Source organism: Ambystoma mexicanum, chromosome 12 (genome assembly GCF_040938575.1).
Source record: "Ambystoma mexicanum isolate Mex_15411 chromosome 12, UKY_AmexF1_1, whole genome shotgun sequence".
Classification (NCBI taxonomy): Eukaryota; Metazoa; Chordata; class Amphibia; order Caudata; family Ambystomatidae; genus Ambystoma; species Ambystoma mexicanum.
Genome location: NC_090936.1, coordinates 1,180,352,556 through 1,180,496,734, shown reverse-complemented (window position 1 = coordinate 1,180,496,734; position 144,179 = coordinate 1,180,352,556).

Here is a 144,179-nt window from a genome sequence, read left to right as displayed (position 1 = left end):
AATATAAGATTAGCTTCTTGCCTTGTTGTACCCTCTACCACCTTCTTGAAGGCCCCACAATAGCTTTAGCCACCCCGGATAACTACACCATCATCCGGGCTGACAGAAAAAATGGAATAGGAGGGGGAATAGCAATTATTGCAAAATCCACCCTAAACATCCGAGAAGTAACTAGCACAACCCTACCTTCAGCCGAACTCCTATCCGTCAAACTCCCATTATCTGACACCCAAACTATCCTTCTCCACATTATTTACAGACCTCCAGGACCCCCTCCACCTTTGAAGAAGATATCTCTCTCTTACTCACTACCAACCTGAAACCTAAATCTCAAATCATCATTATGGGCGACTTCAACTTGGGACTTAATGACCCCAATGACAATCAGGTCACCTCCATTAATGACACCATTACTCATCTAGGCCTCACCCAACACATTAATAAACCTACATATACAAAAGGAAGATCCATGGACTGGCTTGCAGACGCCAACTGCAACCTCTCACTGACCGACATCACCCCTTGTGCTTGGACTGACCACCAACTTATTACCTACTCTCTACCCAGATCCATACCATCTACCACACTACCCACTAGGTTACCTCAAATAATCTCCAGAAATAACCGCAACATCACTATAGAGAACGTTAGACCTCTTCTCGTGCCTATCAGTAAAACTAATCTACCTATGCAAAATGACAACCCATCAGCCATTGTAGACCTATACAACAATACCCTAGAACTAGCTCTCAACCAGACAGCGCCTCTTAAACAACGAAAAGCCAAACCCATTGCCCACTCCAACAAATGGTTCTCAGCAGAATGAAACGCTCTCCGCAATATCAAAAGAACTGCAGAAACTAGCTGGAGAAAAGACCCTTCTCCTTCCACTAAAGATAAGTTCGCCTCAGCAGCCTCCACCTACAAATCCGCCATCTTAAATGCTAAAAAAGAGACCTATAACATGAGAATAAAAAACGCCAAATCTGGCACTAAAGAACTATTCTCTATACTAAGGGAACTCGAATCACCACTGCCTCCTTCAGAGGACTGCATTAAAGACAAGGCCTGGTGCAATAATATCCAGCTGGCCCTCGCTAATAAAATTGCCCTCCTACAAACTAAGATAGAAGCAAAAAAAGCCAACCTTGCCTCCAAACAGAATCCCATCAGCATAATAAACCACACCACCCCCAATTGCCCTTCCTTCTACTTCTCACCAGTCACAGAAGAGGAAGTAATCAAGATAATCGCCAGTCTCAAACCATCCAACTGCAAAGGTGACATTTGTCCCGCCTCCATCATTAAAGACGGGGCTAATGAATTAGCACCTCTCATCACCTCTTTGATCAATTCTTCCTTCAAAAACTCAGTGGTCCCCAATAACCTTAAAGAAGCGTGGGTCCTACCCCTGCTCAAAAAACCCAACCTAGACCCCAACGTCCCCACAAATTACAGGCCCATCACCACAGTCCCATTTCTCCTCAAAATCTTAGACAGGGTAGCCTACCTCCAAATACAACAACATTTGGAAGACAACAACCTCCTAGGCCTGCGACAATCCGGCTTTAGACCAAGGCACGGGACTGAAACTGCCCTCTTGGATCTAAAAATCCAAATGGATGATGCCAAAGATAAGGGCAAACTGGCCATTTTGCTCTTGTTGGATCTATCTGCTGCCTTCCATCGGGTTGACCACCAGATCCTCACTCAACACCTCTCCTCGGCTGCTGCATTCTCTCAGAATGCCACTAAGTGGATCCAGTCATTTTTGTCTGACAGGTCGACTCGGGTCTTCGCACCCACCGCGGCTGCAGACCCGAACCCAATCACATGTGGAGTGCCCCAAGGCTCCTGCATTTCCCCCACACTTTACAATATCTTCACGAAGCTCCTCTTTGACCGTCTTGACGATCTGGGTGTCAGCTACATTAATTATGCAGACGACACCCAGGTCCTCATCACTCTCACTGGCAGCTATGAAGAGGATGTTGCAAAGCTTAATGAAATCTACCTAGAAATCCAAGCCTGGATGGCCACACAGAGTCTTTGCCTCAATATAAATAAGACAGAACTGCTTATCGTAGGCTCCTAGGCTCGCCTTAACAAACTAGACCAAAGGTACCAATCCTTTACCATTGACAACAACATCATAAAAGTCTCCAAAGAGGTCAAAACACTAGGTGTGTACCTCGACTCCACCTTGTCACTAAAAAAACAAATAAACTCCACCATCTCAGCCACCACCTACACCAATAAATTGATCAATGCCTGTAGGCCTTTTCTCTCCACCTCTAGTTGCCTCACCTTATCAAGAGCGTTGATATTGTCTAAATTAGACTATTGCAACACACTCTACCTAGGCACTACCACAAAAACTTGAACAGGCTCCAGATCCTGCAAAATAATGCACTAAGATGTGCCCTTAATCTCCCGCGCAAGGCTCACATATCCAAGGCCAGCAAAGAAGTCCACTCGCTCCCGAACCGCGACAGAATCAAGCTAAGAACCCTGGTCATCACCCATAAGTGCCTGTCATGCACCGCCCCTCTCTACCTCTCAGACAAATTCGCCAGACATTGCTCCACTAGACCCACCAGAACCCCTTACCTGCACCAACTAAAGATCCCCAACTATAACCTAAAAACAGCAGGAGGTTCAAGCTTCCCAGTGCTCGCAGCACAATGCTGGAATACCCTCCCTCTTGCAATTAGATCGGAAGCCGCATTCTGGCCATTCAGAGCCATGGTGAAATCATGGTTAGGACCCCAAACATCCAATCTCTTAATGATACGTTCGGCCAGCCGCCGTTCGTCACCATGTAGTAATGTTCACCCTGGCTTTATCCGATTCAGGACCACCCTGTAACCCGGTCCTCACTCTCCACTGTAACTATCTTGTACACTGTTCTCTGTATACTTTATTCTTGTATGTAACTACTCAGAGTCTGGACTAAAGTATGCTCTGACTGGTGTATTAAGGTGTTTGTGTAACGATATGTAACTCTGCTGTGCACATGATTATGCGCCCAGCTACCTGAGGGTTCGGACGCGCTTTATAAATAAACAAACTAAACTAAACCCTCACCAGTGACGGCAACCTGCATGCAGGCCCCGCCTCATGTCCCCCCCACCAGTGATGGCAACCTGCATGCAGGCCCATGCCTCATGTCCCCCACCCCCTTCAGTGACGGAAACCTGATTGCAGGCCCCGCCTCATGTTCCCCCACCCTCACCAGTGACAGCAACCTGCAGGCAGGACCCGCCTCATGTCCCTCCACCCCCACCAGTGACGGCAACCTGCATGCAGGACCCACCTCATGTCCCCCCACCCCCACCAGTGACGGCAACCTGCATGCAGGCCCCGCCTCATGTCCCCCACCCCCTTCAGTGACGGAAACCGGCATGCAGGCCCCGCCTCATGTTCCCCCACCCTCACCAGTGACAGCAACCTGCAGGCAGGACCCGCCTCATGTCCCCCCACCCCCACCAGTGACGGCAAACTGCATGCAGGCCCCGCCTCATGTCCCCCACCCCCTTCAGTGACGGAAACCAGCATGCAGGCCCCGCCTCATGTTCCCCCACCCTCACCAGTGACAGCAACCTGCAGGCAGGACCCGCCTCATGTCCCCCCACCCCCACCAGTGACGGCAACCTGCATGCAGGCCCCGCCTCATGTCCCCCACCCCCTTCAATGACGGAAACCGGCATGCAGGCCCCGCCTCATGTTCCCCCACCCTCACCAGTGACAGCAACCTGCAGGCAGGACCCGCCTCATGTCCCCCCACCCTCACCAGTGACAGCAACCTGCAGGCAGGACCCACCTCATGTCCCCCCACCCCCACCAGTGACGGCAACCTGCATGCAGGCCCCGCCTCATGTCCCCCACCCCCTTCAGTGACGGAAACCGGCATGCAGGCCCTGCCTCATGTTCCCCCACCCTCACCAGTGACAGCAACCTGCAGGCAGGACCCGCCTCATGTTCCCCCACCCCCACCAGTGACGGCAACCTGCATGCAGGCCCCGCCTCATGTCCCCCACCCCCTTCAGTGACGGAAACCGGCATGCAGGCCCCGCCTCATGTTCCCCCACCCTCACCAGTGACAGCAACCTGCAGGCAGGACCCGCCTCATGTCCCCCCACCCTCACCAGTGACAGCAACCTGCAGGCAGGACCCACCTCATGTCCCCCCACCCCCACCAGTGACAGCAACCTGCATGCAGGCCCCGCCTCATGTCCCCCACCCCCTTCAGTGACGGAAACCGGCATGCAGGCCCCGCCTCATGTTCCCCCACCCTCACCAGTGACAGCAACCTGCAGGCAGGACCCGCCTCATGTCCCCCCACCCCCACCAGTGACGGCAACCTGCATGCAGGCCCCGCCTAATGTCCCCCACCCCCTTCAGTGACGGCAACCTGCAGGCAGGACCCGCCTCATGTTCCCCCACCCCCACCAGTGACGGCAACCTGCAGGCAGACCCCGTCTCATGGGACACCCCCCACCCCAAAACACATTGGACCAACATACAATCATGCAGCACATGTCAACCAAAATGTCACCACATGCTGCACATCCCCTGTGCACCTCAACTCCCATCCATTGGTCATGCTCCCCAGTAGATGCCCCATGTCATGGGAATCCTAGAATCACACATGCATGTGTGTGTGCGCACACATGCACAACATTGGTCAACAGCAGGGACACACAACAGAGTCAAGGAGGAGTGAAACATGCACTAAACCATTGAGACCAGGCACCACTTTGATTTCAACGGATACAAATATATAAAATAAAAACGGCATGAAAGTCACACTCATAAAAAAAAGCAATAAAACCTGCATGAATCAAATAAAAAAACAAAAGAAAGTGGTAACGGAAAGAAACGGGATGGAAAACATGAAAAACTCAAAAAAGTGGTCCATGTCCATTATTGTATGTCCAAATAAAAACACAAATTAGAACAAAATCATTCCTTCATGGTGCAAAATAAATTTGTCAAAGAAAAATTCAACTATATACAAACATCCAGAGTCCATAGTCCCAAAACATGTATGAACTCTGCAACAAAACCCTCCAAAAAGAACTATATACAAGATGTGGAGCAAAGTCCAGGAACTCCAAAAAAAAGGGAAGAAACAAATGAAACCTACTCCTAAAGAACTATGTACAATGGCATCAGGCTAATGCTCTGACTCACCATTTCCCCCCAAGGTCTCGGCCAGGGCATCATCGAACTCTGTGTCGATTTCCAATAGGCGGGCCTATGCTCTCCCCTCGAGGGCTTGCAGGGACTCCAATGTGCTCCTCTCAAACTCCCTGCAAGACTCCTCGAGTAACTTGGCCCGCCTCTCTGCCAGACAAAAGGTATTCTCCACCCTGGCCATGGTGAGTCGTCCCCTCTGTGCCCGCTGCTGCTCTGCTCCAATCTGCTGGCCAAATTGCTCCAACACGGAAGACATCCTTGTTGAAAGGTTCATGTGTGCCTCCTGCCCGATGGCCGATACCTGCTTCACCTCCATTGGAAGCCCTGAGTCCTGTTGCCTCCTACCCCGAGCCTGCTGCTGCCGAATAACCCAGTGCCTGTGCCTCCGGGACAGCCTCTGGGATGATGACAACCCACGGGGCTGTCGTGCATGTGCCCTACTGCTTGTTGCCTGCTCTTCCACCATTGCCACATGTCCTGTCGCAGGATGGATCTCTGTGGGGACCACCTCTGCTGATCCTCTTTGAACTCCCGATCCTGGCTGGGATGTGGTCTCCACCAGACTGGCCGCCGGGGTTGGGACAGGTAGACAGGGGGCCCTGGTGGTATGTGGGTCGGAAGACGGCAGGGAAGATGACTGGTGTACAGAGGAGGCAGACGAGGAGGGGGTCACATAAGTGGCTAGCCCATGCACCCATTGCGATACCAGGAAATGTGCTAGCCAGTTCACGAGAGGGCAGATCTCCTCGTGATGACGTGCAAGCCCCCGATTGGAAGCCTGCACATCATCACAGATGGAGTCTGCCTGCCTCGTGATACCAGCTAGCACAGGTTCCACCCTGTACCGAATGGCGATCTCTGCAGGCAATGGTGTTTCCGTCTGGGTGGAAACATCTGCCACCTGCGGATGGGTCCGGCCTGGTGCATGCCCACACATGCATATTGGCACAGTGACCTGCACTGCCTCCGGCCCCTGACTCTGGACTGCACCAGTCACACCTACATCATCACCCCACCGGGCTGCATGGGCTAGGCTGATGTGGCCTCCTCCTCCTCTCCCTCCCCCGCCAACCTGGATGCCTCCTCACTGTCTTCTGCAGTGTCTTGCCCCTGTGCGGGCTCACCTGTCCCTCCCACTGCTGAAGAGTCCTCCACCACCTTCACACCCTCTTGGACGTACCCTCAGCAGCTGCGGCCGTTGACTTGTACGCGGCACCAGTCTCCTCACTCCCGGAAAATGACAGTACCTGGGAGGCAGACTCGGCCTTGCGTCTACGTCTGGTGGAGGCATCCCTGCTGCCGTGCTGCACAGCGCCTTCTCCGCCCTCTTCTCCCATCGTCGCTGTGGATAGGGAAACATAGAACACAAACATCAGGGTACTGAACACATGTGTGTTTGTCATAATGCTAATGTACATCAGTGGCACTGTCAGAGGTCACAAGCATCATCACCGTCCAATACACAAAGGGAAGTTCTATTCAAACACATGCACAATCATGTCTCTCATTCACAACAGACATTCACATCCTTGGACAAGGCACTGGCAGCACCTCCGAATTGTGCCACCAGCTCATATGCATCATGGGTCATACAGGTTCCATTCACACACATCACCTGACAGTCATGAAGCAGGCCATGAGATATCACATCACGGTGCACTCGAGGACAAATTGGCTGCCTGAGGCAATCACAAATCAAGAACTCAAGTAACATACATCCCGGAGTGTTGGCCATGCACACACTCACTGCTCAAACACACGCACATGTACACCATGCATGTCCATGATGCTGACATAAGCACCCATGTGCCACACCTCTCGCATGCCCAAGTCCAGACACAGGTATGCAAACATGTGCGCGTCGTTACATGCCGGTGCACATCACGCATTGCAACACAGACACCATTGATGTGGCACATGCTTGAATGGACCCACATGCAACACTGTCAGGGACATGCACACAGACATCTGTACAGGAGGCATGCCAGACATAAGGCCAAGGTGCACACTCCAGCCACACGTCAACATGCACATGCACTATGGTGGACAAGAACACATGAACACTTACCAGTCGACTCCAGATGGAGCACCAACTCCAAGACCTGGGCGTACAGCGCTGGGTAGAAGCGCTCCAGGACCCTCATCTCATTGGTGGTCAACCGGCCCCAGCGCCGCACTCGATCATCACCAGCCTTGAGGAGGCACTGTGCCTTGTTGAGGGTCCTGGACTTGAAGTCTACCAGTGCTTGTGGACATGATGGTAGTCGCGGGATGCCACCCCCTCCATGTTGATGGCACCCACGATGTCTGCCCATATCTTCTTCCGTCCTATATTGCCAACTTGCAATGGTCCAGGGAAGAGGACATCATGATGCCCAGGACTTGCTCCACCAGGATGCCAACTTCCCTGGGTGAGAAGCTGACAGCCCTCTGCCTCCCTGCCGGGGGGTTGCCACTTGCCTCAGATGGGGCAGGTGTGGGTGGGCAATGTGGTCATGGGGCTGGGCTGTGGAGCGGTGGCATGGCAGTCGGGAGTCTTCAGGATCAGCGAGGTGGTCACAACAACAGAATCACTGGCAATGGCTTCAGAGCAGGCACCAAAATGTAGGGCACGTGGGCAGCAGGCACACAGAGTGGGCTGGCAGCAGCAGATGGCTCGTAGGAAGCAGCTCGGGGCACTCAGAGGCAGGTAAATTGGCTGGTGGGCAGGAGCGTAGGTCTCCTGTGTTACTCGCGTGGCCAGCTGGAAACAGAGTGACTCTGCACATGCGGAAACAGCGCGTTAGTGTGGAATCAGAGGAAAGGCCCTAAGTGTGTAATTTATGTGATATGCGCTGAACGTTGGGCGTGGCATTCAGGATCGGAATAAAGTAGTGCATAGGAGAGCATCATAGGCTTGTCAAGTTACAGCGGACGGACGTGTGGACTTCGTTTCCATGCGATCTCTTCACTGCGCGCGAGCCTCTTTTTTGGGGTGAGATTGCCTCCGCGCACATGCATGTACTTTTGAGGCTGACGGTGAGTTGCGTACGCATTTTGCAATCTGTGGGTTCCCCTGTGCGTCGCGTAACCCCTTATTTAACATCACTTACGTGTCCTTTGCGTATGTATTTTTATGTTACTGGGTGCCACAGTGTACTGCATTAGGTTTTTTCTTTACACGTGGGCCGCAGTGGGGTCGTGTACACATTTTATTCATTTTTGGGGTGCCTGTGCATTATGCAGCCTGTTTATTTTTTCCCCAGGGGTTACATTGAGCCTTGCTGGGGCATACTGGTACGTTTGACATCATGTACACTGCCCCCTCACTCAAATTGCCCAGGACAATCGATAGCTGCACCTCCCATTGCACCATTCCATCTGTGCCATGACTGGGAGGGCAACTAGGAAGGGAGGCAAAGGTGGCTGGGGTGGCGAAGGCACCCGAGGTGGCAGAGGCGCCCGAGGTAGATAAGGTGTGCGAGGTGGCAGAGGCGTCAGAGGTGGCAGAGGCGCCCAAGGTGACGGAGGTGTGCGAGGTGGTGGAGGCGCCCAAAGTGGTGGAGGTGTCCAGCCCCATGAAGGGAGAGCCATGCCCCCCAACCAACATGGTCAGGAAGCTGCAGGGGCAGCTGTAGCAACCACCACCCAGCCTCCCGGTCACTCAGCCAGGCCTGTGGTACTCCCCACCCCAGTCCATGGAGACGCAGGTGCAGATGCTATCCGTGCATTGAGGGGGGAAGGGAAATTCTGTGCAGTGTCATGGCACCGGCACCCACGTACAGCCACATGCAAGGGTACCTACAGTCACACCACCAGTGTGTGATGCCACAGCCCAGGCCACCAGTGCTCCAGCCCCTACTGACCCAAGTGGCCCAGCCACTCGGGGTGTGCACAGCCTCGTAAGAAGGCAAAGGGTGCAGTAGGCAAACAGGCTCAGCCCCAAGGCATGGCACAGGAGACCTGCACGTCGAGGAAGAGGAGCTTTATTGATGAGGAGCTCCAGGTCCTTGTGGGCTACGTGCAGCTACACCAATGTGACATGCTTGTGCAGGCAGGGAGCACACATACGCCTGCCCAGCGTATGGCCCACTGGCAGTGTGTCGCTGACCTTATTAACGCCTTGGGCCATGAGAGGCGCTCAGCTGCTGACGCAATGAAGCGTTGGTATGACCTGCGGCGCCGAGCCAAAGGTAAGATGGGTGCCAACTACGCCTCTACTCTGGTGACTGGAGGTGGGTCACCAGAAGAGGACGATGAACTCACTCCAGAGGAGAAAATCATAGGTGATATGATTGATCTGGAGCAGATCTGAGGCGTGGGAGACCTGCCAATCTATGAGGAAATGTCTGGTATGTGGTGATGCTTGTGTGTCCGGGTCATGTGCATGTTGCTTGGATGAAGTGTGTTGGTTGTCTGGTAGTTCCGGCTGCATTAGCATGACTGCAATTGGTGAACCATGTCATGGTGGACTGATAGGTGCTTGTTGACCTGCAGACTGCATACGCACAATGTGCTGCACACCGTGACGAACGCCATCACCACACCTGCTCACTCCTTCCATGTCACTCTATCCAGGCTCTCTTGGCCCTCTTCCTGCTCCAACCTGTGATGGCGGATAGCCTGTCACATTCTTGCACTCCACACTGGCCTTCTCTCCGCACATCTCTGACGGGTCACCCTGTCATCTGCACCTCCTCAGAGGGAGGGGGATACCTCCTTTCCTCGGATTCCCCCCAGTAGCTCAGTGTCTCCAGAGGACTGGTCATACATATGATGGGGCACTGCAATGGCCTATGCCCAGTTTCTGTGGTGCCTCTTCTCTCTTCCCTCTGCAACTCATCCTGTCCTGGGCAGTGGGGATTGTCCTTTTGTCTTGGTGCCAGGTATTGTGTCTCCTTAGGACTGTGATGATGGCACTGGCTCCCAGTGGCTACGACAGATCATTGTCAATCGCTCTGCATTGTCCACAGGGCCTTATGGCTCCTGGTGCCGCTGTTCCATCAACTCCATCTTCCCACTTTGCTTCCTTCTGATGGTATTTGATCATTCCTTTCCTACTCCCTCAGGGTCAGTTACTTCTCAGAGCAATTGGTTGATGGTTAATGTCTATCTTTGGCTGGGGCCTCCCTCTGCTACAGGCTCCCTGCCTCAATAACACTGGAGGTGATCCTTCTCTGGGTCTGGGGGCTCTTATGATCCTTCCTCATGTGTTCTGCTTTCTCTCCTCCTCTCCCCCGCTGGAGTCCTGGATGACTGAGAGAATGCACTAGTCACCTGCCCACACTATGATCTCCGACACGAGCCTCTGAGCCACCAGTTGTACCCATGCACTGCCTCCCTGCCATATTCCACACTCGGTGGCTGTTGACTGTATCCCTACAACCCTCTAGCAGCTATTGACAGCTGATGTCTGCATATACACTTCCATCAGCACACTGCATTTTCATAGATGATAATGTAGTTGTATTTATTTGGTATGCCATTCCCATGTACTGTACTGCCCACTCTCACTTCCAACCCAAGGTCTCACCTTCACCATGACTATTCACTCGCGATATGTCAATATGAGCTGGCCTCATGGGATGGGTGTGTGTGGCTTCACTTCATTCCACCACCCTTGCATTGTTGCACTGTGTGACACCTATGTGTATTGAGTTTGTGATTTACATGTCATGTCATGTCATGTCACATCCATTGTACATGGCTCTGGGACAGTAGTCAGCAAGTCACATCTAATGCAGTATTACAGAACAGGCATGGCTATGGTACGTGGCATATGTGTTTTTGCAACTGTGATTTTGGGGTTCCATGTAATAATGTTGCCACAAAAATCTCGCCATGAAAAAATATCGCCGAAAAATTGCCGTTTTTTGTGGCGACATTATTGCATGGAACATGCAGGTTTTTTTGCCCTGTCCCCATATGTATGTTCACCCATATAATATCGCCGCAACCTTTTCCCAGCAATATTATTTACGGCGACCATATATATGGGGATAATATTACCTGATACGGATTTTGGTGGATGAACTATGCCAGTCGGGTGCTCATGTGTGTTGCAGGTGCTATGCACCATGCACTACTGGTTGTATTTAGCCCTTCCACACAGGTCCATAGCTGCTTTCATGCTAGCCTTCACTTGCATTGACACTGCATAGGTGCAGGAGTTTGTGACATGGCAGGTTGATGTGTTACATGACGACATTGTGATGCCTATGTGTGTGGTCTAGGGTATATATATGGCTCTTCATTTTCTTCCTGTCCATGTGCAGTTGATGAGGCACTGGATGCAGAGGAGGAGGTGGAGGAGGAACAGGATAGTGTGCCACGACCAACCACCAGTGGAGGACGTGGTGTGGTAGCCCATGAGGTTCCACTGGTGCTACAGGCCATCCTGGCCCAGACTCAGTTTGAGTCCGCCTCCGAGGAAGCCTTAGGCTCTGGTGGTGAATCAGATATGGATATCTCTGTGGTGTCGGAAGGTGAGTGCATCGTCTGTGGGTACTGTTGCATCCCAAACGTCTGGAGGGGGGCCCCTCATAGGGCCAGTCAGTGTCGGGACATCTGTCTGTGGTGGTTACGGTTGCAGGGTCATGCTCCACAGTATTGACTTCTGGTCCTGGGGCAGCAGATCAAGGGAGGGATGAAGTCCTGCAGCCACAGACGGCATCATCACATCAAGGACCAGGTACCCTTGGCCTAGGCAGGCGTGGGATCCGCCAATGCGATGGCCATGTGTTAGCTGGCGATACTGTGTGTATGCTGTTGCACAACAACAGGCTGCTTCACATGAAATGTTGGCTCAGGGCATGGATAGGGTGGGCAGTTCCATGATAACCCCAGCAAGACAGGTGGAGCACCAGCAGCAGGCATTGCGGTCCACATGCCGCTCACACAGGCTGAACATAGTGGCCAGCAACAGGAGCCGACGGGCGGAACTGAGGCCTCTGCATGCATCCTTGGCTGCAGTGGGTCGGGCCAACAGGGAAGCCCTGAGGTCAGAGTACAGGTCCCTCAGGACTACACTTGCTGCACTCGAGGCATCAAGCAGTAGATGGTCTGACCAGCAGATGCAACTGATGACTCGTGCCATCAGGAAGGAACTGCGTACATCCCGTGAGGTGTTGGATGGAGGGCTATGTGTGGTTATCCTCCCTTTCCACTACCACATTCTGATGCAGCACTAGAGGGTGGCGACAGCAGCAATGGGTCTCCCACTCCAACATAGCCGTGCTGCCCATTAACCCATGGAGGGTTCTTTTTTTACATCCACACATGTGGTTGTTGATGTGCACCCTGCACCTCCTCCCTCCTGGGTGGGCCCCCACTCCCCCGGTCCCCTATGGGCATTGTTGTATTTTTTTTTTGTCTATTTTGCATTTATGTGACAGTGTGTTGCTTTGTGTGGCAGCCGAGGGCATCCACTGTAGATTCCAGCTGGTCCCATAGAGGCTTGTCTCGTGTTGGTGTTTGTGCCTTGGGTCCAGACACATATGCCACTCCTGCTTCCCCTTTCCATAGGCTTGCTAGGAGTGCAGCGTGTGAAAGTAACTTACACATTGGAATTGGGCTTCCATTCTATCTGTGGGCAGTTTTAAGTCCAACCTGTGTATACACCCCTAGTGGGATTCATGATTGTTTATCCAGTGCATGGTTGCCATCATTTTATGTTCGTACATTGAGATGCATCCTTTGTTCATGTTCCATCTTCATGTATTGCCTTGACTTGTCTCCATTGTTGTTAGCCTCCATGTTGTATGTCCTTCCCTGGCCCCCTTTCGTTAGCAGTGCCACACAAATTTAGAAGGGTGGAATTTAGAAAGGTGGCATGTGCAAGTCAACACACATTGAGGCACATGTACATTTGGGTATGGTCACGGTCAGACAGATTAACTCTTGGGTCCTGTGTTTCTGGTTTGTTGTACTGGCCAATTGATGTTCCTGTGTACATGATTATATTGATGTGAGAGTTATTTGTGGACTTTTTTAGGTTGATCGTTGCACGCTTTGTAACAGTAGTGTTATGTGTTGGTCATTTATTTCTCTGTTTAGACATTGCATGCCATGGCATGGTGTGTCAAGCAGGTGATATGAAGTGTGGGTGGGTTTAGGTGACATACCAGCACCCATTTAGATGTGTACTTTGTCATGCCATTTCTAGCATACTCTATCTTCTATGTGTTCCTTTTCTGCACACCAGATTGAGAAACTAACGGATGCACACAATGTGGCACTTCCGAGGACACATTCTCAGGGCGTTAAGGTTGGGACAGATGATTGTCCCTTTGTCATCATCGATTGTCACCTGGAATCTGCCAGGCCTGTGTGCACTCCGCAGGGGTTTGATTTTAGGTGAAAAAGTGTGCCACAAGCTGGGTACGGGCAGTCTCGCCATGTGCCCTTCCCCTCCCATGCACAGCCACCGTGCATGTGGTTGGGGATGTGGGAGGCACCACCATGGCCACCGGTATGCCACGCAGTGTTGCAATGTTGTGCAGGACACATGCTGCCACAATGATCCTGCACACTACTGGTGGCGCATATAGTAGCTCACCACCTGAGTGGTCAAGGGAGCGGAAGTGTGATTTTAGCACTCTGAATGTGCGCTCCACTATGCCCCTAGTTGCAATATGGGCTGCGTTGTATCTTACCTGGGGTGGTGTGGTGGGGTTCCGTATTGGCATCATCATGTAGGTGCTCAGAGGGTAGGCACTGTCCCCTGTAGAGGTGAGATGAATTGTCAGTGGTGTGGTTTTGTCTGTGTGAGACATGCATGCATTTGCAGGGCCATTTGTACTCACCAATGAGCCATGTGTTGCCATGCCACCCAGCTTCTGGTGCCCGCTGTAGGGGTGACATTCTGAATATGAAACTATCATGGGTGGCCCCCGGATAGTTGGCATATACAGAGGTGATGATTCCATTGGCATCACATACAACCTGCACGTTGATGGAATGCCAGTGCCTGCGGTTTCGATAGATGTGCTCAGTGGCCCTGGGAGGACAGAGAGCCACATGGGTGCAATCAATGGCACCAAGCACTTTGGGGAAGTGCGCCACCCTGTAAAAGTCCTGGACCATGGCCTGCCTTTCTGCAGGTGTTGTGGGCATGTATATGTTCCTGCGGACTGAGGGGTGTGCAGTCATGATTGCCAACACCTGGTGTAGGCAGCCTGACTGCGTGGCCTGTGAAATGCCCCCGACAATGGCAGTTGTCCGCTGAAATGACCCAGTGGCCAAACAATGCAGTACATTGAGCACCTTTTCCAAGGGGCTCAGTGCTTTGGAGCACAGGGTGGGTGATGTTCGGTCATCCTTCCACTCAATGACCAGGTATGATATGAGGTGGAAACATATACCTGGCATAGACCTGGTCATCAGGCATCCCAAAAAGGCTGGTCCTGGGTAGAAAAATGCATGCCCTGGCTATCCTCCTCCTCCTGTGGTGTCCAGCGTTCACTGCTGCGAAAAATGAGACATTCATCGTAGCTGTATACATGCGTTTGTGTTTGCGCGCTCTTTTTATGCATTGTTTTTGATGCGCGGTGACGCTTATGCCTGCTTTCCCGTGGCAGACGTGTTTCCGGATTAGCGGGTCTTTTTCTGCGCACAGGAGAGCCCTGTTCAATTCCATTCACGTGCTATTAGCACGCATGTGGGCGTTGCAAGTATTTTACTGTGGTACTTCCCACGTAACACCCACATTTATACTTGCTGTTCCCCATGCCACGCGTTCCGCCCCCTTTTTAGGTGACTGCGCTAGACGGTATGCACCTTCGCTGGGCGTCTTGCGCAAGGCGCTCGTGGTGTCGCAGTGATGTGTTGGACCCGTGCGGATTCAGCGCAAGTCTCCGGTAAGCCACGAGCTATGTGTTCCATGAATCAACAAACGGGCGCTTGTGCGTGTTTTTGCACGCTTTCGCCGGTTTTTCAGCGCTATTTAATTCTATGAATCGGGCCCATAGTGCACATGCAGGTTGCTGCAGAGCCCTGGGGCTGTAGAACCGCTGCCCCCAGGAGGCCAATGCAAGTCAGTTTCACTTCTCACCACTCCTGACTTAGGCCCCTCCCTCCTTATATCCCAATCAAGGGACAAAGGGAGTGGGCGGAGGAGGAAGTTAAACTGGAGGAAACTCCTTATTTGACCAGCCTGACGTATTTAGGGTAAGAGGCAGAGGGCACACACTTTCCTTTAGTTGCAAGCAGTCTGAAGATATCAATTTGTCTGCATGCTGAAGAAACGGCATGAAAGGAATGTCGAGGAGCTTTGTAAAGCAATCTGACTAGCAGGGCCAAGCCAAGGCTCGCACCCCAAAGTTTTTTTTTTTTTAAGTAACTGTATGTGTGGAGACTAACAATGCCCATTTCACAGGTGCTGCAGAATATTCTTTTTTAAAAAAAAAAATCAAAAAATGCAGAATTCGGCATTGAAAATAAAAACATAAATCCTATTTTCCACCAAGAAGAGCGGGGGCTGCGGGGGTGTCCTCCGGCACCCCTTCATCAGCAATACGGTACTTCGAGCGTTGCGGGGGTGTCCCCTGCTTCCATTAAAAGGAAAGCAGAGGAGAAAGAAAGATTTTTTTGGGAAAACTAAAAAGAGGACACTGCAGCAGAACGTCCTCCCCTCAATGGGGAGGCGGAACTCACGTCGCAGGGAAGTAGCCGTGCAGAGGAACAGCAGGTAAGTGAGGAGCAGGAGGTATGTTTTAAGGGTAGGGGGGTGCAGGGTGGGAGAAAGAAGGCCAGGGTCATGTACGTGATTATTTCGTTACGGACATTTCGAATTCGAAAATCACGAATTCGAAATTTTCGTTAACGAAATAAGGAACAAGTTACTTACCTGTAACTGTTGTTCTCCAGCATGGGTCTGGCATGGATTCACATGCTCATGAATATTCCCCGTTGTCAGGCTGGGAATCCTCGGTAAAGAAAAAACCAGTATCAGTTTCGTTTCTGATCTGTCTTTCGTAGTAATAACCAATCACTGGTCTCTGCGTCATACTGACCACAGCCAATGACTGCCCTCTACCTAAGCACCGCCTCTGGCAGCCATCTTCAGATTTGGAAGCACGTGAAGTGGCAGTATGACCAAGTGAAGAGCCGCAGAGGGGTAGGCGGGAGGGTTCGCATGTGAATCCATGCCAGACCCATGCTGGAGAACAACAGTTACAGGTAAGTAACTTGTTCCTTCTCCAGCATGGGGTCTGGCATGGATTCACATGCTCATGAATAAAGAATACATAGCAGTACACACATGCACAACCACGGGAGGTGGCAAAGGCTCAACATTAAGCATCACATCAAACTCAACATTAAGCATCTTACCTCCTCACCAGGCTCACCTCAGGCGAACAGGTTGCGCAGCACTGCTTGGCCGACCCTGGACTCCTCCCTGGAATCCCGGTCGACGCAGTAGAATTTCGTGAAGGTGTGCGTCGACCTCCACGTAGCAGCCCTGCATATGTCCAGCAGGGGCACACCAGATAGGAACGCCGTGGTAGCTGCGATCGCTCTGGTGGAATGGGCTCTCGGACGGCCAGGCAGCGGTCGGTTTGCCAACCGGTGACAGTACATGATACAGCCGGAGAGCCATCTGGAAATGGAAGCCTTCGAGAGAGCCTTCCCCTGATTGACAGGTCCAAAGTTCACAAAGAGTTGTGACGTCTTCCGAAAACACTTCGTGCGGTCCACGTAGAACTTCAGCGCTCTAGCCACATCCAGCGAGTGCAAAGTCCTCTCAGCCGGCGACGAAGGCGACGGGAAGAACACAGGTAACACCAAGGGTTCGTTGAGATGGAAGTCCGACGGTACCTTGGGCATGAAGGAGGGGTGCGTCCTGAGCACTACCCTCGTGTCGTGGAAAGTCAAGTACGGGGCCTTGCAGGAAAGGGCCTGGATCTCTCCCACTCGTCGTGCGGAGGTGATGGCCACAAGAAAAGCTGTTTTCCACGATAGAAACTTCAACGGGGCCGAGTGCAGAGGCTCGAACGGAGGTCCCATGAGCTTGGTCAGCACCACGTTGAGCTCCCACGCCGGGGCCGGAGCCTTCACCGGCGGGAACGATCTGAACAGTCCCTTCATGAACTCTTTCACCAGACGATGAGACCACAAGGACGTCCGCCCCGTGGTTCTGGTGTATCGGGAGATCGCAGCAAGATGAATCTTGATGGACGCGTGTGCCAGACCAGCTTTGGCCAGCGTCAGCAGGTACGGCAGTACTTGGGGGGCCGTAATCCGTAGAGGGTTAATCTTCTGTGCGTGGCACCAGACAGAGAACCTCTTCCATTTGTGTCCGTAGCATTTAAGAGTCGAGGACGCCCTGGCCTTTGCAAGAACCTCTCTGCAATCGGCCGGTATGTCGTATCCTCCAAACTCTAGCGCTGCAGGAGCCAGGCCTGCAAGTTCAGCGACTTCGGGTCGTGGTGGAGGATGGCGCCTCCTTCCCTGGAGAGTAGATCCGCGTCCGCCGGCAGCTTGATCGGCGGGGACGCTGACAAGTCCAGAAGGTCCGGGAACCATATCTGCCTCGGCCACGCAGGTGCGACGAGGATCATCCTGCACCGTGACCTCTTGAGCTGGTTGACGAGCCGGATTAGCAGAGGCAAGGGAGGGAACGCGTAGAGGAACAGGCCCTCCCAGGGGAACGAGAAAGCATCGCCCATGCTCCTCGTCTGGGGAAACCTGCTGGCGAACCTCCGGCACTTGGTGTTCGTCGCCGTCGCGAACAGGTCGATCTGGGGTGTGCCCCACCGTCGGAAGAGGCGATCCACCAGATCCTGCCGTAGTTCCCACTCGTGGCACGAGCGCAGCTCCCTGCTGAGTGAGTCGGCGATGGTGTTTTTTATCCCTGCCAGATGAAACGGCACCAGAAAAATCCCTTGGGCAACGGCCCAATGCCACAGGTCCTGCGCCTCCTTGGACAGCGCTGGGGACCTGGTTCCGCCCTGTTTCCTGATGTAAAACATGGTGGTGGTGTTGTCGGTGAAGATCCTCACCACCTTGCCCTTGAGGGACGGAAGGAAGGACCTGAGGGCCCAAAACACTGCACGGAGCTCCAGGACGTTGATATGCAGGGACTTCTCCGTCGGGAGCCAGAGTCCCCTTGCGTGCAGATTTTCGGTGTGCGCTCCCCACCCTTCCAGGGAGGCATCCGTGGTCACGGTCTCCTGGTGGGCTGGGGTCTGGAAGTCCATGCCCGCCGTCAAATGCGCGCGGGTGCCCCACCACCGTATCGCTCGTCGGAAACTCTCGTCGAGCTTGATCCTTTCCTCGAAGCTGCCCGTCGTCTGGATCCAGCGCGCATCCAGGAATTCTTGCAACGGGCGCATCCGGAGCCTGCACATGGGAATGAGGTAGATGCAGGAAGACATCATCCCGAGGAGGGACTTGATGGACCTCACTTTGGCCGCGTCGGCCACCAACATCCGTTGCACCTTGCCCAAGATGGTCCTGGTCCTCTCCTCCGACGGGGAGGCCAGAAGGGACACTGTGTCGAGCCTGGCTCCCAGAAACAGTGCGACTTGCGCGGGCACCAGGTGGGATTTGGCGTAGTTCACGGAGAATCCCAGGTCCGTGAGGAGTTGGACGGTCCTTGCCGTGTGGACCACGGCGAGCTCCCTCGTCTTGGCGCGGATGAGCCAGTCGTCCAGGTAGGGGTAGACGTGAATCCCCTCGCGGCGCAGCTGCGCCGCCACCGGTGCGAGGCACTTGGTGAATACCCTGGGTGCCGACCGTAGTCCGAAGGGAAGGGCTTTGAACTGGTAATGACGCCCTTGGACCACGAATCTGAGGAATTTGCGGTGCCCCTTTAGGATGGGAATGTGGAAGTAGGCATCCTCCAAATCCAACGACGATAGGAAGTCTCCTTCCTCCAGCTGACCCAGGACGTGCTGGAGGGTGACCATCCGGAACTTCTGCGCCTTGATGAACTTGTTCAGACGTCGCAGGTCCAGGATGGGGCGCCATCCTCCCGTCTTCTTCTTCACGAGGAAGTATCTCGAGTAGACTCCGGAGCCCCGAAGCCTCTTTGGGACGAGTTCGATGGCGCCCTTTCTGAGCATCGCCTTTACCTCCAGGAGAAGTTGAGGGACGTGAAGTTCTTTCCTGGCCACGGGGGGGACGCGCGGGCACCTTCTTTGAAACTCGAGCGCGTGGCCCCGGGCCAGGGCGTCCAGCACCCAACGGTCGGTGGAGATGGACTCCCACACGCTGACGAAGCCCGCCAGCCGGCCTCCCACCGGGGTGCTTCGGTGGGGGCCCGACCCCACGGCCGGTTCAATCCTGCTTGGGCGCGGCCTTGCCGCCTTGACCTCCTTGGCGACGACGGCGGGGTCCGCTAGACTTGCCTCGTCCTCTGTAGGCCTCTTGCGACGACGAGCGGGCCGCTTGACGGTAGGAAGCGAAACCGCCGCCGGAACCTTTGGAGGCGCCCTTGCCTCCGCCGCTCCGAAAGGGCGTCCGTCGTTGCAGGACTCCAAGGGCCCGGGCCGTCTCAGTATCCGCCTTGATGGCCTGAAGGGAATCGTCCACTGTCTTCCCAAACAGGTTGTTCCCGTCGAAGGGCATGTCCAGGACTCTGGTCTGTACGTCCTGCCGGAAATCCGTAGCTTTGAGCCATCCACGACGTCGAAGGCAAACGCCGTTGCCCAGCTGGCGGAACCCGGTGTCGGCGATGTCCGTCGCCACGGTGATGGCGTGGTCCGAGGCCACCTCACCTTCCTGCAGGATCTCAAGGGCCTCCGCCCTCTTGTCGTCCGGCAGAAAATCCAGCAGGGGAGCTATCTTGTACCAGAGCTCCCTGTCATAGCGGGCCACGATAGCCAAGGCGTTGGCCGCTTTAATCGTCGTCGCTGCCGACGAGATGACTCTACGTCCCATAGCATCCAATTTCTTTCCCTCGCCGTCCGGCGGGGAAGTCGATGTGGAGGCCGCACCCCCCCCCGCTTTCTTCCTGGCTGCCACGGAGACGACGGAGTCCGGGGTAGGCTGCGCCCAGAGGCACAGGGGGGCCGTGTCCGGGACCCGGTACTTTTTCTCGTACCGGTCTCTTCTAGCTGGCGTCGTGGAAGGGTTCTTGAGGAGGGAAAGGCCCTCATCCCAAATGTCGTCCAACAGAGGCACTGAGAGGACCGTCTTCCTCTTGGCCTCGCGCCGCTGATAAAGGAAGCCTTCCTTTTTCTTCTCCTCAGGGCAGAGTTGGAAAAGCTCGGAAGCCCTGGAGATCATGGAGTGGAAAGATCCGATCTCGTCGGGCGGAGAAGCACTGGTGGGAGGCGACGACGGAAAATCCTCGTCGTATGCCTCGTCGTCCGTACCCGTCGCTGCCGTGTCAGTCCCCGTATCATCCCCTCGGGTGGACGGGGAGGAGGGCTGGAAGGGGCGCGACGGTTGAAAAGGAGGTGGTGGATGGATCCTTCTTTTCTTGGTAGGGGGAACACCAGAAGGTCCCGGTTCTGGATCCCCCGACGGGAGAGGTTCCTCCGTCGGTAACGGTAGCCTCGTCCTTATCTCGGAGCATAAGGACTGTATGGCCAACAAAATGGCCGCCGAGTTGTCTTGCGGCGCTGGCAGAGGGGAATCCGACGGGCGAGCAGGGGCCCCGTCGGTATCCTCGACGATGTCGTCGTCGTCACCTGCGTCGGGGTCCATTCCGACGGGCTGGCCTTCTTCCACTCCTAGGCCGTGGCTTAAGACCTCGATCAGCTCCTCTTCTGAGGTTGAGGCCGAATCTCCGACGACGCCCTGCCCCCCCTTCTTCTTCCCCACGGAGGGTTTCACGGGGGTCCTATCGATGGGCACAAAGGAAGACTCCCTCCGAGGAGGCAGGGAGATTCTGGGCCCTGAGGTCGCCACCACTGGTGCAGCCACCACAGGCTGAGCCAGGGCCGCCGCGACCGTTTCGATAGAGGGCTTGGTCGGATGGATCAAGGCCTTCACCACCTTAGGTGCGCTCACCGCCTTATCCTTGAGGGAGGGGGCACTGCCACGCTCCTCCTCTGCCTTAGAGCTCGACCGGGGCCTCTCCAGGAGCTTCGCCGGGTGCTCGGCCTTCCTCTTACCCGACCCAGAGCGTTGGCTCGCGGTTGATGGTGCCGGGGAGGGTGCGCCCTGCCTGGCGCCCGTAGAGCCCGACCGTTCGGCGCTCCCGGTGCCAGCGGACTCGCGGTGCTTGGCCTTATGTTGGGCCCCCGTCGCCGGGGCGCCCTCAAAGGTCTTAGAAGACCGCTCGGATTTCTTCTTCTTCTCGCCAGACGGGCTCTTACCCTCCAGCCAGTTGGCGAGACGTTGATGGCGGTCCTTCATGGTCCGTTCCGACATGTTGCCGCAAAACGCACAGTCCTTCTCCACGTGCGTCTTGTCCTCATGAAGGCAGTAAAGGCAGAAAGAGTGTTCGTCCTCCTTGAAGACGTTCTGCAGCTGGCATCCAGGGCAGACCCTGAACAGCTTTCCGGGCGTCGAGCTTCCCTTCTCCTGGGCCATCTCCGAGACCGGGCCTGAGAAGCTTCTAGATTCCTCCGAAGTGTAGCTCGACGAAATCTTCACCCTTGAGGGGCACAGATGAATCCGACACGGGTCCCCGTTGATCGGATGTAGGATCGGTGGAGCTTGAGGCTCTTTGACCGAAAGAATCGAAGTTTTTTTGTGAAAAAAGCGCGAAAAAAGCACTAACGCTCGAGAGCAATAGCACGAGGATCCCAACACATGAACGTGCGGTAAAAATCTGAAGATGGCTGCCAGAGGCGGTGCTTAGGTAGAGGGCAGTCATTGGCTGTGGTCAGTATGACGCAGAGACCAGTGATTGGTTATTACTACGAAAGACAGATCAGAAACGAAACTGATACTGGTTTTTTCTTTACCGAGGATTCCCAGCCTGACGACGGGGAATATTCATGAGCATGTGAATCCATGCCAGACCCCATGCTGGAGAATCACGTACATCCCCATTTCACTCCCATCACCTGTTGCCCCTTGATACTGCATCCCAAGAGTGTGAAAAGAAAGCGGTCCCTGTGCGCTGAGCGTGTGTGAGTGTTAACTAGCAGAGAGATCTGAAAGCGGGCAGAGGCGACCCTATGCAGAGGCTCGGGGTGCCGCTCAAGGCCCTATGTTACCCTTCAGAATAAAGTTCTGTCCGTTTCCATTGATTCCAGTCTTCATGGCATCCGGAGTCTCTTACTTGGGACTTTTTTAACATCGCTACCAGTTTCTCCTACTTATTAATTTAGTTTTTGCAGCTTGGTAAGGCGGCAACTGTGAACACAGTCGCTTCATAGCGCCCCAAGTGGATGGAGCGGAGGGGAGTAAAGGCAGAGGATGGGTCTGGTCCTTCAGATCCTGGGAAAATTCAGGAGCAGGTAATTGCCTGAGAAGGAAAAGTTGGGAGTGCAGTACAAGCCAAGAGCCACATTGAAGTGTAGGCCTAAGTGTGCCAGTGCAGGTGTTGCAGGGCCCCAACGGAAGCGCGAGGCCTTGGTGGCTTCACAGTGTGAGCGCGCCTAATGCTATCCTTTTCAGGGAGCTTCTGCAGTCATCTCCTGAGCAAGGGAGCACTGTCCAGGGACCTCAGGGCGATAGGGAGGTAGGTTGTGTCAGAAGGAGGCGCCTGCAGCATTCAACAGCCGCCCGCTAATTTTCTTTTTAGTACGGGCCGGAGTAAGGGAGAAGGTGTTGGCTGATCTTCATGCCCGCTCGGGTAGCATTGGGTGGCCTTGCGGCTGATGCCCCCCCGACCACCACCCCAGGAGGCACAGTGATTGAAGCATACACTCTGAAATGTCACAGGATTGATTAGTCACTGCACCGGGCATGTACAGGGAAAAACAGGCAAATCGCACTCAAAGTAGTTGTGATAGAATCTCCACCATCGCACTCGGACAGATTGGGATACATTGCAGGGAATTGTCATGGGAGGAACTGTCCCATGTCTCGCGCCAGTGGACCAGGTGGAGGCCTCTAGTGCATTACTCCGCGAAAGCAATAAAGAACTAGCCTCGGAATCTCACTGGAAGGACTTGAGGGACGGGCGGGTATCGCGCATGGGTGAACTATAGGATGGGCCGCCCATGGTAAAGGTAACAATTGAGAAGGTTCAGTAAGCTCACAATATCTGAGTAGATTTGCCAGCCTATCCGCCTAGAAGAGCCTGTAAGTATAGCCTGTGCTCGACTGGTTGCAATTAGTTGACGCATAGACTGTTGCTGTCGCTATACGTTTTATCACAAATGCAAGAATCGACAGATGAAGCCACTACCTGATTGGGTGCACATACAACAAATCACCACCGAATCTGCTAAGTACGTATGATGCACCACTCTGGTGGACACTGGCGGCCCGCATTGCTATCCACACACATCAGAATATAGCAAGGACTAAGACAAATCTGGTTGTGCTGGTCACATAATTCTCCGCTTGTCCACCTACTTACGCCAGACTACGCCTCAACACCTCTGACGTTAGTATGCAGCAAAGACCGATGACAAATTTGGGCACGCTATCACATAGAAAGTCTCTAGCACTCACGCCATGTCCTGCCTGCTCTCAGCACCCATCCACATGCCTGACCCCATGGGTCGCTCTCTACCGGAGCACGGCCAGCCCTGCTAAGCCTTATTTTGCCAAATGCACACATGCATTCTAATGTTACGCCGTCCCCTGCGACACGCTGGACTTCGGACCCCAAGGGCATTCCCACTACCAGCGCATTGAGACTATAATAATGGTAAAAGGCGCTATATAGCTGGCAAATACAATGCAATACATCACGGTTTCAATGGATGTACGGATAATGGATATACGCAGCTTCACAGGTAATATGTACAGGGATTTGATTTGTGTAGCTTAATATTTGTTAACTCCTCTTATTAGAACAAGAGCATTGATGAAATGCTTGGGCTTTGTAGCAAAAATGCACAATTCTTTCTAAAAAAAAATATTTGGGGGTTGAAAACAAACCCTATTCACTCTGCGGGCTCCCGTTGGGGTGGGCCCAACGACATTAGCTTCAGGCCCCACTTGTTAAACAACCTGTGCCTCTGGAGGTGGAATGTAAGTCGGACCACACAACTTGTAGGTGTTGCTTAGTTATTCCCAACCGTTCACTGCCCATGATTATGTAAATCCTTGTAGCCCTTCCCACCGACTACCTGTCCCATCCTGTCCCAAACCAAATCCTCTTGGGATCTCTGAACAGCTTCATCAAGCAGTACTTTAATATTTATGCTGTATAAGGCTTGCCAGTGTTATTTCAAAGCAGTCTTCTCACTGTTATTGGCTTAATTGCAGTTGTAAATGCGCTACAAGGGGTGGACTGGCCGATAGGGAACTCTCAAGATGTACTGGTAGGCCTCTACACCCTGGACCTCTTTTGTGTAGTAACCCATTTTATTTACAAATGCTCTCATAGGAAAAGGGTTGGGCTTGCTGAAAATGTTTAATATGGGGCCACTTTGATCATTATTTCCAGGGACTCTTCTGGTTCCCAGACAACCCTTATGCGCTACTGGTGTAATAAAAAATATCTTACCCAGTATATCTTAAGTCACTTGTTTTATAAGCAATATGTGTGTCCTTGCATCTGCTCCTTGCACCAAAGTCCTGTTCAAAACACGCATTGGCAAAGCCAAATGTTGTGGCATGCGCAGGTATTATGCATTTGCCAGGCACTGGTATCGTATGCCCAGGTACTCGCACCATTTCATAGCTTTTACTGGCAGTAGCATTATTGCACTGCCTGACAAATGCTTATCCCCATGCCTACACAAAAGCCAAAACCATTGGCTTTGCCGGTACTTGTGTAGGTGTTCATTAGAGTCTCATTGCAGAGTGTGGGAGATGTGTGTGTGTGTGTGTGTGTGTGTGTGTGTGGGTGGGTGTAGACTGTTGCAGCTGCCTTTGTAACCAGCACATGATTTGTGTTCACAGGCACAGCACCAGAGTCAGTTTCACCAGCCTGCCCTCCCGCCGGAAGAGTTCATTTCAGAACAGTGCTGTGTGTGGGGGCTCGGGAGTGTTGGGGAGGGTGCTACCAAGTGGGTGGGGGATGCGGTGAAGGGAACAGATACCTGATTGGAGCCTCAGATGTGCTGCATTCCAATCGAGCAAGGTCTGCGGCCCAGCAACATGGAAGCGGCGCATTCCACAGTTAATTGCCTCGTGCAGACTCCCTCATGGAGCAGGACAACACAGCCTTGGAATTCTTCCCGGAAGGGGGCGGGGGGTGGGGCGGCCCCTCAAACGCGACATACCTTCACTTTGCAAGGCGCAGAGAGAGAAATGGAGAGTTGGAAGGGACAACAGAATCCAATCATTTCGCTAAACCTTTAGCTGTAGTGTAATATATTATTACCTCTTTGGCCCTAACCGCAGTTCATATCAAATGAGGTTAAGCCATGTCCAGGAAACTGCGCTGGCCCTTTAAATGTAGCACGAAGGGCAAACCCTTTTTAAGCCCCTCCCTTTTGCAGGGTGTAATCAGCCAAGATATGATTTGACATGATATGGCATTTATAACGCGCCTATACACAAGTGTTGCAAGGCACAGCTAGGCAAGGGAGGGGAACAGAGGTAAGACAGAGACAACGATCGTGCAAGTGCAAGCGAGGGGAGGAAGGGGAGAAGTGTGAGGGGAAAGAGGGAGGGTAAGTGCAGTACATAGGATAAACAGTAAATAAATAAAAACAATAAATAAGAAGTGCGGCCAGCTGGTGGCAGGTGCAAGGGTAAGTGCAGACATCAGGTGTCAAGTGCTGGTAGGGGGCTCTAGGGATACAGAAACAACCCCAAAGGGCAAGGGTTGCCAAGGGGGGCAGTGCAGGTGTGCAACTGGAGAAGAGGGGACCTGGTCCCAGGAACAGAGGGTAGCCAGGTGGCCAGTGCAGTTTCAGTTTCAGCCAGGAGTTCAGCAGGGGAGAGGGGGAGCGAAGGCAGAAGCCAAGAGGAAGGTCTTGAGGTGCTTCCGGAACCGGAGATGGTTCTCCTCAAGTTTCAGAGAGGCAGGGAGGCTGTTCCAGAGGGTGGCCCCAGCCGAAGAAAGGGATCTACCACCAACTCTTTGCTTGGAGAAGCGACTGACCCTGTGAGAGTTGGAGGTGGATGAGCGAAGAGCTCGAGAAGGAAGATATTTAGGAAGAGAGAGTTAAAGGTATTGAAGCCCCAGAAGGCCTGGTGGACAATGCAGAGGGTTTTGAACTTCATCCTCAGAGGCACAGGGAGCAAGTGCAGAGATTTCCGTCCTGGAGAGATACGATCCATGGCCTTGAGGCCAAGGGCAAGTCTAGCAGTCCTGTTTTGGATGAGTTGCAGAGGGCAGAGAGTAGAGGCAGGCAGATTTAGAAAGAGTCTGTTGCAGTAACCCAGCCTAGAGAGAACCACAGCTCTGGAGAGAGTGGGTTTCTGGGGGAAGGAGAGGAAAGGAAGAATACCCCTGAGGAGGTGCAGCTGGTAGTGTGACTTCTTAGAGACGTCAGAGATGTAAGGAGAGAAGGAAAGTGCGGAGTTGAAGATGACCCTGAGGTTTTAAGCCTCACATGTGGGAGTAGGAAGAGGGCCAAGAGAGGCTGGCCAGAGAGTGACAGGAAAGGAAGGAGTGGGTGTGCCGACAAGGAGAATCTCAGTATTACTGGCATTAAGGCAGAGATCAGTGAGGGCACATCACGGTCTTGTTTGTCTCTTGCTCCTGATGCAGACTCTGCGCTGGGGTCTTGAATGCTGCTTTGTGTGTAGAATTTATAAAACATAAACCTACGTGGAAAGTAACAGTGCTGGATATAGGGCACACACCCATGGGGTTAAAAGTAATGGTGCAGGCATTGTCGACTTTAGGTCTTGGTCGGCAGGACGACTGTCCAGGGTGCCACATTAGCCCCCCGCCACGCCAGCTCTGGGGAGTTTTTTCAAGGGCTCCCTAAGCTGGCATGGTGGGAGAACGCATGGCAGGTGCCTTATTATGATCAAATGCAACCCGCTCTGGTGCTGGGTGTTCCAGCGCGGGAGCGGCACACATTACATTATAATAGGGCACTGATGCTTTCGCATCTGCACACTATCACAGCGATTGCCTTCTCGCTCCGTCTCCGGAGATGGAGCGGGTCGGTTTTCATTACAATAGGATGCTGATGCTTTCGTATTGCCGGGGCTCTGCCACCACTCTGGCCGGCCCTGGGTGCAGGGGTAGTAGAGGAGCTAAGTGGCGCGATCATAGATTGGCGAGATGTTCTTTGAAGAGGAGGATTTTCCTTAATGAGAGGAGTAGCTACAGCGCAGGAGGAACGAGACGCTTAGCAGGGCGACAACCGTAACCACAGACACTGAACTCATTAAGGAAAGATTCCATTGCACACTAATTACCAGAACACAGTTATGAAGCTACAATAACCGCAAAGGAAAGTTGGACACCAGGAAACTCAAAAAGCAACGGCCTAATACCACACTCAACTACCCACGATTGGAACAACCTTACCTTCGTTTAAGATCCACAAGCCACTCATCCACTCAACATCACCAACTACTGGGAAAATAATAGAGATAATTGTTTTTGCAATAGGAACCTTATTTTAAATAAGGCGAATAATGTGTCAAAAGGCATATGTTAAAAATGAACCTATAACTGTTTGATTAATTGCTTCATTAGTGCCTTGAAAAAGCCAGAGGAGGGGCGAAACAAATGCACGTGCCTCCTATTTTGTTGGCACCATTTTTCCAACACGTTTGATGGGAAATTATAACAAAATATTTTACTGAATATGTTTGAAGATTTTAATACATTAAACATTGTTAATTACCAACAAAGTTTAAACTAATTCATTGAAGCGTCAACCTCGGACGAAGTGTAATGCCAAGCGCACAGGCTTACACAGAATCCCAAACTTGCTTTTACTGACCTCATTATATGTTTGCTGGTATCCTGCTGGTAAATCAGGGCACTTGGTCTGCTGGAATTACCGGTAGATTACACCGGCCGGTAAGGGTGGGTATTCCCCATTCCATGAAGTCCCATAGGAATCCAGAGGGGGAATTGCCAGTATTACTGGTGCCGGTGATACCGGCTGTTTTTGCCGGTGAGGTGCCTGACTTACCTCCAGCTCCTTCATCCTTCCGAGGTCGATAAAATGTGTACCACTATATGGGATAATAATGTCTTCTGATATTTGAGTGTTCTGAGACCTATGGGTGTGTAGCGCTATATAAGAAATAAATGATTCTTCTTATTATTATTATTTTTATTATAAGGGAACACAGGCACAGGGCGATGAACCAATTCATCTCGATCACACAGTTTGGTTAAGAGGGTGAGCTAGGATTATACATCATGGGATGGCTGTCAACAATATAACTACTAGGCTAAGTATAATGCGCGCCAAAAAGCACAGCAGTCCATGGAAAGCGGCGGGATAGACAACTGTTCTCGAACACATATGGATAGCAATAGAACATTCAGATTTGAAACCAAATACATGTTAATGCCGAAGGGTAGTTAGTGGCTGCTTCCTGCGACTAAAGTCAAGAGCAAAGAAAAAAGAAAACATCGCCATCTATTTATTTATTTATTTGTTGTAGTTGTTGATAGCGCGCAGATCCGGAGGTATCACGGGGTCTAAGCAAACCTTTCCTGACTGAAATATCTGGATGAAGTACTTTTGTGGTCAATAGAAAGAGATGGGGAGGACTAGAGCCGCCCCCCCCCCTGTGTTGACAGTGGAGCACAGGGGCAAAGGCTACCCCGGAAGTATTCCTTTGATCACCAATATGCATTCACTGCAAAGCACACATTCAATTTTACACGTGTTGGCTGTGTTATTTAAATTGTCTTAAATTGACAAACATTTCAAATGTGTAATTTACACTTCACTCCTGTTATCTATTCTAAACTTTCCCGTTCCCCTCTGCTTCATTTTTGATTTCAGTCTCATGCATATTTTTCCATGTAGCTAAAGCGTCCTGCTGGGATTAGGGGTCAGAGGTCAGCAGGCGCAGCTGGATCTTTCCACATCTCTCCCTCCCATAATCCACGACCCCAGCAGGCCCCCATGCAGCGCTCAGAATAACAAACACAGAGCCTGAAGCCGCACTTCACTAGTTTGGCAAGAGACCCCGAAAATGCTAGGTGGCCAGAAATAAGGGAAAATGAGAGGATTACCAAAAAGGCCTGTCCTTTCACAAGGACTGGGCTGACTTTCACAAGACCCAGCTATCACAAATTGCACTGAGGCGATTAGGTCACAGTCAGGTGGAAAAGCTGCAGGCCCGGACACAATTCCGGTTGACCTCTTCAAAAGCAAGCCTGTAGTGTGGGCCCCAGTGTTAACAACTGTCTTCAATGCCATCCTGGCTACAAATAGAATCCCAGAGACTTGGACTAGCACCAGTTTTTACAAAGGGAGATAGGCGGTACCTTCCAACTACCGCCCGATCTCCCTCTTGGACGCGGCAGGTAAATCATTTGCCACAGCGGTATTGAAACACCTCTAGACCGGGGTTGACCATATAAACCTGCTACATCACCTGCAAGCGGGCTTCCAAGCCGGGCAGAGCACCGTCGATCCGGGCTTTCGGTTGCGTTTAATCACCCAGAAGCACCTGCTGGGAATGAAGACGAGGTTGTGAGTGGTGTTGAACAGCTTTCGAACGCGTCCCAAGAGGCTTTCTGCAGGAGGCACTTGGCAGAAAGAAAATCCCCAAAATCTGCTAATCCCGATACAGCTCCTTTATACCAACAACGCTGCAGTGGTACGCTGGAGGTTGGCGGGGGACATTATAAAATCATTGGCAGTGGCAAGAGGGGGGTTCAACAAGGACGTGTCCTGGCCCCCCTACTATTCTGCATATATATATAAATGTGATCATCGACTAACTCTTCACCATTAGTACTGACCGCCCCCAAGGCTGGGGAACAACTGAGTCCCTACCCTTTTCTTTCCAGACAACGCTGTGCTGTTGTCACCGCCCCCTACGGGGCTGCGCCTGGCCTTGTTCTGTTTTGTAGGCAAGTGCAATGAGCTTGGACTGGAGATCAACGCTAGTAAGACCAAGTCTATGGTCTTCAGCCCAAGCAAGCCAAAATGTAAACCCCTGAATCTAACTGTGGCGGGGACCATGCTACAGCAAGTGCCATCGCACGACTTCTTGGGAACATGTTTCTCAAGTTGTGCAAAGTGGGTTAACCAGTTGTCAAAAGCCAATGCCACTCTGGAAAAAAATAATGGGGCACTGAAAGGTTTCTATTGTAAGCACAGTGGGGGCACTACCAATCCAGTTCTCGAAATCTCTCAGGCACAGGCAATGGCATCAGCCTGTACGGGTCAGAAATCTGGGGCTATGGAAACACTCTTTCCCTGTCAGAATATAAAAGCAAGTTCCTTAAGAGCACTCTTCTACTGCCTCAAAGTACCCCAGGTGCAGCAGAAGATACATTTTTAAAAACATAAACAATTTAGTTTATGTGAGCTACGCTCACAGGGAAAGCGGACTCACCGGGCCTAAGCAGGAGCACGCAGTGCAGAGATGGAAGTCGAAATCCAAACCCAGGGGAGGTGCAGGAGACGGGAGCATGCTTGGGAGCAGGAAGTGGGAACGCGGGAACAATTAAAGAATGTACACGTCGTGGAGCGGCAGAAGATACATTTTTTTAAAAATGTAACAATTTAGTTTATGTCTGCAAGGCTCACAGGGAAAGCGGACTCACCGGGCCAGAGCAAGAGCTCACGGTGCCGACATGGAAGTCGCAGGGGTGAAGACACCCTAACTGTGCAGCAAAGGCCCAGGCAGCAGGCCCAATCCAAACCCAGGGCAGGAGCGGGAGCAGGAAGTGGGAAGGTGGGAACAATTCAAGAATGTCCACACCGCGGAGCAGCAGAAGATCCATTTTTTGAAATGTAACAATTTAGTTCATGTGAGCAAGGCTCACAAGGAAAGCGGACTCACCGGGACTGAGCAAGCACTCACAGTCTACCTGAATCGTAAGAGTACACCAGAGTACGAAGAATATCTCAATGTCATCCTTTTTATGCACAAGCATTATACATCACATTTCGATTGGGGTGCTTCCCGCTAAGATCTTTCACCTGCCACTGGGACAGCATGTTGGGTGCAAGCCGCTTGATATGTAGCGCCGTTGTAGAGGAGGTACCAGACATGGCCTGCACCCCGCCCCTCATTTCGAGGTACCAGGAAAGTACTCGCCGAGGTATGCGACGCATGAGGAGCAGATGAACCAATAAAGAGCTGCACTGGGACTTTGCCCAGTGTACATTAGAAGAGCTGTACCTGTTGAAGCGCCCGTGACCAGACAGCCCTGGGCAGCACGGTATCCCATCAGACGACCATACCACTGATACGAAATGATGAGTATTTACAGACTGTCCATGAGGAGACGCAAAGAGCTCTGATGAAGGCAAATGGTAACAAAACGCGGGCCAGGACAGACTCGTAACACGCCAGAGTGAGCAGCCATTAAATATAAATACAAGAGACACGAAAGACAAAACGATGCTGAACCATAAAAGAAACATAGCTGTGAACCCAGATGGAAGAATCGAACCAGCTGTGTGTAAATAGGCTTGGAACGCAAGAAGGTAAGAAATTGATACTGCTTGCAATGCTTAGTAGAAGAATAGAGCGGCAAGCACCAATCATATATCTACCTCAATAAGGCACGCTATACAAGTGCGACTCCATTTTGTAAAAGCAGAAGTACGCCCAGACGGCTGAGGCCTAACAGGCTAGGTTTCACATCCCAGCCAGCCTGGAGAAAGAGCGGAATCGAAACTCAACAAAAAGCAGCTTATGCTTGGGAAATCGAGGTCAACCTAAGAAAGGGAGGAGAGCTTCAGCGAAGAAGAATTGAAACTTCAGAGCATACCAGCCTGCCCCGTGAAGGTCAAGATAAGGAGGTCCAGGCAGGCGGTGGGGCCAAAAGGAGAATTAAATACACTAAAAGCTGGAAACTGAAGCAGATTCATGGTGAACTAACACGTGACCAGCCAGGCGTGAAGAAGTACCACCGTCTGATGTCATCCAGAACCCAGGATGCGATAACTTTTCCTGATAAGAGACTACAGTTTTGAGGCCATCCTCAGCCAACTAATTGACACATTGCCCTAAAACACTGATTGATGGAAGGGAAGTTGGGTGAATCCTGGGGCACTAGGCACCTGGGTGTCTATTCTGCATGCTGCTCATTAAAGTGGAGATTTATGTTTAGGGGTGTAACTCACCCAATCACAATGGACCATGTAATCTAGGGTCCTATAGACACTGTAACCAATGAGACGTTGTAGTTGTAGTGATGTCCATCACGCGTGATGTAGAGGGATGGGCGTAGATGCCCACCCGATAAGAGTTATCCAATCCGCATGCTCTGTTACCATATACAGATATAGCACCTATACTTAAGTTGCCTTTCCTAACCAATTATATTACATGATGATTTTTTATAGAATTAGACGTCAGTGATGACGAGTTTTGCCTATAATAATGGCTGTTTGACTGAAGTTCGAGAAAGTTGGAACGAGACAGGTGATCACAACGCTGCTGATTTCCATTTGTTTCCCTGTTTGATGTACTTGTCATTAAACAGACTTCCCTTGCCAACTTACTGAGTCCTCATTATTGAGTCGTGTTGGAGTAAGTGAATCCTGCACCCCCAGTCCTCACATGGTGCAGCTATCTTGTTTTACAGGTACTAGAGGGTGCGCACTGATCTATGGGCCCGTCAGGGAAAACCTTGCTCCTCTGTACACTGTGACTGAAAGCCCCCTCCACGTCATGCTTATATGTGAAGGCATTGGAGATCTAAGGAGAAGATATTAAAAACTGCTATTTCCATTGTTTAATATCTCAACGACAAGGGATGCCATGTCACTTTGCAATTCAACAAAACTGCACGCACTTCACCACATCGCAACAACAAACACACCACACAGACCCTCACAGAACAGCACACGACGGACTCCGACCGGATACCACACCGAAAAGCTCAGCGAACCGTGTTAACCGAACTGAAGCTGCCAACAGCACATCGCATCTCCCTTGCTCCTCTCCAAACTTTGTCCTGCTAACATTCCCCAACCAACCCCCTTTTCTTTCAGATCCGCCAGAGCGCCAGGGGACCACTCCAGTGGTGATAGCCCGTGGTACAAATATCGTTTAACATTAACAAATAAACAGAAAATATGAATGTAGTATTTTATGTATCAAAATGCATTCAGCGGGCATGGCTAAAGAGGAACACATGACCAACAAGCATGCACTGAACCTCGATTCACTGGGCCTCATTATAACCCTGGCGGTAGCCGTGCCTGTAAAACAGTCACGGCTGCCTCCGGATTCGCATTTTTTCCAGCACCCGTCAATGAGGAATTACTGGGTAATTCCTACATTGCCCGACCCGGTAATTCTTGGATTGCCGGGTGCCGGTGCCTGTCAGTCCCCATTCACATTAGAGCTCCGTAGGGCTTAATGGGAATGGGGACGTCGGATGCACACTGCCGGTGCATCCGACAAGCTGTGCTCGCGGGTGTCCGCCGCCCACCAGGCCAGACCTGGTGGGCTGACAGGCACCCGCGAGCAGAGCTCGTAGTATGGCGTTCCGGGAACTACGGTACTGGCATGCTTATAATGAGGCCCACTGTGTTCTATATGCATTAGCAATTCATGAACTATGTATTTTAACTGGTTTTAGACTGATTTTTACGGAGAAATTGTAGTAGTACTGTTCTCCTATTTGGATGTTGTCACTTATGCTTTGTTTAGGAATGGTTGTATTTTGTACCTGATGGCTGATGCCCAATAAAGGTTTTGCAACAACAACAAAAACATGGCACTGATTTTTCTATAGCCCACGAAAGGTTATGTAAACTGTGTAAGAGGGAGGAGATTTACAAGAGAACAGCCAGCCTAGGGAAGGAAAGGTTTGTGATGCCTTGCCAAATGTAATAGTTTTGTTGTTTGCAGTTGTACAGTGCATTTTACTTTTAAAGACTTATTCGTATCCGTCCCAAAAAGAACTGCCCACCTCCAAGGACATGCACGCTGAAGGGCCAGCCGGCCATCAAGCAGCCATCATCATGCGAACTGTTCCCTCCCCCAGCCCCCCCCCCCGGCCCCCGCTTCTGACTAAATATCTCTACAGTGTCGCTTGGGCAGCTGCGGCCCTGCAGCTCAGGAAGCCTTCTAAGGAGGCCCATAACAGGCTTTTGATCTCTGTACCAGATTGGGGTCAGATTTTGAGGGTCATCTTTCCGCAACCCCCTTTTTCAGCCTCTGCCTCCTCCGCTTTACTGCTTGGGAAGGGTCACTTGTCACCCCTCCCTGCGATTGCATTGGAGACACCCCTGTGACTCGCGCTATTTATTCATTTTTAAAAACAGGAAGTGGGATTCTTGACTGCGGAAGCATTGCTGTGGAGAAGTGGTGCGGCTCCCTCTGTACCATCCGGCCTCATCAATAATGTTAAAACACAACTTCAATCCTAATTATCCAGGGCCGTGAAGCTGTCCAACAGAACAGTGTAGCCCAGGACCATCTCTTTACTACAGGGCCTTATAATGGAATCTGGCCACTTATACATGCATATCTATAAAGCGCACATTCACCCCCCAAGGGCATCTTGGCTGCTAACAACAGATTTTTATTGTTACCCAACTTAATGGTACTCATTTTATCAACCTCAGAAGCATGAAGGGCTGAGTGAACCTGCCGAGATTCGAACCTGTGACCATGAGGTCAAACACAGGTCCCTGCAGTGGATGCATTAGTTCACTGAGCCACAGACCTGGCATACAAGACCACGTCTAAGAGGACATCTATTGCTTGATACCTATTGTTTCCAGCGAGATGGCAACATGGTTGTGCCCCAAGACCTGGCACCAGTTTGCCAGCCGCATTCCATGCAAAAAGGGCATCAACATCCATGTGAACATGCTGGTTATAGCTGACGTAATAAAAGAGCTCAATTTCCATGCACACCCTAAACCCGGGTGGCCCCATTGGCCCACTCCATGCCTAGAGGGTCGAAATCATGTCGCACTTCAAGATACCCCTCGTTAATATTCATGAGATTAATTTGCATACGATGATTCTAAATGTATTCAAATTTATACTCATGTATATTAATGAGGGATATCCTGAAGACCTGTCAGGGCGCCGGGCCTTGAGGCCTGGAGTTGGACAACCCTGGCCTATACCCTCCGACAAGAGGGTGGTTGTTTCAGCATTAAAGAGTGAACTTCTCGTAGATTACACTGCATTTTATCATTTTATGCTTTCAGTCAGGGCTGGTCTTACACCAGATTGCACCCCAGGCGGTAAGCATCGGTGGTGCCCCCCCCCCCCTCATTCATCAGAATGCACCCCTCCTCCCCCGACTGGCTCACGTAACTCCCAACTACACCTCTGTTGTGTGACAAAACCCCTCCTCAATATGAATAAATAATTGCTATATAAATGAAGCATGTTCCATTACATTGTATTTCAAGTACTTTACAGAAGAATTCTCATGTGAAAACACAGCTGTTGCTGCCCAAGTACATGGTTTTTCTGTCACCTGCTCTTAGGGAAGGCCTTGCCTGAATGCAGTTTCAAACTGTCCGTACTGGCACACTGCGGGGTCTGAGGGCCACTGCTATCTATCCGTGGGCACCACTATTATCTGGGGTAAATCTTGGGGACAAGGGCTGCCTTTGCGAGCTCAGTGGCCACTGGCTAGACCAGTATCAATGGGCCAATGCAGGCACCACTACTTGTGGCACAGCACTTTTGGCGCCAAACCTGTCTTCAGGGGCTCAAATTGGCTTATTGGTCAATAAATGCCCAGAAGTGCTGGCTTAGCATCTTACTGTTGGGCAGTTTTTTTCGGGGCCAAAACGGGTATGTTTAAATATACTTTAAAATGCACAATATGTCACAACGCCCCCCTAGGTAAATAGCACTCCAAAAGTCTGTCCCCAAAAGTATCTAAAAGAAATTTTGCGATTGTGGATCACTTTTCATCGGTGCCCGGACACATTTAAATCCCGGCCCAACCCAAGCCAACCCGGACTGTGCGGTCTTATTTTCCTTGGCTCGTTGTAGAGTGGGTACAGTTGGTGACTTAGAAGAACCCCCACTATGACCACCAACCACCATGATGAAAACCCAGCTATGTACAGCAGCAATACGAAGAGGACAGGGGGATGAGGGAGAAAGAAAGAAATAAACAAAGAAAGAAAGAACAGCCCAGGAGTGTGGAATAAGAGAGAACCCGACGATATTCTGGCCTAGCAGCAACACAATGCAACTGCGTGGGGTGCGGAACAGAAACAACAACTGGAGAAATCAGAGTCGAAAACATTTTATACAATTATCTGCGTCTGTGAAAAATCTGCTTGCCCTTTCACACCTGTTTTGCTGCATCTCGGGCAGATATCCCCCCAAGTGCCTTACAGTAACTGTTACCTCACAAACTGCCATAACAAAGACCCCCTCTCAAGGCTCCCTCATGCTTGAGCATAATCAAGTGGAGTTGACTGGCATGTTGGCCGAGTGTGAGGTGTGAAGATCAAGAGGAGGCTGAGTTTGTTGAGTGTGAGTTGATGCTTGGTATACCGCACGAGTAGAGTAGTGTGAGGTGGGTGATAGCGGTGAGAGGCACAGGGTCCACGCAGAGTGATAGTGTCGAGGAACTAGACTGGCTTACACGGAACCACCTAAGAGATATTAGCGCCGGGTCACTGCTGTTTCCACAATTTTTGACATTGAGTTGTGAATGTTATCGACGGAGTTGTCATGGTTGTACTCGTCATCATTGCAACCGATTAAGCGGTGCCAATTTCAGGAGATTTGGCCCCAGGTTGAGTACTTGGTGCAGTGTTGAGGTGCCAATAAGCCAGTCGGCCAGTCACTCTTCAACACTAACCTTCATGATCTGCGGGGCAACGTGATGGGGCTAGGGCCCCATATGAGGGTTTAGGGTGCAGAGGACCCCAGACTGGTATGCAGTATGGCTGAACCTGTTTCTGGAGCTCTTACACACTTTTTTTTCTGAATGTACTTAGGGGCTGGTCTGCAGTCCCACTGCCATTTCTGTATATCGTGTTATCGTGTATTAAGTGTGTCTACATCTGGTTTTCCAAAAATCGAATCACTCGTTATGTTTTCAAGGTGGGGGTCAGCACAATATTACCCAAAAAGCACAATAATTGTTTTCCATGGCACTCCATTCTGATTGTGCGCAGAGACCCCCAATTGATCACAGAATGCATGCAATAAGAGCCTATGTTTCGAGAGGAGGGGCAAAGTGCTCATCTTGGAAGCAAAACGACACAGAGCAAACACAGGTCCGATCCCCGCGTCGGTGCTGAGAAACCTCTTGGTATTTAAGCGCTTTATAAATAACCTATCGTATCATATGTAATATGACATATACAAAAGAGCTTATGCTTCAGGACTGCATAACGCCTCTCCACCATCAGCAATGAAATGTATGTGATATTGCACAGTGCACTAGTGCAGATAGCGCACGGGCGAGAGAGCGGAGGAGGCGATAGTAAAGCGGATAAAAGAAGGGAATTTAAAGGAAAATAAATAGGAGTCGCAGAGATGGAAAGAGAAAGTGGGCCAGAGAGGAAATCACAGTCCGGAAAGAAAATGTGGGTGTCTGCAGTCCATGACCATCAATCACCGTCCACCCCCCTCCGATCAATGCTTTCTACCACTTAATGACCGCCGGGCGCCAGGAAAGTAGGTCTGCCTGCCCGCTCGCCTCCCTGACCTCCCTCCCCCACACCAAACACTTACCTGCACGCCCGGTTGCACCGCACGTTATACGACCCACTCCTCTTTCGCAAAAAGAGGGTTTTTCAACCGCAACGCCATCGCCAACACCAGAAGCCCCCAATCCCAATCCGTGTCAGAATAGCAGTACACTTCTGTGTGCTCGCACATGGCCTGGAGGAGGGCACGTGCGCCCAAGGGCCTGGCTGGCGCCAACAGCCTCAGCGCCACCCAGGAAGTCAATAAAGCAACAAATGTTGCAAATTGGCCTGCCAATTGCTGCCCTGCCTGAGGGACGAGGCTGCCGCCCGCTGCAGTGTGGACTGCGAACGTAAGTTAACAACACATTAAAATGATGCATCTTAAGGCAGTTTATGCTGCCTAATGGTGCATCATTTTAATGTGTTGTTAACTTACGTACGTATTATTAGGCTGGCTGGCTTTGGCTGGTGCGTGCGACCTGGCCCAGTGGCTTTGCACCGGCTTGAGGCTCAGGCGATCGCCCCCTAGAGGCTGATTGATGTCAGGCAGCCGCCTGAGCTGCCTGACACAAAGACCGGCCCTGCTTTCAGTGTTCAGCTGCTTTACTGTACGCATGGATCACCACTCCTTAATTCATTCAAATGACTCTGCAAGGTAAGGACGCTCCTTCCTCGCAGCCGTGTCACTGTGGTACTAGATGTAACTTTAAGATGAAACCTTCTACAGGGTAAAAGCCGAAACAGAAACAACCTCTGAGGAAGTTGCGGGATAAGTGTAGTACTCATAAGGCAGCTGAGTCACAGCAGCAAGGCAGGTGGTAGGTAAGCGAGGACCCGCGTAACCGGGTGCAAAAATCAGAGGAACAACCTAAACAAGAGGACAAGGAGGACACCGGTTTCTGAAGAGTACAACAGAAGCAGGTGCAGAAAAGGAAGAGAAGCAGGCACTGGGGCAAAATATAACATGGCGGCTCTATTGAGCAGACACGAAGAGTTGCAATGCACCATGGGAACAGGCCAGTCTTATCCACAGTCTCTGTGATCTTTACGTGTCACCTCAAGGCACCAGAAGTGATGTATACTGGAAATCACCCATTCATCGATGCTGGCATGAGCATGCACCCACCGGGAAGAATCCATGGCCCCAAGATGTCCCAAACTATGATGGCCACCACCAGACAGCATAAGAGCCTGCACCGGGGAGTGAGGTGGAGACAGACCACCTGCATCTGCACTGCAGATCGGAGCTAGAGAAGCGGCTGAGGTGCAACAAATTCCTCTTCAGATTGGAAAATGAGGAAAGCACCAGGCACCCCTAGTATCCAGGGGAAGACCACACACCTTATACACCTGGGGAAAGACACACATTGTTCATGCAGTCTTTCAATCTTCCTTCACCTTCTCTGGTGCCATTTCCACCCTAATCGCCAACACACTGTCCAGTGAGAGGGACAAAAGAGAACGAAAGAACAAGAAAGAGACACACAAGAAGGTGGAAAACAAGAAAATCTAGCAAAAGCCATACTGAATAAGAAAGAGAGAGAGAGAGAAAGAGAGAGAACAAGAGACTGCAACGGTGTTAGAGATTGGGACTAGGACTAGGTCTGAGACTAGGGGCCTCATTACGAGTATGGAGGTAGCCATGCCGCTTTTGGCTCCGGGTTCCAGGAATGAGGAATTACCGGGCCATTCCGACCTGGGAGGGCCCTGTAATTCCCTTTCCTGGGACCCGGACCCGGTACATCCCCATTCCCATTTGAGCCCCTATAGGGCTCAATGGGAATGGGGAGGATACTAACAACGGGCCTGTTAATGATGGGCCCGTTGTTAGCATCCTGGTCTGCTAGAGGGTCCCGCTAAGGACGCCTGGTTTTACCAGACGTCCTTAGCAGGACCCGCAAGCAGACCTCGTAATGAGGCAGTAGAAGGTTAACGGCGCCGGCAGCTCTACCGGCGCTGTTAACACTCTACCGCCTTCCTCGTAATGAGGCCCTAGGACTAGGATGAGAAACGCAAACCAGATACTAGGACTATGGTGATTAGCGAGGGATTAAAAGAGCTAGTTCGTGAGGTAACATACGTGAAGCTCTTAATGGACGCCGAAGGAAAGTCAAGGGGATGCTGTTGAATACAAAACCGAAGAAAGCTTGAAGAAAGCAGTCAATGTTTTAAACAAGCACGTTCTCAGCAGGCAGCCATTGCTCAGCAGGCAGCCATTGCTCAGCAGGCAGCCATTGCTTAGCAGGCAGTCATTGCTCAGCAGGCATCCATTGCTCAGCAGGCAGCCATTGCTCAGCAGGCGGCCATTTCTCAGCAGGACAGCCATTGCTCAGCAGGCAGCCATTGCTCAGCAGGCGGCCATTGCTCAGCAGGTGGCCATTGCTCAGCAGGCGGCCATTGAAAGTTAAAGAAGTGCATTTGTTGTTATTTGGAATCATGAAACTAAGTCAATTTATTCAGAATGGACTACTTGCAAGTTTTGATTGCTTGATGTAAGTGATTTCAATCCAGCACTCCAACTAAGTCAATGGGCCTCATTATGACCCAGGTGGAGGACCATGGTGCTATTAGCACCATGGTCCATGCCGGTGTCCGCCATGGCGGAATGGGGAATTACCACCCCATTCCGAGGTTGGCGGGGCAGTAATTCCCCATGCCGCCATGGCCCTTCCCCATTCCCATTTTTGCCCCATAGGGCTCAATGGGAATGGGGAAGGCGCTAAGTACGGTGCCGCAAATTGCGGCACCGTACTTAGCACCAAGGTCCCTTTGCAGGTCCCTACTTTAAAGACTGGTAAAACCAGCCGTTAAGGTCGGGTCCCGCAAAGGGACCTCGTAATTAGGCACTTATAGGTTAACGGCGCCGCAAGCCTTTTACAGCGCCGTTTACCCATTAGCACCTGGGTGGTAATGAGGCCCAATGCCTAGTATGGAATGCCTAATGGAAACTCTTATTTAGATATTTTTATGTCAAAAGTTTGTTTAATTCTGGATGATGTACCCTTATATAACGCCCCTCTCTTTGAATCCCCCCGGTCTCACTGAACCAAGAAATAGGTTTGTTTTGCAAATTAAAAGATTTATTTGAATAATTAAACAATATATATATTACAATTTATGAATATGAATAATATCTGAATATCACACTTGTGAATATGAATAATGATCAGCAATGGGTAATGTTACAGTATCAGCAATCTCTTTAATCAATTAGGAGTAGGAATGGGAAGAATAATGTAGCAGAGAATAACTTTGTGTGGTTCAAGAAAATGCAATGACAGGAAAGAATGCAACACAGAAATAAAACTTGATATGAATTCCATCAAAAGACAATATGATCAGTCTTTTCCCCTGTTATTACTCACTCCCCCCCAATATACAATATGAAGATATGGAATGAGGGCACAGAGGTATCCGGAATACAATGAACAATGCAGTTCAATCTCACTTCCCCCCAGCAAGCAGAGAGAAACAGGGCTGATTTTAAACAGGTCAAATGCTTTTGAATGTGATTCGCAACGAGTGGGAAAATGCTAAAATTGATTTTAATTCGCTAAAGAAGATTCAGAATTAGTGAAAGTTACTTTGGATTGGTTCAGGTCAACACTAGCAATGATTTATGAATGATTAGCAGGTGGAAAACGAAATTCAGAAGTTGAAAGCAAGAAATAGCGGTTTTTCTATGTGTTGAAATTGAGCCAAATTGCAAATTCGCGGTAACTTTTCTGCGTGCGGGAAACGCAATTGCAGCAAAACTATCAGGAATCGGAATGTTGATTTGGGTTCGTTTGAAAGCTGAAGATGTTAGCTTCAAAATGACATTTAAATTAAAAAAGTTACAGAGGTTTTAATAAAGTTAGATTTTTCAGAAACAAAGTCAAGATTTCAAAATGAAAGATGCGCTGTTGAAGATTTGGAACAAAGATTTCTGAACACCAGAGAGTCTACAGAGCCGCAAACTACACGACAGCCCAGCCACCTATCCAGAGGCACCTCCGGATGGTTTCTGTCTGAACGAGACGATTGCCTTTCTCCAGAAAATATATATCAGCACCAAGATGATTATCACAAAAATACCTCTATAAATTTAAAATAAGCAAACACATCTTTACTTCCAGTCCTTTTTCAAAATGAAAATCAATGTGTGGCACTCTTATATAGAATTGTGATGGAAATCTCTTCTTTGGCTTATTTTGAGTTCAATGTTCAACTTTACACATGATTTAAATCACTGGCTTCTGACAGAGGTGAGTAATGGTACTACACCCATTTTTGACAGATTTCTTTCAGCAAGCAATCTTTAAAAGAGGATTTTGTTCTGATAACATATGATTCTTGCTGACATTGTATTTATGTGGATTCTTGCAGCAGAATAATGTGGAACACCCAACAAGAAGGTTGGATCTTTTAGGTGGTTTGGGAGCCATGATTTTTGAACATTTTTGACAATCAAGAAAACGGATTTCCAAACAGCTCTGTGTTTCTTTTTGGCAATCAGCATTGCTTTTTCAAGTGATCTCAGGCTACTTTGTGGGTAGCCCAATGGTGGGTTTTGGCAGTGGTCTCCTGTGCTACCACTGACATAGGCAAAAGTGGATGGTGGCCTATTTTTCAGATTTTTACTGCGCAATTTGAGGTGATTTTTAGCGAGTAGCATGCTTTCCAGTGGCCATTTCTGAGGTTTCTGCTGCCAGCAATGCACAGTAATGTTGCAAGGCCTGGACCAGTGAATTGAGACATCCCACAAGCCCCCCTCTTGTGATTGGGTTGATCGTCCATCAATGGAAAACTCGCAAGACTGGATGTCAGCCTCATCTCTTCTGATTCCAAAAAAATGGCAAAGTTCAGCATCTTTTTCTCCATCAGGGGTGGATCGATCGGTTCTCCTCGCCAGTTCTGATCGGAGTATTGAGCGATACTCCGGGCCCCTCGGATCTTTGCTCCCGGTCCCCGGGTAGTCCTCCTTGGTCAGTCTCCATGGTTTCCAATCAACTATAGGTTATCTCCTAGGATGACAAAGCAAAAACATATTTGTAGACATTTCCCCACCACTATTAATGTAGTGGGGCGGACACATACATTTTGATAATCAGGAAACATTTTTATTATTATATTTTATAGACTATATCTGGACTATTTTAGAGTTGGAATTTTATGGATCTGGAGTAGCCCCCTCTGGGATTCCAGAAGACTCCTCCAGTTGCTGCAGAGTGTCCTAGGATGGCAACACTTTAGTTGATTAATATGGACCCACTTATCTTCCCCCTCTGCCAAACTGCCTTTGGGGATGCGGATTTTGTAGGCGACTGGTGGGATTTTGTCTACAATTTCAAAAGTACCCCTCCAGGTAGGCAGAAATGTTCGCTGTTTGGCCTGGTTCCTTTGGAAATTGTATACCCGGTCTCCTACATTGTATTCCTTTCTGGTAGTCTTTAAGTCATCGTGGGTCTTCACGCTGTCTGCAGATCTCTCTAGATTTCGCTGAGCATAGGCAAAAGCAAGTTGAAGGTGTTTTCTTACATTTTCAACATACCCATGAGTTGTGGAGGCATTGATCAATGTCTGCTCTTGGGTCCTGTAGAGCAGATGCTGGGGAAGCACCATCCTGCGTCCAGTCATCAGCTCAAACAGTGACATTTTAGTTGTAGATGAAGGGGTAGATCTGATGGCCATTAGGACAAGAGGTAATCGAATATCCCAACTTGGCCCAGAATCTGCCACAAACATTTTTAATATGCTCACAATTGTTCTATTATATCTCTCTACTGCACCACTAGAGGCTAGCCGGTAAGCAATGTGTAGCTTCCTTTTAACCCCAAGTATCTCCCACATCTTTGTCATTACTTTGCTGGTGAAATGGCTACCTCTGCCTGACTCAATCCTTTGGGGTAGTCCAAAATGCAAAAAGATGTGGTTGACCATCGGGGCAGCTGCTGTTTCTGCCTTGCAGCTTGGGGCCGGGAGACATTCCACCCATTTAGTAAACAAGCATGTCACGGTCACATGTACTTGTTCGCCCTAGAGGAGCGAATCACGGGCCCAATGAAATCTACTTGCAAATCTGACCATGGCAGTGTCACCCCCCTCTTTTGGAGAGGCACATGGTGTGTGAGGGATGTTGGCTGAAATTGTGCACACACAAGACACCCCTTCAAGTATTGGTCGAGGTCCTGCCCCATGTGTGGCCAGTATGCAACCTCTCTTAAGATTTCAAGTGTTGTACGAAACCCCCTATGACCGGCTGTGGGCGCATCATGGGCGTGACTTAACATCAGGCTTCAGAATGAGGTAAGGACCACCTACTGATCATGGCCAGCTACGTATTTCCTCACCAACAAACCGTCTTGGATTCGGAACATTTTTGGACATTTCATCAACACTCTGAGGTCCTCTTTCCCTATGTAATCGGTATCCGTCAGGGGAAAGTTCTGTGGGTCCTCAATGTGTTGATAAAACTTACCAATTATTGGATCCCTTTTTGAGCTGGAATCAAATCAGCATCTGGGGCTCCTTACTCCATTGTGCAGTTGAGAGATGATTGCGAGCATTTGTCTGGGACCTAGTGATAGCAGTGACCTGGATTTCCCCCAACAGGGACTCGATCTCAATTAGATCCCCTTGGATGCCCGGGGTTTTGGCCAGCTGATCAGCTAAGTCATTTCCAGTTTTGTCTGGTCCCTCTACTTTGGAATGACCCTTGATCTTTTTCCAGTAGATGGTCATCCCATTAGAGGTGACCAGATCATCAATATTTTGGATTAATTTCCCATGTTTCAAAGCTTTGTTATTAGCACATAGCATGCCTCTGGTTTTCCAGTTAACCAGGTGCTCCACAAATCCGTTCCGTACATAATCCAAATCAGTGATTATGACCAGTTTGTGGAGTTGATGCTGGACAGCAGTGAGGATGGCTTGATACACAGCCATCAACTCTGCCACTTGACTACTTCGGGGGCCAATCTTGTACCCATCAGAGGGTTCTGGGGACTCATTCACCCATGCATTCCCTACGCCGGCCACAAGTTCTTTTTCCCCGTTGTTGTCAACATGGTAAGAGCATCCATCCACATAGACAGTGGGCATTCCCTCACACTTGTCTTCTTGAAAGACTTTGTGTGGGGAATTGAGGTATGCCTCCATGTTGTCCTTGATTTTTAGACTTTCGTCCTCGAGACAGTTTTCTCTGGCACAATCATGCAAGTCAGCCAGACCTTGCGCGAGGGGACTCTTCTTGTTTTGGCCATATCTGACCTCCACAGGAAAGCCTTGCATTGACAGAATCCAGGAAGTAATTTGGGAATTACTCACATTTCCGGGCCGGATTCTGTCACTTTGGAGATATTGCAGAGGCTGGTGTGGAGTCTCCACTATGATGTGTTCCCCCTGGATAAACTGGCGGTAATTCTACAATGCCCACACCGTTGCCAGGAGTGCCTTCTCACAATCGTTGAATTTTTCCTCCACAGAGGTTAAAGTTTTACTCGCATAGGAGATTACTTTATTGACCTTGTCATGCTGTTGGTATAATACTGCAGTCAAGCATGTATTAGATAACCCTGTCTCCAAGAAGAACTCCTTATTTCTGATAGGGTAAGCTAGGCAAGGCGCTTGTGAGAGGCTTCTTTTGAGTTGTCTTACTGCTTCAGCTTGTTCTGGACCCCATTCCCACTTGACCCCCCCTTCAAAAGATGAATGAGGGGGTCTGGTGATTCTGCGTAGCCCTCAATTAACTTTCTGCTGTAATTGGTCAGTCCAAGGAGGCTCCTTAGTTCCCGCAGAGTTGTGGGGTCTTTCAATTTCTGGAGTGCTTCCACTTTCTTTTCCTGGGGACAGAGACCCTCAAGAGTAATCTCATGCCCCAAGAAATTTACACAGGTTCTACAGCACTGTGCCCTTTGAAAGGAAAGTTTTGCTCTGGCAGCCCTCAACTGTGTCAGAACAAAACGGATCTCTGCTATGTGTTCCCCTACAGTTGAGCTTTTTATGAGGACATGACCTACATAAGCCAGGTTACCCCTCTCAGCCAGGTCGGGCATGGCCTTATGTAGAAAAATGTTGAACTCATTGCCAGAGTTGATGTATCCGAAGGGAGTCCGGGTCCATGTGTACTGCTGGCCCCCAAAGGTAAAAGCCAGCTTGTATTGGTCCTCCCTACTGACAGGTACAGTCCAGTATCCATTGGTCAGGTCTATTGCAGTGAATACCTGTGACCCCTGGATCTGGACCAGCCCTTGGTCAATGTAGGGAAGAGGCCATCGGGAAGTATGGACCCGTTTGTTGAGCTCCCTAAGGTCGGCGCAGAGACTCCACTGGCCGTTTGGCTTCAATATCCCCAGCACCGGATTATTGAAGGTGCTGTGGACTGGACGGATTAACCCCCGGGACTCAAGGTTCTTAATTATTTCAGTAAGGGACTCCATTGATGCGAGAGGCAAGCGATATTGCTTCAAAAACACTGGAGACATGCCAGGGTCCATGGGAATTGTTGTGGTGTGGATGTCGGTGCATCCACAGTCATATGAGTCTACCGCAAAGAGATCTTGAAAATCCAAGAAAACTTCTTTCAACTTTTGCTTCTGCTCCAGAGTCTCACAGGCATCAGCTAGGTTGACTCTCTCTTCAACCATCTGCCTGAAGCCTGGAAAGACTTCTGGTTTCGCTATCTCAACGGCCTCCTCCAGCTGGGTGGAGAAGTCCCTGGTCAGAGTGCTGATTTGGACTGGTGGCTTCAGGTGGGGAAGGCAGTCCTCACGGACCTGGAAAATCACCTCATCCCTCCTGAAGTCACAAGTCACATCTTCCTTACCATAAGGGCAGGAAGTGACACCAGGAAGTTCCCCCCATGCTGGGTAAAGATCCTGTCTGGTGGTGTGTTGTCATCACTGTCACTGTCAAAACAGTCCTTGGGGATTGCTCCTAACAGTTAATTTCCTAAATCAGTGGAAAAATGTCGGTCATCAACTGCCATTCCAATAATGGTGCCTGCGGTTAGAGTGATACTCTTTAAGTCGCTGTTATCCACCTCTATTGGAATGGTGTCATGTTCTATATTAACTAATGGTGTTGGGTTTACCCCCAACCCTTGCTGTTGGAGAGAAGCATTTAGATGAATATAGGCATCAGGGTTTTTCAATTTCTGTCCTCTTTTAACTTTCACTTCCAGGGAGAATTGTCGGGTCCTTTCTGGGATGGTGACTTCCTCTCCAATCTGAATTTCAACTGCATAAGGCAGCTGTTGAGCTGACCTAAATGCTTTCTCTGGATCATCAAAGCCCATGGGATTATCTGCTAATTGGGACCACGCTTTGAAGTTTATTAGGTCCAAACTAATGGCAAAGCGATTGAGAATATCACTGCCTAAGTAAAATGCGGCAGTGACGTCTCGCACAACCCAACAATTATGAACTATGCTCTTGTTGCCTATGGAGATTTTGAGAATACACCTGCTTGGCAGGAGGTGTTTGAGGTGTTTGGAATTGGGTGTTTCCAGATCCATTTCCCATTTGTCTATCAGTCTAAATGTGGGAATGGCTGGATCTTTTGGGAGTTGGCGGAACATGGCTTCACTGATGAAGCTCTTACCGTTGTTCACACACTCTGGCGAGAACAGAGTCCTTCCCTTCATTTAACTGAACTGGGATGAACAACTGCTCTCCAATTTGCTGAATATCAGCCAGGGTCTGAGCTGATTTCACATCTTTCTGGACTATAGGAGGGGGGAATATCTGATTGTGGATTGGTAAAGAATTTCAGAGTGTTTCCTTCCAGTGTGGAATACCACCTTAGAGTGGAAGGAAGGTTGATTTTCAGAAATAGAGAGGACCCGCCATCACCAGTCTGTTGTCCTACTGCTATTACTGTTACGTCTGGAATTTGATTGTTCTGGAAGTGAAATTCTACTTGGTCAGATTTTTGTTTAACCATGTGGCATGTGCCGTTTAAACTAACATGGTTGACGCCCTGTTTCAATTTTACCGGTCGGCTAGTCTGGGTCCAGAGGACCTTGTTTACATAGTCTATTAGGGGTGACAACCTTCTCAGGAGGTCATTCCCTCGTAAACAAGGGGTGCCCTCTGGTGTCACACCTATGACCGGGTGCTTCACCTTGTGTCGCCCAATTTTAATGTCCTAATCCGCAGTCCCGTCAACGGGAATTTCCTTCCTGTCAAAGTTCTGAAGTTGTCCAGGAAGAGAGGTGAGAGGAATTTGATAATTCTCCCCCCTTCCTGAATTCAGTTTGTCAAAGGCCTTTTTGGACAGAAGGGTAGCTTGGGATCCAGTGTCCACCAGTGCCAAAATTGTACCCTGTCCCTGTATTTGTACCGGGGCATAGTATCTTCCCTCCTTCTCCGCAAGGGGGCACAGATAATGTACATTTTTGGACAACTGGTGGTTGAGTTTTTTAGTTTTGGACATTGAGAGTGAAGAGATTTGGGCAAAATTCTGTGGGGAGTCTTGGGAATCTGAAAGAAAAAGGTGGCAACTAGAGATCGGAGAAGTTTTGAGTTCCCCTGGTTCCGGTTCTGGGCCGCCCCCCTCCCCCCCTTTTTTGGAGGCAAAAAACCAGGATGGGTTTGAACCAGGGGATTTTCATGCTGTTGGTTCTGGGATGGGATGATGGGCGGCGCTAGCTCAGTCCCCACATCTACCCAGTCTGGATTCGATTCCTTTGGGACCCATTTTTCTTTGGGAGGAGTTCCCCCATCTCTGAAGGAGAAGATCCTTTTCCCAGGATCCTCTGGGGATCCCTCTCCTTCAAAATGGAAGATCTGTACCTCCTCCACAAACTGGGTCTGTTTGGGTCCTTTGTTTCTCCTACCCCCCCTCTGCTCCTTGGGTGGCAGACTTTCAGGGGCAGGAGAGTTTGTTTCCGGTTCCTGGGTTTCCAGGGGCTCTTTACAAGTGGGGAAGGAAGCTTCCTCAGAGGCTTTACACCCCCATTCCCCCTTGTGCCTCCTCCCTGGGAACCGGTGGTTTGCCAGGGTGCTGCCCCCGTCATTGTTCTGGAGCACCAGGTCCAGAGTTTGGGGCATTCTGCGCCGGAATGCCCATCTGAGGGTTCTGTTGAGCCCTCAGCATGCAACCCAGATCCTGTGCCATGTTTTGGACCTGGCGCTCTAGCTGTGAAACCCGCTCAGGCTGATACGGGGTTCTGTTTTCTCCCCTGGGCTGATCCCGGGAAGGGTAGCTATCCCTTCTCTGGTAATACCCCGGGTTGGGAAGATTTGGGTACCCCTCCACCCTTAGCCTCCCCTCTCCCGGATTAGGCTGTCTGGGCTCAGGGAATTGGGGAAAGAAGGATGGATGAATCTGGGGTTGGAAGTTTTGTGGATACCTGGGGAAAAAGTTCTGCCTAGGATTTGGGGAATTTCTGCCCTCCTGGGGAAAGTTAGGAGGGAAGTTCCCTGGGTTAGGTGCTTGATTGGATCCCCCCTTGGGCTGGAGGAGTCCACACATAACCCAGGATGGTTCTGTTTCCCTTGTAGCGGGGACTTACATAGTCAGGGGAGTGAGGGACCCCATTTGTGGGGCTACCTCCTTGGCTCCCTGTTTGTGACTGGCCCGAGGGCCTTCTGGGCTTGGAATTATTCTGCTGGGCAGGTGTGTTTTTAGGCCCCCCTTCTCCAAATCCAAAATGGGGGCAACCTTTACCTCTGCCACTTTAGCAGCAGCAGGGGGGTTGGTTGTTTTGGGGCTTTTCTGAGCATTCTTGTTATCTATGGGCTTTTGCGCCTCATAGATCCGGGTGGCCTGTTCAATGACCCAGTCTAGCAATCTTTTCTCATGAAAATCTCTCACTAGCTGGGTCATGATGTATTTTGGTAGAGCATGGAAAAAAGTATTAACAAATTCTTTGCTGTCCGTGCGCACCCTTCTGGGAGTCTGCGCGAAGGCACGCTTTAGTTCCTGCACAAATTCTAGTGGGGCCTGATCCTCCCCACATTGCAAGTTGTAGGCTGCCTTGCGAGCCTCTTGTGGATTTCTGTGAACAGAAAAATGCTTTAGGATGGCCGCCCTATATGTGGACCATCTTGAATGATTTCAAGATCAAAGAAACTGGAGTATTCTGGGGAGAATGTCCATTTCACATTCTGGATGCAGCTACTGCTGTCTTTCAAATGGAAAGTCTCCATCATTTGCTCAAAGAGCTCTAAATGTTCCCAAACAGAATACTTAGGGCTTCATTACGAGTTTGGCGGTAGCCATGCCGCTATTGGCGGCATGGCTGCCGCCGAAATCGCGTCCGGGTCCTCAGAATGAGGAATTACCGGGCCATTCTGAGTTCGGAAGGCCCGGTAATTCCTCCCTCCAAGGACCCGGACCCGGTCCTTCCCCATTTCAGCCCCCATAGGGCAGAATGGGAATGGGAGAGGGAGCAAACAACGGGCCATTACGAGTTGGCCCGTTGTTTACTTCCTCTTCCCCTTGCGGGACCCGGTAAGCACGCCTGGTTTTTCCAGGCGTGCTTACCGTGTCCCACGAGGGGACCTCGTAATGTGGCAGAACGGGGTTGACGGCGCGGGCACCTTTCAACCCCGTTCCGCCAGGGTCGTAATGAGGCCCTTAGTGTTCTTATGATAAGGAGTGATGATGCTCCTTATTGCCTTGATCTGTTTAAAGGGGTACTTAAGCAAGGCCCTTTTTGCCTTATTGGCCTTCTTGGTTCGGGTAACCCTGGTCCATTCATCGTCTGACTCAGAGGCACTGCTTCCAGAGGTGCCCGTCTGGTCTTCTAGGTTCTCCCGGATTCTGCGAGACTGGGAATGGCTGGCAGAATGTGGGGACCTAGTCTCCTGTGTCCTCGGGCACTCAGAGGAGTCTTCTGATTCCTCCTTGCTCCCAGGACTTGATGGGTACCCCCCCACAGTCCTAACTGGGCAGAGGTTTTCAGGATGCCCTTAGTGGGCCTACTCTCCTGGAGTTCCCCACTAAACTTCACAGTACTTGGGTGCCCATACCCAGATGCCCGCTATGCCTGGGAGGTGCTGGCCTATGAGCCCCATACTTCTGACTGGATAGTAATCTGCCATCCCCGTGGCCCTGGACTCATGTGCGCCAGGGCGCATGGGGGTGGCAGAGTCCAGGGACTGGGAGAGATGAAGGCCTCTGGTACTAGGGCTCCTGAGGTTATGCTCCGGTGTTTCCCTTTCCCAGCGAACCTCATCTCTATCCGCCCCTGCTCCCTGTTGCCATGCAAGAACCTGAGCTTTCTGTTCCTCAATCAAGGCCTTACTAGTCTCTATCAGTCTCTTTTGCATGGCTACCTGTCGCTGGAGCCTATCATTGTGCTGACAGAGAGCCTCATTTTCTCTCTGTGCTTCCTGGTTTGTCTTCGAGTACTGGGCCACTTTTATTTGCAGGAGGGTTACCTCCTGAGTCCCGTCCCTACTGGCCTGCTCCTTTCTTGCCAGAGCATCTTCCACCCTCCTGGTGTGCTCTAACAAGTTTTGATGCTCTTTTTGGAGGTCACCCAGTCCCTGGAGGGCCAGGTGATTTTCTTCCAGTTTCCCTTTTAAGTGGCAGACTTCCCTGCCTAAGGCGTCCCTTTCCTGAGCAAGAGCCTGCCTCTGTGCCGCCAGGTCGTCCCTCTGTCTGTGAAGGGCACCAGCTTTCTGGCGCTCTTCCTCAAATTCTGCTTGGTGTCCAGGTCTTTCAGAAATAATTTTTTACTCTCTGCCTTCTCCCTATCTAGGTGGCTTTGCAGGGTGACTATCTGCTCTGCGCATACCCTGTTGAAGTCCAGTTGTTGCTCCAGCTTTTTCTGGCTCTGCATTAGGGAGTCCAAACCTTCTTGGTACTCCTTCTGCAAGGCCAGAATTCTGATATCCTGGTCTGCCTTTTCCTGCTGCAGGATACCCATGTCCTCTTTTATTTTAAAATATATACTGCCGATTTTCGTTTTGTGACTCCTGGCTCCTCTGCAGCCTCTGCTCAGAAGAGTCCAGATCATATTGGGCCTTTTCTAATGCCATCAGTTGCCTACTTGCCAGATCTTGGCCTTTCAGTATATTGATCCTGTATGGCTCCAATAGACAAATATAGATATGCCGCTATCTTGGCAATATTGTTGTGCTCTTCCTTGGCCTTAGGGGCCATATATAGTTCGCTCAGGGCCACATGTAAGGGACCCTGGTCTCTCCATGTATCTGACCCTGTTGCAGTGATCTGTGGTGTGATTGCCTGCAACCACACATTCTGGTCCTGCTCAGTCCATTCACCTCTCACAAATAATTTATGTAAAAGGTGCTCTCTAGCTATCTTGAAGTCTGCCAATGTCGCCATTCTGGAAATTGATTTCCTTCCTGACTTACAGAAGTTTATTATTTTATTTTGCAAAACAGACTGTTTCCTTAGAGCGTTCCCTTTTTAGGGGTGCTTTTACAGCGTAACACAGCGTGGTAATCCAACAGGATTTATGTATCCTCTTAGTTAGCACACTGTATTAAGCTGCACAAGTGGTAGACCTAATCAAGAATTCCCAGCCACGAGCCCCCAATCTGTAAGTGATTTCAATTCAGCACTCCAACTAAGTCAATGCCTAGTATGGGTTGTCTAATGGAAACCCTTATTTATATATTTCTATGTCAAACGTTTGTTTAATTCTGGATGATGTACCCTTATATAACGCCCCTCTCTTTGAACCCCCCCGGTATCACTGAACCAAGAAATAGGTTTGTTTTGCAAATTAAAAGATTTATTTGAAGAATTAAACAATATATATATATTACACTTTTATGAATATGAATATTATCTGAATATCACACTTGTGAATATGAACAATGATCAGCAATGGGTAATGTTACAGTATCAACAATCTCTTTAATCAATTAGGAGTAGGAATGGGAAGAATAATGTAGCAGAGAATAACTTTGTGTGGTTCAAGAAAATGCAATGACAGGAAAGAATGCAACACAGAAATAAAACTTGATATGAATTCAATCAAAAGACAATATGATCACTCTTTTCAATCAACAATGCAGTTCAATCCCACTTCCCCCCAGCAAGCAGAGAGAAACAGGGCTGATTTTAAACAGGTAAAATGCTTTTGAATGTGATTCGCAATGAGTGGGAAAATGCTAAAAATGATTTTAATTCGCTAAAGAAGATGCAGAATTAGTGAAAGTTACTTTGGATTGGTTCAGGTCAACACTAGCAATGATTTATGAATGATTAGCAGGTAGAAAACGAAATTCAGAAGTTGAAAGCAAGAAATAGCGTTTTTTCTATGTGGTGAAATTGAGCCAAATTGCAAATTCGCTGCAACCTTTCCGCGTGCGGGAAACGCGATTACAGCAAAGCTATCAGGAATTGTTTTGGGTCCGTTTGAAAGCCGAGGATGTTAGCTTCGAAATGACATTAACATTTTGTTTCTAGGACGTATGGTTCAAAAGTTAGAGAGCTTTTAATAAAGGTAGATTTTTCAGAAACAAAGTCAAGATTTCAAAATGGAAGATGCATTGTTGAAGATTTGGAACAAAGATTTCTGAACACTAGAGAGTCTATGGAGCCGCAAACTACACGACAGCACAGCCACCTATCCAGAGGCGCCTCTGGATGGTTTCTGTCTGAACATGATGATTGCCTTTCTCCAGAAAATATATATCAGCGCCAAGATGATTATCACTACAATTATCAAGGATTATGTGGAGGAGAGAAGAACTTAGGATAGACAACAGAGATCCAATAATGCTGTTATGAATAGGTTGGAATGGTTTGATGGGTTACTTAATACTAAGAGATTGGTTATGGACAGTTCTACACTAAATACTTACAACTATGGCTTTGAAAAGGAATGGGCCCGTCAAAGAGCTGGTCAGAGGTTTAGACTTCACTCACCACTGGACAGGATCAGGGCACCTGGACTCTGCTCTCAGCAAGGCACTCTGGTCTGCGCGGCCTCTTGGACTGGATCTGACGGGTTCTGGATTACAGCTCTGCTGGACAGATCTGAATCTTGGTTCTAGCACGGGGGTCTTGGCTAGAAGCAAAACAGCTCAGCCAGGCTGTTGAATTTTGTGGGGTGCCCCTTGGAAGTTTAGGGGTTAGAATCACGTTGCAAAAGATTCTGGAGGCCTGCTGAAAAGAGTTCAGTTTTTTGGGTTAGGCCTCTCTGCTATAGAGTTTGGTTCTAGAGTCTGGTCTCTGGATCTATGTCTGGAGCCTGGATCTTCCTGCAGGGTGCTTCGCCAAGAAATCAGTTGAGGAATGGAAAAAAGTGTGTGTGTTCCTGCCTGTCCTCAGCAGTCCCTATGTATGTATTTCCAAAGTGGGTGGGGAGGCTGATTCTACTATGCAAAACCCTCTAAGGATCTGATAGGTCAGGGAATTTCCCCTCTCCTGATTTGAGACAGGAGTAGTGTGTCATCAGGTGTCAGAGTGATGCTGTGTTTATGGCCCAAAGGAAATCCCTCCCCTTCGCATTTTCTTAGGAAATCTATTTTCCCCAAAAAACATATTTCCAAGATACACAAGTTGTTAATAATACATAATTACATGACAGATTGCTTAAGGTACATTTCTGTTCAACTCTTATTTTTCTACGAGCTATGGTTCATAAATGACACTTTTTCACACTTTTGGTGGGTTTCTCAATGTTAGTTCTGCACAAATCTTTATACATGCATGTACATCCCATCGGGGTATATTTCTGTAATTTTTCATGTTCCTAACATAAACACAATATGAATAATTTCCGGGGTTCAGTCTCAGAACATCGCACAGATTCCAGCTTAGTCTTAAACTGTGAGCGAATTTTTCATTTTAACAATCTCCATGTTTCATATTTTTGTCAGTTCAGTACACTTTGCTATAAGCATTTTTCTAAACATACATTTACACCAACTTCAATCAACAATTTCAGTCTGGCCCGCCTCCAGAGCTGGGCTGAGTCAGAGGGTCACATATCCTGCCTTCATGCCAGAGCAGTTTGTTGTCAGTCACACCCGAATTAGCATTTTCTATTCAGCCCAAGGAATCCATTGTTTCTTGGTCTGGGCATCAGGGGAAATCTCCTCCCCTTCTGATTAACATGCCAATGCTATATCCTCCTTTTGGTGGGAATGAACAAGGTGTGAGTTTCCCAGGGGAAGAAGACCTCTTGGAAGTTTTAACTGAATCAGGTTACCTTCTGGTCAATTGTAACATAGTTCCTTGTGAAAAAAATACATTTATACATTTAAAATAAGCAAACCCATCTTTACTTCCAGTCCTTTTTCAACATGAAAATCAATGTGTGGCACTTGTATATGGCATATTGATGGACATCTCTTCTTTGGCATAGTTGAGTTCAATGTTCAACTTTACACATGATACGTTTTAAATCGCCAGCTCCTGACAGAGGTGAGTAACGATACTACACCCATTTTTGACAGATTTCTTTTAGCAAGCAATCTTTAAAAGAGGATTTTGGTCTGATAACATATGATTCTTGCTGACATTGTATTTATGTGGATTCTTGCAGTAGAATAATGTGGAACACCCAACAAGGAGGTTGGATCTTTTAGGTGGTTTGTGAGCCATGATTTTTGCACATTTTTGACAATCAAGAAAACGGATTTCCAAACAGCTCTGTGTTTCTTTTTGGCAATCAGCATTGCTTTTTCAAGTGATCTCAGGCTACTTTGTCGGTAGCCCAATGGTGGGTTTTGGCAGTGGCCTCCTATGTTACCACTGACATAGGCAAAAGTGGATGGCGACTTATTTTTCAGATTTTTACTGCGCAATTTTGGGTGATTTTTAGCGAGTAGCATGCTTTACAGTGGCCATTTCTGAGGTTTCTGCTGCCAGCAATGCACAGTAATGTTGCAGGGCCTGGACCAGTGGGTTGAGACATCCCGCATTGACTAGCATATTATGTGGCACATTGCTCTGCATTCAACCTCTTACATGGGTTGTTTCAGGTGACACTACAGCGTTATTTTGGTCTAGCTACTCTAGAAAGAATATATTGCAGAATCACTGAAGTGGCTAGCAGTTTCGTTTTTCTTCAGGCCAGTTTTATTTTATTTTCTTTCAGACTCCTGCTAATTCTTAAACTTAATGTGGAAATGAAACTGGGCTGGTGCATTGAGCTTGGTTGTCGAGTTTAAATTGAAGAAAGTGAAAATATCTAGTATCTCATCCTTCGGCCTCCGAACTCTACAACCAGGTAAGTCTGTTTCATGATCCCTCGACACAGAGTATGCTGGTCTGATGAGAGTTGAGGCCAGAACATCTAGTGGATAAGTGTTGCTCCCAGTGTCCCAACATCTTCTGTCACTACAAGACCAGATTCCAAATAGTTGGAGGTTTCTAATCCCTGCAACTAAAACTTTGATCTGCAAATTAAATCTGTGATGCTCTGTCTTTAAGTATTGTACATTCCCCAAAACCTGGAAAGGTTAACCGAGTCTACCGAAGCTGTCCCTCAGGGCACAGCTAGGGGATATATTGATTACAATGTCAACAAATGTACTTCGAGTTGCTGTGTGCAACTATAGTGACAGTGCAGCCAGGCTCCTTAATCTGAAAGGGGCCCTGTGCTCGTGGCTGAAATTAGGCGCCTACCCAAAGCATACCCACTTCAGTGATTGCCCTGGAACTTACTAACAGTGTATCCGGGTGTCTGCAACATTTGACTTACATAGGCCCTGGATAGCATAGTCAATGGTGGGGGGATCATGGGCAGGCTGCAGACACCTCATCTGGGGAACGTTTTAGAAAGTAGGCGTTCACCTATCCCATGGCCCTCAAGTTTTGTCCATGCCATGAAAATACCTCGACTGCTGCAATGATATCCATTTAGCAAAGCCACAGGGCTGTACTCCACTCTACCTAGCAAATGGACTCACAGGGGCTTCCTGCTCAAGTGTAAAAAGTGCTGTCTGGTTGCCTGCCTTGTGGGTGAGGGCTTTTTAATGTGTGGCATCAGAAATAATACCCAGCGCTGCTTCTTGTTTCAGTCCACTGAAGATGATCCTGTAGCCCCCCAGGAAGTTACTTGTGTTGCAATCTTTATATTCAAGACTTTGTTTCATGACAAGTATCCAAAGTGTCTTTGTAGAGCTCAGGGGTGTTGCTAGGTCTGGAAAAGATCTGAGCCTATGCTAATGTCGGGGCTCGGGGCTAGCTAGCCTTTTTGTTGTAGCCCCTGAGCTTCTATCCGGGGCTATAACCAAAAGACCCGGGGCTATAGCCTCCCCCCCGGGACCACTAGCAACACCTCTGGTAGAGCTCATGTCGGTGTCTCTTTTGTCGCTGCAGAAGTCCTAGAACTTGGATTCAGGGGAACCTTTCTGATCCTTGCTATCCATACACCCCAACACTACAATTCCCAAACTGGCACAGGAGTCTGTCCTTCTTGGCTCTTTACCTCTTGGCAGCCCTCAGTCCTCTAAAGCCTAATTCCTGTGAGTGGACCACATTCTGGAAGACACCCTGAACAGTACCACTGATTCTAGAACATGGTATTAGAGCCATAAGGCGGTGAACAAAAGGTCCAGCGTCTACAAGTGTCTAAGCTGCTACTTTGTAAGGCGAGCCACCCACTGCTGTTAGGGTATGCAGTCGCAGCCCTCTGAAAATCTCCTCGACCACTCGCATAGTCCAGTATTTTTTTAAGGCTGAGTACCATTTGCCTGGCACTTGACCTTGCCAGAGAGTACAATGAAATTCTGGGATGTTTTAAACTTTTGTTTGGCAATTACTGCAGACCGTTTGCAGTAGATGTCAAAGGTTTCTCTGCACATGGCTGTCCTCTGGGTGGCAGTAGTGCGCCCAACAGGAAGTGGACGTGTTGTGACTTGCACCATTTTACCAAAGGCGCTAATACAATTATCTGTCGACATGGGTCGAGTAAACTTCTCTTGGGTTGAGTAATTACCCGACAAGCAGGTCCATCTGGATTGCTAGGGTGAGCAATTGGGGTAGTAATGCTTGGGCCAAAGCTGCTCCTAAACCACAAGTTAAGAAGTCATATAAAGCTAAAAGGCCCTTAGAAATTGAATTACTGCGACAGATATATTTTGCTCCAATGTTTTTCAATACTGGTGTCTCAGTGCTGCTGGTGCAATTTTGTTTGTAGAGGAATTTCCCACATCCAAAAATGCTTAGCCTGGAGAGCCTGCTCTCTTGAAACCCTAATGCGTACCAATCTCAGTCCTTCTGGCTCCTGCATTACATATTTGCACCATTCCCTGGTTGGTGCAAGAATCCTGAACTGCATATGGGGATCAAAGGCTGCAGCATGAGTATTGGACTTTGGCCAGTTGCTGTCTCCGTGCTTGACACCATAACCATCTGGTTATGGTGTCACTTCCACCTTCAAGGGAATACGGTCCTAATTCAGGCGAGGAATCTGGCAAGGTAAGCTCCTACAAGTGACATCAATGTGCTGTCGCCTGCTATCAATACTCAAACCACACACCAGATCAGGAACACTCAAACCTGCGCTGCACGTAACAATGTCATCCAGACACAGCACCCACAACATGGCCTGGTCTATTGCTGGACCTTTGGGTTCACTGTTTACCATTCATCATTTCTAGAATGTACTCGTAGATCCGTCAGTTCAGAACTGGAATTGGATGTAACTACACACAGAGAAGGTCATCCAATAAGCAACTGCAACAATGACACATGGTTGGCCATAGACCTACCATCGCACAGCCAAGTAAATGTCTGGAATCGGGCAACTCAACACCAATGACACCGCCAAGCAGGTAAAGACAGACTGAAGTCTGGTTATCAGAACACAATCTCCACACTGGACTGAGAATGTCTCTCGGAGAATTAAAAAGCTCTGATCCTCTAAAACAGGGTGTTACGGTCACCTCAACAGGCACTGGAAAGTAATAAGAACAGGAGACTACTTCCAATCCGCACAGACATTCACATTTATGCTTATTCTCTCCTCTGCACCAACAAACAATAGAATGCAGTTATACCCCTTGATTAATTCGGCCTAGCTGCACACATACTTATATGCCTCCATGAGCACCTCAACAGTCTTTAGAACGCAGCTATTCCCCATGACAAATCGGCCTAGCTGGACACATAATCTCATACACAAGCTCCACCACTGCCAGAATGCAGTTACCAAGTCAAATCGGCCTTGCTGTACACATTCTAATGATCTCACACAACCACCGCACCACGCCTAGCATTAAAATGCAGCTACACACCACGTAAACCACCCAGGCTGCACACATACTGAGTGCACCCAAGCACCAATTACTCCCTTACTCTCTCCACTGACCTGGACTAGGGACCCCGTGAGCATTCATCCCACAGCGCTTTGAGATCATACCAGTGGTAAAAAAAGGCGCTATACAAATGCCCAATAACATAACAATGGACTAGGGCAAGAGGCAAGGAATTTATGTGGGGGTGGGGGAAGAGAATGAAGTGCATGTGACTAGGAGTAGGGCGAGTGACTAGGAAGGGGCACTAGAACTAGCATGAGGGGCTAGGATGGCCGATTAGAACTACAGGCTATGACAAGCAATGAGGGTCTAGGACAATAATTAAAGACTATGATGGGGCACTAGAACATAGGACTAGGACACGGGACTACAAATATGATGAGAGACTAGGCTGAGGAACTAGGGCACAGGATAAGGATCGAGGCAAAGAAAGGAAGGACTAGTAATAAAAACTAGGATGAGGACTATAGAACAAAACTAGGACCTCGGATGAGGGACTAGGAATAGGGCCTGGAACGAAGGACTAGTGACTCAGATGAGGCACTAGGATCAGGGACGAGGCACTAGGACAAGCGATTAGGACAAGAGATTAGGCTCTAGGAAGAAAGACTAGGATGATAGTCAAGGGACTCAAATGAGATAATAGGGACTAGAATGAAAGGATAATGCTAGGATGAGAGAACAGAAGTAGGGCGAGGAACTAGGAGGAGGGACTTTGATGAGGGTGTAGGACTGATGCAAGGGGCAGGGACTAGGTTTGGGACATGGAATGAGAGGCTAGGACAAGGGATGAGGGATTAGGTTAAGGAACTAATACAAGAGGCTATGGATGTGATCATAAGACTAGGGCGAGGGATGAGAGAAAAGTATTAAAATGAGGGTCAAGGGATATGGACTAATTTGAGACAATGGGGATTAGGGACTAAAATGATGGACTAGGACAAGGACTAGAACGAGGGACTAGGTCGTATGACGTAGTCTATGGACTAGTATGAGGGAATGGGATGAAAGACAAGGACGCGGGACTGGGATTGGGAAAGGAGACTTTGATGAGAGACTACAGTGAAAGCTTAGGCACTAGGGCTAGGAAAAGTAACTAGAACTAGGACTAGAAACTAGTACAAGAGACTAGGAGGAGGGACTTGGATGAGGGACTAGTACTTGTTTGCTTGTGCTGGAACATTGTGGTTTTAGAAAGCATGGCGAGCCACAAACAGAGAACATTCTGATTGGCACCCATTTTATAAAACAACACTTATATGGGTGATACGACAGAAAACACAGAAAATAACAATCCTTTATGCAGCCAGTGCATGCAGAAGCCTTGTCAGTTGCCTGCTAACCAAATATGCTGCTTCTGAACACTCCTTTCCTTTTTCTCTGTGGCATTGTTATGGCCACAATGTGGCACCAAAGCAGCACCATGTGTGGCAAACTGTTCCCTCTGCCTAATTCATTGCTTACTCTCCTTCACTCATCTCATGCCCAGCCTACTTACCTGATTTATTGCCTTCACTCAGTGGGCACCCTGCTTAATTCAATGGTTTCCTACCTTTCACCATTGTGCACCCTCCTCCACACAGTTTACTGTTTACCCTTCTCCACTCACTAAGCACTCTTCCCAATTCACTCCTGCACTCCGTGGGCACTCTGCCCAATTCATTGCTTATCCTCCTCCACTTGCGAGGCACCCTGCCTAATTCATTGCTTATCCTCCTCCACTTGCGAGGCATCCTGCCTACTTCATTGCTTATCCTCCTCCACTTGCGAGGCACCCTGCCTAATTCATTGCTTATCCTCCTCCACTTGCGAGGCACCCTGCCTAATTCATTGCTGATCCTCCTCCACTCGCCGGGCACCCTGCCTAATTCATTGCTTATCCTCCTCCACTCGCTGGGCCCCTTGCCTCATTCATTGCTTATCCTCCTCCACTCGCTGGGCACCATGCCTAGTTCACTGCTTATCCTCCTCCACTCGCGGGGCACCCTGCCTAGTTCACTGTGCATCGTCCTCCACTCGATGGGCACCCTGCCTAATTCATTGCTTATCCTCCTCCACTCGCTGGCCACCCTGCCTAATTCATTGCTTATCCTCCTCCACTCGCTGGGCAACCTGCCTAGTTCACTGCTTACCCTTCTCCACTCGCGAGGCACCCTGCCTAATTCATTGCCTATCCTCCTCCACTTGCGAGGCACCCTGCCTAATTCATTGCTTATCCTCCTCCACTTGCGAGGCACCCAGCCTAATTCATTGCTTACCATCCTCTACTCGCTGGGCACCTTGCCTAATTCATTGCTTATCCTCCTCCACTTGCGAGGCACCCTGCCTAATTCATTGCTTACCCTCCTCCACTCGCTGGGCACCCTGCCTACTTCATTGCTTATCCTCCTCCACTTGCGAGGCACCCTGCCTAATTCATTGCTTATCCTCCTCCACTTGCGAGGCACCCTGCCTAATTCATTGCTTATCCTCTTCCACTCGCTGGGCGCCCTGCCTAATTCATTGCTTATCCTCCTCCACTTGCGAGGCACCCTGCCTAATTCATTGCTATCCTCCTCCACTTGCGAGGCACCCTGCCTAATTCATTGCTTATCCTCCTCCACTTGCGAGGCACCCTGCCTAATTCATTGCTGATCCTCCTCCACTCGCCGGGCACCCTGCCTAATTCATTGCTTATCCTCCTCCACTCGCTGGGCACCTTGCCTCATTCATTGCTTATCCTCCTCCACTCGCTGGGCACCATGCCTAGTTCACTGCTTATCCTCCTCCACTCGCGGGGCACCCTGCCTAGTTCACTGTGCATCGTCCTCCACTCGATGGGCACCCTGCCTAATTCATTGCTTATCCTCCTCCACTCGCTGGGCAACCTGCCTAGTTCACTGCTTACCCTTCTCCACTCGCGAGGCACCCTGCCTAATTCATTGACTATCCTCCTCCACTTGCGAGGCACCCAGCCTAATTCATTGCTTACCATCCTCTACTCGCTGGGCACCTTGCCTAATTCATTGCTTATCCTCCTCCACTTGCGAGGCACCCTGCCTAATTCATTGCTTACCCTCCTCCACTCGCTGGGCACCCTGCCTAATTCATTGCTTATCCTCCTCCAATTGCGAGGCACCCTGCCTAATTCATTGCTTATCCTCCTCCACCCGCTGGGCACCCTGCCTAATTCATTGCTTATCCTCCTCCAATTGCGAGGCACCCTGCCTAGTTCACTGCGCATCCTCCTCCACTCGCTGGGCACCCTGCCTCATTCATTGCTTATCCTCCTCCACTCACTGGCTCCCTGCTTAATTTACTGCTTACCCTCCTTCATTCACTGGGCTTCCTGCCTAATTCATTGCTTATGCTCCTCCACTCGCTGGGCTCCCTGCCTAATTCATTGCTTATCCTCCTCCACTTGCGAGGCACCCTGCCTAATTAATTGCTTATCCTCCTCCACTTGCGAGGCACCCAGCCTAATTCACTGCTTATCCTCCTCCGCTCGCGGGGCAACCTGCCTAATTCATTGCTTATCCTCCTCCACTCGCTGGGAACCCTGCCTAATTCATTGCTTATCCTCCTCCACTTGCGAGGTATCCTGCCTAATTCATTTCTTATCCTCCTCCACTCACTGGGCTGCCTGCCTAATTCATTGCTTACCCTCCTCTACTTGCTGGGCACCCTGTCTAATTCATTGCTTATCCTCCTCCACTCGCTGGGCACCCTGCCTAAAGTATTGCTTATCCTCATCGACTTGCGAGGCACCCCGCCTAATTCATTGCTTACCCTCTTCTACTCGCTGGGCACCCTGCTTAAAGTATTGCTTATCCTCTTCCACTCGCTGGGCACCCTGCCTAATTCATTGCTTACCCTCCTCCACTCACTGGGTACCCTGACTAATTCATTGCTTATCCTCCTCCACTCGTTGGGCACCCTGCCTAATCCATTGCTATCCTCCTCCACTCGCTGGGCACCCTGCCTAATTCATTGCTTATCCTCCTCCACTCGCTGGGCACCCTGCCTAATTCATTGCTTACCCTCCTCCACTCACTGGGCACCCTGTCTAATTCATTGCTTATCCTCCTCCACTTGGTGGGCACCCTGCCTAATTCATTGCTTATCCTCCTGTACTCGTTGGGCACCCTGCCTAATCCATTGCTATCCTCCTCCACTCGCTGGGCACCCTGCCTAATTCATTGCTTATCCTCCTCCACTCGCTGGGCACCCTGCCTAATTCACTGCTTATTGATGAGAGACTACAGTGAAAGCTTAGGCACTAGGGCTAGGAAAAGTAGCTAGAACTAGGACTAGAAACTAGTACAAGAGACTAGGAGGAGGGACTTGGATGAGGGACTAGTACTTGTTTGCTTGTGCTGGAACATTGTGGTTTTAGAAAGCATGGCGAGCCACAAACAGAGAACATTCTGATTGGCACCCATTTTATAAAACAACACTTATATGGGTGATACGACAGAAAACACAGAAAATAACAATCCTTTATGCAGCCAGTGCATGCAGAAGCCTTGTCAGTTGCCTGCTAACCAAATATGCTGCTTCTGAACACTCCTTTCCTTTCTTCTCTGTGGCATTGTTATGGCCACAATGTGGCACCAAAGCAGCACCATGTGTGGTAAACTGTTCCCTCTGCCTAATTCATTGCTTACTCTCCTTCACTCATCTCATGCCCAGCCTACTTACCTGATTTATTGCCTTCACTCAGTGGGCACCCTGCTTAATTCAATGGTTTCCTACCTTTCACCATTGTGCACCCTCCTCCACACAGTTTACTGTTTACCCTTCTCCACTCACTGAGCACTCTTCCCAATTCACTCCTGAACTCCGTGGGCACTCTGCCCAATTCATTGCTTATCCTCCTCCACTTGCGAGGCACCCTGCCTAATTCATTGCTTATCCTCCTCCACTTGCGAGGCATCCTGCCTACTTCATTGCTTATCCTCCTCCACTTGCGAGGCACCCTGCCTAATTCATTGCTTATCCTCCTCCACTTGCGAGGCACCCTGCCTAATTCATTGCTTATCCTCTTCCACTCGCTGGGAACCCTGCCTAATTCATTGCTTATCCTCCTCCACTTGTGAGGCACCCTGCCTAATTCATTGCTTACCCTCCTCCACTCGATGGGCACCTTGCCTCATTCATTGCTTATCCTCCTCCACTCACTGGCTCCCTGCTTAATTTACTGCTTACCTTCCTCCACTCACTGGGCTCCCTGCCTAATTCATTGCTTATCCTCCTCCACTCGCTGGGCACCCTGCCTAATTCATTGCTTATCCTCCTCCACCTGCGAGGTATCCTGCCTAATTCATTTCTTATCCTCCTCCACTCACTGGGCACCCTGCCTACTTCATTGCTTATCCTCCTCCACTTGCGAGGCACCCTGCCTAATTCATTGCTTATCCTCCTCCACTTGCGAGGCACCCTGCCTAATTCATTGCTTATCCTCCTCCACTCGCTGGGCACCTTGCCTCATTCATTGCTTATCCTCCTCCACTCACTGGCTCCCTGCTTAATTTACTGCTTACCCTCCTCCACTCACTGGGCTCCCTGCCTAATTCATTGCTTACCCTCCTCCACTCGCTGGGCACCCTGCCTAATTCATTGCTTATCCTCCTCCACTTGCGAGGCACCCTGCCTAATTAATTGCTTATCCTCCTCCACTTGCGAGGCACCCAGCCTAATTCATTGCTTACCCTCCTCTATTCGCTGAGCACCCTGCCTAATTCATTGCTTATCCTCCTCCACCTGCGAGGCACCCTGCCTAATTCATTGCTTATCCTCCTCCACCTGCGAGGTATCCTGCCTAATTCATTTCTTATCCTCCTCCACTCACTGGGCACCCTGCCTAATTCATTTCTTATCCTCCTCCACTCACTGGGCACCCTGCCTAATTCATTGCTTACCCTCCTCCACTCGCTGGGCACCCTGCCTAATTCATTGCTTATCCTCCTCCACTCGCTGGGCACCCTGCCTAAAGTATTGCTTATCCTCCTCCACTCACTGGGCACCCTGCCTAATTCATTGCTTACCCTCCTCCACTCGCTGGGCACCCTGCCTAATTCAGTGCTTATCCTCCTCCACTTGGTGGGCACCCTGCCTAATTCATTGCTTATCCTCCTCCACTCGCTGGGCACCCTGCCTAATTCATTGCTTACCCTCCTCCACTTGCTGGGCACCCTGCCGAAATCATTGCTTATCCTCCTCCTCTCGCTGGGCACCCTGCCTAATTCATTGCTTATCCTCCTCCACTTGCTGGGCTCCCTGCCTAATTCATTGCTTATCCTCCTCCACTCGTTGGGCACCCTGCCTAATTCATTGCTTACCCTCCTCCACTCGTTGGGCACCCTGCCTAATTCATTGCTTATATTCCTCCACTTGGTGGGCACCCTGTCTAATTCATTGCTTATCCTCCTCCACTCGCTGGGCACCCTGCCTAATTCATTGCTTACCCTCCTCCACTTGCTGGGCACCCTGCCGAAATCATTGCTTATCCTCCTCCTCTCGCTGGGCACCCTGCCTAATTCATTGCTTACCCTCCTCCACTTGCTGGGCACCCTGCCGAAATCATTGCTTATCCTCCTCCTCTCGCTGGGCACCCTGCCTAATTCATTGCTTACCCTCCTCCACTCACTGGCTCCATGCTTCATTTACTGCTTACCCTCCTACACTCACTGGCTCCATGCTTCATTTACTGCTTACCCTCCTACACTCACTGGGCTCCCTGCATAATTTACTGCTTACCCTCATCCACTCGCTGGGCACCTTGCCACATTCATTGCTTATCCTCCTCCACTCACTGACCTGCTTAATTTACTGCTTAGCATCCTCCACTCACTGGGCTTCCTGCCTAATTCATTGCTTATCCTCCTCTACTCGCTGAGCACCCTGCCTAATTCATTGCTTATCCTCCTCCACTTGGTGGGCACCCTGCCTAATTCATTGCTTACCCTCCTCCACTCGCTGGGCACCCTGCCTAATTCATTGCTTACCCTCCTCCACTTGCTGGCTCCATGCTTCATTTACTGCTTACCCTCCTACACTCACTGGGCTCCTTGCTTAATTTACTTATCCTCCTCCACTCGCTGGGCACCCTGCCTAATTCATTGCTTACCCTCCTCCACTTGCTGGGCACCCTGCTAAAATCATTGCTTATCCTCCTCCACTCGCTGGGCACCTTGCCTCATTCATTGCTTATCCTCCTCCACTAACTGGCTCCCTGCTTAATTTACTGCTTACCCTCCTCCACTCACTGGGCTCCCTGCCTAATTCATTGCTTATCCTCCTCCACTCGCTGGGCACCCTGCCTAATTCATTGCTTATCCTCCTCCACTTGTGAGGCACCCTGCCTAATTCATTGCTTATCCTCCTCCACTTGCGAGGCACCCTGCCTAATTAATTGCTTATCCTCCTCCACTTGCGAGGCACCCTGCCTAATTCATTGCTTATCCTCCTCCACTCACTGGGCACCCTGCCTAATTCATTGCTTACCCTCCTCCACTCGCTGGGCACCCTGCCTAATTCATTGCTTACCCTCCTCCACTCGCTGGGCACCCTGCCTAATTCATTGCTTACCCTCCTCCACTCGTTGGGCACCCTGCCTAATTCATTGCTTATCCTCCTCCACTTGCGAGGCACCCAGCCTAATTCATTGCTTACCCTCCTCTACTCGCTGAGCACCCTGCCTAATTCATTGCTTACCCTCCTCCACTTGCTGGGCACCCTGCCGAAATCATTGCTTATCCTCCTCCACTCGCTGGGCACCCTGCCTAATTCATTGCTTACCCTCCTCCACTTGCGAGGCACCCTGCCTAATTCATTGCTTACCCTCCTCCACTCGCTGGGCACCTTGCCTCATTCATTGCTTATCCTCCTCCACTAACTGGCTCCCTGCTTAATTTACTGCTTACCCTCCTCCACTCACTGGGCTCCCTGCCTAATTCATTGCTTATCCTCCTCCACTCGCTGGGCACCCTGCCTAATTCATTGCTTATCCTCCTCCACTTGTGAGGCACCCTGCCTAATTCATTGCTTATCCTCCTCCACTTGCGAGGCACCCTGCCTAATTAATTGCTTATCCTCCTCCACTTGCGAGGCAACCTGCCTAATTCATTGCTTATCCTCCTCCACTCACTGGGCACCCTGCCTAATTCATTGCTTACCCTCCTCCACTCGCTGGGCACCATGCCTAGTTCACTGCTTATCCTCCTCCACTCGCGGGGCACCCTGCCTAGTTCACTGTGCATCGTCCTCCACTCGATGGGCACCCTGCCTAATTCATTGCTTATCCTCCTCCACTCGCTGGCCACCCTGCCTAATTCATTGCTTATCCTCCTCCACTCGCTGGGCAACCTGCCTAGTTCACTGCTTACCCTTCTCCACTCGCGAGGCACCCTGCCTAATTCATTGCCTATCCTCCTCCACTTGCGAGGCACCCTGCCTAATTCATTGCTTATCCTCCTCCACTTGCGAGGCACCCAGCCTAATTCATTGCTTACCATCCTCTACTCGCTGGGCACCTTGCCTAATTCATTGCTTATCCTCCTCCACTTGCGAGGCACCCTGCCTAATTCATTGCTTACCCTCCTCCACTCGCTGGGCACCCTGCCTACTTCATTGCTTATCCTCCTCCACTTGCGAGGCACCCTGCCTAATTCATTGCTTATCCTCCTCCACTTGCGAGGCACCCTGCCTAATTCATTGCTTATCCTCTTCCACTCGCTGGGCGCCCTGCCTAATTCATTGCTTATCCTCCTCCACTTGCGAGGCACCCTGCCTAATTCATTGCTATCCTCCTCCACTTGCGAGGCACCCTGCCTAATTCATTGCTTATCCTCCTCCACTTGCGAGGCACCCTGCCTAATTCATTGCTGATCCTCCTCCACTCGCCGGGCACCCTGCCTAATTCATTGCTTATCCTCCTCCACTCGCTGGGCACCTTGCCTCATTCATTGCTTATCCTCCTCCACTCGCTGGGCACCATGCCTAGTTCACTGCTTATCCTCCTCCACTCGCGGGGCACCCTGCCTAGTTCACTGTGCATCGTCCTCCACTCGATGGGCACCCTGCCTAATTCATTGCTTATCCTCCTCCACTCGCTGGGCAACCTGCCTAGTTCACTGCTTACCCTTCTCCACTCGCGAGGCACCCTGCCTAATTCATTGACTATCCTCCTCCACTTGCGAGGCACCCAGCCTAATTCATTGCTTACCATCCTCTACTCGCTGGGCACCTTGCCTAATTCATTGCTTATCCTCCTCCACTTGCGAGGCACCCTGCCTAATTCATTGCTTATGCTCCTCCACTCGCTGGGCTCCCTGCCTAATTCATTGCTTATCCTCCTCCACTTGCGAGGCACCCTGCCTAATTAATTGCTTATCCTCCTCCACTTGCGAGGCACCCAGCCTAATTCACTGCTTATCCTCCTCCGCTCGCGGGGCAACCTGCCTAATTCATTGCTTATCCTCCTCCACTCGCTGGGAACCCTGCCTAATTCATTGCTTATCCTCCTCCACTTGCGAGGTATCCTGCCTAATTCATTTCTTATCCTCCTCCACTCACTGGGCACCCTGCCTAATTCATTGCTTACCCTCCTCTACTTGCTGGGCACCCTGTCTAATTCATTGCTTATCCTCCTCCACTCGCTGGGCACCCTGCCTAAAGTATTGCTTATCCTCATCGACTTGCGAGGCACCCCGCCTAATTCATTGCTTACCCTCTTCTACTCGCTGGGCACCCTGCTTAAAGTATTGCTTATCCTCTTCCACTCGCTGGGCACCCTGCCTAATTCATTGCTTACCCTCCTCCACTCACTGGGTACCCTGACTAATTCATTGCTTATCCTCCTCCACTCGTTGGGCACCCTGCCTAATCCATTGCTATCCTCCTCCACTCGCTGGGCACCCTGCCTAATTCATTGCTTATCCTCCTCCACTCGCTGGGCACCCTGCCTAATTCATTGCTTACCCTCCTCCACTCACTGGGCACCCTGTCTAATTCATTGCTTATCCTCCTCCACTTGGTGGGCACCCTGCCTAATTCATTGCTTATCCTCCTGTACTCGCTGGGCACCCTGCCTAATTCATTGCTTATCCTCCTCCACTCGCTGGGCACCCTGCCTAATTCATTGCTTACCCTCCTCCACTCACTGGGCACCCTGCCTAATTCATTACTTATCCTCCTCCACTCGTTGGGCACCCTGCCTAATCCATTGCTATCCTCCTCCACTCGCTGGGCACCCTGCCTAATTCATTGCTTATCCTCCTCCACTCGCTGGGCACCCTGCCTAATTCACTGCTTATTGATGAGAGACTACAGTGAAAGCTTAGGCACTAGGGCTAGGAAAAGTAGCTAGAACTAGGACTAGAAACTAGTACAAGAGACTAGGAGGAGGGACTTGGATGAGGGACTAGTACTTGTTTGCTTGTGCTGGAACATTGTGGTTTTAGAAAGCATGGCGAGCCACAAACAGAGAACATTCTGATTGGCACCCATTTTATAAAACAACACTTATATGGGTGATACGACAGAAAACACAGAAAATAACAATCCTTTATGCAGCCAGTGCATGCAGAAGCCTTGTCAGTTGCCTGCTAACCAAATATGCTGCTTCTGAACACTCCTTTCCTTTCTTCTCTGTGGCATTGTTATGGCCACAATGTGGCACCAAAGCAGCACCATGTGTGGTAAACTGTTCCCTCTGCCTAATTCATTGCTTACTCTCCTTCACTCATCTCATGCCCAGCCTACTTACCTGATTTATTGCCTTCACTCAGTGGGCACCCTGCTTAATTCAATGGTTTCCTACCTTTCACCATTGTGCACCCTCCTCCACACAGTTTACTGTTTACCCTTCTCCACTCACTGAGCACTCTTCCCAATTCACTCCTGAACTCCGTGGGCACTCTGCCCAATTCATTGCTTATCCTCCTCCACTTGCGAGGCACCCTGCCTAATTCATTGCTTATCCTCCTCCACTTGCGAGGCATCCTGCCTACTTCATTGCTTATCCTCCTCCACTTGCGAGGCACCCTGCCTAATTCATTGCTTATCCTCCTCCACTTGCGAGGCACCCTGCCTAATTCATTGCTTATCCTCTTCCACTCGCTGGGAACCCTGCCTAATTCATTGCTTATCCTCCTCCACTTGTGAGGCACCCTGCCTAATTCATTGCTTACCCTCCTCCACTCGATGGGCACCTTGCCTCATTCATTGCTTATCCTCCTCCACTCACTGGCTCCCTGCTTAATTTACTGCTTACCTTCCTCCACTCACTGGGCTCCCTGCCTAATTCATTGCTTATCCTCCTCCACTCGCTGGGCACCCTGCCTAATTCATTGCTTATCCTCCTCCACCTGCGAGGTATCCTGCCTAATTCATTTCTTATCCTCCTCCACTCACTGGGCACCCTGCCTACTTCATTGCTTATCCTCCTCCACTTGCGAGGCACCCTGCCTAATTCATTGCTTATCCTCCTCCACTTGCGAGGCACCCTGCCTAATTCATTGCTTATCCTCCTCCACTCGCTGGGCACCTTGCCTCATTCATTGCTTATCCTCCTCCACTCACTGGCTCCCTGCTTAATTTACTGCTTACCCTCCTCCACTCACTGGGCTCCCTGCCTAATTCATTGCTTACCCTCCTCCACTCGCTGGGCACCCTGCCTAATTCATTGCTTATCCTCCTCCACTTGCGAGGCACCCTGCCTAATTAATTGCTTATCCTCCTCCACTTGCGAGGCACCCAGCCTAATTCATTGCTTACCCTCCTCTATTCGCTGAGCACCCTGCCTAATTCATTGCTTATCCTCCTCCACCTGCGAGGCACCCTGCCTAATTCATTGCTTATCCTCCTCCACCTGCGAGGTATCCTGCCTAATTCATTTCTTATCCTCCTCCACTCACTGGGCACCCTGCCTAATTCATTTCTTATCCTCCTCCACTCACTGGGCACCCTGCCTAATTCATTGCTTACCCTCCTCCACTCGCTGGGCACCCTGCCTAATTCATTGCTTATCCTCCTCCACTCGCTGGGCACCCTGCCTAAAGTATTGCTTATCCTCCTCCACTCACTGGGCACCCTGCCTAATTCATTGCTTACCCTCCTCCACTCGCTGGGCACCCTGCCTAATTCAGTGCTTATCCTCCTCCACTTGGTGGGCACCCTGCCTAATTCATTGCTTATCCTCCTCCACTCGCTGGGCACCCTGCCTAATTCATTGCTTACCCTCCTCCACTTGCTGGGCACCCTGCCGAAATCATTGCTTATCCTCCTCCTCTCGCTGGGCACCCTGCCTAATTCATTGCTTATCCTCCTCCACTTGCTGGGCTCCCTGCCTAATTCATTGCTTATCCTCCTCCACTCGTTGGGCACCCTGCCTAATTCATTGCTTACCCTCCTCCACTCGTTGGGCACCCTGCCTAATTCATTGCTTATATTCCTCCACTTGGTGGGCACCCTGTCTAATTCATTGCTTATCCTCCTCCACTCGCTGGGCACCCTGCCTAATTCATTGCTTACCCTCCTCCACTTGCTGGGCACCCTGCCGAAATCATTGCTTATCCTCCTCCTCTCGCTGGGCACCCTGCCTAATTCATTGCTTACCCTCCTCCACTTGCTGGGCACCCTGCCGAAATCATTGCTTATCCTCCTCCTCTCGCTGGGCACCCTGCCTAATTCATTGCTTACCCTCCTCCACTCACTGGCTCCATGCTTCATTTACTGCTTACCCTCCTACACTCACTGGCTCCATGCTTCATTTACTGCTTACCCTCCTACACTCACTGGGCTCCCTGCATAATTTACTGCTTACCCTCATCCACTCGCTGGGCACCTTGCCACATTCATTGCTTATCCTCCTCCACTCACTGACCTGCTTAATTTACTGCTTAGCATCCTCCACTCACTGGGCTTCCTGCCTAATTCATTGCTTATCCTCCTCTACTCGCTGAGCACCCTGCCTAATTCATTGCTTATCCTCCTCCACTTGGTGGGCACCCTGCCTAATTCATTGCTTACCCTCCTCCACTCGCTGGGCACCCTGCCTAATTCATTGCTTACCCTCCTCCACTTGCTGGCTCCATGCTTCATTTACTGCTTACCCTCCTACACTCACTGGGCTCCTTGCTTAATTTACTTATCCTCCTCCACTCGCTGGGCACCCTGCCTAATTCATTGCTTACCCTCCTCCACTTGCTGGGCACCCTGCTAAAATCATTGCTTATCCTCCTCCACTCGCTGGGCACCTTGCCTCATTCATTGCTTATCCTCCTCCACTAACTGGCTCCCTGCTTAATTTACTGCTTACCCTCCTCCACTCACTGGGCTCCCTGCCTAATTCATTGCTTATCCTCCTCCACTCGCTGGGCACCATGCCTAATTCGTTGCTTATCCTCCTCCACTTGCGAGGCACCCTGCCTAATTCATTGCTTATCCTCCTCCACTTGTGAGGCACCCTGCCTAATTCATTGCTTATCCTCCTCCACTTGCGAGGCACCCTGCCTAATTAATTGCTTATCCTCCTCCACTTGCGAGGCACCCTGCCTAATTCATTGCTTATCCTCCTCCACTCACTGGGCACCCTGCCTAATTCATTGCTTACCCTCCTCCACTCGCTGGGCACCCTGCCTAATTCATTGCTTACCCTCCTCCACTCGCTGGGCACCCTGCCTAATTCATTGCTTACCCTCCTCCACTCGTTGGGCACCCTGCCTAATTCATTGCTTATCCTCCTCCACTTGCGAGGCACCCAGCCTAATTCATTGCTTACCCTCCTCTACTCGCTGAGCACCCTGCCTAATTCATTGCTTACCCTCCTCCACTTGCTGGGCACCCTGCCGAAATCATTGCTTATCCTCCTCCACTCGCTGGGCACCCTGCCTAATTCATTGCTTACCCTCCTCCACTTGCGAGGCACCCTGCCTAATTCATTGCTTACCCTCCTCCACTCGCTGGGCACCTTGCCTCATTCATTGCTTATCCTCCTCCACTAACTGGCTCCCTGCTTAATTTACTGCTTACCCTCCTCCACTCACTGGGCTCCCTGCCTAATTCATTGCTTATCCTCCTCCACTCGCTGGGCACCCTGCCTAATTCATTGCTTATCCTCCTCCACTTGTGAGGCACCCTGCCTAATTCATTGCTTATCCTCCTCCACTTGCGAGGCACCCTGCCTAATTAATTGCTTATCCTCCTCCACTTGCGAGGCAACCTGCCTAATTCATTGCTTATCCTCCTCCACTCACTGGGCACCCTGCCTAATTCATTGCTTACCCTCCTCCACTCGCTGGGCACCCTGCCTAATTCATTGCTTACCCTCCTCCACTCGCTGGGCACCCTGCCTAATTCATTGCTTACCCTCCTCCACTCGTTGGGCACCCTGCCTAATTCATTGCTTATCCTCCTCCACTTGCGAGGCACCCAGCCTAATTCATTGCTTACCCTCCTCTACTCGCTGAGCACCCTGCCTAATTCATTGCTTACCCTCCTCCACTTGCTGGGCACCCTGCCGAAATCATTGCTTATCCTCCTCCACTCGCTGGGCACCCTGCCTAATTCATTGCTTACCCTCCTCCACTTGCGAGGCACCCTGCCTAATTCATTGCTTACCCTCCTCCACTTGCTGGGCACCCTGCCGAAATCATTGCTTATCCTCCTCCACTCGCTGGGCCCCCAGCCTAATTCATTGCTTACCCTCCTCTACTCGCTGAGCACCCTGCCTAATCCATTGCTTACCCTCCTCCACTTGCTGGGCACCCTGCCGAAATCATTGCTTATCCTCCTCCACTCGCTGGGCACCCTGCCTAATTCATTGCTTACCCTCCTCCACTTGCGAGGCACCCTGCCTAATACATTGCTTACCCTCCACCACTTGCTGGGCAGCCTGCCGAAATCATTGCTTATCCTCCTCCACTTGCTGGGCACCCTGCCTCATTCATTGCTTATCCTTCTCCACTCACTGGCTCCATGCTTCATTTACTGCTTACCCTCCTACACTCACTGGGCTCCCTGCTTAATTTACTGCTTACCCTCCTCCACTCGCTGGGCACCTTGCCACATTCATTGCTTATCCTCCTCCACTCACTGGCTCCCTGCTTAATTTACTGCTTACCCTCCTCCACTCACTGGGCTTCCTGCCTAATTCATTGCTTATCCTCCTCCACTCGCTGGGCACCCTGCCTAGTTCACTGCTTATCCTCCTCCACTCGCGGGGCAACCTGCCTAGTTCACTGCTCATCCTCCTCTACTCGCTGGGCATCCTGCCTAATTCATTGCTTATCCTCCTCCTCTCGCTGGGCACCCTGCCTAATTAATTGCTTACCCTCCTCCTCTCTCTGGGAACCCTGCCTAATTCATTGCTTATCCTCCTCCACTCGCTGGGCAACCTGCCTAGTTCACTGCTCATCCTCCTCTACTCGCTGGGCATCCTGCCTAATTCATTGCTTATCCTTCTCCACTCGCTGGGCAACCTGCCTAATTCACTGCTTATCCTCCTCCACTCACTGGCTCCCTGCTTAATTTACTGCTTACCCTCCTGCACTTACTGGGCTCTTTGCTTAATTTACTGCTTACCCTCCTCCACTCGCAGGGCACCCTGCGTAATTCATTGCTTATCCTCCTCCACTCGCTGGGCACCCTGCCTAATTCATTGCTTATCCTCCTCCACTCGCTGGGCACCCTGCCTAAAGTATTGCTTATCCTCCTCGACTTGCGAGGCACCCAGCCTAATTCATTGCTTACCCTCCTCTACTCGCTGGGCACCCTGCCTAAAGTATTGCTTATCCTCCTACACTCGCTGGGCACCCTGCCTAATTAATTGCTTACCCTCCTCTACTTGCTGGGCACCCTGCCTAATTCATTGCTTATCCTCCTCCACTCGCTGGGCACCCTGCCTAAAGTATTGCTTATCCTCCTACACTCGCTGGGCACCGTGCCTAATTCATTGCTTATCCTCCTCCACTCGCTGGGCACCCTGCCTAAAGTATTGCTTATCCTCCTCGACTTGCGAGGCACCCCGCCTAATCCATTGCTGTCCTCCTCCACTCGCTGGGCACCCTGCCTAATTCATTGCTTATCCTCCTCCACTCGCTGGGCACCCTGCCTAATTCATTGCTTACCCTCCTCCACTCACTAGGCACCCTGCCTAATCCATTGCTATCCTCCTCCACTCGCTGGGCACCCTGCCTAATTCATTGCTTATCCTCCTCCACTCGCTGGGCACCCTGCCTAATTAATTGCTTACCCTCCTCTACTCGCTGGGCACCCTGCCTAAAGTATTGCTTATCCTCCTATACTCGCTGGGCACCCTGCCTAATTAATTGCTTACCCTCCTCTACTTGCTGGGCACCCTGTCTAATTCATTGCTTATCCTCCTCCACTCGCTGGGCACCCTGCCTAAAGTATTGCTTATCCTCCTCGACTTGCGAGGCACCCCGTCTAATTCATTGCTTACCCTCTTCTACTCGCTGGGCACCCTGCCTAAAGTATTGCTTATCCTCTTCCACTCGCTGGGCACCCTGCCTAATTCATTGCTTACCCCCCTCCACTCACTGGGTACCCTGACTAATTCATTGCTTATCCTCCTCCACTCGTTGGGCACCCTGCCTAATCCATTGCTATCCTCCTCCACTCGCTGGGCACCCTGCCTAATTCATTGCTTATCCTCCTCCACTCGCTGGGCACCCTCCCTAATTCATTGCTTACCCTCCTCCACTCACTGGGCACCCTGCCTAATTCATTGCTTATCCTCCTCCACTTGGTGGGCACCCTGCCTAATTCATTGCTTATCCTCCTGCACTCGCTGGGCACCCTGCCTAATTCATTGCTTATCCTCCTCCACTCGCTGGGCACCCTGCCTAATTCATTGCTTACCCTCCTCCACTCACTGAGCACCCTGCCTAATTCATTGCTTATCCTCCTCCACTCGCTGGGCACCCTGCCTAATCCATTGCTATCCTCCTCCACTCGCTGGGCACCCTGCCTAATTCATTGCTTATCCTCCTCCACTCGCTGGGCACCCTGCCTAATTCACTGCTTATCCCCCTCCACTCACTGGGCTCTCTGCTTAATTTACTGCTTACCCTGCTCCACTGGCTGAGGACTCTGCCTAATTCATTGCTTATCCTCCTCCACTCACTGGGCCCCCTGCCTAATTCATTGCTTATCCTCCTCCACTCGCTGGGCACCCTGCCTAAAGTATTGCTTATCCTCCTCGACTTGCGAGGCACCCCGCCTAATTCATTGCTTACCCTCCACTACTCGCTGGGCACCCTGCCTAATTCATTGCTTATCCTCCTCCACTCGCTGGGCACCCTGCCTAATTCATTACTTATCCTCCTCCACTCACTGGGCACCCTGCCTAATTTACTCTTATCCCCCTCCACTCACTGGGCACCCTGCCTAATTCACTGCTTATCCCCCTCCACTCACTGGGCTCTCTGCTTAATTTACTGCTTACCCTGCTCCACTGGCTGAGGACTCTGCCTAATTCATTGCTTATCCTCCTCCACTCACTGGGCACCCTGCCTAATTTACTGCTTATCCCCCTCCACTCACTGGGCTCTCTGCTTAATTTACTGCTTACCCTGCTCCACTGGCTGAGGACTCTGCCTAATTCATTGCTTATCCTCCTCCACTCACTGGGCACCCTGCCTAATTCACTGCTTATCCCCCTCCACTCACTGGGCTCTCTGCTTAATTTACTGCTTACCCTGCTCCACTGGCTGAGGACTCTGCCTAATTCATTGCTTATCCTCCTCCACTCACTGGGCACCCTGCCTAATTTACTGCTTATCCCCCTCCACTCACTGGGCTCTCTGCTTAATTTACTGCTTACCCTGCTCCACTGGCTGAGGACTCTGCCTAATTCATTGCTTATCCTCCTCCACTCACTGGGCACCCTGCCTAATTCATTGCTTATCCTCCTCCACTCGCTGGGCACCCTGCCTAATTCACTGCTTATCCCCCTCCACTCACTGGGCTCTCTGCTTAATTTACTGCTTACCCTGCTCCACTGGCTGAGGACTCTGCCTAATTTACTGCTTATCCCCCTCCACTCACTGGGCTCTCTGCTTAATTTACTGCTTACCCTGCTCCACTGGCTGAGTACTCTGCTTAATTTACTGCTTACCCTGCTCCACTGGCTGAGGACTCTGCCTAATTCATTGCTTATCCTCCTCCACTCACTGGGCTCCCTGCCTAATTCACTGCTTATCCCCCTCCACTCACTGGGCTCCCTGCTTAATTTACTGCTTACCCTCCTCCACTCGCTGGGGACAATGCCTAATTCACAGGGTCCTTTACCCTGTCTGAATCCCTGATTACAATGCCTCACTCCATGCAGCATCCTCTGGTCTTGTTCACTGGTCCTCAGCTCTTTTGTTTTGCATTGTCACTCGGAGTGGGACAGGTATGCCCAGACGTGGGTCCCTTGCCTGCTGGACCTAGAGACCCTAGTTACTCCTCACTCATGACACCCAATGAAGCCGAAACATATCTCCGGTTGCCTGTGATCTCGTGCAGAAGGAATCTGACCTAGCAGTTCGGGCTGGACTGCCCCTTTTGGGGTGGGACCAAGCCTGATTTGTATATGGTCTTTTCCCTTTTTTAATGGCTTGGCAGGGAAGAAAGAAGGTCTTGAGGGTTGCCCAGAGCGATTGCAGAGGTTTAAGATTAATTCTAAACCTTCCTGCTATCAGATCTTTTGTTTTGCCTGGTTCACTGGGCAGCCCAGAATAGAGGGCTGCTTGGTTGGGACAGAGAGTGTAGAAGGCCCTGCATCCATGGGTATGGTTGGGCGGAGAAGGTAGGACGCATATGCAGAGGTGGACTGGCCTATAGGGAAATGTAACGACTTCCCAACAAGCAAGTGCTTCTTAGAGGTCAGCGGAGGCGTTGCTAGGGTGGGAGGGCTGAGGGGGCTATAGCGCTGGGTATGTTGGTTTACCCCCGGGAAGCTCAGGGGCTACAACCAAAAGGCTAGCCTAACCCTGAGTCCCATCATTAGCGCAGCCCCTGGTCTTTTCCAGCAACCTAGCAACACCCCTGAAGGTCAGTATTGCAGTGGCAGTGGCCGTCACATGCCAGGTAAAGCATCATGCTTATGACCATGCCTCACCCCAACTTTTCTTTCCGGGGAACCCGCCTTTTGTAAAATCTCACTAATTCCATGTAAGTCAATATCATCGCATCCTCAATCGGTAGCTGTCACGGACCCTCGTCCCTCCGAACGAGCCTCAAGCCCCCTGTTGGACAGTAGTGGAGGCAGATTTTGGTGTGGGTAATAGGGCACCAGTGGGAGGCTGGGGGGCGCACTGGGCACCAGGGGGAAACCAGAGAGGGTGGCTGCACCCGCTGTCCCCCTCCTCCCCACCACCCGGCTCCGCACCTGCTGTCGAAACAGATCTCTATGACAGCAAACACTCAACACCATCCAGAATAATTATTCATCTCCATTGACATCAATGGGATCCGCTGCCATCCACACCTGACTTCCCATGGCTTGGAGGCTAAACAGGCTGAGATGTTTGATATAGATATTTTGGACTGCAACTCCCATCAGCCCTAGACAGAATAGCCAGTGGTGAGGGAATGTGGGGAGCCACAAATTGGAGATTCCTGGTCTGGGACAGACATCCCGAGCACTCTGTATATGTTACTATTTCGGGGCCTGGGATTGGGTGGGGGGAGTGGATGAGGAATCATAGGGTTGACTCTGTGTAAGGCAGAGCACTGCATGAGTGATTTACTGATAATCCATTCTTCAGGGGCTTGCATGTGATATAACATGCTCATGAAAGGCCCTAACATAATGCTATCAGATGTAGGGCTTGGTTTCTCTTTTTTTCTTTTCTAAATAACTACTTGGCTTCAAACATAGTTGACAAACAATTGAATACAGATATTCTTTTTTTAAATGTTTTATTTAAAATAATTGTATTTAGTTTACAAAAAAAAAGAAACTTTTACAATCATATCATGAAGATTCGACATCATAGCATAAAATCCATTACATAAATATTTACATTTTTCATATCTACAGAAAGATTCAAATTCACAAAGACACTTGGAGGGGGCGCTGTTGAGCAGCCTACAAGATGGCTGCCTAGCTTTCTAGCTCCGTGCCCGACTGCTGTATATCCGCCTACATCAGCGGTTCCCTGTACCATCCGACGCTGGGAGTAAGCGCAGCCCTCGGAGCGACATATTGATCCAAGTCGGGGTGAAAACCGTGACTTTTTCACTGAACAGGACCCTTTTTCCTTCTGGACCGGCTCCCGGCTCATTGAGGCCTGCCGCGCCACGCGACGCTGCGGCAGGCTCGGCCCTAGTGTGCTGCTGTGACTGCGACTTCCTAAGCCTGGCGGAGCGACTGCCTACCTCTGGTGCCCTGCGGAGCCGCGCAGTGTCGTCAAGGGGGTGGCCCCCCGGAGGCCGCGGGAGCGGTGGACTATATTTCTTCCTGGCCTTACCACCTGCGCACCTGACCCTCTATGAACCGCCCGGGCGGTGCCTCCCTCCCGGGCTTGTCCTTCTGGGCTGACCGGCACCTGAAGCGGTTCCTATCCTGTGCGGCTCCTGGTTGCTTTCTGGCCAGCGGCTGAAAGATCCGAGCTACGCCCCTGCGGGTGAGGAGGTTGGGGGCTGCGGTCGTGGTGCAACGCCCCACCGGCTCTGGGGCCCTTATACTCGTCAACTGCTGTGGAGCGGTAGCCCCAGGGCGATAAACTGAACCGCTGGGGACCCAGCCCTACCACCGCGGACCCACCGCCCTTGGGGCCTACCCTGATTACATTGGGCCGCCCACACGTGGTGCCTGAATTGCGGCCTCCGTCTGGGCCCTCCCTCCTCTGCCGCTGCAACTACTGAGACCTGTGATCCCGATCTGGAACGGTATTGCCCGGTGAGCAGTTCAGCACTACCCGTACACCGAATTTGGACTCCTGGTGGTGGAAGGGTGGGACACCCCTGCCTGTCCCGATACTACTGCACCCAAGGGGCCCAAGGATTACGGTTCTAACAACCGGCAGGAGCTGCCCCGTGGTGCTCCATTGCACTCCCGTAGCATGCCAAGTAAATCACGCGGGACCGCCAAGGCGGGAGCAATGGACAAATACGCTAAGTCACTTCCCAGTCAGGAGCGGGGAAAGTCACCTCCGAACCAGGACGACTCTGAGCCTCCATCCGGAACCCACGCAGCCCGACCTCACCACCCTGATGGAAATCATGGTGAAAAACTTCACCTCATTTCACGAAAAATTGGACGACATAAATGCAAGTATTGCTTCTATGCAGGCCAAATTGGATCAGCACGGCACCAGACTGGCGGAGGCCGAGACACGTATTGGGGCCACCGAGGATGGCGTGCAAACTCTTCAAAACACTGTTTCTGAACTGATGCGGGATATGAGGCAAGTCAAGGCAAAGTGCGACGACTTGGAATCCAGGTCCTGTCGGAATAATCTCTGTATCGTGGGGGTCCCGGAGTCCGCACTAAAGGGTAAGATGGAGCAGGCAGTTGAGAATCTGCTAAGAGAACTCCTGGGTAACCCCCAACTTTCCCCGTTCTTCACGATTGAACGCGCCCATCGGGCGCTTGCCCCACGTCGCAAACCGGGAGACTTCCCCAGGCCGATCATTGCCATGGTTCTGAGCTTTCGGGACAGAGACCACATACTACGTTTGGCCCGGGAGAAAGGGGAACTGAAATTTGAATCCCAGACCATTAGAGTTTTCCCAGACTTTTCCATAAGTGTGCAAATGGAGCGCAGGCAGTTCAACGGCGTGAAAAAACTGCTCAGAGACAGGAAAATGGAGTATGCCATGCTATTTCCGGCACGCCTGAAGCTTACACATCGCAACAAGTTGTACTTCTTCACGGTACCTGAGGAGGCAGTGAAATTCATCGAAGCCCACATTCCTATCCCCGACCCGCTCGAGGAGCCAACAGCAGGTGACTGAAGAGGTGAACACTGTTCCATACACGTGGGCCGCCATGGGCGCTACTTATGCGTGCCGTTTAGGCTTCCTTTGTTGTACTTATGAATCACGCATCATCTATATCCTTTGCTAAGCGTAATCTATTGTTAAAGCTCCCTACAATGTACTAATTGTTACCGCTGCATAATACATGGTGCGCTGCACCAATCTCACATTCAAGTTGGGTTTACAGCAACAGCGACCCCCGCTGCAGCTGCAATGCCGAGTTTGGCATGTGATGGCCTTTGTACGCGCCCCAGTTGGGCGCGCAGCCGGGTGCGCCCTTGTTTCGCAGGGCGTGCCCCTGCTGGGTATTGGGGTGGGGTCTTATACACTGCTTAGTTGGGGAGGGCAGTGAGGGTGGGGGGTGGTAATGTTGAGGGATGTTATTGTGAAAATGGCAAGGAGCGTGTGGCTTGGAGGGTGGAAGGTGGTGGCTCTGCATCGGAGATTACTACATGCTCAACAATCAATGCTACGCGATGCTGATATGTTCCTTAAGCTTGTAACATGACTATTAGGCTAATGTCATGGAATGTTCGGGGGCTCAGTAATTTCACCAAGGCTCGTACGATAACTGCATACGCCCAGAGGCATGGGGTCAATATTCTCCTGTTGCAGGAAACCCATGCACTTGCGCATCTTTCCGCCTCCCTGGCGCCGGCATGGGGAGCCAATAAATTCTACACAGTGTACTCCTCTCAGTCCAGGGGAGTGCTAACCTTAATTCACAAATCGGTGGAGTTTTCCTTATGTACTAGCCACATAGATCGAGAGGGTAGATATGTGATCCTCCACTGCCTGTTGGCCAACACGGAATGCCTACTGGTCAATACATATGCCCCGAGTACAGACACCCCCGATTTCTTCGATGATATCAATACCCTACTTTCGAGATACATAGGGATCCCGGTTATTTGGGGGGGGACATGAACCTCATACTAAACACTGAGCTTGTCAGATCGGGCACTGCACACAGGACACTGTCCAGAGCCGCTCGTCGGCTCCAGGCACACATGGGCCCAGCTGGCCTAATGGATGTCTGGCGAGCACTCAACCCAATAGCTAGGGAATACACGTTTTATTCCTCTGCACACGACAGCCATTCCAGAATTGATCTGTTTCTCCTGTCAGCCGGGCTGATGGGGAGGAACCTCAGCATGCAGATATAACCACGCACACTCTCAGATCACTCCCCAGTGACACTCGATATTACCCTACAACACACACTACTGCGCCACTCCGGCTGGCGCTTCAAATCTGAGGCACTGCATGACATCCTTTTCAAGGCCGACATCCTTGCGGACATCAATACCTTTTTTGACACCAATAAACGCCATAACACAACAGATGGGGTCCGGTGGGAGGCTTTCAAGGTGTTCATCAGAGGAATGTGTATTTCTAGGGAAGCAGGGGTCCTGAAAGACATTAGGAACTCTCTACAAAGATCCAAGTCAAAACTCAAGGAACTAGAGCGTAAATACACCTCTGCTCCCTCCCCGCCCAAGCTGGCATAGATACGGGCGGAATTGAAGAGCTTCGAGGCGCATGCCCTCAGGGAAATAAGATACTACGCACGACCCATTGCGGCTCGCAAATATGGTGAGGGGGAAAGACCCGGTCGAACTCTGGCCACGCTGGCCCGGATGGAGGGGGGCAGAACCCGTATCGATAGTATTAGGAGCGAGGACGGCGTACGTCACTGGGCTGACCAACCCATTCCTTTTCCAACTTCTATGCAACCCTTTACGTCCCGCAGAGTAAGCACAGTCCCCAGGACCTGGATCGGCTCCTCGATAGCATCCCCATGTCCTATATATCTCACGCCACCAAAGAGCAGCTAGACGCTCCCATCTCCCTAGATGAAATCACTGAGGCTATCTCCGCCCTCCCAAAGGGCAAGGCCCCCGGTCCGGACGGCCTGACCGCTGAATTTGATCAAGAGCATGTCGCTCTACTGGCCCCGCGCTTGCATGAAGTATGGGACGAGTCCCTTCGCCTTGCCACTCTCCCCCAGTCTCTGCGCGAGGCTATAATCACTGTACTCCCAAAGCCAGGCAAGCCCCCGGAGGAATGTGGCTCCTACAGACCTCTTTCCCTTATGAATACAGACACGAAAATGTTCGCCAAGATAATTGCGAACAGATTCCTTCCCATCATGACGTACCTTATTCACCCAGACCAAAGTGGCTTTGTCCCTGCCCGCTCTACCTCCTTAAATATCCGACGCCTCTTCAACGTCATGTCCAGAATTGACCCTAACGCTAATGCGGTCGTGGTGACACTGGATGCCCAAAAGGTGTTCGACATGGTGTCATGGCAATACCTGTGGGCCATCCTGGAAAAGATGGGAATTGGCCCACGCATGCTCTCCTACATCAAACTACTGTACACAAACCCAAGGGCCAGAGTCCTGGTTAATTCCCATATTTTGGCTCCCTTTGTCCTCCACAGAGGGACGCGCCAGGGGTGCCCATTCTCCCCTTACTATTTGTGATGGCTATCGAGCCAATTGCGGACATTGTCAGAGACAAACATACTCGTAAGGGGATTCGTCTTCGTGACACACCCGAAATTATATCTTTGTATGCGGATGACGTGCTTCTGTATGTCAGGGACCCCTTGATCCATGTAGATCCAATCATCCGCGAGATCATCAAAATTGGCACATTTTCGGGCTTCACTATACGTTACACCAAATCAGACATCTTCCCTCTCACACCTGCAACCCTCCAACCATCATGCGAATTCCCACTCAGGTGGGCCCCAGAAGGCATTAAATATCTCGGGGTCCAGGTCTCACGGGAAAGGTGGCGTAGTCTCCCCCTGTCCTTAGCGGGAAGACTGTCACTAATCAAAATGATTATAGTTCCAAAGCTCCTTTACATATTCGCCAACGTCCCACTCTGGCCCGGGAAGCACCATTTCACAAACTTGCACGCAGGGTTTGCCCGGTTCCTGTGGCACGCTGGGGCCGTTCACAGGAAGTGGCAGCATATCACCTTCCCCTACGAGAAAGGGGGACTCAATGCACCGGACATAGCACAATACTGGATAGCCGCACAGGCCCAACACGCGACTCACTGGTACAAACACCAAGACCCACCTCCTCATGTCAAACTCGAGATCCTGGAAACTCAGGAGATAAATGTTATGTCATTGATCCTTTTCCACTCCTACCAGTCTGACGCTCCGGCGGATCCAGTGTCCACCACTATCAGGGCATGGAAACATATGCTGCATCCCCACTCTAACCTTCGTCCGTACTATAAATGGCTTCCCATATGGTCATTCCCAGGCCTCGCCCCCACGCAGGATAGGCATGCAACACTGGCAGGACCTGGGGTATCGGGCACTCTCTGACCTGTTCCCCGAAGGGAAATTCATCACCCGGCAGACAAGGAGGCCATGACACTCTGGCTCACCACTGGAGTTGCTGCAATATTTTAGGCTCAGAGCAGCTGTGCAGGACATGAGGCCCTCATACCTGGACAAACCCCCAGAGTCCACCGAAATCTTCTACATTGCTAACTCAGCGGGCGGTATGGGCATGATATCCGCACTTTATAAAATGTTGGCTGAGCGTTCTGCAGAACCATCTTGCAAGGTTTGTGATGCTTGGAGCCAGGAACTGGGGTTGGTAATCACTGACGAGATGTGGGTGAAGATGTGGGCGCACACGCGTAAGGTTTCCCTCAACTCTAGATTTAGATGCATACAATTCAAACTCCTTAATCGTCTGTACTACACTCCTCAAGCAGTTGGGAAGTTCGTACGGGATCAACCCCATGTTTGTCGGAGATGCAAATCCAGCGAGGCGGATCACGCACACATGTTTTGGGCCTGCAGGGCGTTGGCCCCATTCTGGGAAGCTGTGCTAGAGGCCCTCTCAGAGATGGTGGGATTCCAGATAGATCCTGACCCCTTGGCGGTGTTGTTCGGGAGGTGGGAGGGTGAGGGGGCTAGACGGGTTGTAAAATTCTTGAACATGGGAGCCATAGTGGCCAAGAGATGCATACTGCAGTGCTGGAAGCGGCGATCCCCCCCACACTAGAAATGTGGCTTAAGGCTCTCACTTGGACACAGGTGTGTGAGGAGGACTATATCAACACATTGCCTGTGGATGCTCACCCCAAAAACATATGGACTGAGTTTTGTAGTTACCTGAACGCTAAAGCTGATCTGGAACTTTTATCCTCGCCTCCAACGCCGGATCGGACAGAGGTGTAGGCTGTACTGTGACTCTCCCCACGAGACTCGACCTGCTTTCTGTGAACATGCCTGCTCTGTCCCTAACGTATTGATTGTTTGTCCATACCCTTGTATATGCAATATGCTTTTGTTGATGTAATGTGTGATCCACTTGCTACTGCTTCTTGCCAATAAAGAGAAGTTTAAAAAAAAAACATTTAAAAAAAACATTCTAATTCAGGGACGTCATTTCACCAAAATGCCAGGGGTAGCGGAAGTGACATCACAGTGCCACGCCCCCAAGAGTGACATCACATGAAGTGATGTCATTTGACCACACCCCCACCGGAAGTGATGTCATTAGACCACGCCCCCAACATGACATCACAGAAGTGGCCCCATAAAGCATTATCCCTCAGCGCACTAAGAAAAAAAATGGTTATGATATCAGTGTATTGTGACATTTCATACAAGAATGGATCATTATATGTAGCAGTGTCAAGGTCCATGTTGCCACGTGAAGTGTATGAACCCCAATCCCCTCTTTATGTGGATCTGCCCTGTTATTTCAACAGGACTACAGAGCGAAATCACATTCTGGGGGGACAGGGACGGATAGGCGGGCATGGGGATAGGGGAAAGCCAGGATAAAAGGGGATAGGGAGAATATTTCACCGGAAAACATGTATGGCATCCTCAGTTTTTAATGATTCTTCTTCTTGTGTTATTTTGGCTGCCAAAAGATTAGTTCAAAATGTGTTCAAGGCATACAGGGCATTACTGAGTGATACAAACTTCAGTACCAAGAGCCTCATCAGTCCTGTCCCCATATTTTATGGGGGAAAAAATCCTGGCTGCATTTTGCATTACTCCCACACTCACCAACACTCTTTATATGCCTAGGTTTCTGTTCCTACATGTTCATTGTCCTCCACACCCCGCGCCTCTCCACAATGGTACACATTCCAAAAATTAGTACTAATATATAGATTTTGGGATAATGCCCAACAGTTGCTCTTCCTTCACTCTGATCATAAGACTTAAAATGTAGTTTCTTACCAGATTGAGCAGAACAGTGGCTTGACAGACGTGCCGGTGCTGCTGTTTCAATGGCATTTGAGGTGAAGATTCTGACTCGAAGGCAGGTTGTTGCTTAGGTGACCGGAAACCAGAGGAGAGGTCTGTGAGTGTTCAATGGCAACAGATCAAGAAGACAGAACTCTGGTAGTGGAGCTGCAGGTGTTTGGCAGAGAAGAGGCTGCAAGCACGGCAGGTGCTATTTTGAGGTAACAGAATACTGGCTGTGATGCCGATGGTGCCGGGCTGGTTTTAACAGAGGACACTGACTGGGTGTGTCTCCTCATTGCTTGGTTGACTACAAATCAAGGATACGGTGCTGGCATTGTGAAGACAGAACTGTAGCTGTGGGGCAGCTGGTGACTGGCTTAAAGGAATTTGCTGCTTAGATGGCTCATCATTGCTTCATTGACTGAAAATGAAGAAGAGCCAGGCGGGAATCGGATAGCAAATGTTTTCATGACACAAAACTCCAGAAGATGCTGATGGAGGCTACTCAAATTCTAAGAGACTGGCGGTTGACAGATGTTTGTGGCTGTGCTACTAGTAGTGCCTGTCTGGCTTCACAGGAAAATGCTAATTGAATGTCTTGCTGTTGCTTAGACTGAAAATCTGTAGGATGCCGGCAGTGTGGCAGATGCTGCCATTTTAAAGACACACATGATGTTTCTGACGTAATGGTCCATTGTTGCTTAGCTCACTGGTAAATAATAGGATGTTGACAAAATTCAACAGCATACCATGCAGTGTTTTGAAGATAAGACAAACTGGTTGTAGTGCATGAGCGATGCATCATGGCTGACTTCATGAGGAGAAGAGGCTGGTAGTGTAGGAGAGTAGCAGATGGTTTTGAAGACTATGTGGTGCTGATTAGGTCTGCGTGACTTGAAAAGAAAGGCCTAACTGGAAAATTGAGCTATAATCTAACATTGTCAAAGAATATGATGATTCATCTTTTCAGAGGATACCTCCTGTGTCGAATGTCAGCAAATCGGTCAATGGCATCACTCAAATGTACCTCTTCAACCTCCATAGGTTCACATGCCATTACCAACAAATCACTAAGTCTGTTGTCTCCACATCTATTTCGCAAATAGTTTTTAACTCTTTTCAAACAGGAGAAGAACCTCTCATTTGTTGCAGTTGTAATCGGCAATGCAAGAACCAGATCTAACAGGTTTAGGACCTCAGAAAAGCCTTTTGAATATTCATTGAGTACCTGACCGAGTGAATACCTGCTAAAGTCTTGTCAGATAAATAGCTCCTTGCAATGTCAAGGCCTGAATGCAATCCAGCATAATTTGCTTGGGGCCCTAGGTAGTGCCGAGCAAGAACATCTGCAGATGAGTCCTCCAAGAAATTTTTAGCCTTTGGATTGAACATGCTGGCAGCCTTGATAAGCCCCATGTTATCTATAAAACGAGCATCCAACTCTCTTACAAACCTATCCAAGGTGGAGAAGAACACCTCTTGCTTTATCCGTTCAGTCTGTGGCATTCGATCCTCAGAGTGCTCATAATGTCCAGGCCTCTTCCCTACAGTAGTACCAACAAGGTATTCTTTTAGTTTGCTGATCAGTTGGTGCTGCCTTACTGGTAAAGCTCTGCGGTCCTGGTCTTCAACTGTTTCAATACCACATTTTTCTGCCAATTCCATTGCGTCATTGACGATTTTCACCCAATGGCATTCTTGTCGAAGGTTGACAAGGGCAGTTCTTGTCACTTGAATTAGGTTACTCGCATCTGGCAAATCAAGATTCTTTCTCTGAAGTTCATCAGATAACACACTAATCTTTTTCAGAATTGATTCCATACTTAACAAAGTTAGCAAAAACTCAAAGCACTGCATATTTCGGAGAAGTCCTCTGGCTTCTGAACAAGCCTGCTTGTCACGTTGTTGCGATGATTCTATTACACTGAGAACAACTGTAATGGTTTCAAATCGAGCCTGTTTTTTTTTAACACACGCGTACCAATAAAACCATCTAGTGCCACAAAGTCTTTCTAATTCTTGTACTGCCAGACCGCTTTCTGTTTGAGCTTTTACAAAGAGTTTGTGCCGAGGAGAACTTTGTGAAAGGAACACATACACAGCCTGCAAAGTTGAGAAAACATCTTTCACTGTTTGTATGTTAGTGATAGTTTGCACTAACGCAAGGTTTAGACGGTGTGCATGACATTGAATGTAAACTGCCTGTGGAGCAATTTCTTTTATTTTCGCTTGCACTCCATTGAAACAGCCACTCATAACTGATGCCCCATCATAGCATTGTGCCACACAGTTCTTCCAGTCAAGGCCAGCATTGCGTACAGATTTGTCAATGGCTGCAGCTAAACTGGAGGCATCCAACTTCTCCATGTGGTAACATCCCATGGCTTTTTCCTGAATGTTCCCATCTTGATCTACAAACCGGATCACAAAGCTCATCTGTTCTTTATGTGAAATGTCTTTGGTTTCATCAACCAACACTGCAAAGTGCTTTGTCACTTTCCTAACGATATTCTGACGTACGAGATTTGCCACAACTGAGATCATGTCATTTTGATACTCAGGAGATGTGTAGTGCCCATATCTTCTAGCCATTTTTACTTTAAGAAGTTCATTATTATCAGACAGCAAACGCAATATTGCTATGAAGTTTCCCTTATTGTGGGAGTCTTGCGATTCGTCTGTGGCTCGGAAAGCAAGTCCTTGACGACCCAAAAGACATACAACCTTTAGTAACTGCAGCACATGTTGATGATTCTCTTCAATCTCTTGGTCCCCAACCTTTTCTAGCATTGAAACAATTGAGTGTTGAGGGCCTGTAGTCTGTTGTACACGCTTAAAGTCTGCCCAAGCTACAACCGAAGACTTATGCTTATCAGAATCTGAGTGCATCTTTAAAGAACGACGTGTCTTTTCCCATTTAGCGAAGCCAATGTCAACAAATGGAACATTGCCACGTGCACGCCTCCCTCCTCCAGAATTAGAACCAAAATGTCTGCATGCAAAGCAATATACTTTATCTTTCAGAATTGAATACTCCAACCAAGGATATGTTTGGTAGTCTCCGTTAAACTTACGGGAACCAGTTACAGGGTATGTAGGAAGTTTTGGCTGTACAGGGTCACTGCATGGATTTGGGGACAGATCAGTCACCACACTGTCGTCTAAATTGGGAGCTGGAGATCTTCTTGGAATGCCCTGCTCAGAAAGACACATCTGCATACTGTTATCGCTCGGCAACCAAGAGCTGCTTGTGCTCTCCCCGAGGAGTGAAATGTCGGGAGAGCAAGCACCAGTGGGGGGATCATCAAACATGCCAATACGGGAAGAACAATCCTCAACATCAGGGTTGAAAGAGCACTCAGCGCTATCCAGGAAAGTTGAAGTGTTGCTTAGGTCATCAGCATCACGTGAAACCGTCACAGCAATGTCTGCACTTGAACAAGAGCCTTCAGTGGCCACTACAAATGAAGGAGATGCTATGTCAGCCAAGGAAGGTGGAGCTGTAGACAAAGAGTCAGCATGTGTAGATAGTGAACCAATGTCAGCACATGTAGATGCACTGTCTGCACCTGAAGAAGCAGCTTCGCTGCCAGCAAGAGTTGATGTGCTGGCCGATAGTTGGACAACATCTGCAGCTGTGTTTGAACTGCCACTTGAGTTATCATCAGACCTCTTGTGCTTGCTTGAATCAGAGCCTGGAGTTGGGCCAGCTCGTCTTCCTTTTGGAGAAAACATATCAACGATTGACCTCTGTTTTGGATCCTTGGGTTTTCCTGTAGGTGTAGACATGTTCGTTCTTTTAGTACTGCTAAATCAGAAGCTATTGTTCAAGCAAATGATGGATTCCTCAGTGTCCTCCCGACTTCTTTTGTGCTTCACTCTTCTTTGGAGGACCCCTTCCGCTGAATACCAAAGAGGAGACAAATCTGAAATGTATTGCTTTGGCTTACAAGTTTATCACTGTACTCCCTGAAAATAAGCGAGTACTCCCAAAAAAGAAAAACAGATTACAAATACTCCCAACAAAAAATAGGAAACAAACACTGTGGACCCTGAGCCCCTGCTTTCAAGCACACAGCTCCATGGATGTTTGGAGAGGTAGCGCACGTAGTTCCAAAGGAAGAAAGTACTATTATTACTGCTCGATCGGTAGACATGTACATGATCTTCTAATGTGTATGAGTAACTAGGTGCAACTTAATTATTAGAAAAACCTTTCAGTTTTTCAGTTAAAGCATTTTTACTTGCTTACAAAATACTGCCGCGGGGAACTAGATTTACATTTTTACTCCCTAAAAATCATTTTACTTCCAAGTTTACAAAATAGGGAATACAATAGTCCCACTTCAAAATCTTATCTGGAGCACTGAGTACATACCTAAGTAGTGATTTCTAGTCTTTATTTTCGTAGCTTACTTTTAGGTCAGTCCTATCTGTCAGGGTAATACTTTACATTTGAGAGATTAACAGTTGCAACCTGTTCAAACTCTGCCCCTAAGAAAAAAGGAAACCTGTGGGTCCCAAAAAACTGAAGTGAAGCATGCGTTCAGTGTCATACAGTTTGAAGTAAATTTTGTGGTGTTCTCTGATTAAATGGAAGAGAAACAGCCATCTTTTGTGTTGAAACAACTAGGACAACGCTGCAATGCATAAATAGATATGGACTAACAGATCAGATCATTAACATATGCTGTACATTTTCAATATGTTGCTTCACGTTCATTTACCTCACAGTGGTCACAGATAAGGCTGGATGTCAGCTGCTCAATGGTGGTACTGTTTGCTGGAGTTGAGAACACAGAAAGGAAGGAACTCCCACACGAAGATGCAGGTCTGAAAATAATAACAAAATATCAGAAAGATTCATTTGTGCAACACCAGACCATATTAATTTTTAATAGAGTTTTAGAGTTCTGGTGTGCATGCATCATGCAGAGACAAACTGGACCACAGAGGCTTTGCACATGACAGACCTAGAGAATGACTTCAGGCCCGGCAACGATTCATCATTAACCTTCTGTGACTCGGACAGACGCATGTTATGCACCATTGCCCTAGGATCTCTAGGAACTAGCTCTGTAGGCCGCAGCAGGCCCAGGCTGAGGCTGAGTGTGTGGCTCGGGCAAGGAGCAGTTTACATAATGTCGTGTCACAATGTAAAATCCTAGTTAAATGCATTGCAAAATGTATAGGCTGCAGGCCACAAATTGTTATTGTTATTGTTACTTTGCACTTATATAGCGCCTTATATACCATTGGTATGGTCTGAAGGCGCTGGTAGGTTGAACGCCCTTGGGAACCGAAGTTCAAGTCAGTAGAGAGAGTGGGGAGGGCCAAACGGCGCGTGTGTGCACCGGGTATGTGTGCAGCTGGTGTGTTATTCGTGAAATAGCTGCTTCTTAGTGGTAGGTGTGGTGGTTGATATCAGGGGTATGTGTTCGTTCTGGCAGGATTTATCCAGACCGATTATGGCTGCGTTAGGCCTGAGGAGAACGCCTGGCTGGGGGGTGTGTAACCAGCGGTGTTTACTTAGAGTGATGGGGAGTGAGCGAGAAGTATTGGTATGAGAACAGTTATACCGAATGGTGTCTTAGTATCTCTGTGTTCTATTTGAGTGGTGATGTAGAGGAGAGAGTAAGCGTGGGGTGTGATATGGTGGGTTTACATGTTCTTCCAAACGTTCCCTGCATTCCAGACCATACTGGAACCAGCTACACTTCTAAATACACATAGGCTGTTTGGTACATTTCTAAATGCAACTTTTCTCAGAGAGGCTAATGGGCACAACTTCTAAATGCAGCTTTTCTCAGAAAGGCTAATGGGCACAACTTCTAAATACACATAGGCTATTGGGTACACTTCTAAATGCAACTTTTCTCAGAGAGGCTATTGGGCACAACTTCTAAATGCAACTTTCTCAGAGAGGCTATTGGGCACAACTTCTAAATGTAGCTTTCTCAGAGAGGCTATTGGGCGCAACTTGTAAATACACATAGGCTATTGGGTACACTTCTAAATGCAACTTTCCTCAGAGAGGCTATTGGGCACAACTTCTAAATGTAGCTTTTCTCAGAGAGGTTATTGGGCGCAACTTGTAAATACACATAGGCTATTGGGTACACTTCTAAATGCGACTTTCCTCAGAGAGGCCATGGGCACAACTTCTAAATACATAGAGGCTATTGGGTACACTTCTAAATGCAACATTTCTCAGAGAGGCTATTGGGCACAACTTCTAAATGCAACTTTCACAGAGGCTATTGGGTATAACTTCTAAATGCAGTTTTCTCAGAGAGGCTATTGGGCAAAACTTCTAAATACACATAGGCTATTGGGTACACTTCTAAATGCGACTTTCCTCAGAGAGGCTATTGGGCACAACTTCTAAATGCAGTTTTCTCCGAGAGGCTATTGGGCAAAACTTCTAAATACACATAGGCTATTGGGTACACTTCTAAATGCAACTTTCCTCAGGGAGGCTATTGGGCACAACTTCTAAATGCAGTTTTCTCAGAGAGGCTATTGGGCACAACTTCTAAATACACATAGGCTATTGGGTACACTTCTTAATGCAATTTTTCTCAGAGAGGCTATTGGGCACAACTTCTAAATGCAACTTTCTCAGAGAGGCTATTGGGCACGACTTCTAAATACACATAGGCTATTGGGTAGACTTCTTAATGTAATTTTCTCAGAGAGGCTATTGGGTACACTTCTAAATACATAGAGGCTATTGGGCGCAACTTCTAAATACACATAGGCTATTGGGCACACTTCTCAATGCAGTTTTTCTTAGAGTCACATTTCTATCTAGATGCTGCGCAAGCTAGGTTCATAATTCTAATTGTGGTGCATGCTAGGAATCACATATGCTAACAATCACATTTCTGAAATGCCATCTAGGTGCGGTTTTTGCTGACAATTACATTTCTGTCTAGATTTGGCGCAGACTAAACTTGAGATTCATCTAAGTGTGGCATATGCTAACAATCATTATTTCTACCTAGATGCGATGCGGGCTAAGGTTGAGAGTACCATATAAGTGCAGTGTTAGATTTGGTGCAGGCTAATCTTTGTGGTTCTCTCGGGGTGTGGTACTGGTTAACATTATACTGCAGGCCATTGAAAGGTAAATTAGAGTGGCAGGAGCTTTCTGGAGTGGAGTAATTGCTCTACTCCCCACCCATGTCAGCACTTACAGTTTTGTCGGTGTCTGGTGGCTTCATTGGCTTCAATGACTTGGATTTCATCTGCCTGTGGTTAATTTAAGCAGTATAATTTGCATAAGCTGTTGCTGTAAACTGGGCTCAGGAGGGCACATGAACACAGTGGCGAGGGGCAAGGGGCACATGGACACAGTGATGAGGGGCACATGGACACGCTGGCTGGGGTCGGGGGCACATGGAACCGCTGATGACTTATCTTACAGCAGGAAGTAAAAATGCCTTCAATCCCTCCCCCACATGATCTATAAAAGACAAAATGTAACGTTAGTAAAATGAATTTGGTGCTGCTGGCATCAGCGGCTTGCTTACTTTCCCTAATGTAAAGCCGCTGCCGTGCCAGCACTGAATTCATTATACTAACATACTTGCCAACCCTACAGATTTAGGCAGTAGGCTACTGCTTTTTAAGCAGTCCTACCGCCTACAGATTTCAGTGCCAGATCCCACTGCATTTTACAGTGGCAGGTAATTTATGTGACTCTAAGGCAGGCTGCAGGACATAGCATGCAACACATTAGTCTGTCTGTACAGTGGGCTGGTAGGTGATTACTTTCATTGGACTCAGACCAATCCAGTGACCTGACAGCTATGTGACTCTGCCCTGCACTCTGGCCGGGACAGGCCTTAGGTGAACCACTAACAAAGGCAAGTGGCAGAGCATAACACAATCACACCGCATCTGCCTGTCACGTAGTCACTTATTCTGTACTTCAGTTTCTTTCTCCTGACCTTTCCGCCTATTTTGGCACCACTCATCTGCTCATTTTGCACACCATGGCATTGCCCCTCTGCTCACCACAGGTTACCATATTGTAGAGCAACCAACCTCTACAGTGCAAGTCCCCCAGACGAAGGATTGAATGAATGGGGTACATAGTGAGGGACGCCCATGTAAATTGCAGGACCGTGAGAGAATTGGCAACTGTGAGCAATGTGTGGCCTTGGAGAGTATACAGTTCTCAGTGTCCATCAGTCCATGCTGGAAAATATTTAGGGGGGTGGTGGAGCCGCCCTGGAAGAGACATATGCTCCAATGAAGGAAATGGGGTAGGGACAAACATTGAGTAGTGTGGATATTCTGCACACAAACCTAAATTCACTAATGATGGAGAAAGAGCCCAGCCAGCTGAGTAGACTACTGGGAAGCTGGGATTAGGGGAACCAGGCAACGAATGACCTTTGTGGCCACTGGCCGGTGTGGAAGGTGGTGATCCGGTGTGCTGAGCAGTGGATCCCTGCACTCCTGCATCTTCTGAATGTGAAATAGGAGTGCCTGAATATCACAACACAGGCGGGGGAACTACAGGCTGAAAGAGGGAGACTATCAGTCACTAGTACGAGTCCGAGAGGTGCTGGTTAAGAATGTATGTGCTGGTGGCAGCTTAACAACATTGCAAGCCTCCGCCGGCACATATTTGCACGTTAGTAAAATTAGTTGGTGTCATCAAGTTTATAAGAGGAGGTGCGCTGTCCGCCCGTGCACCAGTCAAAAATACTACAGACTCCTGCCTCTGTGTCCCGTTTACTGCGCTATGCCAGCACTACACCATGGTCAGAGGGCCTGCCATGCAGAGCTTTTCCGAAGCAGGTCCCAGCACCTCTGGGCCCCTTAAGAACTGCTCCCTCCTGCATGCACAAGTCTGGTGGTGTGCATTGATGGTCGGGTCATGCCCGACGACCGTCTGCATTACCGGCGAGGTCCCTGGTCCCCCATGGTGCGGGCGGGCACACGCTCCGGAGTTCCAAGTCCTCCAGCCTGTTACAGGATTACAGTTGAATGACCCTTGCCATGCAGGGGCTGTGATGGTTTCTATTACACCTACAATATATGTTTTTACACAATTATGTTATCTTTAAAAGCAGTGCTGTGTCCTCATTTTTTGCACATACTGCCTGCCAGTGCTTCAGTGAAAGCAAAATCGGCCTTTAAATAAATCAGCGAGAAACCCTGGTGTGCAGGGATGGGCCTTTCTACAAGATGTGCCACCACGCAGGATGTTATGCAGTAAATATGGAAAACGACATGCACATGTGTGCCTAATCACACCCATATCATTGCGTAGGAAAGGATAATGCGCTGTAATGCTGTTCTACCAGTAAACTCGTATATACTGTTACTGTTCTATAATTAATTAGAGGTTTAATGGGCTTGATAATGCCCTCCACACAAGCAAATGCTAATTCACTCTCTAGAATCTATCCACCATTCGAACGCACAGAGCCCCACAATGCATCCCCTACTTGTACTGAGGAAGGCTGTGTTTCCAAAGAGACCGCTTCATTGCCAATGCAAGAGAATGTCTCTTCCAAAATAACACAAGGCAAGGCTGCCGGTATAGCACAACCTAAATGGAGGGGGGGTGTTCATGTTCAAACCCGCGTAAACGATGCAGAGAAAGTGCTGAATGTTTAAATGACTGCATCTGCTAGGAAAAGATAAATCCACTTCGATTGCCATATTTTATGTCAATAAATGGTGTGATGTTAACACCTATGCATCATCATAATAGTATGCATGCTAATTATTCTTACTGCTGACACCACCTGCGTATTTATTACAGTCTGTACTGCCTCAGCCTACTCGAGTGGGAAATTAATGGTAAAGAATGAAAATGTTACCTCCTACAAGGTAGCTTTTTCCTATTATAGTGACACTGGGCTAGTGATTCGCAGAAGAAACTGGGTGTGCCAGTGCGAAGCACAGCAGTCAGGACAGGAAACGCCGACAATGGCTGGCTCCACCGGCAAGGCCCCTACTGGTGTGTGCAGCAGGAGGTGGTCCCAGTGCACATGCATGCAAAACAAAAAAGAAGAAACAAAGAAATCAGGACTCCCGATTTCTTTGTTTCTTCTTTTTTTGTTTGGACAATGAAAGGCTGCTCCTGGCCGGCGGGGGAGAGAAAACAGAGACGCCCTGGCCCTGCCACATCACAGTGCCCTCCTGGCTCCAGTCCTGCTCCTGCTTGGGGGAGAGAGGTGCGGCAAGGCACCACAGCGATGCCCTGCATGGATGAGCCAACATGAGCACTTGATACAGAGCCAGCAGGTTCCAAATGTCTGCAGCACATTAGATCGACTACCTTACTCGGTACTCCACAGAGCCCTCGCCACCACCCCAAGCTTATTATTGGGGATCTCAAACCAAGAACAGAGGTACAGGCACCTCTCTGTGTGTACGCATGTCTATCCCACGAATGCAGGTCTAAAATGTGGATGCATGTTTCTGCAACCTGCACAGTGCTGCAAGTTTGTACCATTGACAGATGTGCGCTTTGCAAATGCTGGCAACATAACATACGAATTACCCCAAGCCCCACCTCTTTTACAGAAGCAATAATCTTGTTAAGAAACCCCCGGGTGCTCCTATGTGCCCTGCAGCCACTGGAAACAACCAATATTGCAATTTTTTGCAATGTCTTGTTTGCAATTTCCTGCGTGTGTGTTCTTGGGTGCTACTCACATAGACAAACAGGAGGTGTGGTTCAAGCATGCCGTCTTCTGAGTTCTTGTGTCAGCACCAGAGGTGTTGCTAGGGGGGTCTGCGGTGCTATAGCCCCGGGTCGTTTGGTTGTAGCCCCGGATAGAAGCTGAGGGGCTTCAACCAAAATACTACCTAGCCCAGAGTCCCTCCAGTCCCGACATTAGCTTAGCCCCTGATCTTTTCCAGACCTAGCAACACCCCTGGTCAGCACCTCGCTGGTGTCGATATCTCCTCCCCTTTAATGTGAATCTTTTGAAAGTGCATCTTGAGTGCAGTGAGCTCAGATCTACCAATACATACTGCCTATACCTCCCCCTGCAGGAGGAAAGGGTTCCCACAGTAACCATAGAACAGTTTGCATTCTATGGTCACTTTGACCCAAACATTGTGGTGACTCCAACTTTTTCTTAGATTCTTTTATTCTCTTGGGTTTCCTGGAAATGACACTACACAGGGTTTTGCTGAATAGGCTTATTTTCCTCTTAATCATATCATGCATGGTTAACACCCTTCTACTTTCTCTTTTTTCATGTACACTGGACCTCAGGGCAGGGCCCATAGGGACAAGTTATACACTAGAAATGGTTTCCAGGCTGAAGGATGCTTGAATCTCCAAGGGCGATATACTATGACCATGATGGGAAAAATTGTTGCATACAGGGAATTGTACGATCAGACCGAATAATAAGGTCCGACCGTACTTTTGTGGTTCGTACATTTCACATGCATTCGGCTGCAGGAAAATCAGCCGCGGTCGGATCACGTAGATCCCCTCCAGACCTCTGTGGAAGGAAAAGGCAAAGTAGGACAGAAGGACCAGGGGAACAGCCATAACTGCATTTGACTCCTGTGTGAGCTGTCACTGCATAGCATGTGCGCTACACATCATGCATAGGTACAACTGCACTCCTTCATTTCTCTCCTCTTATCTGTTTCTACTCCCTTCTCTCTGTCCCTTCTCTCACAATTATCCTTTTCTTTCTCCAACTTCCTTCTGGGTTAGCTGGAAATAATTAAGCCGGGGCCTGGCAGCTGTTTGCTTTGTCTTTCATCCAGTTACCCCTCAGCTGCCCTCTCTGGCTAACAGAGTCTCTCGAGAGGCCCACACTAGAGCGAAGGAGCTGCATACATGGCTCTCTCGGGTGGCCCTGCAGAACAGGCGGACCTACGCTTCCCGACGGTTGGGTCAGAGAACATAGCGCATATTGCCCGGTGCGCCGAGCAGAGAGGGCTTCCGGGGTATGCATACATTTAGAAACGCCTGCTGTCACATGTTGTGCATGGTGTCTCATCTGAATGGACTCTCTTGCTCTCGCTCTGCTTCTCACTTCCCAGCTTGCCCTTCTGATGCAAATACTGCACCTCATTTACATGGGCCACCCCCAACTTCTCGCCACACCCTTATTCTCAAAGTCTTTAGTCATGGCACTCCCAAGTCTGCCCGGCTAGTGCTGGCGGATGTGGGGGATTGGGGTGTGAGGTTGGGGGAATTGTATCAAGTTAAGGTCGCAAAACAGTAATCCCTGTGGAATGTTTGAAACCTAATGGGTGCAGATGTGGAAACATGCCCTCATTTGTACCTTACCCCTGGCATCACATGTAAAGCAATGGCACATACCAGATATTACAGCTCACCTATAGTGATGCCTACGGGCCCTGTTACATATTGATAGAGAGCAGGCATCTCCAGGTAGAACCCTCATGGGCCCCATCTACACCAGGGCTTTCAGGACAACCTCTGTCTAAGTAAATAACTCCAATTTAGATATAGATTGAAAGATCAGCTTTTTTAATATGAGTACCCAGTGTGCAACTCTGCAAATGAATAGCCTCGCATGAAAATAGTATTGGCAGGTGCAAGTACAGAGTTGCCATTTTGCTCCTTCCTGGCACCTTTATTTTGACTTTTTAACCGAAAGTACATTGCATGCTAGGACTTAAAGTTTAACTTGCTCCATCATAGGCACGCACCTACTGTAAAAGGCTGCGGCCTGAGGCCGCCGCCGGCACATATTTGCACGTCAGTAAAATGAATTTGGTGCTGCGGCCTGAGGCCTGCCGTCGGCACCCGAATTCATTTTACTACATTGCAAATATATGCCGGCGGCAGCTTGCAGGCCGCCGCCGGCACATATTTGCACGTCAGTAAAATGAATTTGGTGCTGCGGCCTGCGGCCTGCCGTCGGCACCCAAATTCATTTTAAATGAATTTGGTGCTGTGGCCTGCCGTCGGCACCCAAATTCATTTTACTACATTGCAAATATATGCCAGCGGCAGCTTGCAGGCCGCCGCCGGCACATATTTGCACGTCAGTAAAATGAATCTGGTGCTGCGGCCTGCGGCCTGCCGTCGGCACCCAAATTCATTTTAAATGAATTTGGTGCTGCGGCCTGCCGTCGGCGGCGACCTCACGCTCGACTCAAGTCCCTCGACTCACTCACCTTGACGAAGTCAGTCACTGGCCTGGCCTCCTCCTTCAGCAGGGGTGAATCGACGTGGGTGGATGCAGCTGGACACAACAAACTCAGCCTCAGCTGGCAGCAAGACGAGAAGCACCACACGCGTTTACTTTCGCGTCGTGAAATAATCAAAATGGAGGCCAACACAAGCGTCGCAGCACGCTGTGGCCACGCCCCCTCCTCCTCTGATTGGTCAATGGCCAGAGGTCGCAAGAGATTGACAGGGGTCGCTGGCCAATCGCCAGCGGTCGCTCTTCCGACCTCTGGCGACCTCCAAATGACGTCCCTGTTCTAATTCACTCATGTCCAAAAGAGATACAGTTTCCTTTCCATGTTAAATCCAATGACTTTCTGACCACAGAAGCAAAGAGAATAAATCAAGATGTCTCAATTTTCTTTCAATAGCATTGAACTGAGGTTGGTACCCAAACATAACTTCATAATGGTGCAGAAACGTGGGTGACAGCAATAATGTAACCATCTTCTACTCTGGATCACATGGTGAGCACCGTACCTAATAGTTCCATAATCCCTTCTGATAAAAAACAACATATGAGCACGGTCATAGTCACATTTGCAGAATCATCAATTAAGACACAACATGTCAAAAACCTTGCGTATGCTGGCCATATTCGATATTTCTAATGCAACAGGTAAGATACCACATATCAAATACGGTACAAATGAGTTTCAAACCAGGCACTACTCGAGTTCTTAATTCTGTATAAAGCTTGGTCAACTTAGAATAGAAGTCTAGTTAAAGCTACTACCAAGCGGATACTCCCCCCCACCCCCATGCATCTATCCCAAAACATCATAGGGGCGTAATCAAAGGCCAGGGGATAGTAAATGCCCAGAGATAGAAATCGATCGAGTTCAAAGAATTGACAATACACAACCAGGTGTTTTGGGTTTTCCATCTGGTCTGTTTGTTTACAAAAACCACAAGTCTGTAACTGGCACACTGGATTAGTTTTATCCCAGTGTTTAGTGTATTCAAGAGTATGATATTGATTAAGCTTAAATCTCAAATAAGCTGTTCGTGCTTTAGGGCATGGAAATTTGATAATATAAGGTGACTGTAGCAGTCTTTTTCCAGAAAACTGCCTACCATGTTTCCACACAGCTCACTCGTTCCATGCACACTAGGTTGTGGATTGAGCACTCTAACAAAACACTACCGGTTCTATACAATACGCAGTCAGAAAAAAGTCTTTGCTATAAAGAACATGCATAGAGGGACCCGTCCTGATGCACTCTAGACCCAACAGCTGATTGTCACCAACAATCACACGCTGATTTCGAATTGGCAGAAATACATTTACCTCAGTTACTACTGACGCTATAAACCATGAAACAGTAAACTTTAGAGGTCACGGGCAGGTGCCCATCGCCTCCTCGCCTAACAGCCCAACAGCCACACTTCCTATGCACTTCGGATGCGTCTCGCCTAACAGCCCAACAGCCACACTTCCTATGCACTTCGGATGCGTCCCGCCTAACAGCCCAACAGCCACACTTCCTAAGCACTTCGGATGCACCTAACAGACCAACAGCCACACTTCCTATGCACTACGGATGTGTCTCGCCTAACAGCCCAACAGCCACACTTCCTATGCACTTCGGATGCACCTAACAGCCCAACAGCCACACTTCCTATGCACTTCGGAAGCGCCTCGCCTAACAGCCACACTTCCTATGCACTTCGGATGCGCCTCGCCTAACAGCCCAACAGCCACACTTCCTATGCACTTCGGATGCGTCTCGCCTAACAGCCCAACAGCCACACTTCCTATGCACTTCGGATGCGTCTCGCCTAACAGCCCAACAGCCACACTTCCTATGCACTTCGGATGCACCTAACAGCCCAACAGCCACGCTTCCTATGCACTTCGGATGCGCCTCGCCTAACAGCCCACCAGCCACACTTCCTATGAACTTCGGATGCGCCTCGCCTAACAGCCCAACAGCCACACTTCCTATGCACTTTGGAAGCGCCTCGCCTAACAGCCCAACAGCCACACTTCCTATGCACTTCGGATGCGCCTCGCCTAACAGCCCAACAGCCACACTTCCTATGCACTTCGGATGCGCCTCGCCTAACAGCCCAACAGCCACACTTCCTATGCACTTCGCATGCGCGAATATTCTATTCTGTGCACCCCTAATGACAGGGCTTAGAAAGGGAGGGGCAGCCTGTGCATGATTTGGAACCCAGCTGAGAAAGTTAAAGGAAATGAAACACAGTTAGATTTAGCAAGGTCGTGATACAAGAGCAGCGACTGCGCTAAAAGTAGAAGATTCCGATATAAATAGCCTTATAATAACACGCGCTGCAGCGGAAATAGCAGACATCATCTGAGAACATCCACAAATGGATTCCAGTAAATAAAAATATGCAAGAAATGACTCAGTGGGAGCCACTCATTCGCCTAGCATGTAGGTTTTATATTTATAGCCTTTTACAAAGCAAATTGCATGGGAATGTACAAACCAGGGCTGCATTGGAGCCTGACATTGGAACCTCAAGACATGGGGGGACATTTTGTACAGCTCCCAAATTGCTCTGGACTGGGCCTGTCCCCTCCGTGCAATTGTTGTCCATTTCCAAGCTGGATTGCAAAGAGTAAACGACAGGCAGAATCGCATTGGCTCTTCACTTTTCTGATCTAGTTTTGAAAAAGCGTAAATGCCGCCTGCAAATTACGTTCAGTAAAATCAGGCAGATCCCATAGAAATCCGTCCGTTTTTTGTCCGAAGGAAAATACCCGCTGGCGGGAAACCACATTGTTATTTGAAAATGGAGCAGGTATGGACATCCCGTCCCTTGCCCTCACTAGTCTGCCTCAAAATTCTATCGAGATCCCGAGGAGTTTAAAAGCAAGACATAAAGAGATTACGCCACGGAGTTACGTTTTACTTTTCCACTCCACTGAGGTTGTAACATGAACCCCCTGAGCTATAATCACGGGATTATGGATTATTTATTTTAATACAGGTGTGCGGTTTTGGGACAATACTTAATTTACTTATACTTCAAATAACTGACATTTGAATATGTAAAAAAAAACACTGTGCAGGGTGCCGACTAGTGCTACCACAGCGCCATGTTGCCATTCCGCCCACCCCCCCCCCTTTTCTCCATCACATCCTGCATACTTGCCAACCCTACCGATTTAGGCGGTAGGATACCGCTTTTTAAGCAGTCCTACCGCCTACCGATTTTTTGACATCAAATACCGATTTTTTTTTGTAAAAAAAAAAAAAAAAAAAAAAAATTTTTTTTTTTTACATTTTTTTTTTTTGCCCATACCAGCTCGGGGAGTCTTTCAAGGGCTCCCCCGAGCTGGCGTACCGGGAGAATGCCAGGCATGCAGGCTTTTAATGTCAAAGGCACCCACGGCGGTGGGCTAAAAGCGCCCTTCCGCCGCGGGTGCCTTTGGCAAAAGGCGCCATTAGCCCCCCACCACGCCAACTCGGGGAGTCTTTCAAGGACTTCCCCGAGCTGGCGTAGCGGGAGAAGGCGCGGCATGCAGGCTTTTAATGTCAAAGGCACCCACGGCGGTGGGCTAAAAGCGCCCTTCCGCCGCGGGTGCCTTTGGCAAAAGGCGCCATTAGCCCCCCACCACGCCAACTCGGGGAGTCTTTCAAGGACTTCCCCGAGCTGGTGTAGCGGGAGAAGGCGCGGCATGCAGGCTGTTAATGTCAAAGGCACCCACGGCGGTGGGCTAAAAGCGCCCTTCCCCCGCGGGTGCCTTTGGCAAAAGGCGCCATTAGCCCCCCACCACGCCAGCTCGGGGAGTCTTTCAAGGACTTCCCCCGAGCTGGCGTAGCGGGAGAAGGCGCAGCATGCAGGCTTTTAATGTCAAAGGCACCCAGCGCCCCTCCACCGCGGGTGCCTTTTGGTCAAAGGCGCCATTAGCCCCCCACCACGCCAGCTCGGGGGAGTCTTTCAAGGACTTCCCCGAGCTGCCGTAGCGGGAGAAGGCGCAGCATGCAGGCCTTTGATGTAAAAGGCGTCCACTGCGGTGGGCTAAAGGCGCCCCTCCGCCGCGAGTGCCTTTCACAAAAGGCGCCATTAGCCCCCCCACCACGTCAACTCTGGTGAGTCTTTCAAGGGCTCCCCCGAGCTGGCGTGATGGCAGAAGGCGTGGCAGGCGCCTCATTGTCATTGAATGCACCCGCGGCGGCGGGCTCATTCAATGACAATGGGCTGCTGACGCGCCCTATTCCTATCATTACCTCCTCGACTGACTATTTTTGAAACTTTAAGATTCCTACAGATTTTTGGTCACAGAATGTTGGCATGTATGCATCCTGGCGTCTTCAATCCAGTATCACCCGGCGCCCTGCAATACGTGATGCAAGATCTTCCTGTTCGAGGGGACCATGCTGCTATAGCGGTTTCTGCTGCTTCTTGGCGCTAGGTCTGTCCTGTACCATTGCCACAAATGAATACAAAAATACATACAAAAATAACGCCAGCACCCAGGAAGTGGATTCACACAAATCACTGATAACGAAAAAACTCTTTAAAGAAACACTTGAGTGGAAACCAATTTCTGTCTTTAACAGTTTATTTAGGAAGGTCCCTTTGGAATACATCCGGGCTCATTACAGGTATGGCGGTGCAGGCAAAAAGTGGCAGTAATGAAATTACTGCCACTTTTCCCGCTCCGGCATAGTACGAGTTTGGCCCTGAAATGAGGGATAAGCCTCCAGCATCACACTGGAGGTAACTCCTCCCACTTTATTCCCAAAAATCAGCAACATCGGCAGATTGGCCACAGCGGTAATTCCACCTGCGGTAATTCTGCCAAAAATGCCCCATAGAGTCCAATAAACTCCATATGAGCGGGGGCTAACACTGCCACCAGCACTTGTAATCCAGCAGGAAATCTGTCGGACCAAATGGCGGTAACGGTAATACCACTGGCTGGTATTCCAGCGGCTTTACTGCCAGAATACCGCCCAACTCGTTATGCGGCCCATTGTTTTGTTTTTCAAATCTTTGTAATTGCGGTGGGGGCTTTTGCCAATAAGTCACCCGTGCATCAATCGCCGTCATCACATGACCATGCACATGCAGGCCTGGTCCACTGATGTTTGCGGGCGCACACGTGGAGAACGCTACTGGATTACTGCTTTCCCACCTGTACAAGAATCCCTGATGAATTACAGAACCAGACTCCAGTCCAGCATCCATTCCTGTTTTTGCAGACATACCTTCTCTAAAACCAACCAAAGGCCGTGTTCACGGATTGGAGCCCTGTGTTGCTGCACCTGGGTCCACTCTCAGTTCTTGCACCTGTGCTCTTGCCTATACTGGCCTTGGAGCTCATTGTTCTTGCAGCTGCAGTTCCTTCTGGGCCTCTCCATCCTGAGCCACACTTCCTGAGCCTTCTCTGACCTTGTGGCTGACACTTTGCTGCTTGAACTTAGCGATTCGGTGTGCAGGTGCAGTGCACTTTTTTCCAAGCTGCATATGGGCTTGCAAGTTCCCTGTGTCCAGTCTGAGGAGCAGCCTGTAGGTCCCCCTGTTTGCATTTTGAAGACTGGTTTTCAGCCCCCCTGTTTTCAGTCTGATGCAAGCTTGCAGATCCTGTGTTTTGTGTCCTGTGTTCATCTATGTCACTTCCAGTCTGAAGCATGCTTCCCACACCCTGCCTACACCTCTCGGTTCCGTGTCCCTTGAGGCCATTGCCTGCCTAAAGCTTGTTAGCCCCGGAGCGCTTGTTCTTCTTCTTCCTGATAGATTTTTATCCATCAGCGGTGATTTTTGGATACCGAGGCTTGAGCCTCATTACTCCATCTTCTCGGGTTGAGTGTGTAGTCGTGGGTTTGTATTCTTCTTGGTCTGTGTGGTCTTGTCACAGTAGAGCTGGTTTCACAGGGTCTTCGCAGTGATGGGCCGCGGGTAGCGGTCAAAGGGGTTTGCAGTGGTGGCAGTGAGTCTTCTGATCAGAGGGTTCGGGTTCTGATCCAGTTCTTGGCACTCTATTCACTCTTTATGTGGTTTCGTCACATAGACCCACATCACGTGACAAGGGGACACGGGAAGGGGAGGAGCGGGAAGCGGGGAAAGGGAGTTCAGTTGGGAGTTCATTGAAGAAAGGTGTGTTATATCTCTCGGCCTCTGCCTCGTATGTTCTGTGAGAGTGCATGCTTGAGGTCGTAGGGAGACTTAAGTGGTCCACCTGAGAGTTTACACTGGCGACAAGCTGCATACGAGCCCCGGGGCATTCGCACACCGAGTGCCCATGGTTTTAAGTGAAGACGCCACTTGAGCAGCGGTGCCCCATCCAGCATCTAGGCGGAACATTTTGCCTGCCAACGGTGATGGGTAGCAGCGGGTCGGAGCTTGAGAGGGCTCCCTGCTGGAGCGTAGTGTGCCCCCCAAAGTTACACCGAGGCAGTCACCATTGACCCCTTGACGGCCACCACATCTAGGGGGGCGGGTTCATACGTGAGAGACAGTTTTCCATGGGGGTGACGATTTCTCACCAGCACCTCATCCCCCAGTGCGATGTGTGGGGGTCTGAGCCCCCTCCAGATGTTCTCCATCTGTGTCCTGACCTGTCTGTCCTCTTCCACCTGCTCATTATCGATGACGGCAGGGTCTCTGTCCCCCACCTCCGGTATGACATCTCTCGGGCACCGCTGGAAGAGTGCCTCTGCCGGAGCCACCCCCGTTGACGAGTGAGGGGTGGTTCGGTAACCACGTAGGAAGACATACAGAGCCCTCTGCAAACACTCCCCTTTTCCATGGGCAATTCTGAACACCTTGTTGAGAGTGCGCATCATGCGCTCGGCCTCCCCGTTGGCGCGGGGCCACAGTGGGGTGACCCGCCGGTGTTGAATTCCATACACTTTCATGAGCTCGGCAAAACTCTCACCCTGGAATGGGGCTCCGTTGTCAGAGCACAGCACAGAGGGGAGGCCATGAGTGGCAAAGATCTTCTCCAGCGCCACCACCACGTTCTCAAACGCCACTGAGTCTATAAACTCAACTTCCGGATACCTCGACCACTCGTCTACCACCACCAGAAAATGCGTGCCTCTGGATGTAGATCCAGAGTCGGCGTGCACCACTTCCCATGGTCGAGTCCCTCGGGGCATTGCTTCAATGGACGGTTCCTTCTGGGCCGGGGCCGCCGCCTGGCACCACACGCAAGAGGCCACGAACGCCTCCACCTTCCGCTCCAGCTCAGGGAACCACACCTTCTGACGGAGGCAAGCTTTGGTCTTGGGGGCCCCTTGATGACCTTGGTGCGCCAGAGCGATGACCTGTGCCACTTTGGTCTGGGGCACTACGATCCGTTCCCCTCTTAGCAGTAGCCCCGACTCGGAGAATGTTAGTTCCTCTCTCACTCTCCACAATTGCTCGAGTGTGACCCGGGCCTCACATGTTCTTCGCTCCACCGCCTCCAGCACTGTCTTCCAGGCTCCTTTCTGCATGGCCTCCTTCAGGATGGCGAAACATTCGTCGCCTCTCGATGCAGCCTCAAGTTCCTCCACCTGCATGGAGTTGGGTGTCGCAGTCTCTACGACCAGGCAGACGTGCTCGTCAGCTTCCTCTGCCGATGCCGACTCCTGCGAGTCGTTCCTGGGGTGTCGAGATAGGTAATCCGCCGCATTGTTGGCACCGGGACGATAGGTCAATGACACCCCATACTCCAGCAGGGCGAGCATCCAGCGCTCAATTCTCACTGGCAGGCGAGATGACGAGCCCGCCATGATCGGCAACAGCGGCTTGTGGTCCGTGACCACGGTCACGGGACGCCCCAGAATATAGAGGCGGAAGTGCCGACAGCCCCACAGCACCGCCAGGGCCTCCCTCTCGATTTGAGAGTACCGTTGCTCAGTGTCGGACAGGGCCTTACTGGCGTAGGCTATTGGTCGGACCTCCTGGTCTTTTCCTACTTGCGTGAGCACCGCCCCTAGCCCATATGGGCTGGCGTCCACCACGATTTCCGTCTGTAGACTCGGGTCGAAAAATGCCATGGTGTCATGCGCCGCTAAAGCCCCTCGAATGTCGTCAAATGCCGCCTGTTCCAGAGGGCCCCACTGCCAGGTGGTGTCCTTCTTGGTGAGCGACCTCAGAGGCTCAGAGCGGGATGCGAGATTTCTGATGAAACGGCCGCAGTAAGTGACCATCCCCAGGAAGCTCCTCACCTCCGCGACATTCTCGGGCGGGCGCGCCTCCTTAATGTCCCTCACCTTGCGGGGATCTGGTGACACCCCATCTGCCTTAAATACGAACCCAAAGAATTCGATCTCCGTCTTCAGGAATTCGCACTTGTCCTTGTGCAAGGTGAGGCCCAGCAAACGTAGCCGTTCAAAAGTCTTGGACAGGCGTGACAGATGCTCCGTCTCCGATTTGGCGTACACCAGGATATCATCGCTGATATTAAGGACGCCCTCCAGATCCGCCAGTGCACCCCTTATTATGTTTTGAAAGACCTCCGCTGCGGAGGACACCCCAAAGCTTAGTCTTTTGTATCGATAGAGACCCCGATGTGTGGTGAAGGTAGTGATGTACCTGGATTCTGGGTGCAAGACCACCTGATGATAGCCCGATCTCAGGTCGAGCTTGGAGAAAAACCTCGCTCCCTGCAGCTCCGCAATAATGTCATCGATGGTGGGGGTGAGGTGTCGCTCCCTCTTTATGGCCTTATTGGGGAGCCGCATGTCCACACAGATTCTCACAGCATCGGGCTGCTTGGGTTTGCGGGCGATGACGATAGGGGACACCCAGGGGGTGGGTCCTTCAACCTTTTCAATTATGTCCAGCCCCACGAGGTTGTCCAGTTCGCGATCCACCAGATCCCTGAGATGGAAAGGAACCCGTCGGTGCTTCAGCGCCACTGGTTGTATAGATTCATTGATATGGAGCCGGACCGGCTCACCCACCAGCTGTCCAATGCCCTCAAACAGGGATCCATGTTTGGCCAGGAGGACCTGGATGTCATCTAAGTACACTGCGTAGGCGAACGTGACGATACCCAGTGCCTCCGCCGCGGCACAGCAGAGCAGGGTGTTGTCGCTCACCGGTGTGACATAGAATCTAGCCCGTATGTGTGAGTCCCCATACTGCACACCAGCCACGAATACACCGTCTAGAGGCAAAGGCCGGTCCCTGCCGAAGGCGAATATGCGTGCCCTCGGCGCAGCCAGCGCAGGCGGGGCCAGCATGGTCTTGTAATGCTGGCGGGCCGTTACATTTACAGATGCGCCAGTGTCCACTAGCATCGGCACAGAGTCTCCATTAACCAGCACGTTGCACCGGGGCTGTCTTTTGGAGCGGGACTTGAGCACGCTCACACTGGACACGAAAAACACGTTCTCCTCATCCTCGTCGTCCTCCTCCTCCTCCTCCTGAGGGGCCCCTTCGTCACCTTGGTCCATCTGGGCAACGTTGGAGGCCCTCTGGGGCCGGAAGAAGCCGGCTCGAACTGGTCCCCTCGGCACAATTTTGGGGGCGGCAGATTTGCACATTCTGGCGAAATGGTCAGGGCCTCCGCATCTGCCGCACTTGACTCCCGTTGCCGGGCATTCCGCGGGGTGCGGGAGATCGTAGCCACACTTCGGGCACGGGACATTCGACCCCTGCGCGCGCTGGCTCTGAGTGTTCATGGGGCGCCTTAACCCGCGGCCTCTTCCGACCGCGCAGACCTCTTCCACCTTGGCTGGGCGAGCACCCGCTTCCATCCTGGTTGCACGCAGTTCCGAGACCTCGTGGCACCTACCCAGTTCTAGGATGCGAGGGAGGGTGATGTCCGGCTCTCGCAGTATCTGGCGTCTCAGTTTCCCAGAGCTGCACCCCTGAATGAGTTGGTTCCTAATCATAACCTCAGGGTCATTCCAGGCACAAGGTGCTGCCAAACGCCGCAGCCGCCCAAAGAACACATCCAGAGTCTCATCATCTTTTTGTCGAGCCGTTCCCATGAGAAAACGTTCATAGTCCGCATTGGCCATTGGCAGAAAATGATTGTGGAGTGCCTCCTTTGCCGCAGCAAACGATCCGTCCACCGGCTGCAGGGACATAAATACCTCATGCACCGCAGGACCAGCAGAGTACAGGAGGGTGGCCAGCTTGCCGTCGTCCGTTGTTTCCATTGTGGCCCTGAAATACATCTCCAGCCTATCCATCCACATCTTCCACCTCTGTACCAGGCCCGATGGAGCACCCGAGATATCAAACTCAGGCATTGGCTGTAGGGACCCCGGTGGTTTCGGCGGGGGAGCAGGCGGAGGTACAGGCGGTACAGGAGCCACAGCAGCAGGAGCAGCAGCAGCAGCCTGACTCATGGTGGAAAGCGCACAGGCACCCCAAAAGATTGGTAGGAACGGGGCCGCAACTCACCACCAGCCGTGATCTTCGTGAAGGTGTCACTCCAGCCAGCATGCAGACAACGAGGTGTCCAAAAATTGAGTAGAGGAAGAGACCCCTAGTGCAACAGCAGGCTTCCCATGGAGTCTCCCTGCCTCTGCTCGACAATAACAGTGACAAATGTCAGAATTTCCTCTTGAAATTGACATGTGCTGTGTTCAGCGATCATCCGCCGCTGAAGTTTCCAAAAATTAAGTCCGGATGGCTCACCGACGCTTCGTTATGAAGCCGTGAGTCTCCGAGGCCTGTTGATTAAAATGGCCGCCGGCCGCGTGCGTCGCTTCCTTCTCTGCGGTCGGAGTTCGTCGCGCGCTCACATGTGATCATCTGCGCTTCGATGAAACTCCCCGCGTGTCCCAGGAAGCGATCCCGGTCTCGTCGCCACTGTTGGCAGTCTCCGATGGGCCGCCTCCGTGAGCCCCCCACCCCCGTGATAATGAGACACGGAGACAGTGATGTTGTCGGTGTGGGCTCCCCGGTGATCTGACGTCACCAGGAGCCGCCCCGTTTATTTAACAGAGCACGCGACGGAGTGAACGTCACTCCGTCGCGTGCGTACCCTTAAAGGGGCAACGCCACAGCGGCCGAGCACGTCTCCCGCCAACGTTCTCACAAGCGGGTCGGAGTGCAAAGGCTCCCCGCTGGAAACCATTCCGGGCGGTCGTGAAACTGCACCCGCCAACGGCACCAAATCCCTCCAGATGGAAGCCTGAGATTTCCCTGCCACCACGTACATTTCGGGCGGCAAAGCACGCCTCCCGCTCCCAGCAGCAAGCAGGTGTTCGAAGCTCAGAAACCCCGCTCACACAGAACACCACGCTCACATCGACCGCAACTGCAGCAATCAGGTCCCAATTAAAGGAAGCACACGTGGCGCATTAACTGAACCTATAAAGCACGGAAAGGAGAACGGTGCTGCAACCACGACACACGGCAGAAGAGTGGAAACCACACGCAGTGACTACCAGCCCACCAGAGCACGTTATTTTCAACAACAGCAGGGCCAGGAGACGACGATCCCCAGCTGCAGCATACAGTGAACTTGCAGAATTATTGCACCATTCAAATCAAAACAAGGTCAGTCTAAATGCTATTCTCAAGAGGCATTACTGCAGAAAACCCAGTCTTGTAGGACACAGAGACAGTCAACATGTCAGAGGATGACACACTAACAGCCAGGATGCATGATAGTCTCATAACACAGTTACCCACACATTCTGATCTTACCAACTCCAGCACATTAGGCCCATGCTGGAAGAGGTGGATAAGAGGCTTTGAGGTATGTCTAAAAGCCATTGGCCCGGTAGATGATGAAAAAAGACACAGCCTGTTGACATTCTCGATTGGCTCAAATGTGAGAGACATAGTAGACACACTTCCCTCCAGTGCCACCGATACTGTCATGGCCACAGGCCCCAGAACACAAAACAACACCATCTAGTGATGGGGGCAATGGGTCACTTGACTCACTTATGTCCCTTTGGGACCCATAAACACACGGGCCCTGGCTGGACTCAGTCCTGGTGACTTTGGCGCCAGGCTCATATAGAGATGTGAGCAGGAACACTTTATTTCAGTGCAGGAGTGCTTTTATTTGACAAGAACTTTCCAGGAGCTGAAAGCCTTTATTCCAGAGAACATCATGTGCTGACTCATCGGGTGTGTCTCCCTAGGCCTGGTCTTCATGTGCTGACTCATCGGGTGTGGCTCCCTAGGCCTGGTATTAATGCGCTGACTCATCGGGTGTGGCAGGGTGTGGCAGGCAGGTTGAACCTGGTGGGCGTGGCTTCAGAAGCTCAGCTATATAAGCTGCTCCATCCTTAAGGCTGGTGTTTCGCGTTACTGTGCACTCACGTGTAACGTGACGCTCACCGCCGTTTGGACCAGTTTACGTACCTTTGAAACCAGGCGTTCTCCTGCATACTCACCTCCAGGAAACCGGTGCTTCATCACTTCATCTGCAGACTCATCTCCTGACATCCAGTGATCTTGATCCTGATGCCGCAGCACCGCACTCCGCATCCACGAAGTCGGACCCTGTGAAGAAGAAGAAAGACAAGGTTAGAACATCCGTCCTAGGGCTGCACCGCATTTGAACCCTGCACGCCCCCTAGTGAACAACTTAACAGCTACTGTACCGCTGCAGCTTCGTTCCTCATTCCCTCCGGCTGCCGCCTCGAACTCCACAGCTTCTGCCGGGCCGGCAACATCAATAGAGCACAGGGAGGTTGAGGGAAAAAGATGAGTCACAAGCAAACCCTCACATAAAGGGCAGAACCCTTGTCAAACAACAAAAAAGGCTTGTGACCCCAAAGTTAGCCGCTGTCTTAGCAAAACAGAAGAAAGCCAACCTTCATCCTCAGATCACAGGAATTCCATCAGAGATAGAAGGCAACAGAGTTGAAGAGTCTAACATTTTTGCATATTTTAATTAATATTCAAACACAAAAGCATTATATACATTTTCTGCACAAACAATTGAATTGCCCTCTCATAGAATAAATTAAAGGAGAAGGGAAATTTGATAAAAAAAAGATTAAACACACACATTGGAAAGAACATCACTGTATTGGCCCACAGTAGTGTAATTCCACAAATGGGTCCCAAAAGAAAAAAGCTCTAGATGGTTCAATGGCCTATGCATTATAATTATACAGCATCAGTTGTTAGTTAAATATCATCCCACTTACTGTCATTCGTACCACTCACACTCACTCATGAAATATTATTCATTCATTCACACAAAATAAATTTCAACAATTATTAAAACAAGCCCAACGTGTTTCTTTCCTAGCAAGGGTTTATTCCGTGGAAATTCATCAACGGCAGAAAAAAGGGTGGGAATCATTACATAGTGACAGTGATTAATGTGATGTTTTGTATGAAGAAATTCATTAGAAGACAACTCTTTGTGTTGATTTCACAGATATTCCAATGTCTGATTTCACGGAATTCTAGCAAGAGGACTTCAAAGGATAGCTTCCCCTGTAAGAGAGCGGTATACAGAAAAGAATATCAATTTCCAATCAGAGTGATGTGTAGTATAAGTGTACTCACATACCCGGAAACTTAATAAGTAAGGTTCCAGAACTGTTAAAGCTTACAAGTAGCTTACAGAACAAATCATTTATATTTGTATTTGTTTTCAGAAGGCGGTCCTGGCTCCAGTACCTCGGTTCATAGCTGCTAGTATTAGTGCAGAATTGATACTACAGAAAACAATCTAGATGGCATGCACATATCTAGCTACTGAACAACATTGGTATCCCTCTCAGTGGGGAACCAAGATGGGCAAGAAAAGGAAGAGAAAAGAAGATAAGAAAAACTATTTGGTCATGAGTGACCAACGTTCAGTCTGCTCTAAATCCCCAATCACATATCCCATAGGGTCAGTGTAAGGAAAAGAGGCCCATTCATAGTGGCAAGTAGTTGGCGAAAGGGTGCATAAATAACTTACTGGCTGTTCCTATCGAGTGGTTATTTATAGTTAGTGGCGCCTCATTCAATACTGTTAGCTAAATCCGTATTGTTAACCTAGTCTCCACGTTATACCTGTAAAGTACACTCGGTTCCAGGTCCCACCTCTCTCTTTCTAACTCTAACCATGGTAGCAGACTAATGGGGGCGGGAGGGGGTTTGTGGCTGATCTTAAAAGCGTGTGGAACTTACATCGTAGTGGAGAACTCAGTGTCTCTTCCAATGGTTGGTCATCAATTCTCCATGTCCAGCAATAGTGAATCATTAGTCCACGTGGCTCATCGTACTCATGAGTGTTGCTGACGTCAGGTGAATAAAACGTTCCAGCTCTAGGGAGAATGTTGGATCAGTTAGCTATGTTGGGTAGCTGATAGATAGGCGCCATAGTCAAGAGTATAACGGTAGTAAGGCATGCGGTACAGCAGCTTCACCAATTCCAGAATCTTACCCGGGTTGTAGTGGTAGCAATGCCCTAGTGAACGGTCCGGGCCACATGCTTGTGTATACTGTCTCAATGCAGTATGTAGCACATATCTGGTTGATGAGATGCCAATGCTGCAACCATTCGTTAAAAATTAGTCGCTTCACCGGGTCTAAGGTGAAAAACAGAAAACTCGGTGTCAACCCAAAATGAATGCAGTTGGTGTTGCACAGAGAGTGCTAGTAGTGCCTCATGTAAAAGTAAATACTCGAATGCTTCGTGCATGAGTGCGAGTGAGGACTCGGACTGTTCATCAGGGGACAGGTGTCCATTACGGTGGTGCATACCAAACACTTTGTGTCTAAAAGTCTCCCTAAAACAATTACGTACACCGTCCCAGTGCAGTTTCGAGCGTTGCATGAGTAGAGGAAAGTGTTCCGTGTCTAGCCCCATCCGGAGCAGGGAGTAACCAGCACGTAGTGATTCCACGCCCCAGATCCAGTTCGACAAAGCCATGAACGTGTTGAACACTGAATTCTGGTTTCCCCTGTTAAAGCTCACCTCTATTAGCTGTCTCCGGTTTCCAGCCCTGCATGGTTCAGCTATCCGCACCGTAACACTCTGGAATTGTCTTCTCGGTCCAACACCGCATTCGTTCAAGTTGTGGGGATGTCTCTCATTTAAGCAATGTCAGATGACTGGCTGATTGCCAATCAGCAAAGATCCCGTACGTTCCTCGGTATGCGTGGAAGTCACTTGATCGTTTGGTGTAGTGTGATGAGAGCTGTCTCAACGTTGCCATGGATATTAACCCGTCATGTTCGTGCATCCCCCCGTTAACTGACAGCAAAGTGTGTTCCATTTCCCGAACACGGCTAACAAAGCAAGCAAGAGTGTTCATGTCACGCACCGCGAGCTGTAAGCGGAGCGTGTTCCAGAACCCAAGTTAAAAAGGAGGTAAAGGAATTCACGATGTGAATATCTTAAGTCAGTATTGCTACCCTGAGCCCAACTGTTACACTAGCCCGATAAGATAAACGGCGATCGCTCGTCCAAATGGTATTAAATATTGTAAACGTGGCTCACATTGTTGTTTCTAATGCGAACTACAGCACCCAGTCAAGCCTTCCATTCAGCCCTGCTGTCATACTTTTGGTTAAGAAGATGAATTCTCGCTCTTTTTTGGAGAGGGCAATCCTGTCCCGATTAACATTGTTGCTGGGCTTCAGTTTGTAGATGAAGGTCTACGACAAGTCCTGTGTCTGATGTATACTCTATATCCAATGGTCTACCAATGGAGCATTTTTGTTACGATTCTTCAAACAGCTGCAATGTTCGCCTATGCGTACCTTCACTTTCCTTTCTGTTTCGCCTATGTATAGTTTATTGCATGGGCACCATATTACATAGATTACCCAGCTGGTGTTGCAGTTGGTCAATGTTCTTTGTAACCAGGGGGTTTTAAGCCGATGTCTATGGATGAGCTCTTCTTCGTGAAAGCACAACACTGGCAAGCTCCACAGGGGAAATGACCAGTAACTGCCTGAAGGCCCCAAAGTTGTGTTAAAGCAGGGGGGGCTGTTGGTCTCAGTGACACATCGTTCCTGGTTATTTGCTCCTTAATGTTACGACTCCTTTTGAACACTATGATTGGTCTCGAAATAGGATTCAGAGAATATTCCAATGTCTCCCAATCATTTTTTTTATCGTGTTCGACATCTGACTGTAGGTGTTGACAAATACTAGGCGATCAGGTCCTGTTTTGTCTGATCTTTGCTGTTTGTATTGGAGGAGCGATTCTCTGTTGTTGTTTTCAGCTCTCTTCCGGGCGGTGTTCACTATTTTGCTCGGGTAACCTCGCTTTAATAGGCGAGTTTGCATATCATCGGCTTCCTTTTTGAAATCAACTCTTCTTGAGCTGTTTCTCTTCAGCCTAAGGACTGCCCCAGAGGTAAGTTATCACGTATGTGTTTAGGATGAAAGCTACCGTAGTGTAAAACTGAGTTATTATCAGTCAGTTTGTTGTATCACCTGCAAGGGAAGAAAGCAAAAGAGCAAGCATCAAAAGTGGAACGGACAGCAATACAAGACAACAAACTTTACAATACAACAAAAACAGACAAGGAAAGACAAAGGCAAACAGGAACACTTACCTGAAGTATAGTGGGTTAGTCGCAGCAGTACTGGACTACCACGTGCAAGGGACCAGTGAAGGAACTCAGTCCAGATCATACAAGTGCCCCTGCCAGAAGCAGCAGGATGGAGTGCTCGCCAAAATTAATCAACAGGTGAGCTTTCCAGGGACAGTGCATTCCGTGGGTACCACGGTTTGGGAGAAGGGGTCTGGAAGGGGATCAGGCACACAAACTGGCATACTTACGCCCCCTATTCTCCCAGGAGCAGTCCCAAGCAGCATCACCTATTACCACCAGTCACCACATAAGCGCAGAGGACGAAGTCGGACCCGAGCAACCTCACCCCCGAGAGGGCTGCAGCCGTGCCCCAACACCTCTGCAGAGACTAGGTGAGCGTAACAGATACATACTCAAATCTAAAATCAACTCTCATGGACTACTTTACTCCACACACAAACGTGGACTATGAGAGGCACATCTTCCATACAACCAAACAAACAAAAGGCGAGACCATGGACGCGTTTGTGATGTGGTTGAGACCTAAAATGAAGCACAGCGACTTCAACAATTACTCCAACGAAGAGGCATTGTAGTTGCAAATTATTGTAGGGTGTGAGAGTGCAGATTTTAGAAAGCGGCTACTACAAAAACCATGCAACCTAGAAGAAATCCTGCGTTTAGCCTGCTGAGACCCTGCACTGGCGTCACAAGTAGAAGGACTAGATGAAATAAAGATCACTCATGGCAAACACGAGAGCGTCAACAAGCTGCAAGGCGCCTCGAAAGGGAAAGCTGAGACGTTTTGCTATTGCTGCAGCTATGAATATCCACACAAAGGACAATGCCCAGCATGGGTCAGCGGTTTGTGGCCTGTGGAGGGGAAAGCCACTACAAAGCAGTATGCCGCATATACCGCAGCCATATGTGAGTAGAAGGGAGGCGCAGGAGACCATTGGACAAGGAGCAAGGGCCACAAAGTCCACCTTGAGCGAACACCCAGGCATATGATGCCCCTCAACTTAGACACAACAAAGAAAAGCCAGACCGAAGACGGGAAAGACATCAGGAGACTGGAGAGACAGCAAGCCACCCACCTCTAGGCTAAGAAGGAGACACAGAAGATATGTCAGATATTTGGTCGAACACTCACAATCTGACAGTAGTTCTAGTGCGGAGGAAAACTCGACAGCCCATAAGAAGGGCCGCAGAGGAAAGGATATTTATATGCGATAGGCAACCCGACCACAAAAGAGCACAGTCTGACATTGATCGTACAGATAAACAAGACGGCTGCCGAGTTCCTGATAGACACGGGGGCAACCGGGAATGTAATAAGTGAAGAAATATACAACAACATACCACATGCCCCACGCCTACGCCCGGCAAAATCACTTATTTACCCGTATGGGACAAAGACACCCCTGCCATGCAAGGCTACTTCAATGCATTGTGCAGCTACAAAGAACAATCCAAAGAAATCCCCATGCATGTGCTAGAAGCCGCCACCGAGAGTGGGTGTATCCTAGGTTGCAAGGCTGCAATTGAAATGGGCCTCATCCACATCCTATACAGACTCACGGTACACAAATACCTAGACTCCACTGCAAATATTGAGCAAGTATTCCCCACACTTTTCAGAGGACTGGGAAAGTTGAAAGGACGATAGATCGAACTGCACATTGATACAAAAGTCACCCCAGTCGCACAACACTATCAGGGAATCCCCATAAATATACAAAAGCAGGTGGAGGAAGAACTAACAAAATTACTTGAAGCTGACATTATCGAACCAGCGTAGTGTCCCACACCGTGGGTATCCCTCATACTGCCCGTGCCCAAGAAGGACTCGACAGACATCCGCATATGCATGGACATGCGACGGCCCAACAAAGCCATCCTCAGAGAACACCATCAAGCCCCACGCATCACTGACATGGTGCACCTCCTTAACAGAGCATCAATATTCTCCAAACTAGACCTCAACAAGGGGTACCATCAACTAGAACTCCAGAAAACATCCCGATACATCACCACATTCGCCACCCATCTCGGGTTATACAGATATAAGCGTCTCAGCTTTGGCGTCTCATCAGCAGCAGAGATATTTCAAGCTGAGATCCATAATGTCATTAAACATATACCCAACTGTGGACATCCTGGTATTTGGACAAAACCAAAAGCAACACGATAACACCCTCATGGGAGTGTGCATGGCCCTCGAAGAGGCTCAACTAACCCTGAACAAAGAGAAATGTGAGTTCAGGAAACACTTTGTTTTTTGGTCACATTCTCCTCTAAAGGGATGACACCTGATCCTGAAAAGGTCAGTGCCCTCACAGATGCTGAACCACCAAATTCCACAACAGACCTACGATAATTTCTTGGACTAGTCAGTTATTGTACACGGTACATAAAGGATTTTGCGTCTGTCAGCGAACCCCTCAGGGCACTCACTAAGCAAAACACTGAATTCAAGTGGACGGAAAAATGTCAGCAGGCGTTCCAGAGAATCAAGCAGCGCATATCAGATGCCAAGAATATGGCTTAATTCAATCCAAGGAGAGCTACAGAGTTAGTAGTGGATGCAAGCCCAGTGGGTCTTGGAGCCATTATGACCCAACCTGATGAGAGGGATAGCCAGTCAAAACACATTGGGCCTCATCATGAGTCTGGCGGTAACCCTTAAATGCGGGCGTAGCGCTATTACCGCCGCATTTAAGGGTCCGCCAGATCATGGCCTTGGCGGATTTCCCCCCAGCTCTAAGCTGGTGGGAAATCTGTGGCAAATTTGCTGATTTTCGGCGCTTTTACCGCCGGCGGGAAATCCACCGGCAGTAATAGCATGAATTTTCCCCATTGGGCCCAATGGGGAATGAGGAATTCCCAAATGGGCCCAATGGGAAATGGGCACTAACCGTTCCGTCAAACCCGTGATCCGGCGCTAATAGCGCCGAAGGGTCTGGGGTCGGGCTAATAGCGCCAGCGGTAATAGCGCCGGCGTTACCGCCCAACTCGTTATGAGGCCCATTGTGTCTTATGCCAGCAGAAGCTTATCCAAAACCGAACAAGCGTATTCACAGGCCGAAAAAGAGGGGCTGTAGTATGGGCCTGTGAACACTTCCATCTGTTCCTATACGGGAAACCTTTTACAGTTGTCACAGACCTCCAGGCTCTATTGTTTATATACGGAAGTCTACAAGCCAAGATGCCACCACGCACAGAGAGGTGGAGCCTGAAACTGCAGGACTATCACTTCAACATAGTCCACAGACCTGAGAAAGAGCACAAACTGGACAATTTTCTCTCACAATATCCCTGTAAGGAGGCCCAACCATCCGCCCCTCCATTGCGGACCAATATATTTGTTATATAATACACGGAAACACCCCGAAAGGTCCTGACTCTCATTTAATATCCCAAGAAACCAACACCGATCAAGGGCTAGAGATCATCCTAAAATGTCTGGAGACCGGACACTGGAAGCAGGCCCGGCAGTTGAGGGAACACATGAAAACATGAGTGAAGACATAAAGCAAGACATCACTTGTCTTCTTGCTGTCAGAGATGAACTAGTAGCTGTCAGAGATGAACTAGTAAAATCTGAGGAAGGCCTTCCACTAAAAGGCAGCAAAATAATAATTTCCGAGACGTTAAAACGTGAAGTTCTGGAACTGGCATACGAGGGCCACCAAGGCATAGTGTCCACAAAAAGGATGCTTAGAGGAAAACTCTGGTTTCCGCATCTCGATGCGCAAGTAAAGGAGCTACTAAAGAACTGCCCCACCTGTGCAGTTATAAACCCACACACAAGACCAGAACCCCTATGCATGATGACCATTCCTGAAGGAGACTGGGAAGAAATCGCAGTGGACTTTTTTTGGCCATTGGAAGGGGGTGAGCATATATCAGTAGCAGTCGATTAATATTCTCGATTTCCGGACATCCAGATAGTGCCCTCCACTTCAGCATTCCACCCCTCCCAGCTCTTGACAGAATGTTTGCCACCTATGGCATCCCAAAGGTAGTAAAGCCAGACAATGGGCCCCAGTTCACCGGGCAGGACTTCAAGACATTCTCCAAATATATGGGATTCCATCACAGAAAAATAACGCCACTGTGACCACAAGCCAACGGCACAGTAGAGCTTTTCATATTTAACATCAAAAGAACCATGCAAATCGCTCGGTTAATGGGAGAGCCTGTGGAAAAGATGTTATGTCAACTCCTGAGGGACTACTGGAACACTCTCCACAGCACAACAGGAAAGACACCTTCTGAGTTAATATTCATAGGAGCATACGGACCAGGATTCCGCACATAACCCGGGAGGACGAAAGATACAGAGGAGACCAGGAAATGCGAGAGCGAGACTCACAAACGAAATAAGAGATGAAGAGAGGGGCGGATGGGAAGCGGAGAGCAAAAGAAAATGACTCAGAGCTGGGAGATGTGGTCATAGCCAGGCAAGTTCAAAGCCGCAAGAGCATGGCCACTTTTGGAGAAGAACCTTTGACAGTTGTTCAAGTAAAGGGGTCCCTCATTACCGCTGAAGGTGACAGGAAAACCACATCCAGAAATTCCTCACACTTTCGACGGATGCCCAGGACTGTGCCTGTTGTTGAACAATCCTCACACGTCACCAACGCTGAGTGGGACTTATCTTATGAATGGGACGGAGAAGACTCCAGTGCAGAGACTGCAGCCTGGCCCCCAGAAGTTTGTGAAGAACAAAGGGACCAGAGACCTCAAAGAGTACAGAAAAAGCCTTGACGATTAATAAAGGAAATGAACTAGAGTGGGCCTCATGTTTAGTACCGGGGGGGGGTGGTGGTGTCATATAGACCCACATCACATGACAAGGGACAAGGGGACACGGGAAGGGGAGGGGCGGGAAGTTGGGAAAGGGAGTTCAGTTGGTATTTGGAGTTCATTGAATAAAGGTGTGTTATAACCTATCTCCTGGCCTCCGCCCCGCCCCATATGTTCTGTGAAAGGGCATGCTTGAGTTTGTAGGGAGACTTAAGAGGTCCACCCGAGTTTCTACACTTTAAAGTCTAGCATAGTTGGAACCTCCAGGTTACAGCTTCATCTCTATTTGGACAGAACCACAACAATGGAGACTGTCCACCAAGTATGATGGGCCCTGCTATTCGCACCCGTGGAAGGGCCATTAGCCAATCAGGTGGCTGGAACAATGGGGCGAGAATATACATTTATTTACTGGGTGGCAACTGGGAGCCTCTGTGCAATCTACATGCTCACTGTGGACGCATTCTACTTTCCTCCAGCCTATATTATTAGGATATAATCTGAAATTATTAGGGAAAAATCCACCTGTACGGGGATATGAATGAGCAAGCAAGTCCGGTCCCGGGCTCCTTTTCGGACCAGGGGGACAAACACACATTCTCAGGGCATGTACTTGTACCCTGCCAGCATAGCCCATTAACACTCACACAATGGCCACAACAACGGCAGAAGCTGAAGCGGCAAGAAGCTTCCAAACACGTGCAAAAGCATAGGACTACAGATCCCGATTGGGAGGACGGTAGAGGCGTAGCCAGGATTGTCGAACAAGTGGGGTCTGAAGCTAATGTAGTTGGGCCCACCGCAGTGACATTAACGTCTGTACATACCCACACAGCGCTGCTGAGTGGGAATTTACCGATTTTGGGTGAGCCTTGCCCACTCAGGCCCTACCCGGTCTACGCTTCTGGAGGACGGCCGGTGATAGCCCCAATCTACTTGCAATCCAACTTCGGGCAGCAGCATCATTGAGTCTCTCTTACTGACTTGGCCCCCTCTAGGATCAGTGCTTTCATCGTCAAGAAGCAATCGCCACTCTCAGACCATTGTCAACGGGCTCTGTACATTAAAACAGCTTTATATGTGCAAATAATAACAGTGCCTCTAAAGAAACTATTCAACCAAAAGAGTAGACACAATCACGTCTACTCTTCATTCCAATGAATTAAGAAACCTGACCATTGCCTTCCTCACAAGACAAGCTGTGAAAGATGTACATAAAAGACTCTTCTAGACTGCAATACAATACAACACACAATGGCCAACTGGATACATGGTTTGCAAAGGACTGTAAAACATTGAAAACAACCATATGACCCAGTTAATCGGTTTGGGTCTATTTGATCTAAAACATTTGATCACATTTATTTGACCTCTTTTTTCAGTCTAAGTTGCGGGGGAGAACCCCCGTAACCCGCTCCACTTCCTCTCAACCTAATCTATACCCGTACCCACCCCATATATATATTTAATTACATTTGACCGAAAAAAAGGTAAAAAAAAGTCGATCAAATGTTTTAGGTCAAATGTTTTTGGGTCAATGATGCTAATAACAGTTAATTATGTGCTGTGCTCGAGACGCCTCTGCACTATCAGTAAAAATATATCAAGAATATGAAAGAAAACACACTGGGCCTCATTACACGGATGGCGGTAAGGATTTACCGGTACCGGTAAAATACCGGTACCGGTAAATCCTTACCGCCTTACTACGAGGTCCCTTTGCAGGTTGGGGGATTTAAAGTCTGCTTTTTGCAGGCGTTAAAAACCAACCCGCAAAGGGACCCAGGGAGCTAATTACGGTACCGCAATTTGCGGTACCGTAATTAGCACCTTCCCCATTCCCATTGAGCCCTATGGGCCAAAAATGGGAATGGGGAAGGGCAATGGTGGAAGGGGGAATTACCGCCCCGCCAACCTTGGAATGGGGCGGTAATTCCCCTTTCCGCCAAGGCGGTGCCGGTATTTTACCGGCATGAACCATGGCGCTAATAGCGCCATGGTTCTCCGCCATCCGTGTAATGAGGCCCACTGGCTCAGACAGAAGCGGCAACCAACAGCAACTCTTTCTGGGAACTATGGGAAAGCTTGAAACTAAAAAAAAACCTGACATGACTATTGATAATGGTCAGTAATGGAGCGTAGTGCAAGACACAAGAACTGAGGCAACAAGCGCTTGAGTTCTAATGAAGTTTATCGGAAGTGTCAGGGCGACTGGGGATATTTAAAGTGTTCGCCAACACTTTGCATGAATACTTTCTAGTCCTTTTCCTGGGTCAGTCCCAAAGTGACCTTTCTCTTTCCACGTCTTCTTCCTGAGTGGATCCCCAGGAGCCCCTCCTCTCATGTATGGAATCCTAGAAGACCATTTTGCTTTACTTTCTCCCTCTTTCTCCTTCTAGCGGCCCTCTGCTCACTCTTCCTCTGTCTTCTTTGATGATTTCAATTTCTCATTACCCAGGGCCTGTGCACAGTATTTCTCTGGCTCCGGGATCAGGGCCTTTTCCCTTTATTTCTCGGCCCCTCCTTAAGCGTTTCTCATTCTGTTGGTTCAAAGCCGCCACACTTTCTTTCTCTTGCTGGAGCCTTTTCTCACATTCTTTGCAATTCCCGTTACCAGGGCTTCCAACCTCACATTCTCTGCCTTTTCTGTGGCCAGGTTCTCCACACTTAATAGGTCAAAGGATCGACACAAAAGGACTGAAAACAAAAGGATCGAAAATGTTATATATATTTTTTATTTACATTTTTCTTTTTTGGGGGGGGGGGCCCCAAACCCCCTTTTTGTGGTAAAAAACACTTTTTTTTCCCTACACGAAAACCCCCCAAGAAATTATATAATTTAAAAAAAAATCATCTTTGTAAGTGTTCCTTCACTCCTCTGGGAGCCTCCACTTCCCCACCTCAGTCCTGTTTTCCCTTTCCAGGTTTTTCACAATACATCTGTTCACTCTTCTGGGCTCCGCCACTGCCCCTCTTTAGCTTTTGTCACCCTTTTCAGGTTTTCCAGAATACCTCTTCTTCACCCCTTTGAGGGTCTCCAGTTCTCCTCCTCAGTCCCAGATTTTCCAGGATACTTCCCCTTCACTCTTTTGAGGGTCTCCAGTTCTCCTCCTTAATCCTGGTCTCGCACCCCAGATTTTCCAGGATTCTTCCCCATCAGTCCACCGAGGGTCTTCGATTCCCCTCCTAAATCCTGGCCTCCCGCTCCAGATTTTCCAGGATACTTTCCCATCACTCCTCGGAGAGTCCCTGATCTTCCTCTCCAGGTTTTCCAGAATACTCCTGTTCACTCTTTTGGAGTCCACCGCTTCCCCTCTTTAGCTCTTGTCACCCCACCATGTTTTTCAGGATGCCTCTCCTTGACTCCTTTGAGGGTCTCCACTTATTCTCCTCAGCCCTGGTCTCCCTCCCCAGGTTTTCCCAGATACTAACCCCATCACTGCACTGAGGGTCTCCACTTCTCCTCCTCCGTCCCAGTCTTCCTTAACAGGTTTTCCAGGATGCAGCTCCTTTACTCCTCTGATGGTCTCCATTTACCCTCCTCAATCGGGGCACCCTCTCCAGGTTTTCCAATATATTATTCCTTTGCTCCTTTTCGGGAAATCCTTTCCACACAGACCTGTAGCCAGTATCAGCACCTCATTACCATTCTCCTCTTCCTCGCTCTCCCCCTCTTTGCTGTTCACCACCTCAAACCTAATCTCCTGCCCTCTGGCAACTACTCCTCAGCCTCCTTTACCCTCATGCAGCTCCTTTGGGTCTCCTCCAGACTTACCAAGGTGTTCCTTCTCCAAGCTGCCACTCAAAAGCGCCCCAATCCGGAACCCCCTCATCCTGATGTCCTGCGAAGTGCCTCTGATATAGGGCCTGGAGCGAATAGCTGCCTCTGATTGCATGGAGAAGGTCACGTGACCGTCGCAGGTGTGCTTAGTGGCAGGAAGGTTTTGAAGTCGTGAGTACATAGGGTAAATCCTTCATTTCCCGTGAAAGATGTCTAATTTGATGGGAGTGAGCTGCTGTGTTTTTTGTGTGTCTCATGCTGGAGGTCCACGCCACTCTGGAGTTTCTTTTTGCCTATTTTCTGTAGCCAGCAGGTCAGTGTGTGCACTGAGCATTCCTTGTGAAGCCTGCAAAAGCGTTTTCCAAACCTACAGATCAAATTGATGTTTCCCATTGATTTCAAGGTGGGGTTAGGCATAGGAGTTCCTCTGTCCCGTTTGTATCTGGAACCCTGGGGAAGACATGAGTTTTCCCCGCCCCACTTTCCTCCTTTGTGTGGGAAAGAGGTGGGGTTTTTTCTGGGTCTCCTCTTACTGCACTCCTGATTCCCCTGCTGACAAATGACTTTTGCTGTCTCGTTTCTGTCTGTTTTTCGTGTGCGCTCCGAGGCCTATGGGCATATGGCGTGTAATAAATATTGAAAATAAACACATAAATACATACTCCTCTCTATCCCTCCAGGTCTAAAATGGGAGAGGGGCGTCGACCCTCTGTACTTGCTCTCTTCAGGTTGTGCAAAGCACCTCTGTGGGGTGCTAATGTTTTTTCACGCCAACCCCCTGATTCTGAATTGGCAACCACATTTCCCGATCCATTCCAGGTTTTCTGGCTGCGAAAGAAGGGCACTGTGGAATGTGGCTTTTGAGCAGGGTTTCGAGGTGGTCTCGAGATATGTTTCCCAGCATTTCCCCTGGCTTAGGTGACATAACTGGGGCTCCTGCATAGTGCGCCCTCTATTGAGTATGTACATTCGCTCCTTGGCTCCAGTCAGGGGTTTGCCTATGTACGAGAGGTGAATTATGGGAAAAGTTGCTTCCGCTTGTTGGCTTTTGTGAACGGCGCTGGCTGCCCATGACTGGGGGTTCTATTTTTAAGGATCATGGTTGGTGTGTTGGCGTTGGGGATGTCAAACCCGGATTTGGGTTGTATGACCCAAGTAAAATGCTTCACGGCAGAACTGACCATATTCAATTTTGACACAAATCGCTTTTTACTTCTGTCAAACAAACCAAATGTTGCCCTACCGCAACCTCCCTCCCCCTTCTCCTACTTACCCATTTGCTCGCCACCGCCGCTTCTCCTGCACCTCTGCAGCGTCAGATCCGTCCCTCTAACGCGGGGCGGATCCGACGCTGCATGGTCCCATTTTCTTTTTTCTTTTTTTTGTTGTTGTTCTTTTCTGGGCCCCCACCTCCAATGTTGAGGAAGCGAGGGACACCCACACAACCCCCTAAGCCAAAAAATACAGAACATGGAGAGCGGGGGACACCACCGCAATCCCTGCTCCACATGTTCGCTATTTTTCAAAATGTATCGAAAGGTACTGGCAGAAATCGGTCAAATGTACCATTTGATAATTATTTTTCGTTCAAATTGGTTAATTCGGTCAAACCCAGGTCCATATAATGATGATCATAGGGTCACTTCATCCCGTATCCCCGTTCAATATTGTTCTCCTTTGTCCTACGCTTACCGAGCCCAACCATGGAAATCTCTTCCTTTTCTTCAAGAATGCCTATATCTGAAAGATGGAATCTTTACCAGTTCTAGTTCTTTGGGTTAACCAATGAGTGCGTGGTCCACTCATATCTTTGCTTCCAGTTCCCTAGCTCCTCATAGTTCCTCTGAAGTTAAGTCTTCCATGATCTCTTCAAAATCCCCCATCAGCTCGGATCACAGCTTGGTCTCTTCGTCGGAGTGTGGAAAGGACTAACCGGTCTTGCAGGATTGTATGTAAATGATGGATCTCTGGGACTGATGAGGATGACGCATATTTCATAAAAGAGCCACTAGCAGTTCTTGAAGAGCTACAGTCAACATCAATGTCTACATGGGTAGTGAGAGACCCAATTCTAATCTTGATGCATCTGGAACAGAGTTTTCTTTCGTCTCTGCCTCCACACATTGCGAAATCTGCCGACGTTGGTATGCAATGTGGCAACATGGTGGATTTAACGAAGTGCCCTTGCATTATTGTTAAACGTCTGAGTGAGCCTGATCTGGTGGAACCCTAGGCCAGGGGAGCAACACAATGGTGCCAACATGTTGGCCAATTCCCCGGGTGGTAGGTCTAAGTGAAGGTTGGTTTGGGTGCGAACTTCTCTTAAGATGTGAATAGTGTAGCTACATGGTTTAAATCCATTGTAGCGATGGGTTCAGGAGGTCTTTCGGGCTGGCATCAGAGTGAGGCAAAATATGTTGGGTCTTCTCCATCTGCCGAGTCCTCCAACTTGAAGCCTACTCTGGTGACTTCGAAGTCCATAGCCAAAGGGGTATCTCAGCCTATCATCAGGGTCTACATGATCCAGGGCAAGAAATCCCATGGCTTTCTCCAGAGGGAGATTGCTAACATGAGTTCTTTCAAAACAGATTATAAATTCCAGATTTCCTCCTGGCCTCTGTGATCTTTCCATGAGCATGCGCCATATTGACTTTCCCTCAGGTGGGAAATCTGCGATGTAGGTAAATTCAGTGATATGGCCTGGGCGGATGAGAGGGGGGGGTCTTTGAATGAGGTCCAGCTGGTCACACGATGACTGCCCATGTCACACATTGCAACAATCAGTTATGATGGAAATGGCTCCTTGTCTGTGGGAGTACAGGAGCGAGTAGTGATTCCTAAACTCACACTCAGCCCAACTCTGATACTAAACCAGTGTTGATCTCAGCCGTGAAGGTGAAACGAGGCGAACCTGTACAACGCAACTCCTCCACCTCTTTAAGGTAGCATGGGCTGAGGCCAGGCTGTACTCTTCAAGAGAGTATGAGCCAGCATGGAAGCACCCAAACAACAACAGAATTCTAATCAAAATGACACTTAAACGAAAGTAAAAAGACAGGTAAACTATTGTAACAGCCCACTCCTGTTAGGAAATCCAAAGTAAATGCAGACTTTGGGAAAAAGAGGCTTCCTGGGTAGTTCATGACAGAGGTCTGCAGGTAGAGAGTCTTGCAGAAAAGTCAAACATGTTTGGGCATATGTCTGTACGGTATAAAGTGGGTGTCTTAAATATCATTAGGGTCCAGAAGCACTGTTGCATACCTTGTAGTCTTCTTTCAGCAGCTCGACAGCATTGAGCCGTGGTTTCTGTGTGTTTTCTGATGCATGAAATCAGGTTTGAGCCAGTCGAACTGGTTCACGTAAAGCGGTGCAATTTAATAAGGGACAACGGCTCGAGGCTCGAAGAAACTTGGGACAAGAGCCGATCGTGAGAGCAGCAATTTGACTTAAGCTGTGAGCTGACTGGACTGGGCCCAACAATGCAGTGTGGTTCAACAAGAGACACTGGGTGAAAGTTTGAAGAAGCTTGGGACTGACAGGTGAGACTTGGGCCGGCACGGCTCGAAGGCTTTCAAGGCTCTTCGAAAATGCAGCGCCACACACAGCTCTGTTGGGTCTTTGAAGCGGCAGCTCAAACCAGCTCACAATTGTAGAGAGAGCCAAAAACAGCCGCTTTGGTCATTGGCTTGCTGTGCTTTGCTGTGGTCCTTGGGTTGCCTCCACTGGGTCTCTGAGGTACAGTAAGTCCATCCTCTGCACTTAGCAGCCAGGAAGGTTGCCAGGGACTCTTGCAGGGTTTGCCGCTTGAGCAGGCACAGTCCTGGGCACCACTGTCCATCTGCAGTCAGGCCTTTTCAACAGAGGATTGCTGCTTCAAATGCTCCCCTGAACTGGTATGGGACAAGGTCTGCACCCTCCTTGGAAACCCTTATCTTCACAACAATCGCTTGGGAATTCTGGCAGTGTTTACCCCGAGAAGGTTCCAGTGAAATCCTATAAGAAGCTTCAAGAAGCTGGTTAAATTAAGATGATTCAAAGAAATTTCCCTTAATGAGGTAATGGGTGGGGGGAGGGGTCTCACCCAATTATATAGTCATTTTGCCAGTGTGGATTGTTCCACTCCAATCCTTTTTTTTTCACAGCTTTTTTTAATTCAATGTTCAACTTTTCCAGCCATGAACCCATACATCAATTTCACTTAATAACAATCAAGGTACAAGTCCATTATCAGGCCTGCATGATTGTCAGTGTCTCTATCTGCTTCCAGCATTCGGGGTCCCTTAATCACAGATCAGGTAGCCACATTTCGTTGAGAATTGCCTATAGGGTTCACGCTGAGACTGCAGCCGTCTTGCTCTGCCTCGCCTCTCTTGCCTCCATCTTGAAGTAACCCTGCACCTGCGCCAACTGCTTAAGGAGGAGGGGTTTATAAGTGTTTGTGAGTGTGTGTTGGCAAGAAGGTAATAAATGGCGGCTCCCAGATCGTGCTATGTTTTGGCTGGTTTTACTTTTTGCAGGCTGCCAACTTCTCCATTGCCCAGACCACCCCTACTTTTCCCCACCATACCGCCAACTGAGGACCCTCTTGTCTTTTACAGGCCTCTGCTATTGCCAATCTAGCTGTGTTAAGTAGTTGTGTTTTCAGTGTGGCCGCATTTCCACCCATGCCAAAGGAACTGTTGGGATCTGAATTGACCAGTACGAGAACCACCGGGTCCAACGGGAGCCGCATGGTTGTAATGTCGCTAATTCTTGCCACCACCTCTTTCCAGTAGTACTGGGCTAGGGGGCAGGACTACCACATGTTACCCATTGTGCCCTTGTTCTGACAGCTTCTCCAACACAGTGGGGAATATGTTGGTGTGATTCTGTTTAGCCTTTTGGGATTCTAGTGCCATCTCATTAAGATTGTGTAGTAAACCTATAGCTCCGTTGCGCCCTGCCCACAACCTGCCCCAGTCACCCTCTCTAATTTCTACCCCCAGGTCGCTTTCCCACTTTCCCATACGTGGTAAAGGGCTGTCCTCCTGGTCCCTGTCCAGTAGCTTGTATAATTTGGATACCCGACCTTTCCCTGGGTCTTCTCTTGTCGCTAATTCAATAGCAGCAGGATCTCTGCTGCCTGCCTGGTGTATCTTGGGATCTGTGATCCAGTGTCTCAGCTGGTAGTATCAGAACCTTTCTTTTTCCGTAAGTCCGACCTTTTGCTTAAAGTCTTCAAATTGGAGTGGTGTACCTTCCTTATAGCAGTCTGCTAGGATTTTAACTCCCCCTTCTCGCCACCGTCGGGAGGTCCTCGTGTGCAGCCCTGGGGCGCACTCTGTGTTACTCGATATTGGTGTGAAGGGAACTATTCCTGGGTTAATACCCCACTTCCTCTGTACTCTGTGCCAATAATCGAGGTGTGCTATATGTGGTATTTAGGCGGATGCCCCCGGCCGATGCGCCCACTTGGACATAAATGTGTGGTCCCCCAGTGGGATGGTCCTTGCAATCTGTTCCATCTCTGCCCAATTAGGTAGAGTTCCCGGATTAGCCCATCTGAGTATGTGTGCTACTTGTGCTGCCAGTAGGTACCTATTTATGTTAGGTGTTCCAAGGCCTTCCGTGTGCACTGATCTCGTTAATACCTGTCTGGATATCGTGTGTGGCATTTGGGTCCATATGAAGGAATACATTCTTCACTCCCGTCTCGGCAGATTGTGTGCTAGGATAAACATCGGCAAGTTGCTAAAGACATATAGACATCGGAAATAGAGGTTCTGTCAGATATTGAGAAAATCAAATCCTGTTCCCCCTCAAATGTCATTCCTCTGTGGATCATGAAGGAGATCGCCCCTACTCTCTCTTCTGAGATTACGAGAGCCATTAATGACTCCCTTCGGACAGGCTCTATCCCGGGTGAATTGAAGGCAGCCAGGGTGATCCGTCTCTTAAAGAAGCCTACGTTGTACCCTGCTGTCCCATCTAATTTCCGCCCTATTTCTCTTCTTCCCTTCCTGGCAAAACTTTTAGAATCACTGGTGTCTCCTTTGCTTTCTACCTTCCTTGAATCTACTAATCTTCTTGATCCTGTCCAATCTGGATTTCGTCCTGGTCGTGGCATAGAGAGCGTTCTGGTTGCCGTCCTGGACGACATGACCAGGCTGGTGGACTTGGGGGGAGTCGGAGCCCTGATCCTGCTGGATCTTTCAGCAGCTTTTGATACGGTCGGCCACTCCATCCTGTTGTCCCGCCTGGCCCAATTTAGCATCTCTGGACAGGTCCTAGCCTGGTGTCAGTCGTTCCTTGCAGATCGGAAGCAGACCCTCTCTATGCCCTCCTTTCTGTCTCCCCCATGTCACTGCAGCTGTGGTGTTCCTCAGGGTTCTTCCCTGTCGCCGATTCTGTTTAATTTCTATGTCTGGGCCTTTGTGTGTCTCATCCGCTCCTTCGGCGTCAGGTGCTACTCTTATGCCGACGACACTCACATACTGATCCGTTTAGACCTGGATCGGTCTGAAGTGTCGTTGTGCCTGCGGGGGTGCCTGGCTGCAGTTGGTGATTGGATGAAACACAACTGGCTCAAGCTGAACGGCGACAAGACTGAGGTGATGGTAGTGGGTTACCCTCCCGATCCCACTCTCTGGGTGTCCTCCTTTTGGCCTTCCTGTTTGGGTCCTCTGCCGCTTCCGGTAAAAAAGGTGAAAAATCTGGGCATCGTTTCTGTCGGCCACAAAGTCCATGGACCATCAAGTCTTCGCTGTCTGCTAGGTTGGGCGTTTCCAGTTGAAAATGCTTAGGAAGGTCTTGCCCTTGATTCTGGCTCTTCTACGCCCTCCAGTGGTCGCAGCTTTAGTTCTTTCTCGCATAGACTATTGCAACTCTTTATATCTTGCCCAACCTAAGAACTTGATTAAACGTCTACAACGGCTCCAGAATCTGGCTGCTCGTGTGGCCACTGACACTCCGTATGGCTCGCATATCTCTCCTGTCCTGCGATCGCTCCATTGGCTCCCAGTGGCCCAGCAGGTGGATTTTAAGGCCCTGTGTATTGTTCACCGGGCCCTTCATGGCCTGGGAGCGGAATATCTCCAAGCCAAATTCTCCCGCTACCTTCCCGCCCGGAGTCTTCGCTCGGCCTCATTGGAGCAACTCATCGTGCCCAAATACTCCTGTGATCGGGTGGGGGGGCCAGGCGTTTTCTATTGCCGCAGCCGTTCTGTAGTATGGCCTTCCGCTGGCTATTAAAAAAACCTCTAATTACTTGGAGTTTCGAAAGAAGGTAAAAACCTATCTGTTCTGATCCCTCCCTCTCGGCTTTCTTCTCTCCCAGCGCCATGATGCCTTTGGGCGACCGTGCGCTTTATAAAAGCTGATAACATAACATAACATATAGGAGCCTGGGCTTGAGGAACAGCAAGATGTCGTCCGCATACAGCCCAATCTTGTGCTATTTCCTCCCCCAATTTATTCTGACAATCTAGTGATTGTCCTGGATTGGACTCACTAGTGGTTCTATAGAGAGTGCAAATAGTAGCAGCGACATTGGACAGCCCTGTCTGGTGCTGCGTGCCAGCCTGATCGGGTCGCTACATTGTTTGTTCACCTGTATTCTTTTGTTTGGGGAGTCGAATGACGCCAATATCGAGTTCTGAATATTGGGCCCCTTGCCTATTTTCATCACATTGATGTCTCTGCGAATGTCTTCTTGCGTAGACCTGTCATTTATGATTCTGATTGGCCTGTTGCTACTATTTGGGTGAGGATTGGTGCAAGTCTCCTAGCCAGAACCTTTATGTACATTTTTGCACCGTGGTTTAAAAGGGCTATTGGCCTGTAGGAATCACATAATGCTTGATCTTGTCCTGGTTTGAAGATTAGGATGATGGCCAATTACACCATGGTTGGCGTAACCCTCTTGGTGGTTAAGAAGAAGTTGAATAGACGCATCAGTGGCTTAATACTTTGAGTCGTAAATGTTTTATCGAATGTAAATGTATATCCATCTGGGCCTGGGGCTTTTTGTGTGGAAAGAGACCGAATCTGTAACTGTACTTCCTCTGAGGTTATAGCTTGTTCCAACTCATCCGTCTCTTCTTCTGTTATTTTGGGCATTTGTACTTAATGTATTCCTGTTGGAATTCCCTGTTTGATTAATCTCCGGTCATCAATTTTGTATAGTACTGCTGTATCATCTGCAGCTTTTCCTTCTCCTCATGCAGGAGGTCACCACCGTGGTCCTGTATTCCTGCTATGTGATTTCTTGGGTTGATGTTTCTAATTTTGTAGGACAGCAATATGTCTGCTTTGTTCCCCCGGGGCGTAATATCATTTTTTCGTGAGTATAAGTGTGTGTGCCATCTTCTCTGCTACGTGGACCTCTAATTGGGCACTGGCTGTGTGCCATCTGCGCAGGGCTTTTATAGAACTTCTTGTGTCTTTGTGTGTTCGTTCCTGCTGTTTTGCTTCCCTTTCTAGCCTTGTACACATGTCCGCATTAATCCTAGTGAAAGCTCTAACCCTGGCTATGAATTCTCCTCTAACAGTGGCGTTAAAGGTGTCCCAGACCCTTAGCTAACTAGCTTCCCAGGGTGTTGTTCCTCTAAAAGAAATCTTTTATAGGGTGTGCAATTTCATTTTTACGGATTTAGTCTCGTAATATTGCTTCTTGTAGGCCCCAGGGAGGTTTGGGAATTGGGGTGAATCAGTTGTCTAGTATGTGGGCTATCACTGGAGAGTGGTCCGATAAGATTCTGTGCCGGATTTTAGTCATTGGCATATAAGGCATTACGGCTAGGGATGTCAACATAAAGTCAATCTTCGAATGCCCGCTGTGGGCATATAAATAGAATGTGTAATCTCGCTCTCCGATGTGCTGTATTCTCCAGGCATCCACAATCTGCAATTCCCTCATCATGTCCAACAGGGCGATTGAGTTCCTCCTGTCCTGTTGTCTGTGTTGGGGGTGCGTTTTGTCTAGATTTGGGTCGAGTGTGGAGTTAAAGTCGCCGCCCCCCATTACGATGCATCCGTCTCTGATTGTTTTAATCTGCTGATGTAGTCGCCCAAAGGACACCTCCTGGTTGTCATTGGGCATGTACACCGATACCAACGTCACTTGATGACCAAACAGGAGCCCCGTCAGCATTGCATAGCGCCCCGCCAGCATTGCATAGCGCCTTTGGGGATCTGAGAGTATCGCTTGCTTCGTGAACGGGATGCCTTTTCCTATCAGTGTTGCCACTCCCTGTCTCTTCATCACACTTGATGAAAAGTACTGGCGTGGAAATCACCTGTCCGAAGAAGTGGAGTGGAAATCAACTGTCCAAAGAACTGGAGAGGAAATCACCTGTTTCGCATCCTACTCTCATCACGCGGGAGCAGGTGCGTTTCCTGTAAGAAAATGCCTTTTTCAATATATTTATTTATTTGAGTGTAATACAGTTAATTAATAAATTTTTACACATTCAAACAGAATATGCAATTTTTTCAACAATACATAAATGCAATTTAATATAACACAATTTACAGACTACAAAATTCATTCTAGATTCTAGCTGAAACTGAGACATTCAAATCTGAAATTGACGCATCGTCAATGGGCGTAGGTTCCCAAATTCAGTTTCTTATTTCATCTACATTGCTTTGTTCTATCATTCATCATGTTAGCAATGTTATCAATTTAATTAATGCGGGATGCCATCTTCCTTTGTCTATATATTCCCAGCTAAAAATGTCCTAAATTGTTAATGACATAGATCTTACCCATAAGGGCACGAATCCAGAAGTCGTTCGTTTCAAGATGTCCAATAGTGTGAAGGAACCTGCCAAGGTATAAGATTCAGGAATCGATTAGGCCCTCACATTGGATCAGTAAGCGCTTAGACGCTTTTGTCGGGTTACTCATTCCATGTATTCTGCAGTGTTGCTCTTTTATGTCCATTTCCGTGGACTGACTTCCGCTCCCTGTTGCTGTAGTTGTGCATGTGCCTCCACATTACAGGAAAGTTGAGACCCTGCATTTTCTGGGTCCAGAATATTTCACTTGCCAATGACTTTGTTATCCCTGTACCTCATCTTCCTATGTTAAAGCGTATTGGTGTATGCACGTGGGGCAAGCCTGTGTCTTGTATGAGGGGAGTCCCTGGTACCCTGTCGCTCAAGAGTCTAACTTTAAGACTGTAAACTGAACTAGACAACTTTTCAGTAACCTGCCTGTGAATCAGATCTTGAAATCGATTAAGCTTAACGCTGTAGAGAAGCCCCTCAACGCTCACACCAGAAAAAATGCAACCCACTACGGAAAAAAGGCACAGCACACTTCTTGCAAGGAGGGCAAGGTTTATTTCCACAAAGAGAAAAGGTGTGTCAGCAAACAGCTTTGTTGCCGCGGAATGTTCTGGCAAAATCAGCACGAACAAGACATTAAAAATCAGTGAGGTAAGTTACATATGTTACAAATCCGAATGGCTGGTTGGTGCATCCGTATACATAGGCTACCTGCTCCATAGGGGATGCTAGGACATTGGACCCAGCTCCTTGTGTCCATCTTCTTCCATGTGGGCTCCTCGATTCAACATGGCTGCTATTATATAAGTTGGCGTTTGATTCCCAATGTACTGTAAAGCCAAAGCATGCACTACCCTCCCTGCACTATAACCCCTGTATACACGCCTCTCACCCTATACTCTCCTCAAGCCCCTACGGTATACTCCCAGGCCTTTGCCTCATCCGAAAGCGCTTGGGGGCCTGGGACAATCGTCCCCCCTTCCCAACATTCCTTCCTTTCGTTAATACCACATTAACGAACTCCGTGGTGAGCTTCTCTTACTCCATGTTCATTCTTTCCCTTTCCAATCTTTCAGCTTCCAAATATGGCGGTGACCTTGAAACACTTGTGTATAGGCGCATTATAAATGCCATATTATATCTTTTTTTAATTTAATGTTTTATTTAAAATGATATCGTTTTTTAACAAAACTTTTAATTTGTACATTTGGTATCATACATATTCAAAATCTAAATTATAAAATTAATACAATAAGAACAAAAAGAAGGGGTTTTCACAAAAGTAATTTCAGGAACAGCTTCTTCCCATAGTCCGTTACGTAGCTTTGTTTTTTATCTGATTGAGTTCCACCGTAACTACGGACCCTGAATTCGTCATGGAAGTTATATTGTTCCAGAACTGGATTATAACTGTTGTTAAGCTTCTGTTGTTCCCTGATAGTATGGTGTTCCATCTGTCGTGGCAGTGCAGCTCGGGTCCAACCGTAGTTATCATTCCTCTGAACATGGCTCTTTTGTTTGCTAGCGCCGGGCAGATCATCAAAATGTGATAAAGAGTCTCCAGGGTCTGTGATTCTTTGCAAAATCGACAGAAAGCTTCAGCTTTAGGGATCTGCCTATTTTTTGGCATGAGTTCACGTGTTGGTAATTGGTTCAAACGTAGTCTGATGAATTGATCTCTGATTGTCCGATCCGGGAATTTCGTTCAGGTAAGATGGAAGTTCATTAAGGGCATGGATGTCTAACTCACAGTTCAAATTCATCTGGTACTGGGATTTCTCTGCTAAGGTGCAAATCCAGTCATTTAATTGTATTCATTTCTGTGCAAATTGTGGCCGCTTTATTAGCATCTCTAGCGTTATATTGTTTGTTGTCATTAGGCCTTTGACTGTGTTTTTCCATATGGACAGCGCCGTGTTCGCCACTGCATTGTTGTCAGAATTCTCAGAATCCGTAATGATGGAACCAAACTTGAACCCGTAGTGTAGCCGGAGAATTCTTTCTACAAATGTAACCCTCTGAACACACAAGGTAAGTACAGAGGGATCTATTAGTTGAAAGATAAGGAACACCAGACGAACGACCAGGCTCTGCAGAAAAACAAGATGAATAACTTAGATCAAAGAGTCAATAAACAATACACTCAGTAAGAAGAGATAGTCAATGATAACTGACCAGATGAGAAAGAATTCCAGGATGCTCTGGTCGAGAGAGCGGGCAAGACTGGCTCAAGATGTAGGCTAAGAAAACATAAGAAAGGAGGTGAGGCTTTAGAATAGATTGTAAGAACAATAGAAGGCAATGAAGCTGGAGACTTACCACTGGTCCTGATATAGACGTCACACCAAAAAAAACACCCAGTGTACTAGTACCTGAAACGACGGCATGAGGACGCCTAAAACGGAATGAGGCAGTCTCTAGTCCCAATCCTATCCGGCCGGCACGAGGACACCTAACGACTCAGCGCAAGATGGTAGACTCAAGTTCAGCGCTTTTCTTCTGAGTATGCTAGGGTGCGACTGGTAAGCTTTCAGGACCAATATGAGGTATTCCTTGAAGAGATGAAACAACACCAATCCGGTAGACAAGGGATGATAAGTAAGTGTTCCGGGTTCAGCATACATGAAGGCAAACAGATCCAAACCAGCAGGCAGGGGATTGTGAGTAAGCCTTCCGGGTTCGGCACACGTGAAGGCAAACAAATCCAATTTAGCAGGCAGGGAATTGTAAGTAAGTGTTCTGGGTTTGGCACACATGAAGGCAAACAAGTCCAAATCAGCGGGCAGGGGAATGTAAGTAAGCAGTCCGGGTCACAAGGATACCAAGGAAGTGGAAAAGAACAAAGGCAAGGCAAAAGTACACAAAAATACAAGGTACACACAAGACATAATCGCGGCTGATTACAAAATCAGAAGCAAAGAATGAACAACCCGGAAGTGTTTATATAGGTTACCACGGAAATCATGCCACTACCATAGTCCGTAGTGCGGAGTACGTAATGGACGCCAAAGTCGCCATAGCAACCCGTATCCATTGATCTTATGGATTCGGGAATGGCGAGAGTGTTGCTTTGCGCTCTGTTGTTTATTTCTTAGAGAAAAGGAACGAATAGACACCTGACCAGGTCGGATCCTGACAAGTGTTCACCTCTTGAAATATTTTGTATGCTGGAACATTCATCATCATTCATCATTTTTCCATACATGTCAATTATTTTCCAATCGACTAGGGATCGTAAGGATTGAAGCTCGATCCCATGTCTGATTCTTTTTATCGGGAAGGATCTCGAGAGGACCAAGATTTTTCACTAAAATAGGCCTTCCAGGAGATCCCATGTTTTCTGGTCGAGATTTATCATTGTCTCACTCCCGTAGGTAAGGATGGCGGACACTTTTTGTCGATAAAACATGATGATGGGTTTCATCAAGAACTTTCAAAATTTTCGATGTAGGATTAAGCCTTGTCTGGCCAATGAAGATATTTTCGCTCTTAGATGGATTTGCCACTCAGCTTCTACTTTGGACTGATTCGCTATAATTCCCAAATACTTGATAGATGTTTCTTGCATCAGTTTTTTCCTGTTCAAGCGGAATGTAAAGGATTTATTTTTAATTTGTCTCACCGTTGTCAAAGCCATCATTTTCGTTTTGGTAGTATTTATCTTCAAGTCACTTTGCAGCATATAGGCTTCCAGGTCCCTTAGGCTTTGCTGTAGCCCAATCTAGGTCTTGTCAAGGATGATGATGTCATCTGCATACATGAGATGTAAGATCTGAGCGTTGTTTAGTTTGGGTGGGTTTGCCGCCTGGAACCGTGGGGAGTCTGGAACATCTGAGGTGTAGAGCTTGAAAAGTGTTGCTGCTAGGGGGCAACCCTGTTTCAGGCCGTTGTCCGAGTTTAGGGGTCGCGATAATTGTCCATGTTGCGATAGTCTGATTGTTGTGTTGCTATATAGTTGTTTAATGGGTTCCAATATCGTCATAGGGCAGTTCCTTTTTTCACCAGATCAAAAGCCATATGCAAGTCTATGAATGCTGCAATAATGTTGTATTTGTTGATCAGCGCTTCATGTTTCAGAATCATGAGATTCACATGAGTACCAGTATTTTTTGTAAATCCTGTCTGTCTAATGTTACATTTCTTGCTTTCTTTGATCCATATATTAAGTTTGTTCAGCAGAAGAATGGCAAAAAATGTCCCAAGCGGGTCTAGAAAAGCGATGGGTCTGTAATTCAATGGCATTTGCCTGTCACCTGCCTTATATATTGGGTTCAAAATGGCTTTGGTCCAAATTATGGGAATTTGTTTCAGTTCTTCGATAGATGAGAAAAGATGTAAACACAATTTGGCCCATTCCTCTGGGTATTTATTTATGAGAGCGTTGCTCAGGCCGTCTGGGCCAGGAGCTCTCGATGTATTGAGTTTCCTTATGATAGTTAAGATGGAATCATAACTCCAAGAGTTCGTCCACGGGCCCAGGTCTGGGGAATCAGCCTCTAAAGATTGTTCTCTCGTGGTTCGTTTGTAGATGGACTCATAGTGGATAATCCAAGAGGATTGGGAAATCCCTTGACTTATTTTGTGTTGATTGTCAATTTGCGGGTTTAGCAAATTCCACAATCCTCTCGTATTATTGGATTTCAATAGAGCTAGTATCGATTCCGCATCCTGTTGTAGCAGCAGTGCTTTTGCATTTTTTGTCCAGTTTCTGTAGGTTTGCTTCGCTTTACCAATATCCCTCGTTGCATTCAAAGTGTTCTGTCTCTTTATTTCAGTGATCTTTCTCCCAAGTTCTTTTTTCTTTTCAACTAGTTGTTCATTGTACGCATGGGTGTGAATTTTATTTGTGATAACTTGTTTATGTGTAGTTTGTAGGAATGTTCTGAGTATCCACTCATAATTTACTTGATTCATGCCGGTCTGGGTGGAGCCGGTATAAATGCTAGTTAGTTGTTTAATTTGGTTACCATTAATACGTAGTCTGGTGACTGCGGAATTGTTTTCCATCTGTGGTAGGTGAAGAATATCTGATGAGCTATGAGGATAATTCCACTTAATAGTGATGATGCAGTGATCACTATTTTTCGATCTAATATTGTCTAGAGCGTTTACTCTTGAAGTAAGAGTTGGAGAAGTATAGAAATAATCTAGCGTCGCTGCCAGACTTCCATCTGTCCAAGTTGCGTGTATTGGGTTGTGACTCATCAAATTGGTACAATTTAGGTGCCTAATTGCTGTTTTTTTGTTCCACATTTTTGCTCTTGTTGAAAGTTTGGCTTTATCTAGGAGATAACCTTGACTGTCGTACAGATGAATATTTAAGTCTCCACATATAATTATTTCAATCTTATCGGTTTCGATGATTAGTTTATCTATGGCAGAGAAGAGAGTCAATAAATTCCTCAGTTTGAATCGCCAATGGGTTCTAGTACAGATTGAATATCACCAATCTCCATACGGTTTCTGGCGTTGCGGCGACACCTGTCGCAACTGCTGACTACTTTTTTTAGGCGTTGCTAACTGTCAGCGAATATACAATGTTAGATATAATTATCAATTGCTCCAGGTGAATAAAGAAGGAAAGCAGAAAATCACCTACCTGGGCTGAATGAACGAAGAGAAATGTCCTGTGGCCCGGTGAGTGCCTGGAATGGATCTCTCTGACTCTCCCTGTAGAAATTAGGAATTCCCCTGAAAACCCCTCTGGAGTCCTGCTCAAAGGCTTGATCCCCGGGAGGTTCCCAGGGAAACCCTCACGGGGAAAAAAACCCTGCGGAGAGCTGCTAGAGAGCATTGTCTCCCCGAGATGTTCCAGCGTGGGATGCAATTCCGCCTTCTGAGTTTGGGAGCTTCTTAGCAATTGAGACTAAGTTCTGGTGAAGAAGATAAGGTTAGATTAGAATATAATTTCCTTGTCTATCAGTTTGCCAGACCCCCTTTGTATCTTCTGTTCTATATCTTACCCCCAGTTAGTAGGAAGAGAGGTGCCCTGAGAAATCGATGTGAAGGAAGGGAGAGGTAACCTGGAGTTCCCAGAAGTACTGAATCGATCGGCTAAGGAAAACAGTAGAATAGAAAAGAAAGGGTAGAGAGATAAATAGCTAATGATCACTACACAACAGTAGAAAAACCACAAAATATAAAGCCTACCAGTTTGTAAACAAAGGAAGCCTCCCGGAGACTGCTCACGGGGGTTTGGCAGTAGGCCTGGGATGTTGAGGTAGGTAACCGCGCTAGAATGAAAACATGAAAAGGGAACAACCGACAACGGAACTCCCTAGACTGCCGATGGAAGAAAGATAAATATAAAGCGTACGGAATACCTCGTGGAGGGCGAGGATCTGTATTCCGAACTAAAGAGAGACTGGGCTGGGACCGCGCTCCAAAGGGTAATGTCTTTTCCCGTACTGCTGTCGCAGTCTGCAGATCGAGAATAGGAGGGAAAATAGCGAGGTGAGAAATTGTCAGATGGCGTCAGGAATAAGGAAGCAAGGAGAGGTAAACTGTAACAAACTAACTCACGTAGCGCCTGTATACTCCTAAGAGAGTAGCAACGCACTGGACTCTTGGAGGATCCTGTTGATAAGATGCTTGGGAGGATGTGACGTCAGTGAGCTGCAATGTGTTCTGGGAAAGAACATCTAGACTGTTGTGTGTGCTATAATTGCCAGATACGGCGGCCATGTTGAAGTACCTCCCAGGATAAGGATCTGCCGTACAGAACATGACAGTATGCCCCTTCTTAGGACCGCTCCCTCCTGGCTTGTCCGGATGCAATAGATGAAACTTTTTTACTAGTTTGGGCGCGTGTACAGCTGATTCAGGTTCCCAACTCCTATCCGCGGGTGTGTAGCCTTTCCAGTCAATAAGATATTGTAAATGGCCCCGGTGATACCGTGAGTCACATATCTCTTTGACCTCGAATTCAGGTCCGGATGCGACCATAACTGGTGGAGGACGAGTAGAGGTTTTTGGGTGAAAGGAACTCCGATTGTCTGGTTTTAATTGAGATACGTGAAACACTGGATGAATGCGAGCCCATGTGCTCGGTAGACGGAGTTTGAAGGAAACTGATACTATCGCGGCGATCACCTGGAATGGTCCAAAATATCGGGGAGAAAGTTTGGACGGCACTAGATGCCGAGGGAGAAAACGCGATGACAGCCAAACCCAATCTCCTGGTTTGATTATCGGGGCTGGAGACCGGTGACGGTCCGCAAAATGCTTTGTTCTTTCCTGGGACTGTCGAAGCGCAGTGATAGCTGTGCGATGACCCTGCCGGATTTGGTCCATCAGGCAATCTACATTTGGAAATTTGGACTCAGACTTCTTCAAGGTGGGAAAGGATGATGGGTTGAACCCATAGGAGCAATGGAATGGAGAAGTACAGATTGCCGAGTGAAAAGAGTTGTTATAAGCGAACTCGGCTAAAGGTAATAGATCCTTCCAATCATCCTGAGCTGCGGAGACATAGCTCCTGAGGTATCCTTCTAAGGTTTGGTTGAGTCTTTCTGTCTGGCCGTTGGATTGGGGGTGATAGCTGAACTGAGAGCCTGTGAGATTCCAAGATGACGGCAGACAAGTTTCCAATACTGTGAAGTATATTGTGAACCTCTCTCCGAAATGATTGTCTCTGGTAAGCCATGTAGGGTGAAAATGTGGTTGATGAAGATGCGAGCCATCAAGGCAGCAGACGGCACTCCGGCAAGTGGAATGAAATGTGCCATCTTAGTAAAAGTATCTATTGTTACCATTATGGCCGAGCATCCTCGTGATGGTGGTAGGTCCACTATGAAGTCTGTGGATATTATTTGCCACGGTCGTGAGGGCAAGGGCATCTTGACCAAAAGTCCTAGAGGAGCTTGCCGAGATGTTTTAGTTTGGAGACATATGGGGCATGAGTTAACATATTCTTTTATGTCCTTTCTTAATGATGGCCACCAAAAGAAACGAGAAACCAATTCTATGTCCAGCTGATTTTGAACTGTGGCACATATTGAGAACTTCTTCCTCAAGTGTTTGTGTCGGAATATATGCCCTGTGTCCAAAGAAATAGCAACCGTCTTCCAAAGTTAACGCCAGTTGTGTAGACCGTGGTAGTTCTTTCTTGACAGTAGGACAGGATTGTGATTTCAGATGTGAGAGAAAATCGGGCACAGTGTGCAGTTTCAGAGCCATACAAGGGAAGATGGGTTCAGACCTGAAAGGGTTGTTCGGAAGCTGTTCCCTACGGGATAGAGCATCGGCCTTTAGATTTTCCTTTCCTGGGATGAATGTGAACGTGATTCGAAATGGAGAAAAGAAATGGGCCCATCTGGCTTGACGGCTGTTACATGTTTGGGCATATTGTAGGATCCTGAGGTTATGATGATCTATCCAAACCTCTACCGGAAATTTGGCTCCCAGTAGTAGATGACGCCATTCTTCGAATGCTTGTTTGATTGCCAATAACTCTTTCTCCAGTACCGTATAGTTTAGCTCCGCCGGAGCAAGGGTTTTGGACAGGTACGCTACAGGTCGTTCAAGATCTGAGTTGTCTATTTGAAGCAAGACAGCCCCTAGAGCATATTGTGAGGCGTCAGTTTCCACAATGAACCGACGGTTCTGATCAGGGGTTAACAACACTGGAGCAGAGGTAAAAAGCTCCTTAAGCCTCTTAAAGGCTTTATCTGTTGTTTCTGTCCAAAGAAAAGGGACTCCTTTCTTCAGAAGATTCGTCAAAGGCTGTGTTAGTCTGGAGAATTCAGGTATAAATCGTCAGTAGAAGTTCGAAAACCCCACAAAACGTTGAATGTCTTTGCAGGAGGCAGGCGTAGGCCAGTCCTGAACAGCGGACACCTTCTCCGGGTCCATAGCTATTCCCTTTGCGGATAGAACATACCCCAAATAAGTAACCTGGGGCTGGTGGAAAGAGCACTTTTCCAGCTTGCAGTATAAATGATTCTGCTGGAGTCGCCGTAGAACCTCTTCAACATGTTTCTCATGTTCCTGTGCTGTGTTGGAATAGACTAAAATGTCATCTAAATAGACAACGACGTTGTGAAGGAGGAGGTCGGCGAACAGATGGTCCATAAATCGTTGGAAGATAGCAGGAGCATTAGAAAGGCCAAAAGGCATCACTCTATATTGGAATTGGCCAAAAGGGGTTCGAAATGCCGTTTTCCATTAGTCCCCTGATTTTATTCGGATAAGGTGGTAAGCTCCTTTTAAGTCTAATTTTGAATAGATGGTGGCCCCTTTAACGGCCTCTAAGATGTCAGGAATTAAGGGCATCGGATACTTATCGGGAACTGTGATCCTATTCAGTCCCCGAAAGTCTATGCAAGGACGGAGTTCAGCAGTGTTTTTCTTTGCAACAAAGAACAGGGAAGCGGCTGCTGGTGAGGTTGACTCTGTGATCAATCCATTCATTAAATTGGTTCTAAGGTAGTCTCGTAAAACCTCTTTTTCGTTATTAGATAGGATGTACATCCGACCAAAAGGTAAAGGTTCATTTGGAATCAGCTCAATGGTACAATCATCTCTTCTGTGAGGAGGTAATTGATTGTATTCAGTAGCGGCAAATACCTCTCGATATTGTTGGTATGCTTTTGGAAGACCGGCAATCTGGTTTAGAGTTGTAACCCCTGGTGACCCCTGGAGAGTGGACATTGAGTCTACCAGTACTTTTTGTTGATCCTCGATGCAATGTGCCAGACAATATTCTGACCCTAAGAAAAAAGAGCCCGCTGTCCATTTTATGAATGGATTGTGCTTTTTGAGCCAAGGTATACCCAAGATGATGGGATGATGAGCCGCTCGGATGATATCCAGGGTGAGATTCTCCCGATGAGATGCAATGGACATCAACAGAGGGCTGGTCTGGTCTTTGATAGGTCCTGAAATTAATGGACTTCCATCAA